Source organism: Mesocricetus auratus, unplaced genomic scaffold (genome assembly GCF_017639785.1).
Source record: "Mesocricetus auratus isolate SY011 unplaced genomic scaffold, BCM_Maur_2.0 Super-Scaffold_100010, whole genome shotgun sequence".
NCBI classification, from domain to species: Eukaryota; Metazoa; Chordata; class Mammalia; order Rodentia; family Cricetidae; genus Mesocricetus; species Mesocricetus auratus.
In genome coordinates, this window is record NW_024429194.1 from 21,729,807 (window position 1) to 21,873,985 (window position 144,179).

Here is a 144,179-nt window from a genome sequence, read left to right on the forward strand (position 1 = left end):
ACCTGAACATGGACCCCTTGACTGATAGCTAGGAAACCAGCATAGGACAGACCCAGACACCCTGATTGTGGGTGTCAGTTAGGAGGCCTGGGCAATCTATGGGGCCTCTGGCAGTGGATCAGTATTTACCCCTAGTATAGGAATGGACTTTGGGAGCCCATTCCACACAGAGGGATACTCTCTCAGCCTAGACACACAGTGGAGGGCCTAGGCCCTGCTCCAAACAATATGACAGATTTTGAAGATTCTCGCATGGAAGGTCTCACCTTCCCTGGGGAACAGAAAAGGGATGGGATATGGGGTTGTTGGGGGGCAAAGGAGGAGGGAGAGGAGCGAGAGGGAACTGGGATTGACATGTTAAACAAGCTTGTTTCTAATTTAAAGTTTTAAAAAAGGGGAAAAAAAGAGCCATTAGGCCAGACCTCCCCACCCACTTCCAGAGACAGCTGTAATTGTAGAGCTGAACCTGCAAATACGCTCCTTAAACAGAAGAGCAGCATAAGACAGCAGAGCATTTTACTGATGTTAACACCAACAGGAAAACTTATCAGAAACATAAAACAATGGCTTCTAAATAGTAGAGCATGAACATGATGCCATTTACAATTAAACATGGTACAGGGCAGGGAAATGAAGACCCTTTTATCACCCAACCAAGACACCTGGAGTGACAGTGACATGAATGCCAGTCACTGAATGCCAGAGATGGCTGAGTCTACCCTGATTAGACACATAACCACACACTGGACCCTACAATGTGGATGGTGCATGTCCAAGCGTGAGGTCTTTAGTTTTTGTTTTTTGTTTTTGTCAACTTGATGTAACTAAGTAACCTGAGAAGAGAAAACCTTGCCTGAGAAAATGCCCCTACCAGATTGGCCTGTATGCAAGTGTGTGGAGGGTATTTTCTCAAGTGATGTGGGAGGGCTCAGCCCACTGTGAGTAGTACTACCCCTGGGGAGGTGGCCCTGGGTTCTATTAGAAACCAGGCTGTGCAAACTATAGAGAGTAAGCCAGTAAGCAGCATCCTTCCATGGCCTCTGCTTCAGTTCCTGTCTCCAGGTTCTTGCCTCGAGTTCCCTTCATGATGGACCATTATTGAGATGTGTAAGTCAAATAAGCCCTTTCCTCCCCCAAGCTGCTTTTGGTTGTGGTATTTTATCCCAGCAACAGAAGCAGACTAGAACAAGGGGAAACTGACATTGGCCCTACCAGCCCGCAGTTGGGACCACTGAATGCAATCCTATATGGAGAACTCTGTAAAAATGCTTAAACAAATGGTTGCAACACTACCCGGTGAGATAAGAAAGGAGCAAAGTAAAAACCAAGTGTTTGCTTTTTGTAATGCTTTAATTGTTCAAAGGTTATCTGTAGAAAAACTAGCTGTATCTAACTTTAAATGATTCCAGAGAACTGTAGTTTGAAGTTTATGAAGGAAAAAGAAATAACATTAAAGGTCATAGATTTCAACTTACCAAGCAGATAATCGTTTCTCCGTCTATAGGATCTTGGCATGTCCCCAAAAAACATCTAAAGAAGTTTAAATATCAGGATGAAAGAGAAAACTGTAAATGCTACATAGAGGACTCATATATAATGCATTCAGTGAAATAAGGATAGCACTCTGTGGTATCTAACGTGTATATTCAAGAGAGTACAGTAAGAAACTGGGAAGATGGCTCAGTGGTTAAGAGCACCTCTGCTCTTCCAGAGGACTTGGGTTCAATTCCCAGCATCCACATGACAGCTTAAAACCACCTGGAACTCCAGTCCCAGTGAATCTGATGCCCCCTTTCTGACTTCTTCAAGCTCCAGGCACACATGTTGTACACAGACATGCATGCAGACAAAATACATACTTACTGAAATAAACAAATTAGTTAATTAAAATTGCTTTAAAGGAAGAGAACACAGGAAAAACAGATGGGATGATGCATGCCTGGATCCAAGCAATCCAATGGCAGAGACAGGGAGGTTGTGAGTTCAAGACAACTCAGGGCTGTAAAGTGAGAACTTGCCCTACCCACAAAGAAAAGAAATGACGGAAGCAAGGAAGGAAAGAAGGCAAGAGAAAGGGAGGGAGAGGGCAGGAAATCACATGGAGAAGAGTAAGTTATATGAAGTTTAAGTTGAAGCCAAAGCTTTCACTGACCCGGTATGTGCTTCTAACCACTGCGGAGCAGAAATGGAACTTTATAAGTAGACCAAGTTTGGGTCAAAAGGTTTAGAGGAAATGTCTCTATGAGAATTCCAATTTAGATTCATGAGATCAAAAGGGCCCCAAGTAGTTTGTATAAAATGCCCAAATCCACAAATAGTCAAGAAGGGAAGTCTCCTGCCTTTCTGCCTGCTGGCTACTTCTCCATCCTCGGCAGCCACCATGAGGTTCTGGCTCCCATCATGGGGACAGAGCAATTGGTGAGGACTTAGCAATGCAGTGCAGTGAGCGATGCTACGGCAACCAGAAACCACATAAAAAAGAACGGTATTGGACCATTCCCCCATACTATATATTAAAAACTAAACCAGAGTAGATCATCAATATAAGACTGAAGTATTTGTAAGTCTTCATAAACAATAAAAGAGAAAGAAATTGGGTGTAATAAAAGGCATCACAGGGTGGGGGCTTGCAAAGTGAGAGGAAATATTCACCACAAAATCTATAATAAAAAGGTAACTATAGCACAGGAATTGACATTTTCCCTAAGACATTCAAACGAACAGTCATGAGAAAATGAAAATTAAACCATAGCAAAGTAGCTCTTTGTACATTATAACATGGCTAAAATATAGACAAGCAGGAACCAATGTTGGTGAGGTGTAGAAATAGGAGCTCTCCACCAGCTAGGGTGGTGCTTGACTGCAATCCCAACACTTGGGGGGCTGAGACAGGTGGATCGCTGTGAGTTCAAGGACAACCTGAGCTACATACTAAAGCTATCCTGGGATACATAGCAAGAGCCTATCTCAATAAAAAAGAAAAAGAGAGAAGGAGAGGGAGGGAGGGAAAGAGGGAGAGAGAGAGAGAGAGAGAGAGAGAGAGAGAGAGAGAGAGAGAGAGAGAGAGAGAGAGAGAGAGAGAGAGAGAGAGAGATTACCAATCCTGTTTCTCTGGAGAATTCTGACTCATAGACTGACTGTAGAGCTTGAACGTTTCAGGTTTAAGTCAAATTCTCTTGGGCTATCTTAGCTCCCAGTAGCCTTTTATTGCCTCTCTCTCTGTATAGCCTAACATTCTTGAGATCATCAAGTCAAATCCTTTTGGGAGCGTACAGATCCCTAGCTCCTAGCAACCCCAAAGCTAAAAGTAACATCAGACACATCTGAGGCCTCTAGCTGTTGCCCCTCTTTGCTGTGACCTACATGAGATTTCCACAATCGTATAGAAAATCCCTTGATTGTGTACTTTAATTGTTCTGCTCCTATGAAAACATGAAATAAAAAGCAAACTATCATGCCGGGACATAGCATTTGGGGTTCACTGAATCTGTGCTCCCAGGCCATGGTCGCTCATATTTAGCTCCCAAAAGAACTACGTTTTATTCCCTTTGAGGTAAGAGCTGTGTTGCTGTATTTTGTGTCATGGGAGTGGCAGGGGTCGGGTGGGGTGGGGGAGAAGTAGGATTATGGAAAATGAGCCAGTAGTTCAAGGGAGACTCCCTCTGTGTTAGCAGAATTCTGTGTACTGGCATCTGGATGACGACCCAGCTACCCCACCAGATAGCTCAGCTTTCACAGACCATCCCCAGACCCATACCTCTTCACTGCTGTTGGACTCAGATGTGGAGGCCCAGCGGCAGTGAGCCCACACGTCCTGCACCTGTCCCTTGGACATCTGCACAGTGCTCCTGCAAGCAGCTGTTGGCTGGCAAAGACAGAGTCGTGAGTTGCTTCTTCAGCACCCTGTGGGAGAAGTTAGCCTCTGGACAATAAACTGGGAAATACTGCAGGGTTTGCAAAAGGAGGCAGAAAGGAGAAATTCACAGAGGCCGTTCAGTTTTCCAAAGTGAGCCCTCAGCAGAACTCAACAGCAATAAAAGGAATGTTTAAATATCTCCACAGGTTTAATACCAGTCTCCAAGAAAAGTCTGCCATCCCTTGTGAGTACAAAGGACTGTCTGAAATCTACTCTTGTTTAAACAGGAACAAGTGGTAGAGATGCCATACATTTGACTATACGGCATATACATACATACATGTATGTATCTCTGTGTATATGTATTTGGCATATATACGTGTATGAATAAGTCACTTGACCCTAAGATTTAATTAGACGTCCATGCATGTGACAGTCCTCTGTAAGACACAACCCCATTGAAGTTTCATGAGATAAATAACAAGATAATTCCCTCTGTAATGAGGTCTCAGGAAGTCACTCATTTGGCTGGAAACATTTTGGGTCTCGGCTGATGGTTCCAGTCTGGTTAGAGAGGGTTCTGTCCCACAACAGCTGACTATTCCAGTCATGGGGAACATAGAACTAAATAGGCCATGTGACCTCAATGAGAAGGGGAGACAGGCTGTGGCCAACACTATTATGGGCCGTGCACCAAAGTGAGGCTCATAGTTTCACACTCAGGTTGAGCAGAGTGTCAAGTGTGCTGGGACTTCTCTTGGCTGTAGGTTTCTCTGCATCCACTATGCCCGATAGAACCATCTCCACCATGTGAGACTGATTTAGTACCTACCGGAGATTTCATCTGTACTTTAGAGAACAGGACACTGGGGCAGTAAGGGTTAAAGAACTGACCAATAACACCAAACACTGCAGATTCCAAGCTCAAGAGCCACTCCCTTGGGCACACAGCACACAGACCATGGCAGGAAATGCTGTGGTGACCCCAGTGTGTGGCTGAGTGCCAGAGAGGTAGTGGTCAAGCTCCATTGGTGACCCCTGATGCACTCCGGTCATGGAAGTAGTGAGGGTCTCCCTCGTATTACTTCCTGGGTCACTTACCACATAGTAGCCCCTTTGGAATGTACAGGAGGAGGTATCGCTAGAATCTCTTAGACATGTAGTTTCCTGAACACTGAACTCCAAGTTCATGACCAAGGTGTCTTCATCCAGGACATTGACCTTCACAAAAGCAAAGCAATAGACATGTTGCTGAGATTCATGGTGCTGGCATGATTTCTGCTGCCCAATGAGAAAACATTGGTAGAATCACCTACTCACTGGGAAAGCTATTTGTTGTCATAGCAGCATCCATGCAACTGCATGCAGACATGCACTCACACTGAAGCCCATAGAGAAAAGCCATGCAAAGCTGACAACCGTGGAACCAAAGAAGCTGAGTGTTGGGGGCACTCCTTGAATCCCAGCACTCAGAAGAGCTGAGGCAGGAGGTTTCAAGCCTGAGGCCAACCTAGTCTATATAGAGAGACCTTATCCAGAACAATAGTAAATGGAAGGAAAGGAGAGAGGGAGGGAAGGAGGGAGGGAGGGAGGGAGGCAGGGAAGGTACAGAATGTATGCCTTCACACCAAGGCCAACATTGCTTCTAAAGACTTACACTGGCAATTCCTTCTGTGTAAAGTCCATACGTGTGAACTCACCTAGTCACCGAGTATTATTTGCAACTCCTAAATCAGTCACCTAGATTTTTCCATTGTTCATGAACACATGCAAATTGGCAAAACTTTGAGTCCCCCAGTGTGCATGTCCCCAACTAAAGGGAAGGAGGAGGTGAGGTGTTCTGCCTTCTTCCAGCCTGTGCACTGTGAACACGGTGCTTGTGTTCTGTTGGGAAACTTGTGATTGTCGTTTGGTGCTTTCTTTGGGTCATCTCAGTCCCCAAGCTAGGGCTGTCTGGCCTCAAGAATAAGAGACCATGATGTGCCTTATGTAGAAAACACACTTCTTTGGGTGGTTGCTGGGCAGTAAGTTCAATGCTAATGAATCTACAATGTATATTAGGTACCAATAAGCTAAAAAAACAAAATAAGGGTGTATATTGAAAGTGCCAATGAAAGTATTGTACCCCAAAGCTGTTGGGAACCTCACTCTGAATCTGTCCTAGGAGCCATGATCTAGTCTCTGCCAGTTCAGTCTGGAAAACAGCAAGAATAGATTGCATGGACTTGAATTGACATTTTTGTCATGAAGGCACCATACACATTCACCAGTTCCTAAAATAAGTAAGGCTATCTCCTGGTTGAACACTTTTGACCTATGACTAAATCTGCAACATTTTCTGCTACGGTGGCATGCCAGGGAACCTTTCAAACTTCCTGAAGAACCTGTGTGGTCTGAGGACAGGGAATAGAGTGCTATAGCAAGCTCCTCCCTGTGCACTGGGCACTGAGGCAGGGCAGTAAAGATGCCAGGTAGATGTGATTACAGAGTGGGTACCACTCCACAGCTGTCTGAAAAAAATTAAACAAGACCACTTGGGAAGTTTGTGCTGAAGAATGACAGCAAGCACGTGATAATGGAGGAGAAGGGAGGAAGCAGCTGTGGTATTAAAAGAAGGCCCAGAAGAACCTTCCAGAAGAGGGAGAATGTAGGCAGAGACTCTAAGGATAGGCATTGCTGTCTGAGGAAAGAGCAGAGTCCAGTGTCCCTGGACAAAGTCTGACCCTTGCTGCAGGGGAGTCATTTACTAAAAGGTTGGGAGATGGGGAATGCCAGTCAAACTGCAGTCTGTCAGCCCTGGGAGGCCTTTACCGAGTAAGGAGGCGACCCAGGCTCCTCTGCCCACCCACCCACAGTAATTTCTGTTGCCAACATCCACTTGGTCATACTCTTAGGATTCTGTCTCCAACACACTTTTTAATTCTTCCCACAACCAGACTAGAGGGCTGGGTTTCCAGGACCTTTTATTTTGCTTCTCTTCGAATTACACACTCTGCCTTTATACTAACTAGCTCTCCTCCCATTTGACTGCAAGTGGCCCAAAGAAGCCTTCACACTTGGCTGTGCACTGTTCCTTCAGGCAGACACCTTAGTTTCCTGAGGGGTTGTAAGGGGGTACATAGAGAGAAAGGGCCATCTGACTAGTGAGGAAGCCTGAGGAGGTCTCTCTCACAGACGAGGAGCATGTTACTGAGGAGCAGTGTAAAGGCCACTTCTGTTCCGTCGGGTTTTTTTTTTGCAGGAACTTCAGTGGTCCTGTGTGCATTTCCTGTGCCATCACAGAATGCAGAGCCCAAGGAGAGATTGTGGAGATTGCCGCTTGACCAATATGCTCAAATGATTGGGAGAGCAAAGGAGTAGCAGGAACAGGCTGGTAAGTTCGAGATGGGAGAGCAACATACGAAGACAGCAAGTGCCACACTAAGTTCTGTTAGGACCCCATAAATCACTGTACATGGCTTATCTTTAGGTATGTGGGCTTGGGGTCAGGCCTACCTGGCTACACCAAGATGACCACATGTCAGCATATTCTGGGTTAGCTGTGTCTCACTGGCTAACCTCTCCATGGTGTCCCTGTTTTCCTATTTAATAAATTGCTTTGCTCTGTAGTGAGCAATAGCTAAATTACAAGTGAATTTAAACTGTTGATCTGCAAGTTTGGCAAGAGGATGTGGGTTCTACAACACTCTAAGAGAAATGCACCCATTGCCAATGGAACACGGCCTGGATGCCAGCAAAAGCAGGGTTGGAGAAAGCAGCAATTTCACTTTGATGTAACTTGCTTCCAGAAGCAGTTTGGCTGGCAGCTGCCTACACCCACCTCCAAGTTCCTCCCCACAATAGTGTTCAGTGCCAACCTTGACAGTCGGGTCCCGGGGCGGGTGCCTCACTAAGGCTCAGCCCACGTCTTCAAGACCAATGCCCAGCTAGAAAAGGCAACTGAAGCTGATCAATGAATTTGCTTTGCATTTGGAAAAGAAAGCATGGGACCAGTGTGTGAAAGGGGTGGGGAGCAAAGGGATTTGTTTTACGTGAGGGCAAGCTGGGAAAGTGAAGTGCATACTCTGTTGAGGAGCAGGGGAACAGCTGAGTGTGAGAGGTCGTGGGTCTAGAATAGGATGGAGAAGCGAGAAAACCGTAGAGACTGTGGTGGCAGTGTGGTCTCTACATGGTGGTGGTGGCTGCCTGGACACGTGGCCGTGTGGCTCCACCCTTGTCTCCATGAGCCTGGCTGCTCTGTTTCTTCCTCATCTTTAGGATGAGCATCAATTTCTCCTCCCCCGAACCCCATTAAGCTGATGAGACAGTGAAATCCTGGTGGGTGGGCAGGGAGCAGAGAGGATCCTCTAGGATATTGCTCCATCCCTCCCCCCTTTTTTTGCTACACAATAGCACAGCAAGCCCAAGTTCATGTCACCTCCCCCAGTCCTCTGATGATCAGGAGACAGCACTATGAAGTTGACAAGGGTGGGGATGTTTCTTTGGCTCCGAAGACAGCGCTTCTTCCCTATAAACACTGGGAGCCCGACACTGAGTGGGAAGACAGTCTCCATATCAGAGCAGCTCCTCCCAGTCCAACAGCATCCTAGGAGCCAGGAAGCTTCAGGGTTCTTTACCCCAAACCAGGACACACACAGAGAGAAGCCAAGGTCACAGGGAAAACACATAAGGAAGAATCAGATGTGCCAAGAAGCTTTGAGAACCTCAGGGCACAAACTATCATTAAAATCTCTTCTCTGAAACAATCAGCATGAAAAAGAACTGGCTGTGATCTTTGTAAAGAGAATTTTAAAAAAATGATCTATTCAACAAAGTAAGCAGAGACGAGACAGAGATAGTGAAGAAGGCAGGGGAAGTGTCCCCATTCACTCACTCTCTTCAAGGAATTCCGGATCGCCTGAAACAGGTAAGGACTCAGGGACTGAGAGTTCACCTTTGCCACGGAGGCCTTGAGGGCTTCCTGCAGGGAGGAAGGGTCGAAATCGTACACCGGGAAACCTGGACAGCAAGAACACAGGCCGCAGTGAGAGGGGATAAAGCCTGGAGAGAGCCATGATCACCCAGAGCAGGTGACTGAGTGTGTCCTTTACCTGAGGCCCACCGGCAGTGCATTCCCAGCGCCAACAGAACAAGTGTCTGTAGCATTGCCAGCTCCATCCTGAGAACTGTGACCCAGAGGCAGGAGACGTCCTCTCTACAGCTTCGGATGACAATTCTTTCTGAGTGAAGCTGTCTTATCCTTGTCACCCGTGACCTGGCTGCCCCGGCTGACTGGAGCAGTCCAGAATTCAAGAGAGATGGCTGCCTCTGGTGTCAATATTTACTGCTGACTTGGCCTATGGAAAAGTTCCAGGTTGAGGCCACTTTTGAAGTTTGGACCTTTCCAAGGGACTTTAGCCCACAGCAGGAGACATCAGAGAAGCTTGGGTCTTCCCTGCATGATGTGTATTTTCTCTCTTTGCATTTCATTCTTTTGGGGGAGGGGATATAACTGTAGATGCAACCAAAAGGGGAATTTAAAGCCACTGTGTATTTATTCCTTACCTGGTCCTCAAAAACCTACACCCTCGTCTCTTGGTGCCAGCATTCCCTCTTCCTAGAGACCGTACACAGGCGATTTTGCCTGTCTGCTTAGCTCTGCCTGCCACCTCCTGTACATGCCTGGGGCCATGATTCAGAAACCACCGTGGCCATGTTGGTGACACAGAGCATAATGAAGTACGTGTTGAATGAGTGAGCACGTGAATACACCAGGTCTCACTGAGCTGTATTTCGGGTCTTTCATTTGAAGCTAGCACTAACTTCTGGTATCTAACAAGCACCCAGAGCACGCTGCTATGAGACAATGACCACTAAAATTTGTAATTCCATTACTTTTAACCTGGTTTGAACTTAATTCCATTAGAGTCTTCCAGATTGAACTAACGTCACCATCTGGCTCCAAACACTCTGGTCTCATTAAATGAACTGCAGTAATAAAAGCAATTGCAGATGAGCGAAGGAGATGAAGGAGACAACAATAGCATCGTGCTACCAGCACAGGGCTATTGATTTTGCTTGATGCTTGCTGGGGTGAGGAGGGAGCACTGGGTTTCTCGGATCCTCTTGGCTATAATTAAGTGTTAGCACCAGGCGTGCAGGGTGGGCTCTGATGAGAGCTAAAAAGCAATGATTTTTAAATGCCCCTGCAGAATTCCATCATGTCTTGTAAACCCAGAAAGATTAAATATAAACCATCCAGACACGCTCGTGCTATGGTGATTTCTTGTTCTTCCTCCAATCTGCAGAAATGTGTGCCACATTCATCCCTGCAATTTTCTGCTACTCCAACCCCAAATACTTGGTCCAAGGTTTTTCCAAATTGGGTGGCAGCAAGTGAAGCATTGTATAGCTTTTTGCACAGTCCCTGGAAATCATATAAAGCGCGTCCTAGACCATTTAACAGGAGCACCTGGAAACACACTGAGCAAGGACCAGTGGCTGGTGACTGCATCATAAACAAAGATGTGTTACTCTCCATTTTTTTCCAAGGTCACTTTTGTTTTCTCATCTCTACTGTCATATTATTTGCATGGGGGGATGGATCAGTAAATTTAGAACAAATGTAAAACTGGAATCTTCAACCAATCCCCAAACCATGAACTTCACAGCTGCCTTCTAATTTCTTATGGCATCATGATTTCTAAACTGAGCTCCATGGCCAAGAATCTGCTTGCTGGCCTCATCTCAGTATTTCTGGGTTCCAGAAATGTCAGTGGTGTAGTCGGGATGGTGTTCACGCTGCGGCAGCAAAGCCCACAGCCTCAGAACCACCAAAAATTTTGTTAAAAATGTACATCTTTCAAACCCACCCAGAAGCAGCCAGAGATGCCAGATATAGGACCAGCCCCCCTTTGTTTAACAGACCCCCCCACATCCCTCCCCCTGTGTGATTCAGGTCCACACCCATGTCTGAGAAATGCTAATATAGAACAGAGATTCTCAGCCAGGGGACTTTGCCCATGTACGTGTATGTCCTGAATATGAACACACACACACACACACACACACACACACACACACACACACACACACACACAGTGTTATTGGCTTCAGGAGGCAGTGTCTACACAAAGGGAGGTGGGCCCCAAGGAACACTTTCTTCCTCTTTTTCTTCAGCTCTCTCGGCTTCTGGCCCCCTTGACAGGGGCAGCTTCGTGCCTCTGCAACCTCCCTGCCACCTTGTTCTGATGGACCTTAGACATTTAAGTTCTTAAGAAAATTAAGAATTTGAGAAAACTTCCTGCTGTTTGTTTACGCAGCAGCTGCAACATTTGTACCTCCCTGTTAACCATGTCCGAGGGTCCAGTGTCCTCAAATCTTAACCAACATTTGTTATTTTCTCTTCTTTAGATAATGGCCATCTAACATATGTCAAGTGAAGCTTCGTTATGTCTTTGTGTTTGCCTTGTGATTGGTGACTGGGCATATTTTCCCATTCCTGTCAATCATCTACACATCCCCCGGCTTGATGGATTTATATCTTTTGGATTGGCTAGCTGAAGGTTTGTCGGTTTGCTGTTTTCCAAGGGCAGCTTGCAGTGTGGCTAGTTCTCTTCTGTTGTTTTCCTAGTCTCTAGTTTTGTCTAGGTCTGCCCTGGTCTTTATCACTTCATTCATTTGGGACATTGTCTTTTTTTTTTCTAGTTCCTTGAAAGCTAAATTTAAGCATTTAGAGAGGGATTGGCTCCATCAGCACCCCAAGGTGAGTGAAACCCAAATAGTCCCCCAGTCAGTCACTCAAGCAGCCACAGTGTGAGCTGTTCTTTCCCACTCTGAATCCCCAGAAGCTGGCAGGTGGGTCTCTCTTACTATCCGTTTGTTCAATGCTGTGTAGGGGACAGAACTAGGAAAGATGGTTTCCTACAACTTCCCTACTGAGGAGCCAGACCCCTTCACTAGCTCTTGGCATTTTTGTACAAGAGGCTTGCTGGGAATGAAAACTGAAAAGGAGCTGTGTCTGCAGAGACAGATTGACTGATGAGAAGTTCGGTACTGTGGAGAGATTAGAATATTATAGGTCACAAAGCTAAAGATCTTATCCTAGGCTAGCTTTAGGCCCTGGAATGGCCATTCCTTACCCACTGCCGTGTGTGAACTAACATCTTGTGACTAACAAACAGAAACCTGTTGAATTCTCTTGACTTAGCTTCCACCAACCCAGAAGCTAAGAATGTCATCAGATAGCATCTTAGTCCATAGAAAGCTTCCCCCATCTTGTTCTGTAAAACTATAAAAGCTTCATGAAACTGCTTCCACACTGGAACATGGAATTTAGGCTGGTGGATCTCTGAGTTTGAGACCAGGCTGGTCTACAGAGCAAGTTCCAGGACAGCCAGAGCTACACAAAGAAACCCTGTCTCAAACAAACAACAATAACAAAAATAGCTCCATATTCTTGGTTTTCTAAAATAGGTCAAATATTATTTTTTATAAAACAAAAGTTTGACTTAAATATAGAATTTAAGTATGAGTGTTAAGACAGGATGAGAGACATGTCATAAACATCTGACAATGATCTCTGGCTTCTCATGAGTCTGCCTCAAATACAGCTGTGAAAAAGAAAAAATTAAGCTGGATGTCTCAAGACCATGAAAAATAACCCAGATATTTAATATAGTCAACCTCTTTCTTTTTAAAGTGCCCAACAGTACCATGTGTCACCCTGCAACTGGCATGAGGAATCTGGTAGCTCTGCCATCACAAATGCCAATGAGCAGAGACAGAAATTCAATCCTTCAACTATGATTTATTTTGAGGCCTGGCAATCTGAGAAGGCAGTGGATTAACACCCTAAAAAAATTCTGCCTTCCAGCTCATCATCCAGCAGATTATACAGGGAGAACCAGGAGGCTAGAAAAAAAGGCAGAGAGGCATCCTGGAGTTCGTTCTTGGCTGTCTGATCAAGTTATGTCTCTGAGACTTGTGATGTCTGGCTGTCTGGCTAGCACTCCTCCCTATTCTCTGGATGTGTGGGCTCAGGCACTTCCTAAATTTCTGAGTCTAGTTAATGTGCACTAATATCAATTTGTAGTCCTCTAGGGGCATCTGGGATGGAGGTGGGTTAAATCAAAACAAATACACCATTAACAGTGTTGGTGCTGAGATATTACTGTGTCTATGCTGACTCCAACCTCCAGTAGGGAATCTATCTATCCCTCCATCCACTACCAATACTCTGGGGGAGAAAGGGAAAGGATGTGGTAGGATGGCTCCCCGACCTTTCCATTCTGTCACCTTTCACGAAGCGTCAGATGGAAGGCCTGAAGTAAGTCCTGGGTGTGTTCCATCTTCACTGTCAGCAAGCATGCCAGCACACTCTGTCAGGGCAAGGGAAGTGAGGAATCACATGACCCCCATCTGAAGATGCAGCCTTGACATTTTCAGTAACCAAATATGGTAACAGGTCATCCCCTCCTGCACTATAAGGACACATGTCTTGATGCAAAACACAGATCTCATCTTGAAGGGAATGAGGGACCGTTTATTCTGGAGACAAATACAAATGGCTATTTCCCAGGAAGACGGATGCAAGTTGCCCAAGTAACACATTCCAGATGCAGAACCATTTCGTGAAGTTTTATAGTTACAGAACAAAAGAAAGACCTAAGTCAAAGAATTTTAAAAATACCTGAGTGGAGACATGGGGTTGACAAGGTTCTAGTGAAACAGAGGAATGTGCACCTGGCCTTCAGATGCTATTTGAAGAGATGCTTAGTTCTTGGGTTGGTGGGAGCTAGTCATCTGTTAACATCCTAAAATGACATACCTGGCAGTCACAGGGACTTTTGGTGGGACACAGAATTACCTGGGCAGTCAATGACTATTCAGAGGCTAAAAATAGCCCAAGACAACACGGCTTTGATCTGCAACAGTCCAGCTCTCTACAGCGATGGTATTCAGTCTTCAATAGCTGGTGGCCTCAAAGTTACCTCATTTTGTTTGTTTTTTGTCAAATTCATGTTGTTGAACCACCCCATCAGAGACCAAATGTGGGTAGTGAGGTTCCAGAAACCTACATTTTTTTTAGTTTAAGCTGTTTCATATACATTCTATGGAAAATATAATTATGTCATTTTCCTCCTTCTCTTTCTACCTCCAGATCCTCCCACATCCCCTCCACTCTCAAACTGATAGCCTTTTTCTTTGATTATTATTGTTACATAATGTATATGTGTGCACAAATATATATGTGCAACCTGATGAGTCCACTTTTGCTGTTTGTGTCCATCTGGCTCCACACCTGACCATTTTGTTTTGAATAACCAATCAGGGCACTCATTCTGGAACTTAACATATAACAAATGCTGGCCTCAGACTCACAATCCTCCTGCCCCAACTTCCCAAATACTGGACTTACAGGTGTTATCATTGAACCCAGCCTTAGTCCCTTAGTCTAAACACAGCCACATGGCTCCTATGGGCCAAGGACTGTACTGAGCACTCCCATCACCCCTGTAGTTACCCTACAGGATGATCCTGATGTAGTATGCTTGGGGCCAAGAAGAAGGCTTCTTAGAGAGGCAGGTGCCCTGCTCCTCTTGGCAGCTGTTACATTGTCCGGCCCTAGTGTGAGTAGTAGTTGTAGAGACTCTTCCCTAGGTCCCCCATTGCCGACGTGGGAGACCTGAGCCCAGAAACAGAGTCTGCTACATGGGCAAAGGCCAGGGAAACCTCAACAGGAGCCACAAAGGACTTTCTCCTCATGTTCACTAATGCTACTCACCTTGCTTTCTTTGGACACCTGCTTAGTGTCACATGAGATGCAGTGGTACACATCTCAACATTATGTCCCTTTGTCTACCTTACTTCTCTAAGCCTTGGCGTATTTCCACTTTAAAATGTGTCCCCTGCAAAAGCCAGCTAACATCATGGGAGAAATTAATGTAGACATCTTAAAAGGAATAGAAAATAAAGTCAGAGGAAGAAAAATGATAAAACTAGAAATGGAGAAAAGAGAACATGCACATACACAGACACACACACACACACACACTCAGACTAAAAACAGATGGTCACAGTGGGCATGCAGAAAATCTTGGGTCCAGTTCCCAGCACCATATTAACCAGTCATGACAGCATACTCCAGTGATCCTAGGACTCAGGAGGTAGAGGCAGAAGGACGAGGATTCAAAGTCATACATAGTGTATGTGAGGCCAGCCTGACCTACATGAGATAAGAGAGAGGGAGAAAGGGAGGAGAGGGAGTCAGGAGGCTGTTGCTTGCTTCAGATTATCTCAGAGAGGTGGTCCAGGGATGGGACTCTTGTCGGGCATGAAGAGCATCAGGGGCCTGCACTCAAAGTGCCCACATGGTTTACTTCTGTGCGCCTTGCTACTGAACTCCAAACATGCAGAACAATCAAACCCAATTAATTCATGTTAAGACCTGAGACCAGTTTGAGGCCTCTCATGCCTGTGGCACAGATGATGGAAGACACACATTCCAAGATGAAGGACAGGTTAGTCCTCACAGCTGGAGTTTCTGCAGGTTTTGCACTGAACATGAATAACACGCAAAGTTCCACATAATACCCATGTCTGCAGCCAATTGTGTTACAGAATACTGATCTCACAGAGCCCAAAGCATTTATCCAACACACTGGCCCTTCTTTCTCCAAAAGGTGTTATCATTATTAAATGGGAAAACTTCTGTGTTATTCCTTTGTTCTGAGGAGATATCATTTCTTTCTTCCAAAGCTATATTCATTACACAAAAATCCTTGACTATTCATTGGTTCCTGATGTGAGAGACTCACTGGCCACAATGTTTCTTTCTAATTTTTCCCAGAGATTATCTGATATTCTCATTGACTCAGGAACCAACTTTGTGCTGAGGACACATATGAGCAAGGTCCAACATAGTTCCTGACTGCTGAACACCTTTAACCGAGGGAAGTGAATGTCAACCAGTGGGTTTCATAAATTCAGGGAAAACAACATCATCAGCGGAGACCCTCCAAAGAATAGTCAGTAACACTAGAGAGATGTTTCATGAAAGATTTTAGAAAGGTATACCATGAGTGGACTTGAGGTAGTTAGGAAAAGCTCTTGGAGAAGCAAGTAAAGATACATGAGCTAAAGGATGATTCAGAATGAATGAGAGAAAAAAGCTGGGCAAAAGAGTCCCAGACAGACAGAGGAAGAAGGAGTTCTAGGACAGGAACAAATATGTCACCCCAGAGACAGAGTCACACAGTTTGCCCAGGGTAATTCCTCTCTATTGCTTGACTAATCATTAATATCATCCTGAGCCCTAGACAGAGTCACAAAGTTTGCCTAAGGTAGTTCCAATGTATGTCTGCTTCTCTACAGTAATCATTAATAGCATCCCAAGCCCTTTGAATTCCAGTGTTTTGTGAGAAACTGAGAGACTCGGAGTTCAGGGTGAGGCACAGAGTCTTACATCAGATAAGGCTGGGGAAGTGAGCAGGAACATGCCAAGCCAAGTCACACTGACTCTTGACAGCATCCCTGGCCGTGCATCCCATGGCAACAGGAAGCTATTAAAGGGTCCTAAACATGGACACTAACCCATCAGATTTTGATTGGCCTCAACTACAGAGGTGTCAGATGAAGAGGAAATAAGTACCAAAGACGTTTCAGAGGCTCCTACCTGAGACTCTGTTATTTTTGTAAACGAGGCAGGTGTTAGATGAAAGAGACTAGAAATCCTTCCCCTACTACCTTCTCCCCTGCTGTCTGAGCCAGGATCCTTGTTCTGTTATTCATCCATCTTTGGGGATGAAGTTGTTGCTGCTCAGTTCAAGCTAACAGTTCAGGGTGGACAAGAGTGGTAGCAGAGGAGGAAAAAGCGAGGTGCTTGAATTTTAAAAGCATCATCAGGTAAAGCCTGGAGGTCATGGAGAGAGAGAGAGGGAGAGAGAGAGAGAGAGTAGAGGGGGAGGAAGGGAGGGAGGGAGGGAGAAATAACACAGAACATAGTGAAGATGTCTCCATATAGCCAGCCAGCTGGTCAAAGCATTACAATCTAAACATAGTTCAGATAACAATCTGGATAAATTCACATGGAGATCCTAGGCTTGAATTAAGGATCTGAGAACACACACACACACACACACACACACACACACACACACACACACACGAGAGTGGGGCCAAGTCCTTCCATAGCTCATTCTCTCATATCCATATATTTGACTCGAGATCCAGCTGCCTGGCCTCCTTTCCCTTCTGCCCACCTGGCCTCAAACATCTACAATCCCATCATTTTCCCACCAGCAACAACTTCATCCCCACTCCCAAAGACGACTGACTATCAGAACAAGCATCCCTGTTCTCTGACTGAAGAGGGACAGGTGGGAGGAGCCGGATTCCCAGTCTCTCTCATCTGACATCTGCCTCGTTTACAAAAATAACTCAGAGAAACTCAGTGACCTAGGAGAAAGACAGCATGAATGTTCTCATCCAAGGATTTCCTCCTTTCCTTTTGTCCAGAGATGAAACACCAGTGCCCCAAAGAGGAGACAGCCTAAGTAATTATTTCATTCAAGGCCTCCTTTTTCTAATGAGGCAGCTCAAACCCCAGGAGGTGTCACAATCCAACCCACCAGAAGAGACCTTGCATCCTGGAGACCATGAAATATAAGGGAATTAATCTGGACTCATCTAAGCCTCAGGCACACAGTGGATACTGGATCAAATTGATGGAAATGAACTCACCTCCCTTTCCAAGTTCAAGCCATGTGTACTTCAGCTCTCGTAATGAAGGGCCCCTGGCTTCTAATAGGTTGAGAAATTGTGCCATTTAATTACAGAAGGATCAGAAGAGCAAACCTTAAAAAAATGAATTCAGAATTCAGAGCTAGAAGGCAAAGGCTCTCAGGAGCAGGGGAGAAATTGTTTCCTGACCTGGAAATGGTCCACACTTGGATTGAGAACTTTGCAACTTCCATAGATTCCAGAACACAGCAAGGGTCAGAGCCAGGAGCTCAGCTGAGCTTTGACCTGGGGAGCGGGAGGATCATGGACTCTGCAGAGAGCACAGTCTGTTGTTGTGTACTGTTACCCTGGGGTTCTCCCTAGGGTAAGCTTTTGGGGACACTGAAGTCCCCTTCCTCTCCTTTTCCCATGCCACAAACTCCAGAATCTCATCATTTCCAGGTCAGTAAGGGTGCTCAGCTCAGAATAAAGCATGTAGACACTGCCTCTGAAAACTGACAGCTGGAAGCCTAGGATGTCCGTTTCCCATTTCCAAAAGGATACTAGAGAACTGCAGTCTCAACGTGTGTTAGTCAGGGTTCTCTAGAGTAACAACTGATAGAATGAATGTGTGTGTGTGTGTGTGTGTGTGTGTGTGTGTGTGTGTGTGTGTGTGTGTGACTGACTCACAGGCTGTGGTCCAGCTGCCTGTGAATGGGAGGTCCAAGAGTCCAGCTGTTCAGACCCCAAGGCTGAATGTCTCAGCTGGTCTTCAGCATACACTGGAATCTGGGATGTCTCAGCTGGTCTTCAGTGTACACTGGAACCCTGAAGAAGTAGGCTCTGATTCCAGTGAAGGAATGGACTTGCCAGCATGACAAACAGAGCAAGCTTCTTTCTCCCATGTCCTTATATAGGCTGCCAGCAGAAGGGATGGCTCAGTTCAGAGGTGGGTTTTCCCAGCTCAAAAATCTGATTTCAGTGTGTGTCTTCCCACCTCAAAGATCTGCATTAGAAGTGGATCTTCTCCCATGATACCCCCGAGAAGTGGAATGAGGCAAGATCTCCTGAGCAGATTGGGAACATCGGGGGAGGGGAGAGAGAACCAAGAAAAAGAGAGGGGGATAAGAGAAGGGGAGAAGAAGGCATGGGGGAGCAGGAAGGTTGAGTCGAAGTAAAAGAATGGAGGAGAGCAGGATGAGAAATACCATAATAGATCAAGTCATTATAGGCTTGAAGAGAGAGCTGACACTAGTGAGATCTCCAGAGATCTACAAGGGTAACACCAACTGGCAAACTAAGCAATAGTGGAGAGACTACATTAATAGGCCCTCCTTGATGATAGGGTTGATGACTACCCTGTATGCCATCCTAGAACCTTCATCCAGGAACTGATGGAAGCAGAGACAGATACCCACAGCTAAACACTGAACTTAACTCCTGGAACCTAGTGACAGAGATGGAGGGGTGATGAGCAAAGAGGTCAAGACCGTGATGGTGAAATCCACAAAGACATCTGACCGGATAAGGGGGGAGCTCTTGAATCCCTGACTGATGCCTGAGAGGCCAACAGGGGACAGATCCAGACTCCATGAATGCAGTGTCAGTGAGGAGGCTACAAAAATCACTGGGGCCTTGGGTAGTAGATCAGTGTTTACCATGGTGTATGAATGATCTTTGGGAGCCCATTCCAAATAGAGGGATGCTCTCTCAGCCTGGACACACTGGGAAGGGCTTAGGTTTTGCCCTGGATGAAATGACAGACTTTAGAGATGCCCCCAAGGAGGGCCTCACCCTTCCTGGGGAATAATGTGGGGATTGGGTGGGGGGTTGGGAGGGAGGGTGGAGGGACCAGGGAGGAGGAGCTGAGACTGACATGTGAAGCATTCATATTTCTAATTTAAATAAAAACATATATTGAGAAAAAAATTTAAAAAAAAAGAAGTGGATCTTCTCACTTGAAATGATTAAGCAAAAATCCCTCACAGGTGTGCCCAGCCATTGTTGGGTTTCAGTTCATTCCAGATGTAGTCAAAGTGGACAACCAAGAATAGCAAAATCAAGAAAGCCCCAGGTACATTGCACTTGGCAGTGGTTTTTGCCTCTATAAGGAGATATATAAGGGGCTGAAAGCAGTAAGACTGAAGACAGGAGCCCTCTCTATCCATCTAGAAGGATGACTGACCTCTCTTTTATTCTTCACTCATGTGAGAAACATGAACAAGGCATTGCAGGCATGTGCCAGCATTGAAGCAAAAGGAGAGGAGGATAAGTGGGGGCTGGGAGAGGACCACAGCCACCAGGGACAGGAACATCTCGCCACCGAGGGCCAAGAGATTGGGAAACATCAGTTAGTATTAGAGTTGTGGTTATTAGTAGTCATACATTTTACTTGAAAGCAATAGGCCAAATGAGCATGTGGACTTTTTTTCCTCTTTATTCTTCTCTCACATGGTACATTACGACTGAAACCTCCTCTCCATCCACTCCTCCCTGTTTCCCCTCACAACTTCTCTCTACCCCAGATTCACTGCTCCTCCATTTTCTTTGAGAAAGGTGCAGGCCTCCCAATAACATCAACTGAACATGACATAACAAGATGTAATAAAACTAGACACAAACCCTTATGTCAAGGCTGGAATGGGCAACCCAGTGCAAGGAAAAGGGTCCTAAGAACAGGCAAAAGAGTCAGAGACACACTCCAGTTCCACTGTTAGGGTTCCCAGGAAACCCCAAGCTAAACAACCATAGCAAGTATGCAGAGGACCCAGTGCAAACCCAGAGCATGTGGAATTCTACGTTTATTTACTAAAATTATTACTCACACTACTCCTGGCCTCCTGTGTTAAAAGTGCTACTGGACTCTTTCTTAATGTAGAGGCCTGAAGTTTTGTTATTTTTAAAATGCTAATGAAGCCTTATGCTGCATGAAGAGTGCACTCCAGGCTGAGGGTTAGGAGATGGGCTTCAATACCCTCATACTTGGACAGTCCTCTGTGCCCCGTAGAACCCTCACACCCTATACAGTTCCTTGAGCAGTTGCTTTTATTTCCACTGGAAAACCACCCATGACAGGTAAAGGCTGATTGCACATGCTGTCATCATGAAACATTTTCCCAGAAGACGGACAGTGCAAAGTCTGCCAGTGACTGTGAGCTCTAATAGCTGACATAGCACAATGGTGGACTACAAAGCGTTCCAGAGGTGACATTTGAACCCAAGAGAGACAATGAGAGCTTGACTTCTCCACCACTGGCCACCCTGCATTCTCTGTTCTTCAACCCTTCCTTGTCAATAAATTCCATTCCGCCATCATGGGTCCTGGATGTCTCCCTGCCTTCTTCCTCAGGGCTAGTTGGGAGCCTCCCTTTTGCTTCCACGTCCCTTTTACTAAAGCATCATCCTGTCTCATGACTGGATGACAGCTATGGTAGACAGCTGTTTACTACGGATTCAGGGCTGTACCCAACCACAGCAATGTATACAACTTATGACAAGTGTGTGGACTAATATATAAATGAAAAAGTCCAGGTATTTATCTTGTAAAAACTCCTGATTCAGAGGGGAAAGAGTCCTGCGATGGTGATTTTTCTGTCCAGTTGACTGGGTGTTATTTCTGGGTGTCTGGGAGTGTATTGCAGGATAGGATTAGTATACACATTGCTGTAATCAATAGAGACATTTCCTCCCCCAGGGTGGAAGGTATCATCTGTCCTCAGAAGACCTGGTCATGTCAGAAACAGGAAGAGAGGCTGCACCCCCTTTCTGACTAGTGAGCTGCGTTATAGTCGTTTCCTGGCCCCAGGACTGGGACTTGAGCCCTCTCTTAGCCCTGGTTTATAAGACAGGACTTGGGGTGGAGCTACAAATCACCACAAATGGTGAATTGTGGGACTTCCCAGCCTCATAATAAACACCATCCACTGGCTCTAGAGAACCCTGCCACAGCTTCTGCACAGTGGCCACAGTACCTCACAGACAGGCTGCCAGAGTTATCATCAATTCTGCAGACTGGCTTCCATCCTTGTGTGAGGAAAAATTGGTAGGCTGGGAACATGAGGAAATAGGTGTGCTTAGTTAGGGCTGAGAAATATTTCAACCAGGCAAGAAAAGAGAAAGAACAGGAGCCTGGAGGGCACCTCAGGACATGGTGAAGAATGGTGCCATTCAACCACACAGCCCTTACTGGCCAACTGCAGTGTCCATACAGAATGAATGAACTAAACCAGCTGGACAATGTCTCTCCCTCAAGAACTCCACAGCCCCACTAGGGGCCATTCTAAACAGAGGATGGCAGATAAGGAATGGGCTATAGGTCTGTCAAGGCGCTGAAGTTTTCATCTAACACTAGTAACCCACGGGTACCTGAGTGAAGGAGTCAGGGAGGCTTCACGGGACAGAAATGCCAGAGGCTGCTCAGGGAGCAGAGGTTTTCAAGGTAGGCTGTCTGGAGGCAGTGACTTTCAAGCTGGGCTCTGACAGAAGCATGAGAGTTTGCCCCAGGGAAAAAGAGTGAAGAGACTTGAGATAAGAGGAGTAGTAGAGAAGGTGGGAGTAAGGAATGCTTACAGGGGATATTTAAAAAGTACCATGCCAGTAACCCATCAAATGCTCTTACCCTCTGAGGAAAGGAGGCCACTCTACAGACGAGAAAATCAAGACATAACATTTGCATGGTCTCCTCAGCCACAGAAGCTCACAGTGAAGGCAACTTGTCCCGTTATCACTAAGAGAATGTCTACAGTTTTCTACCAGATCCACCAGGAATAATCGATGAGGAACAAGCTCGACACTCGTAGTTTGATCTTCTCCCTGGGGGATGGAGTGCTTGGGACGCCAGTGGTCAGTTCCTGCTGGGAAGACATGCCACTCAGCACAGGGGAAGAGGACTCTTGGGGCCCACTACCATGACATTTATGCCCAGACAGCTGCCTTGACATGAGATAGCCATGAGTTGTCACACAATGAGCCTACAGAGGTAAGGCGGGGCAACTGAGTCCCCCAGTATTCTGTATTAGGGCACAGGGCAGGATAGTGAGGAGCCACTGAAGGATGGAGAAAGGAGGCTCCACCCAGAATCCCAGGAATTTATCTTTTAACATGATGGAGATAAAGGACCTCCCAACCTGGCATAACGTGTCCCATGTTCTAGAAGATTCTATGTGACCTCCTGGTCTGATTACTTTATATTATGTGTGTCATGCATGTGTGAATATATAAATGCAGTGCTAGGGGTTCAAACCCAGGACCTCCACAGATATTGGACAAGTATTCTAACCTGAGTTTTAGGTCAACCTAAAACTGCATTTATCTTTAAAAATATTTGTACTGTCGCACACATTTGAGGGGTCCTAAACATATTCCCCTCAACTCCTTCCCCTAACCTATTCCTTTCCAGCTGCTCCCTCTTCTCCCTTCATTCACAATACTCCCCAACAACATCAAATGCCCCACCATGCCTGCCTGATGCCTAGCAGCCCCTACCCACCATCCATCACACACCCTGTCCACACTCCATCCTGTTTCTTGAGGCATTTCTACATGGCAGACACCAGATGCTCTTCTTGAGAAATTCAGAGGAAGCCAATCTCAATGCTACAGCCAGGCTGCACCCGAAGAGACCTCTTCATCCTCCCACGGTCATTCTGGGTCCCTCTGTGTTCGAACCCACCCCTGCATTTAGTTAGTATTCCACCTTTTGGTGTTGTTGACTCCCTGTCTTAGGTTCACTTGTTCCAGCTGAGAAGGTTATAAAATGGTGGAAAGCAGAGCCTGCCAATTCCTCCGATTATTTTGAGCCATTCTCTTCCCAAAGAAGTGTTCACAGGAGACATCCAAAAACACGTCCGTATATGAGGAGCGAGGGGAACTTGATAAACAAGATTCCTGTGGGGGAAAATGCAAACTGACCAAATATACTGGTGCATAGCCCAGCTGTGCCCAGCTAAACTTCAGAGGTGTCTGCTCAGACAAAATGGGGTAAACCACCAATCACTGAAATTTTTGTCTTCAGGAGAATAAAGGACCATGTCCCCATGCTTGGAGCAGAGGGAAAAGGATGCCCAGTTCCATCACAGAACAAGGGCCCGACTTCTGAGCAGCTTGTTTTAAAGACAGAGGCTGTAGGCAATAACCGTCTCCATGACAACCACATGCTCAGTCTCCCGTGGACCACAAAGAAGCAGGTGAGGGAAGATGCATTTCCTTGGTTCCTCCTGAAAAAAAACAAAACTGTGCCTTTGGAGCAGAAGGTCTCAGGAATACTAGCAGGGACACAACTGTATCAAGCAACGCTAGTCCCATACTGGGCACAGGTGGCTCTATTATGGATGAAAGACTCCATGTTAGCCCAGGGTACTCTGCCAGCCTACCGACCCACCTAAATCTAAACTCCTGTAACCTCACAGAACATGGGTAACACGATGTGGTACTTCTGGCTCAGTGAAGCTGGAGACCCTGAAGATATAGATGGGTGCCTGGAGTAGCATCTTGCCTTGTTAGTGAATTTGTGTTAGTGGCCACACCCCTTGGGCGTGACTTCATGTGGGGGCTCTCTCTCTTGGGTCGCAGATTGCATTGCAAGGGCAGAGACTGCATCTTCTGTAGCAGGAACACCACGGCTGCTCTTTCCTGTTATCTGTGTGAGTTGTTCCCCAATAAAACACCCATTTATCTTTTATCTTGGGTCTAGTGAATTCATTAATACCCCACCTTTAGGTGCCTAACCACAACCTATTGAGGTGGTTTTGAACAGTTGATCCCCAGCTGGTGTTGTTGTTTGGGGAGGTTCAGGAGGTGTGGTCCTTATGAAGAAAGGCTGGTCTTGACATTAAAATTTCCTTGTCACCTCTAGCTTGCTCTCTCTGATCTGTGTATATGGCTCAGGATCTGAGCTCTCTGCTTTCTGCCCTTGTCACCATGCCTGCTGCCCACTGCCTACTGCCTGCCGCTATGATGGACTCTTCTCCCTCTAAAGCCATAGGCCCAAATAAACTCTTCTACAAGTTACTTTTGATCACGGTGTCTTATCACATCAACGGAAAGCAGTTAATACACTTACCGAACAGTAGACCACAGACTCTAAATCTGATGCCAAGTACGGCCACAGTGCACTTGCTTCTGCTTGCAACCAGAGAGGTCCAGTTATCCACCCAGAAACTCTGAACCAAATCCCCATAGGAATGACGGTAACTCAGTGAATGACTTTTATTTTTCACTCTCACTAGAATGACACACACAGAGTCAAGACAATTCCACCATGGTTTAATGTTCTCACATACTGGCTGAAGCCATGTTGCAGGATTCTCTGGAGTTGTGCACAAGCCTAGAGACGGTTAGTACCAGACCGAAGGATGTAGCTAGCACCTTTGATTCAGACAAATATCCAACACAGGTGATATTCATGAGATGCAGTAGGAACAATGATGTCACATGAGCACACATCCTGCAGTGTAAACATGTGGAGAGACCATTGGGAAACTTGATTGTGCTACACTGAATGAGAAAAAAATCTGAGCATTGTCCAATTCTTCTTTAGGGCCAAGGGGAGCATAGTGTGTGCAAAGACTGTTTTCTTAAGCCAGTTGAGACACAGCATGAACTATGAACACATGGACACATTCATTAAGTGGGGATGGGCAGGTTGACTAGGCTACTTGGTCTTACATGGAATTTTAAATTTCATTTACTTCTTTTATTCAGGTTCCTTACTTGAGTTAAAGGCAAGGGCATGGGACTTCTGTTCACACAGTCTGTGTGCTGTCATGGATTTTAGGTTTTGAAAGTCCCCTCCTCCTCATGGTGTCAGCAGCACCTTGATCATCAGAGTGAAATGGAAGTTGAATGCTCTCACTCCATCTACTGCAAATTTGTCCCATCAACTCTTTGCTTCTGAAATTCTGATGAGTGAGAGCCCCATGAGGCCAGGGTGGGTTTAAGTAACAGGCATTCTTTATTCTTCCAGTCTCTGATAACATTATGCGGGGCGTGAATAACCAGCCAGACCAAAATAAAAATAAACACATCTATCTGTGTTAATGCTTCAGTCTATCTAAATATTCGTTTAGTGGCTTCCTGCTGAGGGTCCCTCCTTCGGTCCCTGAGTGTACATGCTCTGAAAAAGCTTAAAAGCTAATTACAAGTGCTAAAGCGCCTTATGTTATCCTAGTACATCTTTTAGCCCAGATTCCACCAGTTCAAGTCAGCTAGGAGTGGAGTGTTCATCGAGATAACCACTGGAAGTATGCACCAATTGCCTGCATACTCCACAATGTCTAAACAAGAACACTGGCTTCTTCCTAAAATAAGGGTTAAATATAATATCATGTCCTAATAAAGAGAGCTCCACATATCTTATGCCTTACTTATAAGTCAGTAATTGCTATTTTGCCATACACTGGTGAGAAAAAGCCTTGTAAATGGTTTGATAAGCAACAGATATTCCAAAGAATCGAGTGTCCTGGATAGGATGTTTCTTGACGTTCTTAATGCAGAAAGAAGACTCGAGCTCAGAGATGTCCATTTTGATGGCCAGGTGGAGTCAGCTATCAATGACCTGCGTTATGGAAATTGCTAGAGGTTTGAGTATTAGTGAATTACTGATAATGCTTAAGAAGACTGTGAAGAAAACATCTTTGATGAAATAGTTGATGAAAAGCCCTATACAAAACAGTATATGCAGATGATGATGTTTTGTAAGATTTTTAAAAGTGGAGTATACCATGCATAGAAAAAGCCAGACTTGCGCAAACACACAAAAGTGTGTTACTCGAGGGAGTGGGAGATTGTTTATGTACATTTATGCTAATTCCCTGTAATATCCATTTGCTATTTTCAATAGGGAAATGAGAGAGGAGAGGAGAGGCACACCCAGTGAAGACAAAATGAGCAAGAACGCCTCTCAAGGGTTTCTTCCTGGTGACTTTTCATACTGGTAACCACAGGTGACCCCTTCAGCAGGAGTCATGGTGAGCCCAAGAGAAAGTCCCTGCCTCGGTGTCCCTCCTTTGACTGTGCCCTAGGATATTTTAGAATCTGGCATGATTGGGGGCAGGAGTAGGACTTTTTAACAATATGTCAATGAATTCATCATACAGTGTAGAAAAGAGGAAAGTGGAAAATAATGACAGTCTAGGTATAAAATTGAGATCATGTCATAGGAGATGCGTGGGACAAAGAAGGTACATGAACACTTGAACACTTGATGTCAGGACAAGGCTCTGAGATGCAGATAGTGCAGGCACGATCACAGAGGAACATGTGAACCTCCATAGTCCTCTTTGTGAGCAAAGTCCTCCACACACTCTGCTCCCTGACTTCTGTCCTTGAGGGTGATCACCAGCTATGTGCTTAGGAACCTGGAAAAGTCTCCTTCAGAAGTCAATGGCAGTACCGTCCATCAGTGTCCCACGAGCCTCCCAATCCAGATGGCTGATTTTACCTGCTAAAACAAAGAAGATGTGAACTCAAAATAAAGTTCCTCACCTCTACTCTCTGATAGCAGAGGCTTGCTTCAACATAGGCTGGGAAGAGGTGTGAGCATGCCACCACCACCAAGAGGTTAGCTTGTGACACGAGCTGTGCTTGTCTGGGCATCAGCCCGTGTAAGCTGCGTGAGGTTCACTGAGCCAGGCCCAACACATCCCATCTAAGTAAAGTCTCAGAGAACCAATAAGAACTTCATTTGCTCAGCGATGGCTCCACGAAATCAGAAATACAAAATAATCAAGTTGAAAACCAGAACGCTAATCAAAATGCAGTTTTCAAATGACTCGCAAAGGATCATCAAAAGCTTTCTTTTTCAGAAAGTGAAATGATGCAGCCAGGAGCCCGCTCTCTAGAAAACAGGCCATCTCCAAGGACCCCCGCCTCCTGGTGGTGCTGGGAGAGGCTGCCTACTCCAGAGGTAGAAAAGTAGGGAAAGCAAAGAGCCTTGCTCTGGAGTCTTACCTCCAGCCACAGTGTAGGAGAAAGAAAAAACAGGCACAAGGGCTGGGACCAATCCTGACCCAGGCAGGGGTGAAGATGGGAGAAATGCTAAGCACCTGCCTGCCTGCCAACCCCAGCCTGTACCAGCTCTCACTCCACCGAGGTTGACTTTCTCTGCCTGTCATGCTGTCCCAGGGGAAGGTAATGACCCTGAGCCCTCTGAGAAAGAAACACCAAAAGACACTTGAAGACTAGAGTCTAAGACGTTCAGGACTGGCGGCCAGTAAAACTTTCTTAAGGGTATGAATATCAAGAAAGAACTCACCTAGAAGAAAAATGTATGCAAAAATGCCATCTGACAAACTCATTTCTAAAGATGTCACTGGGTGAAATTCATGGGACATATATTTTCTTCTGTGTGTGCATGTCAGTGTATGTGTTAGTACATGTTAGTGTGTGTCAGTGTACATGTTAGCATATGCTAGTGTGTGTGTGTCAGTGTGTGTGACAGTGTTTGTTATTCTGTGTAAATGTGTATATTACTGCATGTTAGTATGTGTGTTCGTGTGTTACCGTGTTTGCCAGTGTATGTTTGCGTGTTATTGTGTGTGTTAGTATGTTAGCGTATCAGTGCATGTGCTAGTGTGTGTGTTCATGTATGTTGGTATGTCTCAATATGTATATCAGTGTATGGGTTAGTGTGTGTCAGTGGATGTTACTGTATTAGTGTGTGTTAGGGTATCAGTATATATGTTAGTGTGTGTGTCAATGGATGTTGCTGTATTAGTGTGTATTAGGGTATCAGTATATGTGCTAGTGTGTGTGTGTCAGTGGATGTTACTGTATTAGTGTGTCAGTGTATCAGTATATGTGTTAGTGTGTGTCAGTGGATGTTACTGTATTAGTGTGTGTTAGGGTATCAGTATATGTGCTAGTGTGTGTCAATGGATGTTACTGTATTAGTGTGTGTCAGTGGGTATATTTTAGTGTGTGTCAGTGTGTGTATTTGTGTGTTAGTGTGTGTGGGCCTGTGAATATGGAAGTTAGAGGTCGGCCTCAGGTGACGTTCCTCAGATGCTGTCCACCTTGTTTTTTTGTTTTGTTTTGTTTGAGACAATGCCTCTCACACCCTACAGTTCTCTGATTTGGTTGGCCAGCAAACACAGAGATTCCCGTTTCTGCCTCCCCAGTGATGAGATGACAAGTGTCACGGCCACATCTGGCTTTGACACTTGTTTTCTTAGATTCTGTTTCCATTCTGTCTGTCTTTCTCATATGCACACACACACACACACACACACACACACTGTGCACACGGGGCACACATACAAGAGTAAATGTCACACCCTTGGAAGTAGTTTTTATTCGCCCTTCCATTAACTCTGAGCATATTAACAAAGGCCAAAGCTAAGTGCAGAGCAGGTGAGTCAAAGGCTGGTCTGTTTGCCCATCTCAAGTCAAATAGCTGAAAGGAAGACGCAATCTCAGCTTTCTGGGTGGGTGTACTAGTGAGGATTTTAATCTTTTGTGATTATTTCAACTCTTTAATCACATTTAGATTTGTTTTCATCATTTGTTTTGCCTGTTCTTTCCTGGTTTCTTCAGTTCATGCATTAAGAAAATCTGTTTCAAAGTCCAAAGTGCAATTTGTTTTAAACTTTAATTTTTTGAGTGAAACATCATTGTGAAGGTGTAATTGTGAATCCATTGTGAAATGGATTCTTCCTGAGTACTCAAGGCCTGAACTCTTCAGAACCCTCAGGAGGTGGCTCTCAGCTTTCAGACTCTATCAGGTACAAGTCTTCCATAATGGAGGTCTGTAGATATGAGCTCTGACTGCCAGCACTCAAGGAACACAGGGGAATGGCCAAAGACACCAGAACTTCCCTGCAGCATGACCAGTCACTCTGCAGAGGGAACTATTCTATTTTCTAATACTTACTGCAGGTAAGGGTTAGGTTAAAGGGTAGCACAGGAGGCCAGTGCCAAAGAACCGCACAGGGATGAATGAAGGGTCAGTGCAAAAAGCCAGCACACCACAGTCCAAGCCCTCTGCCCCACTCTGCCGAGAAGGGAGGTCTTCACCGTTTCTATTCCTTACAGCTTACTTGGAGACAAATGGAACACCATTACTGTGTGCCTCTTCCCCTTCCTCTCTATGCCCCTAAAATTTTCAACATTTGGACATGTTCTGAGAAAACATGATTAAAACAAATGGCAAGTTGCTGGAGCAACGCCTTGAGTTCAATTTTGCCAATTAATTGAATTACACATTATTGGGCAAATGAGATGTTAAAACCCTCCATTGCCCCACTGGAACATTTTCAGTTAGCAAAAAGGTGATCAGTACACATCTACCTACCCAACAGCAATAGACATAAGAAACCATGAGAATAAGGAATATTTTAGGCATGTTCCCACAAAAATATCTATGATAAAGTATTAAGAAAGAGAAAAATAGGAAGTATTAAGGAAGAAAATACGCATTAGATCAGTATGACCTCATTTCACTATGTGAAAATGGTTGTAAGAATGGCAAGAGTTAGACAGACTCAGGGGCTGACTGCGCCCTAGGGCCACCATCAGGGAAGGACAGGAGGAGGAACTCCCACTCCTTTGTCTCTAGACTGTGACTTACTTGGTGGTTTTTTTTGTACAATGCTTTCTTGTCAAAGCTGATAACAAAAATAAAATAAATGAGAGAACCACCACAATTTTAAAATATCCTTAAAACACTAAAATTTTCAGAAAAGAAAAAAGATAGACAACTCACCTTGTAATTTGATTTCTCTCCATGAGCATTCACCTGCCTTATTTGATTTTATTAGCAATCTCTTTTAGAAGACCTTTGAGATCATTGAGCTTGGGAAGGGAGAGAAAAAGAATTCGGTATTAAGACAAATTTCCAGCATTCCATTTTAAATGACAAGTACTTTAAAAAGTAAATGTATACAGGGCAGACCCTGCTTATTGCTTACTTATGATTAGCAGTTAGCAAACAAATCAACATCAGCTTCATGAAATGCAAGTCAAAAAGGTTTCTTTCCTCCTAGACTCAGCAAATGATGATGGTACAGGAGTAATGTATATAAATGTACGTAAGACATTACTAATAATATATAAATGAAGTTTTGCTATGTAAACATATACCATTAACAAAAATATGACAATACTAGTAAGATATGATTGTATGCCTCCTAACACATACAGTAAACTCCAAAATGTAACTTATATAACTTATACATAAAATTATTCTACATATTATATGAGGCCTGTAGCCTTGTTTTAAGTTATGTGCCACCTCGATGCACTTTATAAAAGTGCATGGACAGCTTCTAATTTCTGTGTGGTTGGCTCCTGGCTTGGTAGGTGACTTACTGGGGAGGAAGGGGGAAATGTGGAGGTTGGGCTTGTTTCCAGTGAAAACCTCTTTCTTTAATAATAATAATAATAAACAGTAATAATAAAAATAAAGAGAAACCATGATGGCTTCCAGCTGCCTCAGTGAACACTGCACAGTGACAAGCTACTTCCGGGCTTCAGAACAGCTATGAATAACTTTATTTCAGATATAATGCGATGGAAAAGGGCTTTGCTCCTCCCCACCAGGGGACTTTGTTACTAGGAAAAAGGTATTATAATAAACCACTTCAAGGAGAGCAGAAGACTCTCACAATAAAATAAGTGGCACAGCGAAACACAAAAATAGAAAAAATAAGCAAAACTAAGAGTTGGTTTTGTGAAAAGATAAAACCAACAAACCTTTAGCTAGACTGCAATAAAAACTGTTTCTGTTGTAGTGGTGTGCTGACTTAAAGAACCAGGTATTGCTCAGACCTGGATTTTCCCTGGATGTGGTAAAAACACAGTCTAACAGGTTCCCATAACTAGAGTGATGGCCAGACAGGTACAAACCACACCTGGTTAGACAAGGACCACAAAGGCCCCTGTCGGCACATATAAAACTCCTGCTCTAGTGACAGGCTGGTCATAGGTCATTAGCCACATGCCAGACAAAACAAGTGTCTCATGAAAGACACACTTTAAGCACCTCCATCCAATCCTTTTAACCTCCCACTAAGGCAGGTTTCTAGCCACTCTGGTACTGGAACCTTGCTTATCCAAGGGCTTCTCTAAATATATACTGCCTAACAAGACTGAATCAAGAATACAGAACCCAGGTCTACAAAAGAGCTGAGCAGGCAAAGGCACCTGCCACTAAGCCTGGTGACCTGAGTTCAATCACTCAGGCCTACACAGTTGAAGGAAAGAACCAGATAAAAAGAGTTGTTCTCTGACCTCCACACCCATGTGCACTCACACACACACACACACACACACACACACACACACACACACACACACACACACACACCCCGCTAAAATGTAATAACTATTTTTAAAGAATACAAAGCTCAAACAAACTAGGGGCAAGCAAGGAGAAAGACTCAGTGTCAAAGTGTTCCTAAGGAAGAGAAGTTCAAGAACAGAGATGGCTTCATGAGTGAATATCACCCAACATTTAGACTCTTATCCTGTTTAGACTCTTTCACAAAATAGAAGAGGGATTGGTTCCAGGCTCCTTGTATGAGGCCAAAATTACTCTGTTCCCCAGATGTGACAAAGACAGAAAAGAGCACTACAGGCAAACATCCCAGTGACTAAAAACACAAAAGCATCAATAAAGCAATAGGGAGTTCTTTGATCCATTTGGACTTAAGTTTTGTGCATGGTGATAGATATGGATCTATCTGCAGTCTTCTACATGCCAGCATCCAGTTATGCCAGCACCATTTATTGAAGATGCTTTCTTTTTTCCATTGTATAATTTTTAGCTTCTTTGTCAAAAATCAGGTGTTTGTAGGTAAGTGGATTAATCAGGGTTTTAAATTACATTCCATTGGTCTACCTGTCTGTTTTTGTGCTGATACCAAGCTGTTTTCAGGACTATAGCTCTATATTAGAGCTTGAGGTCAGGGATGATGATACATCACGAAGTTCCTTTATTATACAGGGTTGTTTTAGCTATCCTGGGTCTTTTGTTTTTTTATATAAAGTTAATTATTGTTCTTTCAAGGTCTGTGAAGAACTGTGCTGGTATTTTGATAGGGATTGCATTGAATCTGTAGATTGCTTTTGGCAAGATTGCCATTTTTACTATGTTGATCCTACCTATCCAAGAGCATGGGAGATCTTTCTGTTTTTTTGTATTTTCTTTAATTTCTTTCTTTAAAGACACAAAGTTCTTGCTATACAAGTCTTTCACTTGTTTGTTTAGCATTACCCCAAAATATTTTATTTTGTTTGTGGCCATTGTAAAGGGTGATGTTTCTCTGATTTCTTTCTCAGCCCATTTATCATCTGTATATAATAGGGTTACTGATTTTTTTTTAGTTAATCTTGTATCCTGCCACTTTGCTAAAGGTGTTTATCAGCTATAGGAGTCCCCTGGTAAGGTTTTTCAGGTCACTTATGTAAAGTGTCATATCATCTGCAAATAGTGAAAGTGCCTTATCCTCCCTGGGAAGCAGAAATGGGACGGAATAGGGGGTTAATGGGAGACAGGGGATGAGGGGAGGGAGAGGAAACTGGGATTGACATGTAAAACAAACTTGTTTCTAATGTAAATAAAAAAGAATTAAAATAAAAACAATGGAACTCAATTCAAGGACACATTAAAATCACCACCACACACCCTAAGTGTGATTTATCCCTGGGTTATAAGAATGGTTCTGCATGCCAGGTAGTGGTGTCACACGCCTTTAACCCCAGCATTTGGAAGGAAGAGGCAGGCAGATCTCTTGTGAGTTCAAGGCCAGCCTGATCTACAGAGAGAGTTCCAGGACAGCCAAGACTACACAGAGAAACCCTGTCTTGAAAAACCAAAATGATGGTTCATCATGAAAACAAATGGGTATGCTAAACTAAATGAACAAAATGGAAGACATATTCAACATGATCCATACATCATGATGCAGAAAAATCAGCAGAGAACTCCAGATTTCCTTTCAAGAAAGTAAGGGTTTTTTAGACACAATAAAGACTATGAAGAAAGAATCCTATCACTGTATTCAACATCCCATCATCTCTAATACCTTAAGACAAGAATGCTCACCACTGTTATTCTAAATGGTGTTGGGAGTCCTAGCCCATGTGATCAGGTAAGAAAAGGAAATAAAAACTATCTGGTTCTGTTTGTATAGGGGGTTTAAATAATATCTTGTAACAAGGGCTCCACCAAAAACCTTTCATGGAAAAAAATGGATGAATTTGGTAAAATTGGTATTTTTTTATGGAAAACAATACAGAAGTTACTCAGAACATTAAAAACAACATAGCAACCCCACTCCTAGTACCCAGCTGAAGAGCTGATGTCAGGAGGAAAAGGCAGCTTGTATGTTGTCCAGTTCACTGCAGCACTAGTCACAGACACAAAAATAACTCAAGTGTCTATCAATAGATTGACAGGTAAGGAAAATGCGGATTGTGTACAGTGGAGAACAATTCACCTTGAAGAAAGGAAGGAAATTCTACCATCTGTAGGAACACAGATGGTCCAGATGACACTTCTGAGTAAAACAAGCAAGGCATAGACAGGTAATTCCCTCCCACATGATCTCACTCCCATGTACAACCTAAAATAGCCAAAGAGGTTAAGGGAGGAATGCCAATGGATCTACTGTACACTGAGGTGAGAACGATTACTATTATACTGTATTCATAAGTTAATATCAACCTAGACATTAATATGTCTATATACATGCCATGTGCTGAGGTCATACATCTTAAGTTGAATCCTAGAACACATGAAGATAGCAACTGTGTAAGCATGTAAATTAGTTGGACTGTGTTGTGCTGATAATTTTGCAGTGTATACTTGAATCAAAATATCTAGCTGTATACCTCAAATATATTGAATTTGTGACAATAATGTCTCAATGGAGCTGTTTAAAACAAAATCAATTTAAAAGGAAAGCAAAAATATGCTAAATTCTTGCTTTAGAAACCAAAATTCAGAACATAATCTCCAAAATTCTATGAATGGAAAAGACAGAATTTTGTTTGTTCAGAGTGGGAAGAAAGAGGGCGGAGAATGTGACAGAAAGGGAGGCAGAGGCAGTGAGACAACTCATAGGATGTGGGAGGCAATGCACTGTGTGTCTAGGGCTTCCAACAATGATTATGGTAATCATTTTGCGATGCATGCAGGCATCAAAATGTCCAACTGTATACCTTAAATATATTCACAGCGACAGACGCTTGAGGGAGCTAGTCATATCACATCCACAGTAAGAACTGGGAAAATGAATACATGCATACCTAAACTATACTCTATTCTTATAACTCTAGAACTCAAACCCAGGGAATAGTGCCCCCCACAGTGGACTGGGTCTTTCTTCATCCATTAATGTAATTAAAACAGTCCCTGACAGACATGTCCAAAGGACAAACTGATCTAGACAGTTACTCACTCAGACCCTCTTCAAGGTGATTTCAGAATGTGTCAAGTTGACAGTTAAATATAATGGAAGTGACACTTCTGGGCTATTCTACATGAGGGCTGGGAGCTTAAGAAATAATTCTGCTCCAGTTCCCAGCTCCTAGGTGAATCATGCAGACAGCTAAACAGAACTATGTCTAATTTTTTAACAGTGCATATCTCCTTTTGTTTTCTGACCCTACACACGAGCCTACATCTGAAAACTCAAAGACATTAAAGATAAAATAAATCATTCCGGAACTCTGAACCATACCTTTGTATCCAGTTGTCTAAACCGATGCCTCATCCTGCAAAGGAGATTAGAAAATAAACTAAGACAAAGTGTCTGAGGGGGGCTCTTTGGCCCCATTCCCATCTCTCAAAGGAGAGAGTCTTCAGTTTGGGCTCAGGCCAGCACCAGCTGCATTATCTCTCTAATTTCTTCCTCATCCCCAAGCAAAGCAGAATTCCTTCCTCATCCCAAACAGAAAGACAGAAGTTATGCTGTATCTGCTGACAGGGTGGTGAGAGTTGACTCAGAAGATCTACTTTGCTCCACATCCAAAGCATGGGAGTCTAGAATACAGGCATCCGTGCTGTCTCAGGAAAAAGAGATTAGTTGCACTCATATTTACTCCTACTGGTTAGAATATTTTTTGAGGTGTGTTTAACCTCTCAGGAAAAGTGACAGCTGTCACTGAAGAAGGTCAGCCTCCACAATAGGAAGAGCAGGTTTTCAAAGACTCCGTAATACACTACTTATATACTATCTGCAGACTTGACCAATGTCCAGTCAAAGAAATTTGACTGGGGGAGGCACGGGGGGGGGGGGGGAATCACATAGGGATTTATAAAAGCCCCACACAATTTAAAAATGACAGTCAGCACTTGATAGATAGCTTGTAACAAGCCACCTTCTGCCTCTGTAGTTCAGCATTGCAGAGATAAATGTGCCAGTGGCCCCTGCAAGATAATGCGATTGTCCATGACCTCTGAGTCTTCCTGGAACTACAATCTGCTGTTGTGACTCTTGTTTCTTGGCTCTGTGGATGCTAATGGCTACCCTTCTTCTTCTTCCTCGTCTTCTGTTTTTTTTTTCTTTTCTTCTTTTTTTTTGTTTTTTTGTTTTTTTTTTTTTTTTTGTTTAAGATAGGGTTTCTCTGTGTAACCCTGGCTGCCTTGGAACTTGCACTGTAGACCAGGCTGGCTTTGAACTCAGAGATCTGCTTGCCTCTGCCTCCTGAGTGCTGGGATTAAAGGTGTGCGCCACCACCACCTGGCTCAGCTGTTAAAGGCTGAGCTTACAACCAAAAATGTCTTTCCTTCTACACTCAAGATCTCAGCACCTTGAACACAGGATGTCTCACTGTCCCAAGAGAAAGTGCAGGCTCCAAGGACTTTCTATCCCATGTTCTTCAGGGGAACAATCAGATTAACTGAGGTGTGATCTCTCCCTGTGTCAAGGAGTGGCATATGTCTAAGTAGTTATCATTTACAATTGCCTCAGTAGTATTTTTGAGGTACTACCACTCTCCAATGAAAACATGCCTTACTGAGAATGCTCAGAAAGCCTGCCTTGAGCCTTCCAGTTTACATATACAAAGGGCGCCTTGTCACAGAAGTGAGTGACTTACTCCTCTGAGCTGTCATTGGCTTTCGTGTTGATCTTGACAAGGTAATTCTCCTTCATGACGCCCTCCCACGCCAAAGTCTCGTTGTCCTCATTTCTGAAACCTGAAATAAAGAGAAAAGGAAAACGTTCAGGTTGCATGTCTGCCTGCCAGGCATCCGAGAGACTCTGCACTAGCAGATCTGACTACCGTTTCTTACTAGTGACAGGAGCAGAGTGATGGGATATTAATTGATTTTCCACTAAGGATGAGGGTAGGAGCTGCCTGCGTGGACTGAGAATGTAATTTTTATCCTTAATAGAAATCCATTTGAACCTCATCTGTGTCTTTTGAGACTTAGATCACTAGAGATTTGGGTGCCCACGCTTGGTGGTCCTACTTCTCTGTTGGATGACCTAGAAATGCTAAGCCACTCAGCTGGATGCTTACTACAGGTTTTCAGACTTTCAATCTAAAATCAGGTCTTTAGAGGAGGGTATCCTGATAACATTGCGTCTACTCTGAAATATGTGGTCTGGAGAGCCTTGCTCCAGTTTTCCCCTTCCTTCTAAGCTAGGGCAAACTGTAAAAACTGTTCCAGGGAGATTCTTACTTCAATTTCTTATGGTGTCTGGGCCTTTCAAATGAAGGCCAAACAAAACAAACAAACAAACAAACAAAAACAGCATCAAGCACAGCATCAATGTCATTAATGTTTATGGATACCAAACCCCATGAATTCATGGGAACAGTAAAGAGATGTTTGTGTAGGTGGCCACTTGGAATAGATTTGTGGTTTTGGTTGACTAGTTTTTTGGTTTTGGGATTTCTCTTTCTGTCTGTCTTTCTTTCTCTCTTTGCTCAAGACAGGGTTTCTCTGTAACTGCCTTGGCTGTCCTGTAACTCACTTTGTAGACCATGTTGCTCTTGAACTCACTGAGATCAGCCTGCCTCTGCCTCCCGAGTTCTGGGTTTAAAGATGTGTACCACCATGTCCAGTGATTTGTGTGGGTTTTACCCTTAACTTATCATTTAAATGTGTACCTTCTCATGTTAGAGTCCATAAATTCTAATGACTTACTGAACTGAAAAAAAATTGGGGATCAAAGTAATATGTGAGTAACTGGATTTGAGAAAATTCCATAGAGCAAACATGCCTTTATCTTTAAATGGCTGTTATTACTTTTCAAAATAATTCCTAACCAATTTCCTTTCAAGTGTATTTTGGAGTAGTTTACAATATCTTTCCTTCAAACTAAAGCTTAGAACTCAACAATACAAGATCGAAACTCCTAGACACAGGCAGACAGAACAAGAATGACAAACAGACAAGAAAAATGGCCTGTTTCCTTAACATCCAGGGAGAGGCTAGCTGAACTGGTAGCCTAGCATTTTCACCAACTGTACTGAAAATTTAGCAGGCTCTAGAGTATATATTTGTGCCAGCAAATATATGTAGAAGTGCCTACTCATCTTATAGGAAAATTCCATCCATTGTTACAGCTTAATAGAGGATGAAACAGTGGGAGACATTACCCAATGAACTAGAGATAATACATATTCTTTATCTAGACTGTTCTCTAGAATTAACATTAGAATGCACATATATAAATTTTTAATATGACACCATATATTACTAAGAATCAAACCAGGGGCTGTAGAGATGGCTAGGTGGTTATGAATGTTAGCTGCTCTCCCAGAGGATCTAAGTTTGGTTCCAAGTACCTATGTTGTGCAGCTCACTATTGCCTATCACTCAAGCTCCAGGGGGATCAAGTGCCTTGTCCTCTGCAGGCACCTGGGCTTCTATATACACACTCACATGGAGACACACGCATACACATAATTACACTACACATTCAACAATAAAGGCTTGGTTAAATTAACTATGGTACATCCATACACTAGAATATTTCAGAGTTGAAATTCTTAGCATAGATGTTATTTGTTTATAGTATTAAACATGCTTGTGGTGTATTATCAGCCATATTAATGAGCCAATTATTCTATGAATATATATATACATACTGCACTCTAGACAATATACATTCCCACAGATATCAGTGACAGCTGTTGACATTTATCTCTGAATGATGGTCATATCTACCCTCAATCCTTCCTCGTGCTTTTCTGTATTTTTCAAATGTTCTATAAAGAGTACATGTTGCCTTCCAAATCAGAAAAGAAACAATATATTTTCAGAAAATGCAATTACCAAGTAGCATTTTTTTTCTGACTTGATGATATTACCAAACAAGTGAGAAAAAGAAAGAAAGTTTGAAGCCTGACTTTCTGAGCATTATTTGAAAAAAAATCCCGTAGTTTTTCCTCCAAAGAAGGGCAATTTCAAAATTAATGACCTCCCCATCATTTGGAGGCAAACACAAAATGTGCTTATGGAATGAGATGCCAGCAGGAGCCCCTGGGAAAGGCAGAGAGAGTGCTGTGGTCTCCAGTGACTAATTATAGTGAGCATGGAGTGACTAAGCTGGCTGGAGAGCCTCCAGTGAGGGAGCTGGGCCCTGGCTCCCTCCCCATCAACACCACCACTGGGGAGAGTAGGCCTGTCCCTCTGTTTCTTTGTCTCCTCCCGAGAGTAAGATCTGTTGGAAGAGGGCAGTACCATTGCTTCTTCCAACTGTCCATAGTGCACCTCTCTACCAGTGTCTCCCTGGGGAGATGCATAAAGAACAGGCATTCCTGACACACATTGCTTCCCCAGGCGGAAGCTCCTTCCTATTGGCTAGCTACACAAGAGGCTCTGCTTCCAGCTGATGTTCTTATCTTGCCTCCATGTGATGCATTTGTCCTTCTCCTTAAGCTGGGCCTGAAGCCAGGAGCTGATCTGCCTTCCTGACACTGAGTTCCCTGGCTCTGCTGATCCCAGGCTGAGTGTGTCAGAGCCTCAGAGAATGGACCAGTACTCCACCCAGTCCCCATCAGTCCATGCCCAACCCGAGTCAGTGTGACAACCACTTCTCTAGAACACTCATTCCATTTCTGGAAAATACTGAATGTTAGACTCTGCTTTTGTTCTTTACACTGATTCAAAACCACCCTCATTATAACAGATACACGTGTGCATGTATGTGTGTGTATATATATATATGTGTGTGTGTGTGTGTGTGTGTGTGTGTGTGTATGAGTGCATGTTCACATGTGGGCTATGTATGCATAGCCTGTGTATCTGTGTGCATGCATTAATGTATACATGTATGTAGAGATCAATGGTTAAGTAAGCATTAAGGGTTTTTCTCAGCCACCACCCACCTTTTTCTTTGAGACAGGGTCCCTCAGTAAACTTGGGGTCCACTGGTTGGTTATAGCTAGCAAGCAAGCTATAGGGATCCTCCTGTCTCTGCCTCCGGCAATGGCATTCCAGGCATGTACCACCATGTCTGGTCTTTTATATGTGTGCTATAGATTTGAACTCAAGTGCTTATGCTTGGGAGGCAAGGCTTTTGTCAATGGAGCAAAAAAACCCAAGAAAATGTGTAAACCTTCCTAAGGCATTGATTGTGCTCCTGAGTCTTCTCCCAGGTCCCGGGGACACTCTCATCTACATGATCTCAAGAAGGAACCAAATCTAGACCTGGCATGTCACCAAATGCCTCTGATGTTTGGATGTGGTTCCTGAATACATTCAGAGTCTACATTTGCACTTGCAGTTCCCATCCTGAATCTGAAGACTTCTACTTCTTTAGTTAGCAATGGATCAGTCTATTTTCCAAGGCAAAAACAATGGGAGTAAGACAGCCACTTATTCAAACTGTCAAAATACTTTCATCAAGAAAGACAATTACACATGTGTTGTGGTTAATGATACCCCCAAAGTGTCATTTAATGGCTTGGGATGTTACCATTAGAGTATGAAGATCCCTTCTGCCGCAAGCTAATTGAAAACTAGGGGTGTGTTTATATTCTGATGTAGGTCAGGTCTTGGGATAGGACTGAAGGTTAGCCATGAGTATCTTGCCTCCAGTTCAATGTAAAGAGTCCCACAAAAATGATGGCTCTTTGTACTTAAACTTTGCCATAATTGCCGCCACTTACCATATCTAGGAGAGTGATATTTTATCTTCAGAATCCAAATATTTGGGATTCCATCTAAGAGAAGTGGTCAGCCCAATATGATATGTAAAAAAGGTCGTGTAAGTTCATGTTCACCACATACCATGGGGCAAATGACCAGAACACCCCACCCAGTCAACCATTATCAAAGGACAGGCACCAGAATGGCATGGAGCCATGACAGTGGTGCTATAATGGAGAGCCAGGAATACAGAGGTGCCAACAGTGTGCTGTAGAAAACAGGCAGCAGTTCCCAGTGAAATGCTAGGGGCAGGGCCGCCCTTTGGAAGGTCACTATGCTTCATTGTTCCCCAGACACCAGGGGTGGACCTTTAGAATTCGAAGTTAGCCCTTCTGGGTTTTCTGCCTCAAGCTGCTGTCTTCTTCCTATTGCTTATCCTTCCTTCCTGGGGTAGAAATATTTATCTGTGTCTGCCCCACCACTGAGCCTTAGAAGTATGTAACTTAGATACTTGCAGGGGCTCACACCTGAGTTTTCATGGATCTCAATAAATGAAATGAATGTGTTTTGCATTGTGAGACAGACATGAAGATTTGGGAACCAGAAGTAGAATGACACTGGTTGAGTGAGTTTTCCCCAAATTCCCATGTGTTAAAGGGTTGCCCTCCAAGATGGCGCCGTGGGATGGTGGTGACACCTTAAAGAGGAAGGGTCCAGTGTGCTCCTAAGGGTGATATTGAGACCCATTTCTCCTAAGGGTGATATTGAGACCCATTTCTCCTAAGGGTGATATTGAGACCCATTTCTGAGTCACCCCCTGCTTTCTGGCTGGCGGTATAAGTAATCTGCTCTGTCAGCCATTCTCTGTCAGCCATTCTCTGTCAGCCATTCTCTGTCAGCCATTCTCTGTCAGCCATTCTCTGCCAGCTCCAAAGCAGTGGAGCCACCCAATCTTGAACTCGAATCTCTAGCACTGAGCCAAGTGAACCTTTGTTCTTTATAAGCTAATTACCCAAGGTTTTTCATTATAGTGAGAGAAAGCTGACTAATAAAAGCAACCCCAAAAGTCCTCTTAAAAGTCTGACTAAATCTTCCAAAAAATAACTTCACAGAAATAGTGTTGGGAGGGGTAGAAGAAAGGAAGGAAGGAAGGAAGGAAGGAAGAAAGAAAGAAAGAAAGAAAGAAAGAAAGAAAGAAAGAAAGAAAGAAAGAAAAGAAAAGGAAATCCTAAAATCATGAATCCTAGTAGGGAAATACCTTACTTATGTTGTTATTATTGTTTGTCCCAAAGTCACACCCAACAGCCCTGAAGTATTTCCCAGCCTACCCTGTCCCTCGAGGCACGCACTGGCTGGCCTGACACCTGATCTTCAGAGACATCCAATGAACCGATTGTAGTGACTCAGATCGCCACCCCCTGAAATGAACCACCACTCTAGAGCCTGACCCCCGCCCCAGGTAGCCCACTCACAGCAGGCAGATGACTCCATGTTCTTCTCTTTACAGCAGCATTTGAAACATTTCTTCACCACCATGTAGAAGTATGCGAAGACGACGAAGGGGAAGGGAATGTTGAGGCGGTTGCAGTACTCCTGCACCAGGAAGTACCGCTGGAACTTCCAGACCTGGTCGTTGTTCTCCTGTACAGTGCCCACCGTGTAGCTGGCAGAGGAGACAGAAGGCACAGCTTAGAGATGTGCGCTATCCATCACTCCACTTGCCTATGGTGGTGACACTGCTGGGCAGCCGTCCATGTGGTGGTCTAGGCCAGGCAGATTGGAGGGGTCCATGTTGATACCATGGCCAGGACAACTAGGTGCAAACCACCTGCTGGCCTCAGTGTGGATCTGGCTTTGGTTCTCTCTTTGTTTTGTTAATGTTCAGTGAACTTCAAACTGATCTTGCTTTCCAAACTTTTCCATGATACCCTTTGCTCATCAATCTGTTATTGTGCTAGTTACAAAGAGGCCGGGATGCTGACTCCCTCTGGAATATGTTACTCCCCACCTTTATGTGTCCAGTTGAAACAGTTTGCATTTCTCAAGAGACTCAGACAAAAAGCCAAAATGGTTGCACCGAGGATGCCTGCCCCTCATGGTTAGGGAAGGCTAGGGAACAAGTTTTGGAAGGAGAAGGAAAGATGAACTCTAGAAAGAACTGTTACCAAGGACTGTCACCTGTGAACTGTACAAATTCTAAATACAGACACACACAATTCTATTTGGGAAGAAATTTTGAGGATTGTCCTATGGTATGTCAAGAAGGGTAGATCTGACTTTCTGTGAACAGTAAATGAAGGGACTCTAGCCCACTCAAGCACGTGGCTCTGTGTGGGGACACCAGACCTTGAGCAGAAACCCACTTCCCCTTCAGCCTGGGAGCAGGCATCTGTGTAATGTTTACTGAAAACCAGTGCTTTAAAGCTCTTCATAGGGCTCAGATAAGGGCTGGCTCACTGAAATACCATGCCTTTCACACCTCCTACAGCTAGATGCCTCTTCCTGTTTCCCTGTGGTGTCTCCCCGATTCTGGGGCCGGAGATTAAACCACCAGCCAGGAGAAAAGAATGGTATGTAGATGAATGGCAGAAGTCCTTAAAAAAGAAAAGCTCCTTTTTTCTTAGAGAGACTTCTCCTGAGACTTCTCCTGGGACTTCTCCTGAGAGCTCTACTAAGCGGACTGGGGTCTCCTCCTAAGCTGACTTGGGAAGCATAAAGTTTTCTTAAAGCAACCGACCGGTCTCTGTGTCATCTATCCCGACCACCTTGCTACATTCTTGGATGCAGGCCGCACAGCAGGTGCGACAGCTCTGGCAGGCCCTGCCCTTCTCCCCAATCCTCTCTGCCTTGCTAAAGGATTAGATTACATTCCTAGAGCTAATCCCTAAGACCCATTCCCTTATTTGACCAATCCCTCCTCCTGAGGCTGACTACCAAGGTCCAGTAAGCAAAAGCCCCTTTGGCTCACCTAATTAACATGCTCAACTAAGATTAAATACCTCATTTTAATGCACGTTTCCCCTTGTACCTTTATAAACTGCCATTTACCTATATGCCATGTCTGTCTCCTCTCTATCCAGAGGCAATCCTTTGTCCTCCAGGATAATTATCCCTACCCCTTCCCCTTCTTCCCTTCTCCCTCATCCTCTGTCTCCTGTCATTGTCCCATATCCCTGCCCTCTGTCCCTCTGGGGCAAATAAACCTCCTTTGTGCTGAGAACTTGGTCTTGGGGGTCCTGAACCCATACTTTTCCTTTCAGTAAACATGAGATAAACAGGCACATAGTTTCTGGGAACCAAGATGAGAAAGAGCTGTCCCTCTCCACCTAAGGAACAATGTTAACTCGTTGACTATGAAGATTACAAGCCAATGTATTGGCAGTGCTCAGCTCTCTCCAGTACAGCTGAAGTTAATGGAGCGTACAAAGAGGTGGCTGGTTGAGTCCATCCACAGTTTAGAAGTTTCATCCAAGTGTCTCATCTGAGAAAACCAACTGTTTCATTTGGGTAAAGTGCATATTACTTTGGGTGAGGCGAATTGTGGGAACTAACCAGGCAAGAATTCACACCCCTCTTCTAACTCTTGAGAAGGCATCAGAAAGCTGAATGGAAGTCTCTGCCAAACACCACAGATTTATAGGAACCGTGAGCACTGTGAAATAGACAACACTACAACTTAGAAGAATCTGAAAGGCATGGTTTCTAAAAGGAAAAAGAAAACATTTCCAAAGAAAACTTGCCTCTTAATGGAGACACGGGCTCTCAATTTTCTAACCAGAAGTATGATTTCCCATTTCTTTCAATTTTGCTGAGCACTGAGAAACTCACTTTGGTCTCTGCTTCTTTTCCCATCTGGATTCAGCAATAGTATGACAGTGGCAGGCAGAGGTCCTGGCAACTGATTACCAGCCTATATATTTTTAGCTTGACTTAAAGGTTTCATTTCATTTCTTTCTTTTTTCCTTCCTTCCTTCCTTCCTTCCTTCCTTCCTTCCTTCTTTCTTTCTTTCTTTTTTAAGGAGCCTTAAAAAGTTTCACCACTTTGACCCAGTGACGCCAGTCCTGGGAGTTCAAGCTAGGGATGAGGATATAGTGACAAAACTATACAGAAATGAACGTGCACACGTGGCTCCTTAGATGCTGCAGATGAGAGACACCCATGCCCCTTACATCAGACACAGAGAGCATGCCTCCTGGTTATGGATGATAGGTGCGATTTCATTATGTGGCCACTGAAATCAGGTTTATAAATAGTATTTGTACTTTGGAAAACTTTTATATGTTAGTGGAAATAACGAGACTCAGACTCATACTTCCGGCACAGTCTCACCACGTAAATCATGACTCTGTGAAGAAGTGGCATCTCCAGTATCACAGATGGGCTTGGTTCTCCTGCCCTAATACTTTCTAAGCATCACATAAGAAGTCTGAATGCTGCACATAATTATTACAATGCTGATTTTACTGTATAACTCTTTATAGCAATGACTTTGAAGTTACCAGAACACCAAAGGTATAAAATAGAGAACACTTTCAATATGTAAGGGACTGATTTATTGATTTATCTGTGCCCTCCTACTCTTGAAGCACCTCCAGCTCACTACATAGCTGAGGGTGATCTTGAACTCTTCATTCTCCTGCCTCCAACCCTAGGGCTGCTTGCTGGCATAAGCCACAAACACCTGGTTTATGTGGTGCTTCAGACCTAACACAGAGCTTCAGACATGCTAGGTAAGCTCTCTACCATCTGGGCTACATCCCCAGTCCCTACAGGATGCTATTCTAAGCAGCCTATTTGTGTTGACTAATTTAATATGCAAATAACTCTGTAAGGCCTGTTATCATCTATGACAAACAGATTGGGAAACTGAGGCACAGAAAGGGCAGGCAAACTGACATGTTGAAGCTGGAATTTGGTCTAGCAATCTATCCCCAAGTCTGTCCGACATCAGAAGAATACAATCCGTGATGTTATGATAGTTCTACTGTTTCCAAGGGGTTTGACTGGGTGACTTGTCATTTTGGGTTAACTACAAAGTACTTGACAATTTGGGCAGTGTGCATTTTGAACACGATGAAGTCTCTAAAGGTTGGAAACCCATGGTTATTGAATGACCACATGTGTAAGCTCCTACAAGGCAGGCCAGTGGCTGACCAACTGCTCCTTTCATCTACTTTCCATAGCAGAATCATTAGGTACAAAGCAAACAGGACCGTGGATCCAGAGAATGGGTCTGATAGCTCACCTGGCATTTCTTCCCAATGTACTAACACCATGCCTGCCATCATTATCATCCTCCCCGTCCTCAGCTGGCTTTGCTCTTTACAAAGGACACCAACCTCATTGGCCACAGCAGTGGCTCAGATCTACAGAAGTACCCCAGATTAGTGACACTGGGCTAAGAACCTGCCAGAAGTCACAGATCTCTGCCTTCTGGCAGAACAACCATATTTTTTTCTAATCATTAACTCTGAGATAGTCTTACAATTTCATGCACTTATTCCAAAAATGGATACTGATTGCTCAAAATTCAAAATCCCAAACAAAAGCAACTGCATTCACTTTGATGCATCAAATGTTGTTTTCTGATGTTTTATACAAAAGATGTTGTTATGTCTGGATGGAAGGAGGAACATTTTAATGCTTGCAGCAAGTAGCGTAAGTGCCTCCCTCCTGTCCTCTGGGAGCTCAGAGAGGAACTCTGATGAAAGGCCCGCTGGGGATGAAGTTTGTGCCTTGCCTGCACTGGCCATTCGGACTCACTGAAACACATTTTGTGTTTTTCACATCATGTAGCTCAGGAACTGGCAGATTGAAGCCATCTGCAATCCTTCATTTATTTCTGCACAATTCACAGTTCTGAGAATGACTAGGAAGAACAGAGAAGTCCAGACCAGGACAAGGCCATGGGGCATCACTTTTTTGGCATCCATTTGGCCAAAGGCCCTTCTGGGGAAGGTCTGCAATCCCTACCTCTGAGGAATGTAGGTAGGGCCTGCCAATCACAACTCTGCCTTTGTGTTATCATTCTCCACCCCAAAGAGCCCGTGTGTCACTGTTTCCTTTCTTCCTCTGGAGAACCAAACTTCAAGGCCCTTCCTGTCAGAATAGAAATTTCCTCTGCACCTCATGGGCAAGATGACCCCTGGGAGCATCTGACAAATGGTGAAACCTGAATTCACCCCCCCCACGAGGCTTGAGGGAGCACCCAAAAGCCAAGGTCCACCTTGCCTGCATGACAGCAGCTTCTAGATTTTTCTTTTTCTCTTAAATCATCTCCAGATTCCATCAAATAAACATGGAGTCCTCCATGGAAAGCTGATAATTGAGCATGGCATCAAATTGCTTTACCAAGATAATTTTGTATTATTTACATGTGTTTGTGAGTGTGTGTGTTTGTGAGTGTGTGTGTGTATGTGTGTGTGTAGCATGGGTCAAGAAAAGGTGCTGTTCCTTGGGCACTGTCAACCTTTCTCTTTTGTTAAGACCGTTACTTTGACTGACCTGCAATGCACAAGGTTGGCTGAGTAGTCAGGCCAAGAGATCTGCATGTCTCTGCCTCTCTGGTGCTGGGGTGTGGCTGACAAGTGTGTTATCATGCCTGACTTTTAATGTAGGTCACAGATCGTTAACTCAGGTCTTCAGGCTTGCATAGAAATGCATTACCATTTGTGCTACCACCACAACTCTCTTTAGAAGTTAGTTTTAACTTCTGTAGATTCTGTAAAGAAAGGCCTTCTATGAAAATGCCTCTTAGTGTACACAAGCATCAGAGGCTTGGAGTCAGCCTCACCCACACCAACTCAAGACAGTGCTCGACATCTTCCAGGTGATCACTGGCCACCTGCATCTTCCCCAAGAAACCCTAAAACCTGCCCCTCCATACCTTCTCCCCAATATCCTGTTAGGAAGGTATTGTTCCTACCAATATCTCAGTGGTCTGGTGGTGGGCAGCAGGCCAACTCAGTACCCTCTGTGGAGCAGGAGAGGGGAGGAAGGAAACAGAAGCCCCTTGGAGGGAGAAAATCGCAGAGATTGGAGATGTTTCTAGCCTTCAGCAGATGCTTGGAATTCAGATAGCTTTATGCACAGATTAAAACCAGACGTACATTAAAGGGATAATATGCCATGGCCACAGAGCAGAAGGGTTGTGGAATGCTAACAACATAGCTATAATCCATCGTTTGTGTGATGCCTCATAACTCCAGATCAAGGGGAAATATTTTAGTACTTACAGGAGAGGCTTCTGGAACACAGACCAGAGAAGAAGGAAGTGACATAACAAATGAAGAGTTGAAGAGGAAGGGGACACCAGCCACAAGGTCATCAAAAGAAAGGAGATGTTTCACGAAGACTTGCTACACAATGAATAGGTGAATCTTTAAAAAGCCTTTTTATACAGCAAAAAGTCGTCATTGAAATAAAAACCATAGAAAACAGAAAACATTTGCTCACAGGCCTAAATGACTGGGAATTACAAAACCCTGGGAGTCCACACAAAAAGACCCACAGAAGTTTATTGACAACCATAGATACCTGAACACTGTGAATGTGACACTGTTTCTGGAGATTATGACACAGTTTCCCCCTAAATAATTCCACAAAGATCATCAGATTTTTTTCAAAAGAAGAAAATAAAAAACTCACAAATGAGTGTTGGGCTCTTTCGTACAATTAAATATGCACGAAAAGTTAGGAGAGTTTTGAGTAAGAATAATGAGGGGAGGACTTGTACAACAGATGTTTTAATGACTTAAAAAAATCTTCAGTAATGAAAACCATTTGGTAGTAAAAACCAAAATAGAAAAAGTGGTCAAATCAGAATGTACCATCTGAAAAAAAATTATAAAGAAAAAAATTGGATGTGAAAACAACAGCAGGTTTTAGAATAAATTAAAATCCAAATAGACTTCTCAGCTAGATTTGTTTCTCAAAGATTTATTTATTTTTATTTCAAGTGTATGTGTGTGAGCCTGCATGAGTTTATGTGCACCACATGTGTTCAGGAATCCACAGTGACCAGAAGAGGGCGTTGGAGTTCCTAGAGCTGGAGCTAGAGACAGGTGTGAGTCACCACGTAGGGAATGGGAACTGAACCCTGGTTCTCTGCGAGAGCAGTAAGCACTCCAGTGCACACACAATGCTCTTGACTGGGAAAGACCCGTAAATACTTGCTATTATCATTACAGTTAACTGTTGTCTTATAAATTTAAACTCCATTTCCACATCTTCCCTTAGACCACTGATGTCACACCAAAGTTTTAGTTTGTGCCTGGGGAGTACTCTTTTCTGTCTACTTTCCTACATATTGGTAATAAATGTGCATTACTCCTAGGGTACAAGAAGAAGGCTCTTAGAAGCTACACAAATTTGCATGGTCTGTGAATCCCTTTCAGAGCTGCCTGCCTCCCTTGGGCCCTGGACCTGCACATGTCCAAGCCATTCCCTGACTCTAGGTTCCCTTCCAGCCTCCAGCATGGATGACCTCAGTGCAAACGAATCACAAATTTGTTAGCGCCTCTTGCTTTCCTATGGAATGCCATCTAGTCAGCCCCCAGTACTCCAGGACCATCCCCACAGGCACATTTACACTGTAGCTAATGAGGTCACAATTGTGGGTGCATAAGCTTTCCCCTAAATATTATGATGTGGTTTTACACAGGAGTGGCATCCTGGGGCCATTTGCTCAGGAAGCAATCCCCAGACAGCTTAGGACTCATGAGAACTAGCATGTCAGGGACAGGCTCACAGAACAAACACAGCAGGGTCTCTGATACTCTCAGACTCCCAGCCAGAGGTCCCTGAGAGGTTAAGCCAGGGATGCTGGAGGAGGTGCCTCAGGGGAAGGTGACAAGAACCATCACACCGAAGACCTGTAAGAGGTTACAGCTGGATGGGGTGAAGCGACTTCCCTAAGAAGACACAGAGGTAAGTTCAACACGCATCACCTTGACACAGGTGCAGCTCTTCGTTACCTGCGTCTCCTTAGCAGGAAAGTTCCAGCTCAGCTCTGATTCCCTCACTTCCTGACCACAGGGCAGGTAACAGGTGGTAAAGGACGAGGTCCTTCCACGCAGGCAGCTGCCATGACAGCTCACAGCACAGAGGCTCTGAGACCTCCGACAGCTCAATGCTGTGTCATTGACTGCTGCTGGTCCTTGTTCTGATCACTGATACCTGACAGGAAGCAAGTTCGGGAAGGGAAGGTTCACTCTGACTGGTGCAGGGAAGGCGAGGGTGAGCAGTTAGCAGCTGAAACTGCCGGGTGGTTTGCCCACATTCGCAGAGGTCCAAAAGAGGGATGGAGGGAGCGAGAGTACGAGGGAGAGAGAGGAAGAAACTGGAAACCAGAAGCAGAGTTGAGTCCTGCCACCAAGCACTCACTTATTTTGGCTGGCCTTGCTTTCTAAATGTTCTGCCACTTCCCAATAACAGTGCCACCGTCTGGGGACCGAGTGTTCAAACGTGTGTTTGTGGAGGACTGTTCACACTGAAACCACAATTTGTGCAGATTTACTTGGGGGTCAGTTTCCCCTGAGCTGTCCAGTGTTCTGTTGGCACCTGACCATGCTCACAGCAGTGGGCAGGCTGTGTGTAATCTTGGAAACACTGCAGGTGGCAGGTTAGTTTCTGAGACTAGGTTATCAAGTGTGGTGCCATTAACTCAGTGTTGGCTCTTTGGCTCCAAATGTCATTTTTAGCATGCGGTTGCTTAGGCAACATTACCTCGACATCTTCTAACCTCTGATTTTCTTTTCATAAGAAATCTGTGACTATGTTAGATGCCGTAGAGCTAAGTGTTCCTAATTTATCTGTCTCCTATATCACAATGATCTGGAAGTATTATTAGTTAGCGATTCAGCTATTTCCCATCTTTCAGATTTTTCCAAAGGTATGCATTAAAATAGTTATGAAAACAGCTATGTCTCTTCTAGAAGCGACTGAACTTCTTTACACTAAGAGCCACAGGGAACATTATTCTTGAAACAGAATGATTGACTCAGGCTGTGACAAACAGAGGGACACTTGGTGTCCTTCACAGACCAGCTAGCCTCAGAACTAACAGTAGGAAAGAAACCACACCATAACTGGTCATCAGAACCATGTCAACAATCTGCATATTGTGGATTCATCCCATCATTCATCAACATCCTAAGGCAAACTTCAAATTACAGCAGCTATATGGGTTGTAACCAAATATGTAAGTTGTGAAACAGGCAGATTATATATCAATCATTATGGCACAACGGAACCATCAGTGAGCTGCTCACAGCTAAAGACACTCAGATCGTTCTGTCTGTTCCAGATGTCACTTCAAGCATCATTTGCGCTTCTAAGAAACCAATTGAAAGTGAGAAACTTACCACAGTTAAACAAGGTGGGCAAGCACAAAATGAAGTCCTGCAAACCCATGGAAGCAAGCCTATGTGAGAGGCCTCATGAATAACCTGGCAAGTGTTTCCCGGTAGAGGCTAAGACCAAACTGTGCCAGAAGCAACCTCTGATGCCTATACCTTCCAAGTTAGGGATGAATGGCACTCCTGGGAGCTTTAATTTTTGGATTATACATCTGAGGTTTTACTGGTTGTTGTGTATTGTTTTGTGTAAGTTTGTCTTACTTTAAAACATACACACACACAAGGAACCTTAGAGGTGATTTGTACTGCAGCCATTGTGCCAACACAGGCAACTTGACTGGACTTGGAATCACCTGGGAAACACACCTCTATGTTTGTCTGTGAGAGTGCTCACAGAGTTTTAACAGGAAAAGATTCACTTTGGACACTGACAGTACTAAGTGGTCATGGACTGGGGTACTTGGCTGAATAGAAAAGGGAAAAGAAAAAAGGAAGATGAACAGCGGACACATGTGAGCACCTGCTTCCCACCCCGTACTCCCATGGCTTCCCACCACAATAGACTGTGCCCTCAGACCATAAGCCAAAACAAATCCACCCTTCCTCTCATTGCCTGTGTTAGGTGTTCTGTCACAGCAACAAGAAAAGCTGTTACTTCAGTTGCTCTCTGGGGAACTGTGACATGATGCTAAGCATAGCCTGGATCTAATGGAGCTAGTCGCATTGCTTGTCTGTGGGGTCAAATCAGTCAAAGAACCAACGGCCTATAGAAAAGCCTGGATTTTTAAAAAATGTGGTCCTTTTAAGGCCCCCAATCACAGAAGCTCACTAGGCTCCCAATAGCCTCTACTCTCAGCTCCTCAAGGTAGGTATTATCTCTGCCCACACTCTTCCTGCCTGTCTGGCATAGGCCCAGCCCACAGTGGAAGTCCATAAATGTGTGACACAGACATACCCAAACATGGCGACCAGGAGGTTGACCAGCAGGATGTTGGTAGAGAGCATGTAGATGCACACCAGCGGGATGGTGATCCACTCAGGGAAGCGGGGCAGGTTGTTCTCATCCATCTCCACACACAGTGGCTTGGACTCATTTCCCGAGAAGGTGCAGTGGGAAAAATCATACGTGGTTCCTGTGGGCACAGAACCGGGTGGCCAGTGAGGCCCCTCTGGAGAAGCGAGGACCATGCCAGCCAGGAGATGCGGGAACAGAGTCATCTGATGCCTCGGGTACAATCTCCAGAGCCTCCTGCCCACCAGACAGCCACTAGGAAACTGGGACTTCATTAAGACCAAGATCAAAGGAAGAGGGTGTCCTAGTTAGCTTCAGTTGTCAACGTGACACAGCCTAGAGTCATCTGAGGGAGTCTCAATAGAAGGGTTGCCAAGATCAGTACGGCTGTGTCTATGAGTGATGGTCTTGATTGATGGTTGATGTGGGAGGGTCCAGCCCACCACGGGAAGTGCCGTCTCTAGGCTGCTGGAAGGAGGGTAGGGGTACAACCTAGGATGAGGTAGAAGGCTAACTAAGCATTATCCAATGAGACAGCTAGCAAGCAGCATCCCTCGGTGGGTCCTGCCTCCAGGTTCCTGCCTCGAGCTCCTGCCCTAACTTCCCCAGGGTGATGCATTATGAGTTGGAAGTGCTGTCTTTGGTCAGCATGTCTTGTCACAGCAACAGAAACTAGAGCCAGGAGTGTGGCCATGTCCTGTGCTCCAAGAAGCATCTAACCTCCTCAGTCAGTTTAAAGATTCAACCTGCACAAAGTCCCCAAAGGAGGCCATAATGTAATGGGGCCATAATCCTAGTTGGATCACCCAGAAACAGTTTCCCTCAGAGAAACCATCCCTGAAATGAACAGAAGGATGAGTGAGTAACAACCGTGTGAGCAAATGGGAAGGGGCAGGAGCCCAAAGCAGTGGCGGCAGCATATGCTAAGACAGAGGGCCGGGAGAGAAAACTGGGCAGTGCTGCGTTGCTGGGCCACTGTGCTCATAACGAAAGCCATGGTCAGTGTTAGAGGATTGTAACAGAAATCAATCCTTTACCAAAGGCCAGCTGCAGCTGCAGCACACAACTGAAAGACCCAGAGGACACAAGGAGAGCTTGAGTGACAGACCCCAGAGCGCTGATGATAAGAACCTTCTGCTTGGGGTGATGAGGGATTGTGAAATCAGCTAAACCTAGCTGAGCACTAGCATCTAAGGGCAGTGTCAGAGCCGGTGTTGAGTTAATCTTGATCGCCAACTTGGGATTTGAAGTCACCTAGGAGATGACTCTGGGCATGTCCACGAATGTGCTAGACTTCAACCCTCAGTGTGGGCAGCTTCTTCCCATGCCCAACCCATGGACTGAAAAAAAAAGGGGGAAGTGAGCTGAGTATCAGTAGTTCTCTCTGTCTCTCCCTGTCTCTGTGTGTCTCTGTCTCTCTGTCTCTCTCTCTCTCATCTGTCTGTGCCTCCTGACTGTGGATGCGATAAGGCGAGTCACCTCACTCTCCTGCCACCTCTCTGTATGTCTGTCTATCTGTCTGTCTGTTTGTCTATCTGTCCCCCCCCCCGTCTCTCATCTATCTGTGCTTCCTGACTGTGGATGTGATAAGACAAGTCACCTCACTCTCCTGTCGCCACACTTTCCCTGTCATGATGGACTGACTGTATACCCTTGAACTGTGATCCAAGATAACCCTTTTCTCTCTTACATTGTTTCTGTCTCTTTTTTTGTCACAGCAACAAGTGACAGTAACACAGGTCTGTCAAGGACATCAACGGTCTGACATATTGTGGGTAAGGGATATAGCTCAGTGGTGGAACTCTTTCCTAGGTAGTACAAGGCCCCATTTGGTCCCCAGAACAAGAGTGGAGTGTCCCAAAAGGGCTCTGATTATATCACTGTGACCTTGGTGGGAAGAGCCCAGCATGACCCTTGGAGGAAGCTCCCGTCTTCAAAGGAGGTGGGGACCTTTTATTTGAACTTGCCAGTATGGGTCTGTGTGAGTTCAGAGAAGGTTACAGACATAAATTCTCTGGCTATGAGGAGGGACACCCAGCCAGAGCACCTGTTCTCAGCATGGGCACACAGTATAGGAAGGTGACTCTGTGCCACTGTGCCAGGTAGTCCCTGAAAGAACCCAAGGATGAAAAGTGCACACAGAGCACATGTCTGCCCTGCCTGCCCCCTAAGTGTTGCTTCTCTGTAGGACTCAACCCAGCAACATGAGGAGCTGTCCTTGAGACCAACTAGAGGGTCCCAAGGGTCTTTCCACCCCTGCATGGAAGAGATCTGTTTCTTAGAGCTGGAAGAAACTTAGTCTGAGGGACAGAAACTGTTGGAGGGAAAACCAGAGGGACTGAGAAATACCACCAGCCAGGCTTAGTTCTGGCCCAAGGAAACTGTCAGTCAGTTTAGTTCATGCTGACAGGATGAGAGATGACAAGTCAGGGCTACTATCAACATCATGAAGCCTCTCCACACAGTCCACCCAAAATACAAATTTGTGTATGTCCCACATCTGGCTTTTACAGAGCCACCATGCCACCGTCAGCCTCTCTCCACCACCTGCTGGGCTAATGATGGAAGCTTCAACCGAAGGTTCTAGGGTCTATCTTCCACATGCTTTTTAGGAATAGATGGGAACCTGGACATTGTGACATTTAAGGAAGCACAGTCGACAACACTCCTGTGGGAACAAATAAGGACTGCTCCACTCTACCCTAGTAACTGGGAAATGACATGAATTTTAACTTAGACATGTGGTTTAGTTAGTAGAAGACTTGCCTAGCATGCATGAAGCCCTGGGTTCAACCCCCAGCCCTACTATAACCAGGCATGGTGGCACATGCCCTCAATGTCATCAGAGGTGGGAGGATCAGGAGTTCAAGGTCATCCTTGGCTACTTAGGAAATTCAAGGCCAACCTGGACTAGAGATCTTGTCTCAAAAAATACTGATAAAGAAATAGAAAGACTTAAAGATTGAAATGTGAACAAGGTAAGATCGTATTTAGGAACAAAGAAAAAAGGTGACAGGATCAGGACAGTCACCACCAGCTCCACGTCTGTCCACGCAGAGCTGGGCTTACCATCCACGTCACTGGGCACCTGGCCAAACATGGCCAGGTAGGGCTCGTAGATGACTGAGCGGAAGATCCACCTCCAGCGCTGCTCGTTTTGCCTGAGAATCCCCTGCCTGGCCACGCCAAAGGCCACCATCCACACAGCAAAGAGGAACAGGAAGAAGAAAACGTCGATCAACTGCCAAGGGAGATGAGAGCAGTTAGTTAGAACTGTGCCCTCAGTGACTGACTCCCAAGCCTGACCACTCCCAGCCAGCCACAGAGAGGAGCAGAGAGAGGGTTCAAGGACCTGAAAATTTTAAGTCATCAAGTTGCCTGGCCACTTATTTGTTTATCTCATGCCAATTGATGGACGTAACTGTTAGGGTTAAGACCAGGGCCTTGCACATGCCAGGCAAGTGTTCTAGCACTGAGCTACACCCCCAGCCCTCAGCCACTAACTTAAAAATAGAACATCATCACCTTTAGGTCTGGAGATGTCTCCCAAATAGAACCCAACTCCTGCACTATTGCTTACTGACCTCCAAAAGCTCAGATACAGTAGCTTTGTGAGCGAGGGTCCAGTTCAAAAACCAGAGGGCCTCACTTGGGAAGAGTGGGCTCCAGCCACACCTAGCAATGCTTGTTTTCTTTGAATCCCCAAATTATTTTTGCAGAATTACTTCTTCAGTAAACAAAAGCAGCCCTTGTGAGACAAAGACAATCCTCTTCCTTCTTCTTCTTCTTCTTCTTCTTCTTCTTCTTCTTCTTCTTCTTCTTCTTCTTCTTCTTCTTCTTCTTCTTCTTCTTCTTCTTCTTCTTTTCTGCTGCTGTGTTCTGCACACACAGCTTAATGTCATAGTGATGACTGGATGCCTCAGCGATGCTTTGAGTTAAAACCACACATTCAGCCTCAGCATTGGAAAGGGATATCCACATGAGCTCATCCAGTGGCCCATCTGATTTCCAGACATCCCCAGCCTCCATGTTCTCCTCTTGTGTATGTAAAACAAGCCTGGTGGGGCCTTTCTCCCACATTGGTATTACAGGGTGTGGAATTTAGGATCGCATCATCTCTAGGTATCTGGCTTGCCATTTATCTCTAGAGCAACATGTTCTACCCCTTAAAACAGAACAATCCTGCCTATAAAAATGGCACAACAGCCCCTCCCTGCATATACTCTGAGTGAGCTGTTGAAACTCTAATGGAAGCGTACTTCAAAGTATAAACTTTCAGGAAACCCCAGTGACTTGCTGGCACATCAACTCTGTTGGTTCTTCAGAGCCCTCTTTCCCATCAATCTCCCCTGGGAGCGGCCTCTGGTAAGAACAGATGAAAACCAATGCCCCTGTGAAGCAAGCTATGCCATGAACAGAGTTCACCAACCATGGACTCTGAGCGGGGTAAGAGAAGGATGCTGGCTGGTGATTCGGGTTCTCACCATTCGCTGTAGCATTATGATCTTGGGTCCTAAGTTCCTGCTCACGGTGAAAATGTGGATAAGCCTTAGAGTGAAGATGATGTAATCCAGACAGAAAATGACTCTCCCAGAGTACAGAGAACTTCTGTTAGATGAGTGCAGCCTATGGAGAGAGAAGGAGAATCTGTGGGACACGGCGTGGCATCTCAAAGTTTACGGTGGTGTGTATGTGTGTATGCATCCTGGTTTACACATCAGTGTCTCGTTATACTGCTTTCTGTCGTGGTTTTTGACACAGGGCCTCATCCTGAACCTGGAGCTCACTGACAGAGACCTGCCTGCCCTGCCCAGGCTGGATTCAGGTCACACATGGGTGCCATCAACCTCAGTTTTCACATGGGTTCTCTGGGACTGAAAGCAGTCCTCACACGTGGTGGGCACTTGGCTAAGTGGTCCATCTCCCCAGCTCAGTTTCAGGCCTTTGATCACCATTTGAGATTTAGTTGTGTTCTCGCACACTCTAGCTGTGAGGTTGGAGGGATATACTTACTGATAACATGAGGGCGACATGCATCTCAGATTAAGTGGGCCCAAATGAGTCACATTGGAAGACACCCAACATCCCCGGTACTGTCCCCTTGGATTCTAATTACACCCCCAAAGCCTATTTTAAAAACCAAAAGGAAAACTGTAAAGAACCCAGGACAGGGAAGAAGGAGTATTTTATGTTGGCCAAGTTGTGTCTCCACAGGGCAGGAACAATGGCCTCTTGTGGTCATCTTCGGTGGGGCATGAAGGGATTGTCCCATGCATGGACTTGAGATATCCAGGATTATTTTCCCCATCTTTTGTGCCAAAATGCCTGAAAGTGGGAAGGGGGGAGGAGCCACTTACCGGAATACGATACCCGCTATGAAGTAGAAGAGCCCCAGTGTATCCATAACATTCCACAGGTCGGTAAAATAGTTCACCCCATTCATGTACCACTGTGACAAGAAAGAGGCAGACAAAAGAATGGACAACTTGGAAATTTGTGCAGCTTGGGCAGTCCTGCAGACTTGCAGCTTCTTCTAGGGCACTTTCGAGACTGCTGTGTCAAGTGAGCCCTACCAGAACCCGTGTTCCAAGGGGACCAGGAAACTGGATGTTCTCTTATACATATGCAGCTACCAGAGTCAAGAAAAGGGTTGTGTTCTCCCATTCTCTCAAAATGAAACCATAGAGAATGAATGTGACCCATGTGGGAAAACATGAAACAGCCAGGTGACCGTGGACAGCTGTGTCGACTGTGCACTGCACAATTATCAAGTGTCATCCCAACCGTCGTCACCATATATTTGTTTATTTATTGTAAACATAGATAATAGAGTGCATATAGTAGTACAACTTGATTAGTGAGACCTTTAAAAAATACAGGGAGGAAAGATTACTGATTAGACTCCACAAACTAGGCTTGAAGACCTCCAACCTGGCTGTGTAACCCTTCCATTTGCCTACTAGTTCAGAATCTGGCTACCAGCAGTCTGAGGGCCAGACCCCGGGAACAGCGCAAAACAGGGGACGTGGATTCAGCGAGGTGTGGTACTGAGTCCCATAAATGATGGATGTTTATGACTTCCCACGAACTCACCCACCCGAGTCTATCTGAGACTTCAATACCCTATTTCCTACTTTGCCCCCGACCCCAAAGCCTAGACATGGTGACTAAGATGCCCACGCTGGGAACGGTGGGCTTCTAGAATCTACCAATATCCTGCAAGCTGGAATGCAGGAGGGAGGCAGGACACACAGCTTGAGTGAGCAAAGGAGGAGAACATGGCCAGAAGATGATGAAATGGTGAATTCCCCCAGGTCCGGGCAGCCTGGGTTAGACCATGTCCCTCTATGGGGAGACTGGTTCAAGGTTAGGACTCTGCAGAGGACACAGGAGCATCCATCTATCTGGGCAGTGCCGACCCTCAGGGCACCAACAGCCATTTGCTACTCCATGCCTGCCAATAAGAGAGTGGTTGGCACAGGCCCTGCCCACCTGCTCTCTGCTTCACCTGCGGCAGGTTGGTACATACCCATCGGTACTTACCACCCCCCCGCCCATCCTCGTCTGAGGGACTCCAGAAGCCTGGCCTGCATTACACATAGATGAACCCCGGGCCACTAGAATACGACTACAGGGAGGAAAGATTGTGGTTTTTAAATGAAAAGAAGCCTCTTCTCTAAGGGGGAAAGAACATGGCCAAGCCATGTTCATGAAACACCAGGTGTCTTCACCGTCTCCTTTGCCCTGTGACGGCCTCAGACCTAGAGGAACTTTCCGAGAAGGTGGGGTGGAACTTACCACGTTTTACACAAACATCCACCACGTCTGCTTAGCTCTGCTAAGAATGAGTTAACTGGGCCTGCACTGTTGACTGTCTAGGTTAGAAATCCCCAATTTGGTGTGAGCACCCTCCCCTGGGCAAGGGACATCATTCATCACCGGACAGTATTGGGCTTCTGAGTCCCAGATACAATCTAAAACAGACACTGTCCTGTTGTTAGGGGTTTTCCCCTAACAACTGTGAAATCTTGTCTGGTAAGACTGACTGCACAGTCCTGCAGTCAATCGGTGAAGGAAACCAACCCAGTTTAGGAATCCAAAGACAAGATTCTGCAGAAATGAAGGGAAGCAGCGCCCTCTAGTGACAGATTCCTCAAGGACAAAACTTTTATGGCAGTGGTCTGCAGACCTGCTCATGTTTTATCAACCATTCCAAGAAAAGGCCACCAGGGTTTCTCTGCTCAATAGGGAGTGAGGATAAAGTTCCTCTGTCTATCTCCTCATCTCTGGCTTAAGTATCTATACCCATGGTGACTCTCAGGAATGACTTATGAGCACCCTGTTTGACCCAGCATTTCTACAACGTTCTCAGCAACATGACAATACCAGCTCTAGCTTCAGATATTATAGCAAATGAAAGTCTAAAGTGGATCACCCCCACCCTTGATGCTGCTCTGGGGACCACCAGGGCATATGTCAGGACCTAGGGACACTCAGAGGACTCCCTATTGGGTCAGTACAAGAGGAGACAGCTCGATCCACGTGTCTGCTTCTCTTAGGAGTTTCTTCAGCAGGAAATGCACCCAGAGAAAGAGAACAAAGCAACAAAATTACTACACATAACTTACTGCCTATTTGCAACTCCGACTGGGTTTTTTCTCCCTCTCCCCTTCCCTTTCCTTCTCTGCCCCACCAAATCCTCAGGACTTAATCTCCTATTGGCCATGAGTCAATAGACCCTCGAACACAGAATACCTCAGTCCCACTCTGCTGGTGACGCTCATAAGTCAAAAGAACTGGAGTGAAAAGGCTGGCCACCGAGACAGAGGCCAGTGCTATGGGCTGAACTATACCTCCAGACTGAAGTCCTCAACTCCCTACCTGGGAATGTGACCTTGTTTGGAAATCAGGCCACTGCAGATGGAACTGATCTGATCCAACATGACTGTTGTCCCCAGGGAGTGAAGAAATTAGGACACACCTGCACATAGGGAGGGCACCATGAGGACATGAGGCCAGGGGTCAAAGTGTCCCATCCACAATAGCAAAGACGGCCAGAAACGTCAAGAAGCCAGGGGATAGAAGAGAACATTTTCCTTCGTAGTACTAAACTGGTCTTTAGTCCTCCAGAACTACAGACAGTATACTGCTACTCAGGCCATCGTGTGTGTCTTGGGGCTTTCTTCTCCACCCCCACTGACACTCCACCGCCTTCCATACTGCTTCCCTACTAGTCAAGAAGACAGGTGCATATGGGCACCACAGTCAGGACCCCTCCCAGTCCCCATATCCACAATCGCCAACTGGTCAAGACATACCCATGCTGAGAATAGACAAACAGGGCCTCAGAATCCCTCACAACCCAGGAGTCCTGGAGACTGTGCATAAAGATCTATCAGAGAGAGTTAGCATTACAGTATAAGACAAAATAATGTTCTTAGACTAGATGGGGCCCCACATGGGCAAGGGCAGCATTGTTGCCCCTTCGAATCTCTTCCACCACCAGGCCTTCTACTTTGTAAACTGTAAATACCCCATAAGTTATGTCCTAGCACATACTTGCTAAATGGTGTGTATTTTAAGGTTCAAGTCCAGAAGAGACTGTTGTAAAATATTATTTTAAGGTGTGTTATATTGTTTATGCTGAACATTTGTTTAATGATGCAAAGATGTGTTGCATTCTTTTGCGTTGCATTTGTTTAACTCTGTGAATCTGTGTTACTTTTCTTGTCTAAAATGTCTAATGACCTAATAAAGAGCTGAGTGGCCAATAGCAAGGCAGGATAAAGGATAGGCAGGGCTGGCAGGCAGAGAGAATAAATAGGAGGAGAAATCTGGGGGAAAGAAGGAGGAGGGGAGGCCAAGGAGCAAGAAAAGAAGGGGACAGCCACCGAGCTACACAGTCAACCATGGAGTAAGAGTGAAAGGAAGATATACAGAAGTAAGAAAAGGAAAAGGCCCACAGGCAAAAGGTAGATGGGATAATTTAAATTAAGAAGAGCTGGCTAGAAACAAGCCAAGCTAAGGTTGAGCACTTATAAGAAAGAATAAGTCTCTGTGTGTGATTTATTTGGGAGCTGGGTGGTGGGCCCCCAAAGAGTTAAGAATAAAAATACCAACAACATTTTGACATTCCAACATGGTGCTTGAGTAAAAGAACAGCCAACAACAAGAGACGACAGAATGACCGCAGAATTTGAAAGGAATTTCTGGAACCTGTTTTCATCATGGGTCAGGACAGTGCCACCTTCACCATCAACATGGATTTCTTCAACATCTACTACCTCAATAAGTACCTGCTCCATGAGGCCTGGGGTTAGAGTTTGGACTCAATGGTGGAGCAAAGATCCCCAAACAAGGACATCCCAAGAAACTGCACACAAGGGTCATAACAAACCCACAGGGATTATTACAAGACTTGATGTGCTAGGCATTAGGGTCCCCCAGGTCCCCAGTTGCTTGACAGGCTGTCTCTGGCAATGGTGAAGATGGGTGCACAGAAGACTCCCAACGATGGAGGAGCTCAGCCCACGGTCTCTCAACCACTTTCCTCCTCTGTCCTAGTTTATGTCTGTTTCCCTGACACGAACACTCTAACCAAAAGCAACTCAGGAGAAAAGGAATTTGCTGGACTTGCTCTTCCAGGTCACACTCCATTGCTGAGGGAAACTAGGGCAGGAATATGAAGGAACATTGCTCGCTTACATGCTCATGCTCAGCTCTCTTATCCAGCCCAGGACCTAGGGATGGCGATGCCCACAGTGGGCTGGGACCTCGTACATCAATTAGCTATCAAGACAGTCCCCCACAGACAAAACCACATGCCAATCTTATCTAGATGACTCCTCAGTTGCGGTTGTCTTCAGATGGCAACAGGCTCTGTCAAGCTGGCCATTAATGCTAAGAGAGGCACCTTCCCTGGATGAGCCATGTCCACCAGTTAACATTAGTTAGGGACTATGACATGAATTCAACATTAAGAGATCTCACAGGGGTGCTGAGAATTTGAAAATCACCTTCAGGTCCATAGATTATCAGCCAGTAGGAATTCATTTGCAGTATAATGACTGCATTTGTAGTTCAGAAACAGCTCCAATTGCTCTTGGTGCCAGGAAGGTGCTACCCGCTGAGGACACCTTGAGGAAGTGCCCCGTGTTGTAACCGGTTCCTCCAAACGGGAACACCATCTCCTGGGAGGGGTAAGGAGCACAGAGTGCTCAGAAGTAAACAGTCACAGTTACTGGGGTAGGAGGACTCTGGTGGAGTTGGCTTTGGCTTTCAGAGTTTTCATGTGCTGTCTGCGTGAACTTTTGATGATGTTGCTGCCTTTGAGTCACCCACTCTGTGGTCAGTTACCCCAATAAACTCACTGGCTCCATGAACTCGACTCGCAGCATCATCTCTTTGGTGTGCTGTCTATCAGTGTCCTGTCTGGCACAAACAGGATTTATTCTCATCTCCCTGGGGAGAACAATGCAACTCTTGCCTACCTGCCTGACTTCATCACATAAGAGAACGAAGACCAGGGCGTAGAGGATCAGCTCAGGGGTGTGCGGCACCGAGTGGAAGTCCATGAGCAGCACGTAGGCAAACAGCAGGAGGAAGGCAATGTAGAAGACCACGTTCCAGGAGAAGACCACGAAGGGCGAGGTGAAGAAGGCCACGTAGGACCAGAGCAGCCTCTTGTGCTTGTCAATGGGCTTCTTCCTGGACCAAGCCAGAGACGGGGCAGAGTCACCAGCCACACACACTGTCACACACTGATACACACTGATGCACACACACACACACACACACACACACACACACTGATATAGTCACACACGGTCACTCACACAGATTTACATACACACACACACACACTCTCACCTGGAGGCTCATGGCTTACTTTCTACCACAGACAGGGAACAGGAACAGACAGGGCAAAACTGAACCCCAAGGCTGATCCAGCCAAAGTTCAACCCTTGTTTTTTGTTTTGTTGTTTTTTGTTTTTGTGTTTTGTTATCAGAGAATCCAAATTCAGCCTCAGATACTGAAGACAATCTTAAGCCCACCTGCTCAAAAAACCCAGAAAAGACCAGGGAAGATGACAGATCATGCACACAGATGCCACAATGAATGCTGTAAGTCCCAGGCTTACAGTCATTTAACAAATGCTCAAACACACACACCACACAGATGCTCACACACATGATTAGATGCCTCAGTCCACACCTAAATGATACGAGGCCACAGCCCACCAGGGGGATGACAAATAAACACAGGATGATCTTCCAGTTCTTGGTGTCTCGGGAAATCTCTCCATACCATTGCTTAGAAAGAAAGTTCTAGGAGGAAACAAAGGCAAAGAAGACAGTCCTTGTTGATGTAAGTATAAAAGGACAGGACCCAGTCATTCACTCTTCCCAGCCCTGCACACTCCCAAAATACTGAGCCCCATATTAATCTCTAGTTTTCCAGATGTTGCCTGGATTCTAAGGCATCAAGAAGCAACTTAAAATCTTGTTTGATTTTCAAGTCTTTCTTCGAAGTTCAGTAATATGAGCTTTAAAAGAGAGGGTTACAGAGTGAAAACTCACTAAGCCTATGAATTTTTAACTACTATCATTCCTATTTGTGTAAGCTTAAACAAATATGGGTCTCCAGTGATGCTAAGTCCAAAGGCAGGGCCAATGCAGTCTGTAGAGTCCCCAGGGGTTCCTGGTTGGAGGCAGATGGATGCTTTTATTCCAAAGCTAAAAGGAAGCCAAGAAAGGAGAGGCTGATAAAGTCAAAATAGAATACATGGAGACACTCCCTACCGTGCCAGGCCCTGAAGGTGGAGCAGGAAGGACTTTCATGATGGTGAAAACTGGAAACATCATATTGCCACCAAAAGATACAAGGAGGCAAGGGACCTGACTACATCAAAGAAACCCCCAACTGTAAAACCAAAACAAGCCAACCAGGCGGGGCTTGGCATGTAGAGGGCAGAGCAAGGGAAAGCTGGGGCCCGCTCATTGCCACTAAGGTTGGGACTGGTGTGCTGTGGCCATAGCGCTGCACCTTCTCTTCTATTGAGTGGAGGACAAGTGTTTCTCTTGTGTGCCCTGCCATGTCTTCTTGAGGTTACTCCACAGATACGTGCTCGGCTGAGGATGGGCAAGCTGGATCCCAGAAAGAGCACCCGGCAAGCACAACATTGTAGATGTTAAACACCATGAGGCTTGCAGCAGGCTCTACCTAGAGGCTCCCAAGAGCTCCAAGGGCCACCTTCCTTCTTAACACATCAGGTCTACTCCTTCCTCCCTTAGCTCACTGCCTGCTAATCCCTTCCAGCTCACCTCCAAAGCAAACTGCTTCCATGGAAAGCCTGCCTACCTGCCTGCCTGCCTGTCTATTGGACACCTGGCATGATGCAAAGTCTGAAGTAGGTGGCAATCCACAGAGAATTAAATCCCAGCTCTACTACTTCCCAGTAAGCAAGCATGGGAAATATTCCAGAACCTATCTGAGCCCTGAGTCCGCAAAAATAAAATTACGCCCACCCCCTAAGCATGGTGCAGGTGAAACATGAAACAGGCACCCTCACCCTACCTGATTAGATCCACAATGTTCCAGTGCAATGGTGGGCATGGTTAAGATGCTGCCTGCTTAACTTGCCACAAGACCACCTTTACCCATCTCATGATTCCTCCATCACTCATAATGACAGCAGGGGTAGCAGCTGACACGGCTGACCTTCCCTTTCATACAGAATCTCATGGCATCACCATAGCAACTCTCTGACAACCACAGCCACTTCTGTTTGAATGAGAACTCAGCCATAGGCTCATGGGCTTGAACACCTCAACCCCAGATGGTGGTGCCATTTGGGGAGGTTCTTGGGTCTGACTGGTGGAGGTCAGTCACTGAGGTGCACCTTGTCGAGTTATAGCCTAATCCAGTTTCCAGTCCCATCCTTTGATTCTTAATCTACCAGGAGTGAAGTGTCAGCACCAGGAACTCTGCTGCATTGAGTTGAGACAGCGAGTCCAAATATGTCTGCCTCGTTTAAGTTGTCTCTGTCGTGTTGTCACAGAGAAATACCTAATATACACAGCCGTGCCCATTTCACAGGTAAAAAATGGCATAAATCATCTCACATCTGCTTTAGTGGACCAAGACCCAGGCAGGGGGACCTAGAGACAGCTCATCATTATAATGCACTAATTGCTTTGTGGAAACCCAAAGAATTCTTCCTCCTTGCTATGCGTCTTACTTTTGTTTCTGTTACTGTGATAAAATACCAGAGAAAAACCACCTTTGGGGAGACAGGGTTTATTTTAGCTTATAGTCCCACGTTACAGTCCATCATTTCGGGGAAATTAAGGCAGGAATCTGAGGCACAGTCACACCCACAATCAAAAGCAGAGAGAAATTAATGTATTCTTAATGCTCATCTAGCTTTCTCTATTCTTCTCCAGTCCAGGATCCAAAGCTAGGGAACAGGACCACACATAATGGGCTGGACTTTTCCACATCAATCAAGGCAATCAAGCAAGTAAATAAGCAAGGCAACCCCCCCCCACACACACACATACACACAGATACTGCCGCTGGACAATCTCAACTAGACAATGCCTCCCCAAGACTCTGGATGATTCTACAGTATGTCAAGTGGACAATTAAAGCTGGGCATCACACTGTGTTTTGGGTCTTAGATATTTGCCAAAGGTCCATCCCTAGCAGCATAGTTCCCAGTATGACACTTGGGTAGGTGGCACAATCTTTTGGAGGATGGGACCGAGGGAAGGCCATTGGGGGTCACACCCTCAAAGGGACTTCAGTTCCTCCCCTACCTCCTCTTTGCTTCCTGGCTGTCATGAGGCAAGTGTCTACCTCTACCACATGCTCTGGCCATATTGCCCTGCCTCATCTTGCCCCCAGAAGCAATGGGCACAACCCACCATGAACTAAACCCTCTGAGTACTGTGAGCCCAGATAAACCTCTCTCTTTTAAAGGTGATCACCTCAGACATTGGGCTTTAGTGGTGGAAAGTTGACTGATGCACTTCTGTACCATCTCTTCAGGTGACGCTTTTCACAAAAGCATGTGTCACCATCTTTCATATTGTCACCTGCCTACTCCCTCAATGCTTTTTTACATGGGACGAGAAAAGTGGACTTTCAATGTCATTTTCATGATGCTACTGGCAGCACGTGATGCCAGGCCCATCCCTGGGTACATTTCTCAGGGCCTGACTTTTGCTTACCTGGACCCCGGGCTGAGCGATGAAATGCTGGTCTGTAGCCTCCACTGCCAGCTCCAGACAGTTGCTCCCGCCCCAGGCTTCACAGGAGTAGACCAGTAGCTGCTCTGCCAAGTCTTCATCGTTACTGTAACACTCGGTGAACAGCTCTGCATGTCATGGAGGGGAGGGCTGGGCTCAGCTGGTAGACACGGAACCTGGCCTGCCTATCCCCCGTGAAAACCTGAATAGATGGGGCGTAAGGATCCAGGCATGCAGAAGGCACAGAGAGAGCTGACCAAATGTGTTCCTTACGACGTAGATGCTTTCTTTAGATGCAACATAGTCTGCAGGGCTCTTTAATGCAGAGGGCATTGACACATGCTTATGGAACTGAGCTGCCTCCAACACCTAGGGACACCCCTCTCTGTTGGTATTCTGTACGGACACAGCAGAAGGACCTTGCTCTCTGGAAGGCCTTGGGATCTTCTACCCCTCCTTACCTAAAGCAGCCCCTCCCCTTCCGTTTCCCTCTCAAGCCTTCTGAGTGAGATATCTTGGCAAGAGCTATGGGACACTCACCCACTGCTCGGGTCTCATACTCATTGGCCAGCTCCTCTGATTCCCCGGCAGCGTTGATGTCATTCTTGACTTTAGCCAGGGTCTTCAGAAGCTTGCTGGCCCCCAAGGCTGCCAGAGTACAGCCTTTTGTCTTTTGGGGGACAGGGATGGGGAAATGTTGGTTAATTCATAATCTCTGAAAGTGGTAACGTCAACAGTAACTTTTGAGAAGTATAGACAAGCAGGAAATGGCAAAGTCAACTACTCAGTGCAATTCAAAGTCAGGTCTGTAATGAGCTTGGAACAGACTTGGACCTCAGTATGCTATTCACTATTCATGGTCTTGTAGACAGCATATTAAAAAAACAAAACTGAGTAAGTAGTAGGAGACATTAAGCCTCTGAGGGCAGGAGGCCTGGTTGACCCATTATCTCAATGTTATTGTACTGTAACAGCCAGGACACAGGAAGAGAGATGAGAACATTGAAGACCTGAGCCATGCAACTGAAGGCTGTGTCTAAATTCAGCAGTCAAGGGTTGAAGTGGAGACAGAAGCACGAGTGTCCATATTTACAGAAATAGTGATGTGCCAAACCACAAAGAAATTCGCAGTAAATACTTCACAGCAGAATTTTATAGGCCCTAGTCACTGTTTCATAATAGAATAAAGCTAGAGATTATTGTTTTATTTTAATATTATTATTACTTAGTGCTGGGGATCAAACCTAAGACCTTGTGCGTGTGAAGTCAGGGCTTAGAAATTAATTTAAATTAAATTTCAAAGCATCTTGGGAAACTTGGGAAAAAATCATGGACAGGCAACTGGGGAGCAGGAGTGTCCTGGAGGACCCCTCCTTTATTCCTTTCTGGGGACCACCCATCCTAGGCACACCTCCAAGGACATGCAAACAGGCACAGCCATGATCCTGTGTACCAGATGCCCCAAATTCTAAACTAGGCATATGAGTGTAGGTTAGATCAGACTCCTATAACACAGCATGTCTTTGGCATTAATTCAGCGTGGGCCTGGACATTTACCTGCTCCCAAATGACCTTGGAGAGTTCCTTCTTGTTCTGAAGGATGGCCCAGATGAAGAGAGCTTGCAGAGGGTGCCGGGTGGTGAGAGATGCATCCTGAGAGGGGTCAGAACATAGGGTCACCACATGCAAATGTAACCCGCTTGCACTATTCTAACAATGAAACGGAACAGTCAGAAAGCATGAGAAACAGGCCCTCTGTTTGGAGACCCGTGGGGTCACCACACGCAAATGTAACCCACTTACACTATTCTAACAATGAAACGGAACAGTCAGAAAGCATGAGAAACAGGCCCTCTGTTTGGAGACCCGTGGGCGTGGGGCTGAGTCTGTTTTTGCAGCATTGTTCACTGCAGCTCAGCAGGTGGTGTGATTTGACACAAAATCTTTCATCTAGCACAGAAGACAAAGTACAAGTGTAGGAGAAGGTATAAAGGGGGGAAAGTACGGAGAGCAATTTAAAGACTAAATGACTTGTGATGTGCCATGGAGAAAGCAATTCTTCTCCATTCTATAGAATCAGTTTCTCATCTAGAGGGGGAGAAAAGTGGTCAGACTAAATCTAACTTTCCCGGGGCTTACATCCACTTGTCACCATGAAAAATGTGCTTATTCCTTTGGATGGTTATTCAAAGATTGGAGGTGTAGCTCATATTTAAGATTCTGTATCTTCCCAGGAATATTTTCAGATGGAAAATGACTGTGTGTGTCCCCCTTCAGGTCCCCTGGTGACTGACTAAACTCTAAACTGTACATATGAGGCCCAGTTATGTGCCATGTTTCAAAAATCTAACATAAATAATGTCAAACAGAAGATCTACACTTTAATTCAACCATACACTGAGCTCATCTTCACACACACACACACTTAAAAATATCAGAGTTACAAGCCGGGCGGTGGTGGCACACACCTTTAATCCCAACACTCAGGAGGCAGAGGCAGGCGGATCTCTGTTAGTTCGAGGCCGAGCTGGACCGACAGCCTCCAAAACAATACAAAGAAACCCTGTCTTGTAAAAAACTTATATATATATATATATATATATATATATATATATATATATATACACACACACACACACACACACACACCAGAGTTACAAACAATGATGCTCTAGTTTGGGTCTCCCCAGAAGCAATCCTGAGATAAGAATTTGAGCCAAGTGTCTTATTTAGAGAGTGAGGAAATACAGTCAGAAAAGAAAGAGACCAAGCAGGCAGCCATGGTTGTGTTGCCAGAGCTCACTTCCTATGGCCCTGAATCATCTCCTTCAGATGAGGGGTAATTGGGGCATTCACTAGCGCTGGACGTTGATCAGAGCAAATGCTGGTAATAATTGATGATGCTGGTGAGTGGAACTGGACCTGCGCATACTCAAAAAGGGATCCCAGGACATTCACTTCTGCTCTAGTGGAAATACCCACTACTCCATTTGTTCACAGAACTCTGGCAGCCCTTCATTCTTTCACCTGGGCAGCAGCGACCTATTTTTGTAAACAGGCTGAAACAGGAGCAGGAAGCCGTCTATTTGTCCCTGCTCCTCATCAAACAGCCTCAGAAAGTATGTCACACATGTCTTGTGATCTAGCAATGAGGCAACTAAACAAAAACAGGGGCTAGCGCGAGACATGAGAAAACTTACCAGTGACTTTATTCTTTAGGAAAGATGATATGGAAAGTGCATGTCACCCTTCTAATTGCTTTATGGCAACCAGGAAGAGAACAGGAAAGATGGAGGCAGAGAACCAAATTCTGGGAATAGAAATATGGAAGCAGAGAACTGAATGCTAACAGACAGCTCCACCATTACGTACGTACATGGAGTTCCACATCCAAGTCCTCCCTGCTGCTTCTGTCTTCCTTCCAGAAGCCTCTACGGAAGTTTGCCACCAGCTTCCAGACAAAAGTGAGGAGTGCATCGTTGTAGGAGTTCTTGGCGATCTGCAGGTTCCGGTACACTAGGGTGCTAAAGTGGGTGGAGAAGAGCTCTGTGAGGACGTCATTGGTGAGAAACTTCTGCAGGTTCAGGCCGTTCTCCAGAAAGAGGCGGACAAATTTGGGCCTGTCCTTTATGAGAGCCGTGAACATGACTTCCTGAAGGTCAGCAGACTAAAGGGAAAGAGGAGAGAACGCATACCATAAGACCAATAAAGAAGACACAAGGAGTTTCTATATTTCGGGCACAGAGTTCTAGTGTCTCCAGCTTCTCTCTGCATCCTGCTTTGACAATAAAATTCATCTTTTCAGCATCTAGGTGGGAGAACAGCAAGGTAGAGCCTTTGAATGTGACCTCAGTTCTTGCTTGTGTGGAGACAGCATGCCCACTTAAGCATGGCATGGGCCAGAAGCTGATGCTGTCACTTAGCATAAAAAGTCATCAGGAAGCAGAAGCCAACAGCAGGAGTCTACAGTAGACAGACTGTGAACCAACCGCCAATGATGCCTGTCCACACTGTGGTATCTGCTGCCCCCCCCCCAGGAGAACCTGACCTTCCCTACAGTGACAAAGTTCTCAAATGCAATTGTCAAAATGGAACCCAACAAGCCACATACTGTCTAGTAGCAGTCTGGGATGTGATACAGCAGTGAGTCACTGGTCCCTGTGTCAACTCTTTCTGAGCCTGGTAAAAATTATCCTACAGAGTTTTTCCAAAAATCCATTTTTTCTTATTTATTTTTAGACAGTGTCTTAACTTGGCATCCTAGGATGACCTAAAACTTACTACATGTTAGCTTTGGATTCATAGCAATCCTGCATCAGCCTCCCAAATTCTGGAATGACAAGCAGGAGCCATGATGTCTAGCTTTCCTAAGAGTTTAGGGAAAGATCAATGCTCACTTCAGTCGCGTCAGCTCTTAGGTGACTACACATTACTACATGCTATTATTATATGGTATTTATTATAAGTCAGTTTCATTGCCAACACTCACAGATACAAAGGGCCATCAAGATCGTATTAAAAGTTGAAGGTACAAAGTCTAACAACATGGAAACCCCCAGCAGAATCCTATGGCATCTATTCCCAGGAACCCAAGTCCCCTGGTGACCGTTAACCCCATGATTCCGCCCTGATGGCAGCCTACTTCATTTCCTCAGTTCCTTGTCTGGCCCTTATTTTAATGGCAGCATTGGTGGTTTTTATGTCTGCCTGATGTTGTTTTCATGGACTCATATTTTGCCTAGGGGAAATCATTAAGGGTTCCTTGAGTCCCCAACTCTTTAGATCTCTGGGAGTAGCAGGGAAGAGCTCACTTGGGAGCATGCCATCTCCTCCACTATCCTCAAAGCAGGTGGTCCATCACGCCCTATCTTGCATTTCATTCTGAGTTTGTGTCCCACTCTGGACAACATGGGGCAGTGGTTCTCAAACATGGGGACTCACTACAGCAGACTGCTGGCAGTCAACACTGTTTCTAATTCAGCAAGCATGAGTTAGAAATAATCCAGAAGTCCACACCACTAATGAGTTTCTGGGTTATACCATCACTAGTCCTAGGACCACACTGAGAATCACTTGCATATGGAAAAGGAAAGACTTTGCAGACAGACACATATCTGTTTCCAAACCTTAGTCCCACCACTCTCTAGTTCTGTGAGTCAGAACAAGATGTTTGTCTCAGCCTCAATTTGTTTTGTTCTGCTTGGTAAAGAGAAAATGAGACAATGCAGGTCATGCTCTTTCAGAGGTCCGAGTTCAGAGCAGTCCCCCAGACACTGCCAGGAACCCCATCCTATAATATCATGGTGCTCTGACTCATTTGTCAACAAAAAGAGATCGTCTCTGCTGTGAGTTGATGTGAGTGGTCAGGAAAGTACTGTGTGTGCTGTGAAGGGCTGTGTGACGTCATTTTAAAATTTACTTTTAAGTGGATGCTAGTATAGGGTTTCAAAAGAACCAGTGTTCTAAGTCCTTTAGAAACACCATTTAATTTAATCAATGTAACAACACAACGGGGAAGGTACCACAGCAATTCCCTTCGGTTTTGGGTGAGCCTGAAAAATATTTAACAATAGCTGTCTGAGAGAAACACAGACAGTGAGGTAAAATCTGCTGCTCCCAATGATGCACATACTCCTGCCATAGTGTATTTTCAGCTACTGCTGTGACATTACTGAATGTAGAACTGGGGATAGATATGGAAGATCACACCACTATGTAACAGTAGGCGGTAGCAACAGAAGTAACCTGGAATACAGTTCCTACGTGCAGCAAAATAACTAGAGAGTCATGGTGAGGGAGCATTGCATGTGTGTGGTACAGGTGTGTGCATGTACAGGTGTGTGCCCCTGTTTGTGCTCATGCAAAGATCAGAGCAAGACATCACACCTCTTCCTCTATCACTTGCCTCCTTATTGTCCAGAGGCTGGACCTCTTACTGAACATGAAGCTTGTCTCTTCAGCTAGCTTGTCTGGCCAGAGAGCTCTTAGAATCTACCAGTCTCCAACCCTCAATGCCGGCATTACACACACACACACACACACACACACACACACACACACACACACACACACACAGTCATGCCCAGACTGCTGGTGACTCGAACTCAGAGCTTTATGCTTGCAGAATGAATGTTCCAACCAACTGAGCTATCTCCACAGTCCACAAAGTCGTTCGTTTTGATTATTTCTTAGCTTAGTTTTCATAAGATTTATTCAAATTATAAAGTTACATAACCTGATTTCTAATAATGACTATATTCTACAACCAACCCCCCCAAATCTCTGAAAAGTTTTCAGCTAGTTTTTGCAAGTCAGTATGAATTGACTCCAGCATAGCACCATAAGAGAGAACTGACCTAGTGCATAGTTGAGAACCTTGCCCAAGGACACACAGCTACTCCAGAACTCAAAGTCTTAGCCACTATGTCCTTCATGCTAACCACCTTCAGCTAAGTTAATAAAATTAAATGTATAACACTAATACTTGTCTGAGTTTGTTTATTTACCACCTGACCTTATTTAAATAGAACAATGTACACAGATGGATTCATTTATGAATCAATTAATTAATGCACTTAAGGTTCTACTTGCCCTCCATTAACTAAAGCCTTGTGGTGTGTAATAGAGTTCATTATGGTGCAAAGACCAAACACTAGACAATGTTTGCTAAAGGGATGAATAACTCAAAAATTCATGAGCCATTACTGTTTTCACTACTCTCATTAAAATTGATCATATGCTAATGTAAATCAAACTTTGGTCTTTGATGATACAGTGGTATGCTGGCTGCTGAAGATGGAAGTTGAGTTATGTAAGCCTTCAAATCCATACATTTACATGTAAAACCAAATATAACCTCACTGCCCATAATGACTTCAATTAATTGAGACTAACTGAACACAAAGATGCACCCTTGTAAATCTCTGTTTACAGCTTATTGCTCCTTCTGAACGGAGCCTCCAAGGCTGATTGAACTTTGGATGCTTGTAAGTGATCTCCCATAAACGGGGCCTTAAAACATGTATCTAACTGAAAATATAGAAGAGTGATCTGCTGGAAAAGTATAGATTATAATTATAATTTTTCTATGCTACTTTCATATTGGAGACATTCATTTGGCCCAGGGAAGTCCCTGATACCTCACTCTAAGGCACTGGTGGGTGTCTTCAGCAAAGTTATTCCATCTTCCCCTCATACCTCCAACCACTGACAAATCTCCTCTCAGAATTTGGCTGGGTGGGGAGGTGGCAAAAGAATGCTGTTGTCTTGATTTTTTTAGTTAGGCCAGGTCAATAATCCCACATCTCTAGTCCTCATACCTCCACCCATCCACTCCTGAGAGCAGACTTGTAGATCTGCACCAGATTATCTTCTCTTATCTCCTGACAACAGGATTATACATTTAGGATAGCTTACATGAGAGTCTTTGGCTATATTATCTGTTTGCAAGAAACCTACTAAGCATTATTATCCTACAATCAAGGAAAGGGAGGCTGGACACCACTGATAAGATAGAACAAAACAAACATTAACAATATTCTAGACTGATGACCTTGTTGGATACAGACCATCTACTGTTGAGATCAATGTCCATGTTAACCCAGGAATAACCCCAGAGGTTTCTGCTACCTCCCATCGGCGGTCATTGGTGAAGATCTCATCACTGGCAAGGTCCAATTGGTTCCACTCCAGCAGAAGCTTCAGTTGCCCATTCCAATTGTCCTTGTCTTGTTCATTAGTGCTGAAGGCTGGAAGTGGGCAGGAAGAAAACCACAGAACAACAAATCATACATAAGAAAGTCAGGATATTAATATCCTCCAAATATCGGAGCCACTGGTCAAAGAAAGTCTCTTGGAATCAGAGGAAACTGTCATCTCCCTCCATTGTCACTCATTTTTATTTGCATTGCATATATCCTGAAGTCTATAGTAATAAACCAAGATTATAATATCCTTCTGTTACATGTGAATATAGTATAACTAGAATATATTGATATTTCTTTATAGATTGAGGCTCCATAAGTATTCTATTCCAAAGTTGTGTCTGACTTATCCTATATATAAATCTATAAATAATTAGCCATATTGCAAGAATGTGTTTTTGTTACTATTTGAGTATAAAATGTTCCCCCATAGGCTCTTGTGCTTAAATACTTTGTTTCTAGCTACTGGCACTGTTCTGAGAGGCTGGGGAATCTTTAGGAATCAGGACTTAGTTTGAGGAAGTGGGTCAAGGGGAAACAGGTCTTAGAGGCCCAACTTCCAACCTAATATGTTTCTCTTTCTCTCCCCACTCTTTTTCTCCCTATCTATCTATCTATCTATCTATCTATCTATCTATCTATCTATCTTCTCTGTATAATTTGCATTTATTGGTTAGGTATTTCAATACAGAAAGCAAGGCTTTGCTAGTGACTATAGGTAATTTCCCCTTGGTGGAATTCTTTCTTGAGACAGAGTCTCACTATGTAGCTCTGGCTTTCCTGGAATCCAGACCTATGGTCCTATGTAGATGAGGCTGGTCTCAAACTGGCAGAGGTCCACATGCCTCTGCCTTCCAGATGGTGGGATTAAAGACATGCACCATCATGCCCCACTCAAAAGTCTAAAGAGAATTATTCTTCCTAGAGATCAGTCATAAGCTTCAGAAGACATGTGAACTCTGAAGTTGAATACTAAGTGTGTGTGTGTGTGTGTGTGTGTGTGTGTGTGTGTGTGTGACATGTGCATGTAAGGTATGTGTGCACACACTCCTGGAATAATAAAGTCTTTACAACATTTTAAAAGAGGTCTGCCACTCCAAAAGTTCTTTAAATCACTTCTAGAAACAACTGTTTACAGATTACTTTGGTTATACTTGATCAGTCTTTTAAAGACATAAAACTTCTTATTCTGTGAAATGCACCCATCTAAGGGAATTCACCATATACAGAAGTCATTTTATCCTACAAGGATGTACTCTCAGCGAACTGATTCCACTCACCTTTATACAGTGCATAGGAAATGGCATTGCTCACAATCTCATCTCCAGCTTCTTCCATCTTAATAACTGTGAGTAGGTGGGAACATTCAAGAATTTCTTTGAGCTGGTAAAATGTCAGAAAGAATATTGTCAACCAACTGATCTTGAGCATGGTGAATATGAACTTCTTTTTTAATGTAACTGTTCTTTTACAATTTCATACATACATACATGTATATACAATGTACTTTAATCCTAACCCCCTATTCACCCTCTCTTATTCCCTCCCTATCCCCCTAAACCTGTTCCTCTTCCCAAAAAGCCTCCCCTTATACTACTCTGAAATCTCTCTCTCTCTCTCTCTCTCTCTCTCTCTCTCTCTCTCTCTCTCTCTGTGTGTGTGTGTGTGTGTGTGTGTGTGTGTGTGTGTGTGTGTGTTGAGAGGGGGAGCAAATCCTGACACATTAAAGATATCAATTGTCTGGTAAGTAACTGATGAATAGCAGGCAACAAAAGACTGAAAACCTTCTAAGTGTGGTTGGTCATAAAGTCTGAAACAGGAGGAAGGAATAGTTTAATGATGAGCAAGAAGCTGGAGGACTTGGTGCTAGAGATATCAATAACTTATATTGTCCTTTCTGAGAGACAAATATATTATCCTTTGTGGGTTTCCTGTAGTGTTTACATTTGAAACAGATTCTTTGAAAAGGCATCTAATTTCTAGGCTCCAGGTACTAGCAAGGATAAACTTCTACTTGAAAGAACTTCTCCTTTACAGGAGGACCAGGCCCACTTTGGTTAGCTTCAGTTTTAGATGATGGTGACTTCCCTAGCAATCTTTAGACCTCAAACTTCCAGGTCTCTACTAGGCAAGGGCCAGGGGTCTCAGGGCCTTGCTATAGCAAGGTAGAAAGATGTGGACTGAGAAAGTTCTTGGGCCTGGCAATTAGGAGGTGAACTTTTAAGGCCTCTGCTCCTTGGGGATGATGATAATGAAGATTTGGGTTCTGAAGATATGTTTCCAGTGGTAATGGAGGAGATAATCTAGAGATTCAACAAAACACAGACTATAAGGATTTTGAGGGAGAGGAACAGATGAGCATAGCAAAAAAGACTCTTCACCATACAGGCAGGAAAGGAGTTCAGAGAGAAATGATTGGTAAGGAGGCAAATGTAGGACCCAGGGTTATGGAACACATGTGAAGTGGGCCAACCATGGGGATAAGACATCTTTGGTTCTGTAATGTAAAGGGAAGAAAAGAAAACAAACATGGATACAGAGCACAACAATAGACCTCGACAGGGTTCCAAGGACTAATTTATTCCCTCCCACACACCTTATCTCCTCCTGGCCTAAGCCTGGCTGCCTCTCTCTCTCTCTCTCTCTCTCTCTCTCTCTCTCTCTCTCTCTCTCTCTCTCTCTCTCCCTTTCTCCTTTTGACTACAGGAGACAACGTGACCAGCTGTCTTATGCTCTTGTCACCATGCTTTCCCTGCAGTGATGGACTGTAGCTCCTAGAACCACAAGCTAAAATAAACCCTTCCTTCTTTTTAAGTTATTCCTTGATAGGTATTTGTTCACAGCAAAGAGAACAGTAACTATGCACACCTGCTTCCGTTTGAAATAATACAGTAATTTTTAAAATAACTTCACACAAAGGTTTTTTTAAACTAATGTTCCCTATGTGACTATTTCTGAAATACATACAATTCTTTTTTAAATTAATTTTTATTTAAATTAAAAACAATCTTATTTTATATAGCAATCCTAGTTCTCCCTCCCATCCTCCCATTCCCTCCATCCCACCCCCATCCAATCCTCAGGGAGGGTAAGGTCTCCCATGGGGATCATCAATATATGTCACATTATTTGGGGTAGGACCTAGGCCCTCAACCATGTATCTAGGCTGAGAGAGTATCCCTTCATAGGGAATGAGCTCCCAAAGCCCATTCGTGCACTATGGATAAATACTGGCTCCACTGCCAGAGGCCCCATAGACTGTCCAAGCCCCACAATTTAGGAGGCATGGTTTGGTCTTATGCTGGTTTCCCAGTTGTCAAGCTCGGGTCTGTGAGCTCCCAGTTTCTCAGACTAGTTGTTTTGGTGGGTTTCCCCAGCATGGTCTTGACCCCTTTGCTCATCACTCCTCCCTCTCTATAACTGGATTCCAGGAGTTCGGCTCAGTGCTTAGCTGTGTATCTCTGTTTCTGCTTCCATCAGCTACTAGATGAAGGCTCTATGATGGCATTTAAAGGTAGTCATCAATCTCATTATAGTGGAAGAGCATTTAAGGTAGCCTCTCCACTACTGCTTATATTCTTAGTTGGGGTCATCCTTGTGGATACCTGGAGATTTCCCTAGTGCCAGATTTCTTGTAAAGCCTGTAATGGCTCCTTCTATTAAGGTATCTCTTTCCTTGCTATCTTTCTCTGTTCTTCCCCCAATTTGACCTTCCTGATCCCTCATGTTCTCCTCCTCCTTCTCCCATACACACAATTCTTGGTGTGACCAAAACAAATGTAGCACATGACATATACACAATAAGAACCAACCTAATGAACAGAAGATGAAATAGCTTTAGATGTTTGAATGAATGGTATACAGCGTGGTTAATATTCATATACTTTGGAAAGCCAAGATCTTGATGGGATCAGGGTAGCTGTGTGGAATCACTGTGAGGGAGCTGTTGGGGGAGATGGTGATCTCCCAGGGAGAGGGATTTCTAGGATGGAAAAAAAAATGGGTCTAGCTTTGGTGGTCAGCCATTCACATGACCATCGAGGTCACTCAAGACTACACTGAAAACCTGCATATTTATTAATTAATAAATTAATTAGTAATGCTACCCTTCAGTTTGGTCTTTTGGGAAATCTGTACCAATTTCACAACTCCATATGAATGCATAGCTAAAATGCCAGAGTAATTTCTATTTTTATGTATGTCTTCTGGTTGACATGATTAGAAATAAATATATTTAATTAGATGTGAATATGAATTGGATATGAATCACAGAAATGTTAATATAATCAAAGGCAGCAAAATTAGCCTGACATTTAGCTTAAGATGAATTGCCTCTGATAGCTGTCTTGAAGTAGAAATCAAAACCCCTCATAAAGAATAGAAGGACCATTAGGGCCATTCTGGTTTTTGGGTGTGACATGAACCAGACTCCAAGTGTCAACTTGTAGAAGGGTTAAGAAGGAAATCCACTGGAATGGACCCAGGTCTGTGTTAGATAGACAAACTAACAGTTCTCTATTCCTTCCTTTCTGGGTATTCTTGCACTGACCACTGAATTATTTCTGCCCACCTCAGGAACTGGAGAGAGGCGATAAGTATGCAACACCTGTGACAAAGATTAGTATGGTCACCTGTTAGAATTAACTAGAAAGCTCCAGGTATGCAATATTTTCACTTCAGAGAGTGAGCACCCTTACCTATGGATTTCCATGTGGAAATAATATCAAGGGGTGAGTCACCTGGCCACTCACCACCACTTCACTATCTCCTGGTAGACAGTGAGGTTGACCTTCCCTAGGAGGACTTTTGATGGTTACTTTACTGGTATCTGTTGCTTGAGGAATGTGAGGCCAGCATTTGTCACATTCTGACTGTCATGTGTGAGCTTAACCAGTGCACTCTGGGACTCAGCACAAAGAATGATGCCAATGGCTGGATTCCTCCCAGCCTCTTTGTTTGACTTTGCATTCACCTTCCATAAATTTCTTCACCTCCATTTGCCTGATTCTTGTTTTAGACTTGGACATGATGAAAAAAAATCCCTGCAAAAATTTAGTGTAAAAAAATCTAAAAATTGCAGTATCTTAGTAGGGAGATCACACAAGCCATCACTAGTCAAGGCCTGACCCAGCATAGATGCTGTCTCTCAGCTGTGGAGGAGAAATTTCAACCATATTTCTAGGCTCCAGATTTTAGACAATGGGGCTTAATCTAGAGTGCCAACCTACTTGTTTACTGACAACTTTGGATTTCACCATTCCATCAGGCTTATGAGCTAGCCACCCTCTCAGGTAAAATTAAAGGAGGCCATTAAGGCCCCACTCTGTGGGAATTAGTAAAGAATGTCCAGCAGCACAGAAGGCTGGGCTAACATGTGTCATCTCTCAGTCAGTATTTGGCCTGCCCAGGCTTACATTAAGTAATATTATAAGCAAAAAGAAAGTGATCTTTTATGTGTTGAGGACTTGAGTTTGCTGCACTTGATATCTTGAGGGCCTCTACAAATACTAAATGCTGCTAGAACTGCAATCTAGTGTTGCATTATTCCTGCAGGACTACACCTGGTCTGGCTCCAGAGTGCTAGCATCTAGCCCTAACCCATCCTTTGTTTATCAGATACCTTTTGATTCCCTTGTTGCCCTACATATGAATCTTGCCTGAGAGTTTCCCAAGGATACAAAGCCTATGCCAAACTTGGTTAAGGGGAAACTCCAGAAAACCCCTGGATCAAGAATTTGCACTTGGCATTGAAGTTCAGGTTGTTTTGATAATATGGAAATCAACTTGCTAAGGTGTAAATTGGAGAAGCATAAAAGAAACCCTGGGAGAAGGAAAATCAATTCAGTCCTTAGAGGCTGGCTCCACTCTGTAGCCAAGAAAGGCTAAAGTCATTCTTAAAGTCCCTATAAGTCTTATTTCCAGGGACCCATGTGAACCCAACACCCATGCTGTGATAATCTAGTTTTTAAAAATCTTATTGTTATTATCCTTTATATTAAACCCAACTTTCCATTGACTCCATGATGAAAATAACCCTTGTGCTATAACCCTGTTATTTCCTCAGGTAAAAATAATAAATAAATATTAAGAGGTAGCATGGCTCCTAATAATATCCAAACACATATATCCATTTCTGAATGAGCTGGTGGGGATGAGATGCTGACATGAATGGAAGCTTTCTCATGTGCTGAGTAGCCTAGACAACGAGTCATCACAAATGAACAGCAATCACAGCACAACATTAATATGTCCAAAGGTTTCCATAAGGCTAGCAACCATAAGCTTAAGTGCTCCTGTATGTCAACTTTTCTCACAAGACTGCTAGGCAAGATGAAAGATTCCAAAGCCAGCATAGTCAGAGTGTAGCATGGCCGTTCTCCCACCGTGATGACTTGAGTAGATGCAGACTCTGGATATCATCTGCATTTGTCAAATATTACTACCAGGAACTTCCTTCCTCTCGATGTGTGCCAAGCATGGAAGCTCGTGCACTGGCACAAGAGAAAGACGAGCCTTGCAAATGACTTGAACTTAAACCCCATGCCAAATCTCTAAAGAACAGATAACTGGAGTCATGTAACTTACCTGAATTTCAATTTCCAGCAAGACACCTGGTATGAACTAGAGAACAGCCTCAACGTCAGGAGAAAAAAACAAACACTCGCCATTGCTGGTGGAATAGAGAACGTGAGACTTTTGCCCATCCCAGGAACCTGCCTTCCCCATAGCCAACCTCCAGCATCTCCCCAAACTCACCCATTTGATCCAACTCTCAGTCTCCTCTTCCGGCAGTCGGGACACAGTGCGTGGTAAGAATCGCACCAGCTTCTCTTTGACCATGGAAGAGGTCAGAACATCCTCTACCTCTACCAGGCTGGCAATCACATCGGCAATCTGCCCGGAGCCTTCCACCACCACGCAGGGGATCTTACTTTTGACGGAGGTATTGATAGCCTGTGAGAGGGATAAAGAGTTGGGCACGTGGAAGGGGCTGCAGTGGACACAATCCAGCTCAGGACCGAGGTTCTAAATCAAGGGCATGCACAGATGCTTTGACATTCTTACTGCTTTTCCATCTGCGGCTTTGATTTCAAATCGCAATCAAACAACTGGAGTGGCTTTATGAATGGGGAAAGTGAGCCATTTGCTTGATATCCTGAGAAAATGACAAATTCCACAAAAAGACATGCCATTTTACTTTCCTCACAGTGGCTGCATTTTAAACTACTAGTGGAATTCTGTCCCCCAGACAATGGCTCTCTCGCTGCTGGTAAAGGTAGCGTTAACTAAATTTCTATCATTCTAATAAAACTTGAGATTCAAAGGCTAGAGTGAAAACCTGTGAGCTCAGAGAGTTGAGTAGTGACCAGCTAACTTTCTCTTTTAGCTGGCATCCCTGGAAGTCTCACTCCTCCTTCCACAATCGCCCCAACTTTTAAAAAAAGATAAAGAAAAAAAGAAAAAAGAAAAAGAGAAAAAACCTATGCTACAGTCCTCCCTGCTTCTTCCTGTCAATCAGTTGCTAACCCTGTCTCTCTGAGTTCAGGTTAATTTCATTTAATTAACACAAATGCAACGTATCTTTACATAGTTAAACAAATGCAGCATAAACAAACATGACACATCTTTAACTAGTTAAAAAATATTCCTCAACAAGGACACCTCCATACAGAGGTACTTTGAAAATACATTTATATACAAAATTGTTCATTGCCAAAATTTAAGTGACAACTGTGAAGATCTGATCAACACAACTGTACTGATAATTTATCTAAAAGAAGCTGTCAAAGCTTTGCAAATACTTTAAAAGAAGTTAGCCTTGTATTCTATGTATTGGCTCCTTTGTTCCCCTCTTTACTTATTGCAAGAGAATGAAATAGACTTACTTTCTGGATAAACACCTCTCACACCAACATTTTCTTTGTAAGAACTTCAGAAGGTGGAAGAGGAAACTCAGACTTGTCATCACCTGACTTCAAGATCAAGGGATTAGTCTACACACTGGCACAGAAACAAGTGTAAGTCCCCTTTTTTAGAGACTGAACACCGCCTATTGGGCCATGCAGCTATGATGAGTCTGAGGGAGCAGGCTGGGAGTCTGCTGTTGGGGAAGTCCTGTGCACTTGTCAATAAAGCACTGTCTGGCCAATAGGGAATCTAGATAGACGGGACTAGGAGTCCAGAAGGACTCTGGGTAGGAGAAACACAAAGAGATTCAAGATGTAACTCCATGGGGTAGGAGCCCGGAACTATTCTCCGGTAAGAGACATACTTAGATTAACAATTATGGGGTAATTACTTAAAGCAGAGCTAGCCAGTAAGAGACAAGCAAGGCCAACAGCTTCATAAATAATATAGCCTCCTGTGTGTTTATTTGGGACTGATGCGGCTCTAGAACCAGGCTGGCGGGAAGGCTCCTCTCAAGGAAAAAGCTTCTCTTTACAGTCTGCCCACATGCCTCAGAGTCTACAATCAAGATGAATATAAATACAAGTGCTGGGTGGCACCTCAAAGATGTGGGGCTAAGGAGCCCAAGAAACACAGTTCGATGTTAGTCTCCTGCTCTCCTGCCCCTTCTTCTGAGGAATGGTGCAAGTTGTGCAGATCTTCACAGTTGATACTACGGAGATACCTTCCATTAAGTTACAGCAGGAAAAGAGACATCTTTCCCTCTACTCTAGGACAAGAAATCTTCTCTCCAAATCTTAAGTTTCAGAGAAGAGTAGGCATACAGCCATCTCCCAACTCATCTCTCTTATCTACTACCTCTCTCCACCTCCTTAATCTGCCACCACTCTCTGTCTCCTCTATTTTTTCTCATTTATTAGTTCTTGGAGAATTTCACATAACACATTTTGATTATGGTCACTCCCTTCCTTCAGCTCCTCCCAGATCATTCCCTGTTTCTCTATTCAACCAATAAATGGACAACAAAGCCCCTACAAGACACACAGGCTAATAAATAAAAAGTCCAGGAACTGGAATGAGTTACCTTTTAGGGAGCTGCTGGCCAGTCAGGGTATTATACTTGACAGTAAGAGCCTATTGAGTTATAGAGCATAGAGAAATCAAGCTAATGCTGACCCAGAAGCCTCATCTCTCCTGAGTAGCATTCATAGAGCAGGAAAGCACTGTGCACACTATCAGAGTAGAAAAGTAATTACCCAGCTGTGGACCCTGTGAGTCACAATAGCAACTGGCCAGGCAAGGCATGCCCACTGGTACAATAGAAGCATGAATGTCATGGCAGTTAGCAATCACTTTCTGATTGGAGTTAAGACCTACTCAACATGATGAAACCCATGATGAACTGTCAGTGGGGTCAGGAATCTGTGATGAGACATTCAGGTTCTAGGGGAGGACCTATGACTGTCACTCTGCTAAATGGGCATAGTATTAACTGACCACTAATGATTTATTGCTGTACCCATAGATCATCGTATTGGTCAACCCTTATATAAGCATCTTTTTGCAGTAGATGATGATGAACACAGAGACCCACCCACAACTTGCAAAGCGCAGAGGATGAGAGCCTGCAGGATGCTCTAAGTGGGACAGCTACTTCACATCCCTCTCTCCACCTCCTCTCTATATGACTGCTTTTCAGCATTTGTCTGGCGATCATTTCACACTGAAAAAAAATGGTCAATTTTACTTGTTCCCTGAAGTTTCTTTTAAAAAATTTCTCTTTGAAAGACTCCTGAATGGCTTCTTTTTTCAACAGAAGTCTCAATAACAGCTTTCATAATATCTCATAAATATCTGTTGAATGAATAAACTAAAAGACACAAACACAAAAAACAAACAAAAAACAGACAATGAGTGTTCCTCTACAATTCCAGGAAACTTTTGTCAGCAAGGACTGGAAATTCCAGTGTGCTCTGGTCACTGAGGCAGAGTAAGTAACTGTGTGTAGGTCTGCTATTCTACTCTGGCTTTATACTAAAACCAGGAGAGGTAGGGGGTGGGCATGGAAATAATTATGAGAGAAGTTGAACATTATTTTCTTATAAGATCTTAGTCCTATAACAAAAACCAAACAAACAACAACAAAAATCCTCTGGAAGGCAATGTATCCAAACACTAACTACAGTGCAATCACATAGATGTCAATCTCTAAAGAGCCAGAGGCCTGAATTTGGGCAGACACAACTGTAACATCAGAACCCATGATGTAGATGGGAAAATGGAGTCTTTGCCAAGATGCTCAGTGTCAATGTGCAGACTCATCCAGGATATCCAATGTTGGCAGCATCCTCTAGGTATGAGATCCTGCACATGGAGTCCAGGATCTAGAGAAGTTACTTCTGCCATTCTGAATGTATCTTCCTAACTTTCTCAGCTGAGGAGCATCACATGGTAAGAAAACATTTCCTACATACTTCAGGAAAGAACTCAGGATAAATAGAGGACAAAGTCAAGAAAGCTCTTGAACATGGCTTTCAAGAATTTGGGATGTCATAAAGAAACTAAATCTGTGCATCTGTGGGAGAGAAGGAGTTACAATGAAAACTTAAAACAGAAAAGCCATCCAGGGAAATTATAGCAAAAACATCCAACTAGGGAAAGAATGGAACATCCAAACACAAGAAGTGTTTTAAACCTTAAATACATATTGCCAGAAAAAATCTTGCCACAACATATTACAGCTGAAATGACAAGTCACAAAGAAGCAATATCTAAAGCTGTAGGGAAAGATACCAACTCACAAAGGCAATCCTGTTATAGATATCAGACGACTTAGCAGGAACCCCGAGTCAGGTAGGACATACTTCAAGTCCTGGAAAAGAGAGAGGGAGGGAGGAAGGGAGAGAGAGAGGAGAGAGAGAGAGAGAGAGAGAGAGAGAGAGAGAGAGAGAGAGAGAGAGAGAGAGAGAGAGAGAGGAGAGGAGAGAGAGAGAGAAGAAAGAAGAAAGAAGAAGAAAGAGAGAGAGAGAGAAGAAAGAAGAAAGAAAGAAAAGAAACTAAACTGCCCATAATGAGTACATTCAGAAAAGTTATCTTCTAAAGTTGAAGAAGGGGGCTTGAGAGATGTTTATTTCTCACCTGGTACCACAATCAAAACAAAATGTAGCAAAGACCTTAATACATGACCAGGAACTTTAAACTGAGGCAGAAGAACACAGGCAGAGCATTTCAAGATATACATGTAGGTAAATGCCTGCTGGAAACAGCAAGAATTGAGAAATGCAATTGCATGAAATTAAAAAAAAACCTCCTCCATAGCAAAGGAAACAGTTAACAGAGTGAAGAGACAGCTCACAGAATGGGAGAGAAATCTTTGCTATTTTATAGCTGACGTGACATATTAATATCTACTAGAACCTATAAACTCAAAAAACTAAGGACAAAAACCCCAAATGAGCAACTAAATTCAAAAGATGGTCCTCAAAAGAAAAAAGAAAAACACCAAAAGAAAATATGTTTGACACTCTTAGCCATCAGGAAAACACAGATCAGAACTGCCTGGAGAGTCCATCTCAGCACTGTCTGACCAGTAGCAAGAAATGAAGCAACAAAACACTAGTGAGGGTACCAAGGAAGAGTAATCCTTGTATTCTTGGGGTTGGAATTCAAATTAGTGATACCACTATAGGAATAAACATAGAGGAACCTCAAAATACAAATAAATGTTGAGCAACCATATGACCTAGCATACCACTCATGAGTATACACCCAAAATAATTTAAATCAGCAGACACTAGTGAACACTGTCATGCTCACTTCACTACTGTTCATGATAGCTAAGATATATAACCAGACTAACTGCCCAGGAGATGAATGGATAAAGTACTGGATGTATACACAATGAGGTTTTAGACATAAAGAATGGAGCCTTATCATTTGTAAAGAAATGGGTGGAACTGTGGATAATAATAGACAATGTTGAATAAGAAAAGATAAACATGTTTCTTCTTATATGCGAAATCTAGACCCCTCTCTCTCTCTCTCTCTCACACACACACACACACACACACACACACACACACACACACACACGCACACGCGCATATGCGAGCATGCCTTGAAGGGAGAGGGAACTGTGAGGGGGAAGGACAGAGACTAAAGAGGTGGGAGAGAGGTCAGTGTCCTGAACATGAGGAAAGTACAAGGATAACCATGTGTGAACGGGTCACAATGAGACTCATTTTATACACTAACTAGAACTTTGGTTTTAAAAGATTAGGCAAACCCAAAGGACTGGAGGTGGGGGGTTGCATCTATTGGGTAAGCCTGTAGATCCCAGCCTTTCAGAAAACCAAGCTAGAACTTACTTTCAAAGTCTCTCTTCCACCTCCTTGAGCAAAGCACACGATGGGGATCTTACCACCATAGTTGGAATCTGTAAAGCAAGAACAAAGTCTGTTTTGGACTCCACCTGGAAGAATGGGTGTGGCAGGAAGTGGGATGCAGCAGGAAATGGGAGGAGTGTCTGCTATGAGAGCCCATGACCTGGGTAATAACTGCTTGGATTTGACCTTGACCTTGAACTGATAGATCACGATGAGGGAATCCTTGTGCGTTCAGACCCTCCACGGGGTAGCATGGGTAGTACTGTCATTTGTCACTGCTTTCTAAAATGCTAATGTTGATACTTGATTAACATTTGTGAATTTGATTAGACTGGGTTGAAGTTTGCCCTTATTCTCTCCCTCATTTGTATAATCCCATGATTTCTTACGTAGGTGACAAATTTGCATAATGAGGTATTCTCTCAATGGAGTTTAGTGCATCTATAAATAACTTCCTAAACTGTCTTTGTTGAAGGAAAAACAATTGAGACTATGTCCTGTGAGGCAGTCTATCACTAAACCACAGGACAACCTTGCTCCAAAGCAGGACACCTCTCAACACCCTATCCACAAAAAAGGAAGACATGTGCAGCTTATCAGACAAGGTTTGCACTCGGTTTCTGAAAAAAACCAGTGTTTTAGGTGATTCTATTTGGTAGTTCATAGAAAGAGACAAACTTAAAATATTAAATAGCCTTCCAGCTGTGACACTAGTAGGTTGGATTCTTAACATCTCTACCCAGGTTAAATAGCTGAGCTGCCTATTTAATTTATCAATATATCACTGACTGCCAGGTCCTCCCAGCATCCCTCAGTCCCTGCATGTTACAAGGTGGCTGACATACCCTTTTGCTTTCTTTTTATTCCTTTTTTTTTTTTCATTCACCTACCTAACTGCATTGCTTGTTAAGTACATATTTTTCCATTAGGGGTTTTACTTGTTCCAAATATCTAATAGGAAGAAAGCCAGGCTTCCTAAATGAATGAACAAGAATGTAAGAAAGTCTCTGTCATTGTCTTCAGCATGCCAAAGGACATGTCAGTGACCCTAGCAGAGGGCCCTCCTGACATGCTGAAGAAAGAGGACAAAGACACCGAATCAAGAGGGCTAGCCACGCAGCACCAGCTGTCACCACACCAGCCATGCAGGGCTGGCCTCCAGCTGTCACCACAACAGCCATGCAGGGCTGGCCTCCAGCTGTCACCACAACAGCCATGCAGGGCTGGCCTCCAGCTGTCACCACAACAGCCATGCAGGGCTGGCATCTCAGTTCCTAACAGCTGACCTTGACTGGTCCTCTCAGAGATGTATTTCTCCAGCTGATTCCGCAGTTTGGCTTCCACCGTGGGGTGTCCATGGCACCCATTGTCCACAAGCAGCAAGTGGGTGTGATTGTTGTCTAGGATATATAGAGGGTCTCTCTTGAAGTCGTCCATGATGTATTGAGCTGAGAAATATCCCTGAAAAGCACAGGGACACTTGTCTTTGAGATGTAGGGTGACGTTATTATGACCCTACTGAAGTCAGAGAACTTGTGTTTGTTATGTGCATCCTTTTGTAACTGCACTGACAAAGAGCACCAAAGACTGAAAACCAAGAATGAGAAAGAACTATGCCATCTTTTTCATATGTATATAATGCTCTCATGACTCAAAACTAGAATACTTATCAAATAATTTAAAAAAATAGATGATGAATGCCAAGAAAATTAAAATTCTCTGAAACAGACTTAAATGCAGTATAGCATAAGTGTTTCAAACAGTGGCCTCATTTCAGGTTGGCTGAGCCTCCATTCTATTCTACCCATAGCACTGAGTCCTACAATGAGCCCTATGAGCCTGTATCAGAAGACGTGGCTGACAAGATTATTAAAAACACTATGTTTCGCCGGGCGGTGGTGGTGCACGCCTTTAATCCCAGCACTCGGGAGGCAGAGGCAGGCGGATCTCTGTGAGTTCGAGGCCAGGCTGGACCGACAGCCTCCAAAACAATACAGAGAAACCCTGTCTCGTAAAAAACAAAACAAACAAAAAAAAACACTATGTTTCAGCTAGGCGTTGGTGGCTCATGCCTTTAATTCCAGCACTCAGGAGGCAGAGGCAAGCAGATCTCTGTGAGTTCAGGCCAGCTTGATCTACAGAGGAAGTTCTAAGACAGGTTCCAAAGCAATACAGATAAACCTTGTCTGGAAAAACAAAAACAAACAAAAAACAAAACAACACCAAAAAAATTTTTGTTTCATGTAGCAGATCAAACACTGTCACCCAGGAAAATACTAGAGGAACCAGGAAGCCAACCACAATATCATAAGATTTTGTGGTAAAACCATGCTCTCACTGAAGATTGTCATCAGAAATAAAAAAAGAATAAAAACTAGCAGTATAATTTAAGCCTCTAAAAACTATGTTTTCTACAGAAATGAATACTATAGCAAATAAATGAAAATGTAAATAATACCTAATACTAAGAGCCATAGGTTGCTGTCATCAAGATCTTATGTGCATTTAGTTACTTTCTATGCATATATCTGTGTATTTCATAATTTCACACTTAGAAGCATTTCCATGCTGTCAAAATATCCTCCGAAGTAGTATTTTCCTATCTCCATGGTTATTCTTCATTTTTGTATGATAATCTGTCTGGGCTTCCCTCTTTTGTAATAACTATTACTAGATTGTAATATCTAGTAATAAATATCTAGTCACAAGAATTGCTGGATATTTAGATTTATGTCAATTTGTCATTATTACAGATATATTTTAATGAACACCTTTACCCTAATATTAAATTATCTAGGGATGATTAGTGCAATTGTTGGAACTTTCCTATAAACAGTTTTTATACTCCTAATACATTTCTTAATAGTGTTCTGGGAAGAGCACAGATTTGACTCTTAGGTTCCTGTACCACTTATTAGTCTCAAAAATGGTGTCAGAGAAAACAAAGTGAAATGTTTTCTTTAAACCACAGCCTTTAACATTTACCATCTAAATATATAGTGAGCTACAGATGGAAGAAGATGTGTATTAAATTTAGATTTCTGAATCATCTGAGTAGGTCTTGGGTAGTTTCTCACACTTGACACATATGACAGTAGATATAGTATGTTCACAGTGAATTCTGGACATGATTTAAGGGAGGTCTGCTGCCTTCTAAATCAGTTCTGAAGAAACATTGGGTGGTGTGGGTCTCACAGCCTTCTCCACAATGGGATAAGGATGGAGAACAATAGTGAATTTGAATTCCCAAAAATCTGGCACAGTAGTGCAGGATTATTCACACAGATGAACTCTTTTGAGATGGATTTGGATCGTAGTTATAAAACCAATGGGCCCAAATCTAACATGAGCTTGCTGGGGACAGATTTTAATGACAAAATGCCTCCACTCTTAGCTCCTGCTTTGGAGTCCCTCATGTATGCCCTCCTCCCCCCTTGGTTTTTAAACTTCGGAGGTTCGTAGGCTGTACTCATAAGACAGGCTTTCCCACGATCTGGCTCCATCACAGAGCCCCAGCATTCAGGCCATAGCCATTGCCCTGGTCTTTCTCCCACAGAACCTCTCGGAGCCCCCTGTTCTACACATACCTCATCATTGCAATTCCTGATGAGGGTGTCCCTGTTGGAGACCATGCCCCACGCCGCTATGCCAATGGCCACGATGTTCTCTTCTGAATTCCTGCTGATGGTGTTATCTCTCACCACTTCACCTATGTACTTCATGAGACCGTAATGGGTGCCTCCTGTGAGAATCCAAGCACCTGCGGATGAAGGAGGAGGACCAGAACTTCAACTGATGCTGAATAAGCGTTTTGTCTTGTGATCCAGACTTCCAAGGCAACCTTCCTGCCATGAGCTTCAGGATGCTAAACTGAGAGCCAGGCTGTAGGATAGGACCCCATGACAAACAAGAAGATGATCCCAGGTCACCAAGGGTTTCTGAGAGGCACACATTAGAAAGCACATGTTCTGGGCCCTGTTCTAGACTTGAATTCTCCACCTCTGCAGAGGGTGCACCCAAGAGTCTCCAGGGAAATGCTTTCATGAACAGTGAGCACCTGGCCTGAACGGTAAGTGAGCTGGGTGGGGCATTCATAGCCAGCTGTGTGCTCTCTCCAGACCTCCTGCTGGTCAGAGCACAGTAGACCTTCCTAGCCCCAGTAGCTCTGCCTTGCTTTACATAATTTTGCACATTTTTATTCAAGGTTTATATCCGATGATCTTTCCCAATGCCAAGCATTTTGCAGTTTTAATGCAGAATATAAGAAACAAAAGACCTACAGGTTTGGGCTATAGTTCAGAGACAGTGTTTAACTAGCACTTGTCAGGCCATGGGTCCAATCCCCAGCACCCAACAACAGGGATATTATTTAGTATAACAGAAATGACTGTAGTGTGACTTATTACGTGGGCACTCCCCACTCTAAAGGCAGACCCCCACCTTGAAGACACCCCTATCTTTAGGACAATCCCCACCTTGAACATAGTCTCCATCTTTAGAGCAATCCCTGTCTTGAGACATGCCCATCTTTAGAACAGCCCCCACCTTGAAGACAGTCTCCATCCTTAGGACATCCCCACTTTGTGGATACTCTCTATCCTCAGGACAGTCTCTGTTTTCTCTTTATTGCCTTTAGCAGTGAGTCTCTGGAGTCCTGGAGTAGCCCTCCTCTCTAGTTGTCACAAAGGCCTTTAATTTGCTGTCTGTCTCCATTGTCTAATTTCCCTGCCATCTTTGACAAGGAAGAACTAGGTCATCAGTCATCTCCCATATCAAAGACCTAATAATACTTAAGTGCGTTGTGGCCCTTAGAAGATTCCTTAAGCCAGTTCTCAGTGTTCCCTCTTAAAATAAGGTAACTGGGCATGACCAACACTAAGGATTCTGGGGGTATTGACTTCTTTGCTCTGGTTAAACTAATGGAGTCTATCTTGTAAGTTAGTTAGAAATGAGCAGTCTTTCAAGCAAGGATATTCTGTTCACATTGTGTGTGTGTGTGTGTGTGTGTGTGTATGTATGTATGTATGTATGTGTGTACATGTATATATGTGTATATCTGTGTATGTGTGCATGTGTGTATACATGCACTTGAGTACCTCTGCTACAGCACATGTGTAGGTCAGAGTACAACTTTCAATCAGTTCTCTCCCATCTTGTGGGTTCCAGGTGTTAGGCCTGATACCTTTACCTGCTGAGCCATTGTGCTGGTCCCCAGGGACTTTCGTGTGTTTTTTTTTTCTACTGTATTCCCAGGACCTATAACAACCCAGGACATACACTGGAAATTCATATCTCAGATAAAGTGTGTTTCCTCAGTTCTGTCAGTCAATGTGTCTTTGCAAAAGAAATTTCAAAAATGTGAAGTTCAGGTAAACTGAATCCACTTATACCATCAACCAAACCTAAGTTGAGATACAATCCACAAAACCATTGATGTGCTCATGGAATGTGATCATGGACAAAGGCTGAGAACTACTGCTGATGTAAGAAAACTAGAATGATATGAAAAATAAGGGAATTTGGGACCCAAATGGAGAAAAAAAGTTTCTTACTTAGAAAGGTCATTAAAGGGGCACAATAGACTATTAATGTCAGTCAGTGTAAACTGTCCCTGCCCTAGCATGAAAAACTGCATTGGAATATGTATAAGGGGACCTCCCTCCTCTTAGAAGATGCATGCCAGTGAACTTGGGGGCTAAGAGCCATGATGTCTGCAGCGTACTTTCAAATCATTCTGTGCCAAACCATAGTACATGAATATTCATAAAACAATAGAAGACAAGTGTAGGAAATACCAGCCATCAGTAAATCTAGAAGCATGCACATATGTTCATTGTATTACTCTTGAAGCATTTCTGTAATGCTTAAAGGTTTTTAAAATAAAAAAGTAAAAGAGAGGACATGCTAAGTTGAATATATGAATTCAAAACTACTATTGTCTGACTCATACAACTACACAGTGCTCACAACCTGTCCTGCAGCCTGTCTCCTAAAGGTCATCAATGACCTCCAAGATTCTAGAGAAATTAGTTAAAATGCTCTGTTTTATTTACTATAATATTTTATATGTGTAAATAATGAAATAAAACTACTGGCAGATATTCTTTTTTTTTTAATCAAAGCAGCACCTTAACCCAGACTGAGAGTTACTCTGCAAATCTCTCAGCCAGAGAGCATCTTATCTTTCCATCCATCCAAGAATTTCATTTGTAATAAAATAACAACTCCATTTCTCTGGACTGGACAGATAGCTCAACCATTATGAATGCATATTGCTCTTGTAAAGAACCAGGGTTCAATATGCAGTACCCAAAAGGCAGCTCACAACTGCCTCTATCTCCAGCTCCAAAGCCCTCTTCTGGCCTCTGAAGGTACCTGCACTCATGTGCACATACCCACAGAGACCCCCCATAGTTCTAGGAACATCTAGATTCTGTGGGAATGTGCCATGTGGCAAATCCATCCTCTGCACCCCAGATGCAATGTGGTCTAGGAATAATGACCCCTGGATATTCTCTCAGTGCCTACGTACCTTTAGATTGTGCAATGTAAATCAGCCTGCTGAAGATCTTGCGCATGCGTGGTTTCAAAGCGAAGTTTTTGGCACCACCAGTCACTGAAATGACCAGGTTGGGTGTTTTGAGGTGCCAGTGCTGGGTCAGCAGCTCGTACAGGGTTTCGGAATCCGTGTCGCAGGACAAGCGGATATACTGTGGGGACAGGATAAAAGCATCAGGTCTGTGTGCTCTGCCCTGAAGGGTTGGGTGGCTGCCTGCTCCTGGGGCATGGGCTGCTGCCAGAGAGTAGAGGGAAGAGTGACCGTGAATGGTTCCACACCCAGATGGAGACCCTGAAACCCTGCCTGGCCTTTGAGGTATAGGAAGCGGGGTAGACAAGAGATGATGAAGGGGTCCTCAAACTGCTATCCTGGCACACCTGGATCAGTCTAGGAGTTAGGCAGCCTGTGAAGAGACTCACTGACCCATCATGAAGCAGAGCTCCAGACAATGGGAGGAGCTGAGTGTGCTCAAGGACTACCAAGACAGGGCTTGGGGACTCATGGGGTCAAAGTCCAGACATCCGGCCTGAGGACTGAGCTATCATTGAAACAGAGCATTGAAACACTTGAGGAAGACCAGTTTCTGATGGAAAGACTCCTGTAAAATCATGGCTATAAAGAAATGTCACCTTAGTTGGAGCTACAGTATATCCTCAGAAACACTGTCCCAAACTAAAGGGACTACTCACAAAAGTATGCTCCCATCTAAAACAGTTAGGCTCAGTAGATGTCACCGGGACCCATGATATGACTAGACTACAGTTCCAGTCATGATGCCATCCTTAACTCCTGAGTTTTCTGAGCACAATCTAGTCACTGTCTTTTGTCTTTCACCACTTTTCTTTTCTTATTGTTGGTAATTGCCAATCCCCCTCCCCACCTCTATATTATGGGACAACTCAACACAACTAGGGCAGTCCAAGCTCTTAGCACATATGTTAGTAGAACACAGGTGCTTACCTTGCCTTTCTTCCCCAGAGTCTCAAACTGAATGTCACCAAAGGCATCTGTTGGAAACTCCTTGGTATGTTTCTTGTAGTTCCACTTCTCATCTTGGTTTATCTGGGTACCTTCAATGTGCTGGCTCTGGGCATAGCCACACTTGCATATGCTCTCCCTGTGTCGGCCATGTTTTGGGGGAAGCAACAGGTTTTCATCTACTTGTGACATCTTAGGATAAACTATGCACTATAAACGTCAACCAACACAAGAAGAAACTCTACCACTGTCTCGTCTTCCCAGACCATGTCCCCCATCTCGATTGGCTGTCTAGAAACTGGTTTGATGTTTTGTTCTCATTGCTAAATGATCTGTTTGCATTGAACTTGCCCTGTGTTGGTTGCAGAGAGGCAGAGTGCAGATCCCAGCCCTCATGGAGCCCATTAGGTGTGTGGGAAGCCACGAAGCTGGTAAGAGGTGGAACTCAGGAATCTGGGAACATTTACTCAGCTTCTCACTTGGATCTGAGCCAACTGACAGGAGCCCAGGAACATGTAGGCATCGGTGATTTAGTGTCAGCCTCTCTGGATACCCAGCAACTCATGCAATTCTGAGGAGAGGTAAGCTCTTCCCAAGAGCTATACTCGTGGGGGAGACATTGTCTCCTGGAAGATGCCCAAAGTTCTCCAGAACTTAGAAACTATCTTTCTCTACCAGATATTAACTGCTTTGATGACTTTGGGCCAGTAATAGTTTGGTCCAGACAAGGGAAACTGCTGAAGTGAACATTAGTTCTTCCCACTGAGAGTACAACAGAATTCAATATTAACGTCCACTAGGTGACACACAAACATGATAGGAAGCTGAAAGAGGATAAGGGGACACATAGTAAGTAGTACAGCCTTCCCTCTCCTTCTGTAACACTGTAATCATTCACCAAGTGTCTGAGAACAGGGCTTATGCTAAAATAACATCTGCAACCTACCAAGCTGAGGCCAATGTGATTTCCTGCCCTCAAGTTGGCAGCTAAGTACAAATCTGGCAAAGAGCCTGGGGGAACCAACCAAATGCCTCCTTTGGTCCTAGCATAGTCCCTCTCCTTCCCTGCTTGCTGTGAGGTTTTCAAAATGCTATGAGACATCCAGTGGGCCTAGTGCACAGTGCAAGCTCTGCCAAAAGACCTTTAGTTCAGGGTGGTGCATGCATGTAAGTCAAAGAACAATGAAGGACTAACAACCAAAAAGAAGTAAATGTGTAGTAAAAACTACCTGCAAACACAGCCCATGTTTGACCAATGCAGCAGTCCAGAAGGACAGAACGAAGGAACAATGGAACTAGACAATGTCATCCACCATCATCATGGATGACCAAAAGTCTAATGTCCTATTTTATAATCTTTGCTCAAAGCTAAAAGGATCAGTGTCTCTCACTGTTACCAGTGTCTCCATCCTCACAATAAAGTGTATGACCAAAGATGCAGACCTATTCCAGAGTATGGAGACAGTGTAAAAGATCCACCTACTTCTAACACACTCAGTCAACTGTACAAGGTGATCCTGGAGCAAAGAATCCGACAACACACTGAGTCAGATAAAGATATGTCAACTGAGAAAATCTTGTATAGGTTGTTTCTGGCTGGATTCTATACTTTATACTCTCCATCCAAAAATATAATGGCATCTAGAAAACACTGTAAATGGATGAAAAAATAGGAATGACATCAGTCTTATAAATAATTTATATCTGCAACCATTCTCAATGATATGCATAAAGTAGATATTTTGGTTTTTCTTCCAAGATAGAAGGATGCATACACAGGACAGTCATAGACATAGGAAGCTCTGTGTTTCAAGGTCTTCACCACCATGGAGTTTGTCTGGCAAATAACAAAATGTAGGACGAACCCGAAGACTGCTCTCTGGCAGTAGGTCATGTTTTCATTACGAGGTAATGAGGGTGAGATGTGTTTCTGTGACTCCTTCTAAAGACTCAACAAAGAAGTTCACAGCTTGGTAGGCAAGGATCATGACCACTCCAGAAGTAGATGACCTGTGAAACCGAACTGCCCATTTCTACTGCCGGGAAGCATCGATCTCTAGAACTACATTCTAGGGGGCCCCTGGCTTCTCTGTTACTAGCACTCCCTGTGAAGTACTGAGACCAGGCTACCACCAAAGCTACTCAAGGGAAAGACTATCATGAGGAGCAAAGGCATCTCATCAGGAATCCTCACCAGCAGCTGCTCTCACCCAGGAAACTGTTGCCTCCTTTTGCAGGCTCCTGCTGGGGAGCACACACTTGACTGCCATTGTTCCCCAACACCGTCTGTATAGTTACATCAGGGTAACCCTGTTAAGGCACCAGAATCCTGAGCATCTGCCCACAGTCAACAAGCCCAGTGACAATTTTGACATTGGTGTCCCTTTCTTGGAAATTTGGGAACAAAATCACAATCAGGAACAGATCTGTTCTCCTCTCCCTCCAGGTCATACAAAAGTCCTGTGGGTACCAAGGAAGGAGGAGGAAGTGGGTGCAGGGAGGAATGGAGACAAGAAGGGGGTAGAGAGGACTTCCTGAGTTCTCACAAACCTAGCCACAGCTTCTAACTACTCAAGAGACTCAGCTACTGCCTGCTATTAGGTGGCATTCTTGTCTTCTCAAGGTCAGTCAGTCCCCTTTTCAATTCAACTCATTGAACTCTATAACTGAAACCCTTAATAGCTGCAGTGTGAGAAATTTCTGATTCAAAGTATCTGTGAAAATATTAAATGTTTTTCTACAATTAAACGAAAAACAAGCTACAGACTAGACCTTGTACCATCCCACTGGCAGGATCCTTGCCTCTGCTTTCACAGCCCCCAGGGAGCTTCACTCAACTTAGCCAAGAAAAAAAGGAGTCTGCTGGGACTGAGCCATTTCTGCAACCCTCTTTTACCAAGTCCTGGGGGACTTCCCTGGGCAAGGCTGCTTGTCATGCCCCCCTCTGCTCTGTCACTGCTTCCTATCATCCCACTCTCATTTGGCACATGTCCCCAGCCAACCAAGCTCACGGTAGGTCGGCAGATGCCCCACTTGTCCTACAGCTGAAGATAGACTCCTGAGCCCTTTTCCCTGCCAAGGATAGGGGTAAAAGTTAAATGACCTATTGACCAAGAAAGTTGCCTGGCTCTTTTTTGGACTGATAGTCCTCCAAGAACCAATATGCATGGATTGTTTAGAAACAGGGAAAAGAATTGGTAGTATAGACATGTGGAGGAGGGGCAGGGATAGCAGAGAGGAGAGCTGGAAAAGTTTGGGGGCAGGGCACTGGCATCTTAATTCACATCTTTAGACCAAAGTTCTGAATCCCACAGAGCTACACTCATCTTTATTGTGGCCATGAACCATGCGTGGCTATTTGATTTTGTAGTTGAATGAAGAATAATGAAAGCTGGGAGTTCCTTGATGGCATTAGCCACATTTCAAAAGATCAACACTGGCCATGCTGGTAGCACTGATGCACAAAAAGCTTTGTTGCAAAGAGCTATGATTGCAGACAGTGTGCTTCCTGTTTCCACACAGGACTCAACATGGACAAGGAAGTGAGAGCTAAGAGAACAAACAGGATCCAGGAGAAAGCCACTTTAAGAGTGTTAGCAGATAGCTGCTAACAATGTTTCAAAGATGCCCAGCAGAGGAGAAGTTCCAGCATTCTCCTCCAGGGACTACTTAAGAAACAGACATCTGCTTGCCATGAAAGAAAAGGTTCACCAGGGCTTAACACATGTTTGGTAAATCCAGGGTCTCAGCACTGATCTTTGGCCCTAGTTTGTCAGTAACAGCAACACAGGGTGTCAGTACTGCTTGCCACTTCAGTTGAGTCCCTTGTCTTGTATCACACAGGACCAAACCCATTCGTTTTCTCGCCTGTTCACTAACATTACGAAAGACCCCTGTGTGTTGGGTTTGTGGGGTCTCTTTGATAGCCAGATGACCCCCCAAGCACAGGAGACTTGGAGTAGGGGAGCACCCATTTAGAAGAGAAGTCCCAAAGACCATAGCTGTCAAGAAGGGACATTCGGATTGTACAGGAACATATGTGTGGAAGTGACTGCTAAGTGTTGTCCAATGGGGTGGATCCCAGGCTCATGGGAATACTGAAGGGAGTGACAGTCCCTCTCAGTGACTTTACCAACTGTGATATTGCCAAAGCTAAAAGACATCAGGGAAGGACAAAACCAGGGAACAGTATGAGCATGTCAAATTCATCTTAATCACACGCCATCAGGGACTTTTGAGATGCAACCACCTCCAGTAATGAGCTCACGGAGTCTGTTCACTGTGCTAACAATCGGCGACAGTGTACTCTGAAACACAGAAGCAAATGGGGGAAAGCTGCAGCTCACATGGCCTTGGAGTCTCTGGTGAAGAAGACACATTCTCGTTTTTTAAAATTTGCCTGAATAAAATCCACCAAATCCTGTGAAGAAAAAATATGGAGTAATGCATTACTTGTTGGTTCTCAGACCAGTTGGTATTAATGAATACTATGTCCTAGCCCTCCTTCAAAGGTTGTCATGGCATCCTTTTTGTTTCTTCTAGTGTACTCTGAGGTTATTTTTAATGACAAATACATTTAAACTGTTAACTAAATGAAAGTGTTTCCAAGAGTTGCTTAGAGTTGTCTTGTATATAAATGGCAACACACACACACACACACACACACAGACAGTCTTGTCTGTCTGCACAGTTACCAGGGAACCGTTGAATGATAGTTTGGGATTGAAAAAAACTATCAATGTATATTTTCATCCTTCTTCTGCCTGGTTTTTAAAAAGGAGAATGTTTTCCAAAATGTCCTACATTTGTATTCATTCTTCTGTGGGCAAGGTGATTGGCCATAACTGAGAACTAGTCCAAAGAATCAGCCCAAGCATTTATAAATCAAAGATGTCTCTTATGTTGGTAGAGCAAGACATTTGAAAACACATTACTCACAATGAGAGAATTTGTAGTAGTTACATATGATAGTGTCCTAGACACAAAAGGACTGTCGATCAGCAAAAACAAAGCAGGTAGCCCAATGGGAAAAGAGCAAGAGACAGAACAGATATGGGGAAAAAGAGCCCACACGAAAGCCACAAACACATGAAAAGTTCAACCACGGGGAGAGGCCATTTTACACTCACCAGGTCAACAAAACTTAAAACAAAATGACAATTGACAGCCATTGGAGACGAGAAGGAAGGTGAAGGACCCCAATGGGTGAGAGAGTAAATTGGTACTAATCAGGACTATTACACATGAAACCATTTCTCTGACAAGCAGTGGAGAGAATGGTTTCCCATGAGCCACCGGCACTCTCTCAATCCACGGAGCTCCATCCTCAGAGATGTCTAGCCCTGATGATGTGGAGCTGCTAGAAGCTTCCCATCCATGGAAGCTCCAATCAATTGCAAGTCATCAGGTGCTGGCAGCTGAAGCCCTCAGACCACTGCCCCCATTGGTGGCCTCACAAGACAGGCTGGCTCTGAAGCCAGCCCTAACTTCTTGTCCCCTACAGCATAGCCAGTACTAGAAACCCACTGCAAAAGGTGGGATTCCTCTCCTTTTGGAGTTTACCCTGCATCCCCAACTGCTGTACTGAAAAGTCCTCTGGTATCAAACACTGGGGACCCTTGCCTCCTTTCTCACCCTTTGAACATGTAGCCCCATAAATCTCAATGCTTAAACCCAGACCCACTGAAGGAGACATTCCACCTTCAACTGTCAGTCCTCAACTCAAAAGACAGTCTGGTTTTTCAGATAGATCCGGTGTACACATCCAAGAACACTGGGTAGTATCACTTCCAACATCAAAGGCAGAAACCCAAGCATCAGTCTCTTTGAGACTGGGTAAATGGAAGTCCTTAGTAGAGTTCCACATAGGAAAAAAAATTCACAGCAGCTGTATGCACCCACATAGACCGACCCCCAAAGCAGCAGTGTTAAGTGAAAAATAAAGACCTTGCAGAAGAGCCCTTGTAGTAGACAGCTGCACCTGGATCAAGCAGGGACAGAGCCACGCAGCACAAGCAGTCACACAAAGACTAGGTGACACACAGTTCAGTGACTGCGACCTGTGCAGGAGAGAAGACACCTGGGCAGGGGCTGTCACCTGGGCAATTTGAAGCACTCTGCAGCTCAGACTGAAGGGGATCCCAGGTAGTCATGGTGACAGCTTTTTCTAGAAGCTTGGAAGCTACATCCCTTCTATGTGAATTCCTCAAGAAAATTTAGGATAAACATAGTTCCTATGTTTCTCTGCTTAGGGAGCATTGGAAACTCTGTGATGCCCAGTTTTCCTCATAGGAATGTTTATCCTCTTAGATGATTCTTAGTGTTCCCAATATGGAGAAACTCAATAGCTGTACCAGATATGGAATGATCCTGGAAGAGGGGGTGATTGTTTTTTAAGATATATATTGCTTTTTAAAAAACCTCCCTCTGAGAGGTATGTGTGTGCTCAGGAGGCCAACAGGACCCCAGGAAGCTGAAGGTCTCAGCCTTCACCCCACTTTCATGGGTACTAGTGCCTGAGGCCAGGGGTTCTTTGGAGAGAGTAGTGCTTGGGGTCGAAGGAGAAGGAAGAGGAAAGTCCTGAAAATTCTGGAGAGGTCCCCATTGCCTTTGTCCACTCTGTCATGGAGCAGCACTAAAGTGAGACATGTGGCGGACTCTAAAGGTGGGGAGCACTTAGTCCTGAGAGTGTAAAAGATTAGGAATAGCACGCAACGGTCCTGAGCACCTCTTCCCTTCATTCCAGCCGTGGAGGGTAGGTCTCATCTGGAAGAAGGCATGGGCTTTCACTGCTCCCTTTCGTGAGTTTGTTGACAGCTCAGTGATCCACACCATCGATCAGTCACATGAAAATGATGGCATGGCTGGTACCTTGGCTTGTCCTCCCCCTGCCCCCATTTCTTCTCCTTTATAAAGCTGACTTCTATCCCAAATCTTAATGCTGTAGTCAGTGAAAGCCAGACATCAGACTACAGTGTTCTGACAAGTGTGTGTCAAGCCTGACAGTATAGAGAGCTGGCCAGAGGGAACCACGTGAGACAGGAGTAAAACTCAGCAGAGATAGCCTCCTGGTATTCCACTAAGCTGGTTCCAATAAGAAGCCACCACCTGTGGTCACGGTCAGTGCTAGCTCAGGATGAGGACAGATGGGCCAGAGGAAGCAACCAGGAGGCAAGAGCACTGCAAAAGGAACCAAACTGAGTCAAGGACATGGGTGTCACAACTCGGTCCCTAACCCACAGGACGAGAGGGAAAGCATCAATTATGGGTAGTGAAATCAACACCAAAAACATGATGAAAATGAAGGGAATAAATGACTCCAGGCTGCCCAGTCCCGGATAGGGCATCTACATACAATAACTACATCTAACACCTGGTGTACATCAGAAGGCAGAGTGAAAAGATGGTAGGAACCAGAAGCCCAGAATGTCTGCTGCATGATAATAAACATCTCCTGATCAGGACCGAGATGTTGCTCCCATGAACTCTCAACAACACATCTGCCTGCACAAAACCTGCAAAGTCCACACTAATCAACATGCCAACATGGATGAAGGAAATTTCATAAAGCCCCACCCATAGAAGAAGAGTTACAGGCAGTCAGTGACTGCTGGGAGAGGGAAATCCGTGCAAATAAGGCATCAACACTAATTAGACTCAATAAGTCTCTCTCTCTCTCTCTCTCTCTCTCTCTCACACACACACACACACAAATCAATATAGAACTCATGAATTCAATAAGGGGTTATGGAGAGGGACAGAAGAGTTGGAGGAGAAAGAGAGGGAATGGAGATGATATAAATATAGTGTACACATATGAATTCCTCAAATTTTACCAGAAAAAATATGATTTAAGAAACACAGTGTTTAAATTTTTTTCTAATGACTTATTAAAATAATTGTCATCTTAAAAGAGAAATGCTTGAAATACAATGCAGCAATGAACATGCTTCTACATTCTACAAAAAATAACTCATAAAACAAATACTAGTCAGGACATGAGAGATTATCTTTTTAAAGACAGCAAATTGGTCACTAAATAACCCCAACTTCGTCAGGGGGCTCAGTATGAACTTACACTGTCACTGTAGGACACGTTTGTGCTCCGAGACACACTGGAGTACAGGGTCCGGGTGCTGCCCAAAGTCCCGTTCCTGCGGCTCCTCATGCTGAGCCTGGCTCCCTCGAAGGACATCTTTCCTGTGGAGATTAGAGGACAAGTGAGCTACAGAGCGTAAAAGGGCTTCCCTGGAAGCGTGCACCCTGGCGCCCCTTCCTGCCACCCCAGTTTCTTTGCCATGAGCAGTGTACCATGTTTCATTCGGCTCATCAGCATCATCTACCCTGCACCTATTACTTTTCATCCTCCAAAACTCAGCAGGCATTTCTGTCCTTCAGCACTGTGTCTGCCCCCCACGCTCATGCCTCAGTACTGCCACCCTATGGTAGCAACGTGCATGACAGCATTTTATGACTACAGCATTCCTAAGACAAACTGTCTATTGGATCCACCCCAGAGCACCACCCACTAATTGTCTACTTGGTTGATGAATGTGAAATGGCTAGCACTAAAAAATATATTAAAAATTACTATGTGTATCTCTCTCTCTCTCGTGTGTGTGTGTGTGTGTGTGTGTGTGTGTGTGTGTAAGCATGCACATTCCAGGGCACATGTGGAGATCAGAGGCCAACTTCAAAGGGTAGGTTCTTTCCTTCCACAATGCATTCCAAGAACTGAACTCGGGTCCTCAGGTTTACATGGCAAGCACTTTCACTCACTGAGCCAGCTTGCCAGCCTCTGACATCGTGTATCAGTCAGATCATGGCCACCGCGTGGAGACAGGATCTTGGTTCTGATCCAATCAAGCGAGGCCTGAAGGTCACATGCCCAGGTCTCCCTGAAACCCTGAAGCAGGTGTGTGAGCCTCAGGGATACCTGCACCTCCCGCCAGTGTGGACACCAGGGACCGTCATCAGTCACCTCCCGCCAGTGTGGGCACCAGGGACCTTCATCTGTCTTGAGGGGGCTCCTGCCTTTCTCACTCTTCTCACTTGAAGTCCCTCATCTCTGCTGCAAGAGACCCATTCCCTCATGTCTCCTAAACTCTCACCTGCATCCCAAACTCCAGACAAAACTCATTCACCAGACCACATGACCTGTGAATGCAGCAAACAGACATTTCCAGAACAAAGTCTCCATCCTCCATAGACACCCTTACTCCTCATTGCCTCCTCCTCTAGGCACCACATGCATCCTGGACATGCCTCCACTTCTGCCTCCTGAGGCTCTGCAATTGCGGCAGTAGCCACCCAGGGCCCTGCTCCTCTCCTGGGTCCCTCCTTTTCCATTCCCATCTAGAATCCTCTTCCCCATATCCCCTTTATCTGGGCATCCCTTGCTCATCTTCCAGGGCTCAGTTTGCAAAGTCCATCCTTTGGGTAGATTTTCCAGGAAGCCCAGGCTGGGGCAATTTGTTCATGTGTTCTTGGAGCAAGCCACCACAAAACTCATTTACTGATCTTCCTGGCCTCCATTGGCTCACTGAGGCCTGTCCTGTTCACTACTAGTTGTCTAGGACTTGACAATGTGCATGAAGCATACCCATGCACACATTCCTTGGATGAGTCAGCTGGGTGAATCGGAACTACCTCACAAATCCTTCAGGACAACCGCCATGCCACGTCTTGTACCCTCTGGGTGTAGAAACATCTAGCACACGAGTTTACCCACCACTCACCTGTACAGTGCTTCTGGCCCCACAGCTCCATGGCCTTGAATCCTCCATCCAAGATCCATGTTCCCAGGCCAGCCACAAACTCTCCTGAGCCACAGTTCTCGGGAACTCTCCTAGAACCCACTCAGAGTGTGCAACCCAAACTGGTTAAAGTACTAAGCGCCTCTTTTACTTCTCCCCCAAGACATTTCAAAGAACTGCACAGAGTATTAATAGGTACTTCACATACATTACTGCAAAACCGCAAACCAACCCTACAATGCATTCAAGATGCCTCTCATACAGCGAATTGCTTCTGAGTGGGGCCCAGATGGTTGGGAAGCAATTTCATTTGCTTCGCGATGAGAAACTTTACTGGCCCAGAAAGAAAAGGTGTGCTTTTGCATTGGAGACCACATCTCCACCAAACCATGGAAGCCGGGCAGCTGGCAGGCCTATCCCACTTCTTCCAGGCATTGGTCTCTGACCTCAGACACTTTTTATGATGTCTCATGCAACATGTGGTACAGGTGCAGTGTTTATTGATCCTCTAGATACATTCTGCTGTGAAAAATAAAACAAACTTTTGGAAGAAGTCCCAAGAGAGCTCCCAGAAGCCTGGAGAGGGATTGAGAAGAGAGAACCCTAGGAGAGCCACAGGGAAGGATAAAGGCTTAGACTCACCCAAAGGAGAGAGAACTCGAAAGCCTGACAAAAACCAGAAAGGCCAGAAAGAAAGAAAGTTGGGCCTTGGAGGGGACAGAAACACATCCGATCAATATCCATCCCCAAACCCCACCCACATCCAATAACCCTGAACTTGCTGGAAAAATGGATGAAAGACTGAACTCTAAATTCATGACAAGGGATACGATCTCTAATCAACATAGAAATTGTTCAGCCTCCTTGAAATCAAACAGGAAGGCTTCATCAACAATGAGGCACCAACAGGGAGATTTGTGGATGGTAGTGTTGTATGTCAGGAAGAAAGTGAGGGGCAGACACACTCGGACAGTAGGGATGAGGATCAGGGGTGGAAGGTGGAATAAAAACTGCTTTAATTCCTGCAAAGTCATTAGTGATGGCATAGCAAGCTGAAGTCTTGCTACAAGCATAGCAAACTTTAAAAATTATCGTTATTGGCTTTAGGGAGTCTAGATGAAAGAATCAGAAACCCATTTAAAAAGTTAGATTTAGTTTTCATCAGCAATGCATCCCGTGGTAGCTGTACTTTGGTGGATGGCCCCTACACCATGAACATACATACTGACAGCCTGGTGCAGACTCGACGTGAGTCTTTAAAAGTACATATAGTTGGGAGGGAACCGAAAGGGAACAACATTGGAATAGTTGGAGGAGAGAGAGTTGGGGTGAGTTCTATTAAAAAATGTCATTTGCATGAAATTTTCAAACAATAAAAAGATGGTATCCCAGTGCCTGAAGAGACAGCACAGCTGGTAAAGTGCTTACCTCCCATGTGTGAGGACCTGAGTTTAGGTCCTGAGCAAGCACATTCAAAAGCTAGCCGTGGTAGTGTGCTCCAGTAGTCACACCAAGAGCAAGATACCCATGGCAGACACAAGCAGATCTTTGGTGAACTTCCGGGCCAATGAGACCTCATCTCAAATAGACAATGAAACATGCCTGGGTGTTGACACCACAGACTGTCCTCTGACATCCACATGTGTGCCCATGTGTACCCACACAAACATGAGTGTGAATTCGTGTACACACACAGAGTTTACACTTGGAAGATGTTCACCAGTGAGTTATTTGCCACTGGAAAAACTGAAAACAACCTACATTGCCACCACTAGAAGAATGTTTCTCACAGAATAGAAAAGATAATGATGCCATGACAGGAGTGCACCAGTGTTATGGGAAAATTGCTAGGGCTTCTTGCAAGTAGGAAAAGATCAAGATGAAGGAAGTAACAACAATAACAACAAAATTCTGGTTTTGCACTTGTGCTCAAATTACTCCTGTGACCTTAAATGGATGCTTCCAGACACAGTTGCTCTACATAGGTAAGTAAGGCAGCATGCTTGCTGTCAAGGCAGCTATCAAATGCATCACGCATAGCATTCAAAAACCCATGGATCCAGAGCCATCAAAGCGCTAGCCTCTGCTGTGAGGGCAGAGTGGGGCGTAGAGCTATGCATGATTTTAATTTTATCCCCTAAACTTCTCATGTTTTCTCAAATGAAATATATCGAGTATGCCACCTGGGAAAAGTCTTTAATGAAAAGGAAAGCATCTTGGATCTGGGTAAGTTGAAGAGAGCCCCTGACTTTAGCTGATCCCTCTCCTCTAGGAGACAGGAGGTGAGAGAGTAAAGATAGCAACACAAAGGTCTCTGTCTCCAGAGCACATGGAGAGGAGAACAGAGATGGAAGAGCGGAGGACACGATGGGTCTCTCTGCTCCAAAGGGGAACTGCCAAATTCGAGTCTTGGGAAAGAAAACTAACAGATAAGGGGAGACAAAGTCCAGGGTAAATATCAGAATATAATAATGTTAACAATAATAGTACAGGAACCAGGAGGCATCTCGGGGGTAGATGGGAGACATGAGAAATTGAAAATAAATGGCTGAAGAGAACCACAAGTGTTTCCAGAGCACAAGCTTTTGGGGACTCACTCAGCAGCCAGAGAGGTCACTTCAAAAGAGTCCCTTCAGGGACCCTGTCCATATTAATAGGAACAGAGCATCCTCGTTGTGTGTGTGTGTGTTTCTAAATGTTTCTTTTTGCATAAGGATATAGATGCAAACATCTACCCTGGAGCCCTTGGTTCACTCTGCCCATTTGCTCTGGTCATGTAACTACCAGAGGCACGCCTGTAGTTCTTGTCTCTTGGAATGGAGAGGGAGCCACTACTTTACCCAAGGAAACATCATGTATAGATCTGATAGCCTCTTCTGACTTCCATAGACACTGTCCACGTGAAGTGCATATACATTCATTCAGACATACATATGTAAACATAAATACAAATAAGTATTTTTAAGTCATAAGGATGGGAATGAAACATGAAAGCTCTGGTGTTCTTCATCCCCAGGATTCAAAAGTTCATAGATAAATGGGAGACACACTTTGCCATAGCAATGAAAGCCATATGTCAAGAGGAAGTCAGACATCTACTACTCCGGCAGAATGCTGGAGGGAGAAAGAGCTCCCACAATACAGAAAAAAAGCCAAAGCAAAGGCTTGTCGATCTGAATATAAACCAGGCTGATGCTGGGCTCTCTGGTGTTCAGGAACTAACACAGCTTCTCAAGCCTCAGTCTTCTTGTTACTGAGGCTGAGCCCAGCTCTGCGTGTTTACAGTGAGAATCAAAGATAATGCTTATGCATCAGATGTGACAGTGTTTGAATGGCATCAGTGTCAGAGCTGTATCATTATTACTAAACTAGTGTTGGGACTGTCTAAGTACAGTGAAAAAGATACATAATGGAAAGTAAGTTGTTGGGTAGGGTTGGTACTATATAAGTTGTTGGAAGAACCTGATTAGATTTGCATCCTAAATGACCAGAAGCAGAGAGATTAAGAGCAGAGGAGCCAGTAAGAGAAGGGAAGGGGTTCTGTGAGTGGGGTGGAGGGTATCACCCATTAGACTCAATGAAGAAAGTTGTCTTTAGCAGGAGTTGACCCCTTAAGTGCTGTTCAGCTGAGGATCTCAGGCTCTTCTCAGCTGTGAGCCTGAGAACACCATCAGGTTTCCACTATGTGGGCCTTTCCAGCATGATAACTGTTCTACATGGACCTCTCCAACATAGAAACTGGTCCCTGTGGCCTCTCTAACATGGAGACAGCTCTGAGTAGGTCTTTCCAACATGGAGACTGCTTTACGAGGGTGTCTCCTTCATGGTGACTTGACCATAAGGGCCACTCTAACTTGGCAACTTGCTTTATTGAAACAAATGGCTAAGAAGGTAACAGAGAAAACATGATAGCAAGACAAATTCACAATTCTGTATTACCCAACCATAAAAGTGACAACCCATCATATTTCCTATATCCTTGTGATGGGCAGTGAAACTCTAGGTTCTGCCCCCACTCAAGGAGAGGGCCAATAAGAACTGAAAACTGGGAGATGGGTATCCTTGGGGAATCTCAGAAGCCCGTCTACCACTGCATTCTTTAACAGTCACTTCCAGAGTCCTTGATTTATCAAATATAATCATCTCTTAAAAACAATATCATGCCGGGCGGTGGTGGTGCATGCCTTTAATCCCAGCACTCGGGAGTCAGAGGCAGGTGGATCACTGTGAGTTCGAGGCCGGGCTGGACCGACAGCCTCCAAAACGATAGAAACCCTGTCTCGTAAAACCAATATATATATATCATACCAAGAATGGCTACGAGACTACCAAACACCACAGTGTAACCCCAGGGCAAGGACCCCTAAGGCATCTGATTCAGAGTTAACAAAGGCAAAGGGGAATAGAACTCACAAGGTACCTATATTCTCACCATGTGCCCCTAACTAATCTCTAAAATAGCAGCTGGTACTTTTGTCTGCCAATTACCCCAACATTTGACACTTTACTACAATGCTCAACTTCATCTGACTTTGACCCAACATATGATTCATCTATTCTTGTTACATGTTTTACCATTGAGAAGAAATATTATCTTCCAATTAATGGTCATTTCTGCATCATCTACTCTCACAACTTTTTCTCTTGGCTTTACTGGCAGGCGTGGTGCTTCCTTCCTGACTGACCCACCCTGGACTCATCCATCACCATCAGAAAACACCATGGGAAAGATTTCAATGGAGCATGATGGGAAACGTGCATACTAGGAGGTTGGTATCAGTGTGAGGGTTTTTTAAAAGTTCCCAAATGGACAACTTGACCTGTACTTACCTCCAATACTACAAACTTGATTATATTTTTGGACCCTGTAAGCTCTATGGGCAGCCTCATTGCTGTTCTCTCTGTACCACATTTATGCTTTTGTCCTTTGTTTATCAGGGCTAATATCTTATTGATTCTGGCTAGAAATAGGTCTAAAATTTTCATATTGATCATAAAGTCTTCTACGTGCAAACTCAAGTTTGTTTTTGTTTCCTGGAAATCATATTGCTGTTTTCTGATTATAGCCTCCCCTGGGCATGGGTGATCTCATACAAGATTGTTTCTTCAGATCCATAACAGGTCACAGAGACAACTGTAGGAAAGAGAGGGGATATGGTAGCTCAGAGCAGAACACAGGATCTTCGAACAAAGTGCCTTTCAGAACTGCTTGCTGTTGGTTCTCATTTCTACATGAAGTTGGTACCCTTATAGACATGGCAAAGACTGGCAGCATCACATGGCCAGTGTCAAGTCATGGTCGGTGTCAAATCAGAGAAAGCACTTGAGATGGCAACTGATGGCTGCCCACAGTGTCCTGCATGATCAACACTGATTCCAGAAGGAAACCAGGAAGGCAGAACATGAGCAGCAATGGGTGTGAGACTCTGCATATAGATTCCAATCTACCCAACAGGGATGGGAGTTCCTGGGTCCATGCTCTTGGTGGCCCAGCTGTGGCAATCACTGGTGAAGCATGGGGAACATAGAGATTCACATAAAGAACCATCATTTTAGGAGCAAACGTCCTGTATACAGGAGATACAGAAGGAGAAATCCCCACAGAGCTATGCTAAATAAATGATTCTATAATGCAAAGACAGGAAGTAAACAGAAAGACATGAATGGGAGACTTGACTATGAAGGAAGGCTTCCTCCAGCCTCAGAAGAGCATGGCCAACTGCAGGCTCTGAAGAGCTGGGGAAGTGCACCAAGCCCACCTTGCCCCCATTCTAAGACCAGCTTAAGAACTACAGTGTGGGGATCACAGACCCTGGCCAGAAACCCACCCCTCCATCAGCCTGGGAGCAGGCAGACAATGTTTACTGAAAACATGTTTACTGAAAACAATTCAGTGCCATAAGCTCCTGATAAGGACTCCGATAAGGGCTCACTGAAACACCATGACTTTGATGGCTAGCTACTCCCTGCTGTTCCAGATTCTGGCCAGAGATTTAACCACCAGCCAGGAGGGAGGAGAAGTCTGTGAGAGGTGTGAGAGGTCTGTTGGAGATTTGTGAGTGTATGGATGGCAGAAGTTTTTCTGAAGGGAAGCGTTTTTCTTGGGAAGTTCTCCTAAGCCGATTTGGGGAGCATAAAGTTTTCTTAATGCAACCGACTGGTCTCTGTGTCATCTATCCTGACCACCTCACTACATTCTGCCCAGGAGGTGTGGCACTACAACTGGGGCAGGTGGAGGGGGAGGGTGGGTGTGACTGCGAAGAGCAGCATCAGGGCCTTTTCAACAGATGGGACAATTCCAAAACTTGATGATCACCTGATAAAACTACACACACTAATGAGTGCATGAAAAAATGTGGGAGCTTTAGTGATGTCTATAACAGGTACCCGCATCAGTTCCCTGGCCTGGGTCTAGTAAAATCCAGTAGTTGTGTGTGATGCCATCAGTTGGAGGGTGTGAGTGAAAGATACATAGCACTTCCCTGCAATATTTTTCCCAATAAGATGGTAAATTAAGAGAAAACTGTCTCAACATTCTGAGTCTCATGGTCGGAAGCATCCTTGGTATAAGTTTATAATTCCTACAGCTCCTACCGTGTAATGCCTGCAACGCCAATCAAGTAGTTCCTGGGGCACAGACAAAATGTGCCTGTTTCCTACAACACGCTGAGTAAAGCTGAGACTTTCACTCTACATCTAAGTTTCAGTGAATGTACCTTAAAGGCAGACCCATGGGGGTAGGGGTTTCAGCCAGTTCTAGAGTTTATTTAACTCTGTGAAACTTTTGACTCTATATTTTCTTCCATATCTCAATTACTTAGATTTACAGTCCTTTCAGAGATTTCTGAGGAATCTAGTGCATTTAGTGGGTTCCTTGTGCCCAGTAAGTTACCTCAGTAAAAAAATTATAATCAAGGTCGGCTCTTAGAATATATTTCCCACAACTTCATAATAGGTCATGAAGATGCTCCCTCCCTTCCCCAGAGGAGGGGGTGACTCTAAGCCAGAGACAGCAGTTTGTCCAACTTCCCACTCAGACAGCAGAGGTTTACATCATGGGTTCACTCAACAGACTAATCTGAGACTCCAATCTAGCAGCACTCAACTTTCCTAAGGTTGTGGCCCTTTAGCACAATTCCTCATGTTGTGGCTCCCAACTATTTTATTGCAATTTCATATCTGTAATTTTCCACTATTAGGAATTGTAATGTAAATATCTGGTATGCAGGGTACCTGATATGGGACTCCTAAAGGGGTTGAGACCCACAGGTTGAGAACCACTGCTCTAGATTCACCTTCCAGTACTCTGGGAATGAGTTTTCAGGTACTGCTGTGTTCCAAATCACACTTGTAGAACTCCAGATTAGACAGTGAACATCCATCCATCCTTAGACTGAACTAATGAGTTCATAGAACATGTAATCAAATCTTTCGAAAACACAGTCTATAATTGCTGAGACCTGAAGAGGCAGCCTTGTGTAAATTTCACATCAGGGTTCTTCTACAGTTAACTTGGACTCAAGAACAATGAATGGTATGTATACATTCTAGAATATGAAACACAAACTCCACCAGCTAGCACAGGGACCCATTCAAATGCCAGCTACACTCCCCGAGTACTGTGTGCCAGACTCAGTGCTAAGCTCTTGACAGCCTTCCCATTTGATCCCCTGATATGGAAAACAAAACACAGAGAAGTGGACTTTTCCAGAGTCTCACAGTTGATACGCAGAAAATGCAAGGTTTCAACCCAAGCAGGCTGTTCAACAAGCCCAGCCTTGAAATGGTCAGTAGCTTTGTGCCACTTCAATGTCTCTTTGAGAAGATAAGGACTGTCCTTATTGCTATGCTAATACACTACCAAGTGTAAATATTAGAAAGTTTATGTTGTTGCTAAATAAGGGGCTGACCACTGTAGATTTTTAAAAGGGGGGGGGAAGAGAGTTGTATGATTGTGTGTGTGGTGTATGGTATGTGGGTGTGGGGTGTGTGGGATGTATGAGTGGTGTATGTGTGTGGTGTGTATGTGTAGTGTTGTGGTGTGGTGCTGTGTCTGTCTCAGTGTGTATATGGGGTATGGCATGTGTGGTGTAGGGTGTGTGTTATGTGTGTGGTGTGTATGTCTGTGTCTGCATCTCTCTGTGTGTATGTGTGTGATATATGGTGTGTGTGTGGTGTGTGTGTGTGTGTGTGTGTGTGTGTGTGTGTAGTGTGGTGTGTACAACGTGCCTATAGAGGTCAGAGGACAACTTGCAGGAGTTGATTTTCTCCTTCTAACATGCGGGTTCTGGGGATTAAATTTATATTCTCAGGCTTGGCTCAAGTCACGCTGACTCACTGAGCCATCTCACCAGCACCCCTGTGACTTTTATTACTAATGCTTATGGATAATTTTTATAATTATCCATGTCATCATTAGAAATGGAATATTCTAGCATTCTCTGAACCAGACACACATCAGTGATGCTATTGTCTTCACACAATAAGCTATTTGGCATGTTTTTAGAATTGCCTCTTAGCTTGACTCTCACAATGACCAAACTGGTCCTAAGATACCGTTTTCAGGAAAGATGGACAGCTACATTCCTTTTATGGTAAACACAAATGAGAAAGATGTTCTCACATAACTCCAAGTGGGAGAGGCAGTTGTTGGTGCTCTGGGAATGCTCCAGAGAGCCTGGCACCAAACTCCAGCCTGATCCTCTCTTCCTTTCCATCAATTATTAATTGTAATAGGGAGGGTGACATTTGCATAGACTTCAGATACACGTGATACCACCCAGAGACATCTCCCCGTCCTCATTCTGGCAATAACCCTGTAGAGGTGTGTGCAGAGGTGCACAAGCCTGTAGGGACTAACGCCCATCTACCTTGGCCCTCATCTGTCAGTCACCTTTGAGAAAGACTAAGAATTTTCTAATTTCTTGTTGTTGTTGAAGACAGTTTCCTGGTTTTTTTTTATTTGCAACATGTTTGAAGTTTGAACAGATGGATAAAAGCTGGCAAAATGAAAAATTTTGTGGAAGTTTGAGATTATTGGTCCCAGTGGGCTTAGTGCCCACACCTTGGATCCCAGCACTCAGGAGGCAGAGGCAGGAGGATCTCTGCAGGTTTGAGGTCAGTTTTTGCTGCATATCAAGCACCAGGGATACATAAAGACTCTGTCTCAACATGCCAAAAAATAAAAACAAGAAAATATTATTGGTTCCCCATCCTCTAGGGAGCAGAGGCAAGACATGGGTGAGCCCAATAGCATACAATGCTGAAAGGTGCTGATTGCCAAAATCTTTCTAGAACAAGACAGGCAGCAGGGACATCTCAGAGGGGGCTGGAAACTACTGCCTTCCCAGGTGCCAAGGAGCGCATCAACTCAGACACAAGAAATACAGTCTGAGATAAGAACAGCTTCATCCCAAACTTCAGAGAAGATACATACAAAGTCACAGTCTCGAAAGGGCCTCCCTCCCACTCCCAAGACTCTGAGAAAGTAGAATTCCTGCCGCGATGAGGACTGTGTTAATGTGGCCACAACACATGCAAAGGGCACCTGGCACTCTACAATCTTAACTTCAAGAATCTCCACATGAGACTTAACATGAACTAGAAATGAAATCTTTAATTATTTATCCAGCCCCTTTGCTTGCCCACTGACTTCTAAATAATACAAGCAAAGTGATGCCCATTCCAATCAGCTGAGAGCCACAGAGAAGACAATCAGAGCCCACGTTCCTTCTTTTACTGGCAAAGAAAATTTGCTATTTGAATTTTATCCCTCTGAATCTGAATACATCCCTTCTTGAGTTCATTCTGTCTCATCATAGTGATGAATTAAGAAAACTTATGATTCCCAATAGATATGTGGAGTTGTTAATATAGCTATTTTGAGGACTTTTTATGGGCCATTGAGGAAAAAAGAAGATGGATTAATATTTTAAAATCATGCCCCAGAAATTCTAGAAGAAATTCCTACATTTATAAAAACAACGCAAATGGAGAGGAGATCATCTGTGAAGCAGCACTTTGCCCCCGACTCTTGAAGGGACCTAAATTCCAAGTCTCCACAGAAAATGATGCCCTGACCAGAGGTACCATACTCATCACATAGATTGCACAAGCCACAGCCAGCTGGGAGAAAACAAAAGCTGAGAACATACCGTGGAGCTGCTCAATCAGCCAAGAGCTTCTCTCTCCCCAATGAGCCTGCTTGTCTCTTCTCCCACTGGAGGAGGGAGGACTTTATAGCCAGAGCCATCCCAGCCCCGCCTCCTTCCCTAAGATTCTTTGAAGAGAAGGAATACAAAAAGAAAAAGAAAAATCCACACCATACAGGAGCAATTTTAGCAAGTGACTGAGTATGCAGGAATGCCAAGAAGGTAATTATTAAATGCTAATAAGATAAGCATTCCTGATTTCCATTCTTGGCTTGCCACTAGTATTAATTCATACTAAAATCTAATTTCTAAAGTTAGTGGCACATTTTAAAAACCACAAATGAGATGGGAAATGCTCATTATGAAAAATGATGATGAGATTAATTAATGAATTAAAAGTCTTAATTAAGATTAGATAAACGCTCTTAAATGGAAGTGATTTAACTGATTGCTCTTTTGCACATTGTAGACCTTCCCAACTCTATCTGTCATGCAGCCTGAGCTGCCTATGCAGAGCTTAAGCGTGTGACAGGGAAGCTGAGCTGGACCAAGTTTGCTAATTACAGTGACTTCCACTTCAGTCTCCTTTACACTTCTTTATCTTTGTAAAAATCAGACTAGAAGAGAAGATGTAAGAATGGCCAGTGGATAATTCTCAGCCTTAAATGACAAACCATCAATGTGATACTGCCTTTGTTCTAACTGGGGGTGGGGGCCTTCGAAGTATTTGCTATTATTTCCAGTTTATGCTCATATGTGGAGTGCAGGCTATAGACACATAGAAACAGGAGAGTGTAGTTTCAAATCTGTTAACATGAGCTTAAGAGATAACTCAGTCAATCCATTGTTTGCCTGGAAAGCATGAGGGCCCGACATGGATCTCCAGCATCCACATTAGAGCCAGGTATAAGGGGTGTGTACTTGGTACTCTCAGAATTGAGTGGGGTAGAAACAGGAAGATCACTGGAACTCATTGTCCAGCCAGTCAAATTGAATCAGTAAGTTCATTGAGAGACCCTGTGTCAAGGAACAAGGTGGATGGAGTTGGAGAGATGGCTCAGTGGTTAGCAGAGCTGGCTGCTCTTCCATAGGACAGGAGTTCAGTTCCCAACACCCATATCAGGCAGCTCACAATCACCTGTAACTCAAGCTCCAGGGGATCTAACTCCCTCTTCTGGCTTTGGCAAGGACATGACTCATATATGTACATATAATAATAAATAAGGTAGAGAGAAATTGAGAAGCATTGACCTCTGGCCTCCACATTCATGCCTTCATATACATAAAGCTGATGGCATGGGAGATACAAATATAAAGAAGTTAAAGATTAGGCAGGATGGGTGTTGAGGAGTACTTCTATAGAGACAGATGTCGGAACAAGCTCTGGAAGCCTGGCTGGATTCTTGTGGCAATTCCCACAGATGGTACAGGTAACCAAGGTTAAAACATCGGCCAAGTGCAAGACAGTGGGGAAGGGAGGGTGTGTGGAAAATGGAAACAATGGCTTCTTCGTGTGAGTTGGGAAGCCATGAAAGGGGATCCTACCAAAAAGTCAGGCGGGGAATCAGGAATCTCAATATCACCCATAAGAACAGATCTAGGACCACAGCATCCTGGTCCCTATGACCCCCTTCCCTATCCCACACCCTTGCACCTGTACCTGCAGACAGAACCAGCAAATCCAGGTTTCTCATTCCCTGGCCTGCACTGGAGGCAGAAAGAATCTTCAGAGAAATCAAGGAATCAGAACGCAAAACTTAAAGCCTAAATAGAAAAAAAATTCAAACAAACTAAAAAGGACTGGGAACAAAGAAAAGTAAAGATACTGGGTACCAACTGCAGTTCCCATGTGAGGGATGCCTGTGTCTGTCTAAATACCATGAGGGAGCCTGGAATGTCTTGACTTAGAACTACACTTCCAAGGGTAGAATCAAAGCATGTGTTATCAAGTGACTAGTACAGGTTACGACACAGGTGTACAATTCCATCATGACCTTAATGTGTACCTACAGAGAAAACTCTCTAGGGGGAGAAGATTGGAGGCTGTGCGGGGTACTCTGAGCTGAGACTGGATGCTGTCATGACACTCAATACTTGGACCTGATCAGACTTTGGATTTTGGGTAGGAGACTTGGATATGCTGTAACAGTGACCACATGTTGGCCACCTGGAGAGAGGCAAGGCCAAGCATCTGAGATGCTGAATATCACAGGCAGGATGAGGGTTGACCCTGAGGGACAAGAGGGCCTTGGGCAGATGCAATCCTTGAAGGATCAGAGCAAGTACCTGCACTCCAGGTGTACAAGCTGCTTCATGCTTCCCATAAGCAAGGCTAAACCTTGCTATCTCCTCCAAAATGCTGTATCTAGTTCCTATTCTGATCTGAACTGTGTCCTTCTAAAACATTACATTGAACACTTGACTCTTTGCATGCCTAGAGTGTGAGCCTGCTTGGAAATACGGTCTTTAAAACACGATTAAAGGGCTGAGGGTCAGTTGGTGAAGTACTTGTCATGCAAACATAAGGACTTGAGTTTGGATCCCCAGCATCCACCTAAAAAGCTGGACTTGGCAGTGCACACTTGTAATCCCAGTGCTGTAAAATTAGAGACAAACAGATCTCTAGAATTCACTGGCTACCCAGCCTGGTAAATCAATAAACTCTAAGCTCCATGAGAGACTGTTTCTCAAAAAACAGAGCAGTGAGAAATTGAAGAAGACAGTGCAAACTCTGACCTTCGCATGAGTGAACATACATGTGCATGCCTACATGCACACAACCATATGAATACATGCACATATCATACACACCACCACTACATAAACAAAGAGATGATAAGGGCAAAACAAAGCTATTAGATTGAGTTTTGATCTCTATTAAACAAACAACCATCATAGAAACACACAAAGGGAATAATACCCTGAAAATCCGTGGAGAAGATGGCCATCCACAAGCTAAGAGGAGACATATCAGTGGTGCCACACTGCCACCTAGACCTCAGACTGCCAGTCTCCAAAAGCAGGAGAAAAGAAATGACTGCTACCATCATAGATGCCCAAGAAAGGCAAAGAAATATGAAGATGGCTGTGGTACCAGCCTCCACTGACTCCTCAGTCCAACCCAGGAGAGCAGCTAATCATCAAGGGAACAGCCTTAGTGTCCAAATGAGGACACTAAAGCTGGGAAGGACTTTTTCAATGACTTTTCTGGTTACTAACATCAAGTTCTTTGCTTTATATCATAAGTTTTCATCATTCATCCAAACACGTTTTATCAAAAAACCAATAAACTATTATCTGGCCAAACCAACCAAGTTCCATTTAAATATCTGTATCATGTCCCAAAAGGTATCAATCAATGGATCCTTGCATAAGCAAATGTCATCTAGAAGTGGGCAAAAGAGTTGGAAAGATGGCTCAGTCAGCCAACATACTACAAGTACTAGGACCTCAGTTCGATCCCCAGGACCCAGATAATAGCCACTAATAATCATCATCATCATCATCATCATCATCATCATCATCATCTCACTGCTGGGAAACTTGAAACACGTGCTCATCTGGGACCCACTGACTGGCCAGTTTAGCCTAGTCTGTGAATTCTAGGCAAGTGTCAGACCCTGTCTCAAAAAACAAGGTGACACAGAGTCCTGAGAAACTTGTTCTGGCTACCCAACCCCCATGGCCTCTGACAACAATGAACTGCAACATAAACAGAGTCTTACAGCTGTACAAGATTCCGAGAAAAGAGTAATGGCTGAGTGGTCATGATAGCGTTGCATTTGCTATGTAGCCCCACCAGCCTGGAACTCCCAAGTCTATTGCTTCTTCTTCCCCGTTGCCCCAACTACAGGCTTGCAATTCCATGCTTGGCTTTCATGGACGTCATCTGCAAAGCTCTGGCTCAGCTGTCATACTGAGTATGGAATCATAGTGTCTACACCGCATGGTACAGAGATGATGATACAATACCTGAGGACTAAACTCGCCAGAAGTCGTACCTGAGGCCCCCTGTGTTAGTATCCAGGCATTTGTACTGGCCTGCCTTTGGAGTTCTGCCACTAAGAGCCACTATGCACATTCACTATGTTCCCTTTTAAAAGGACCCTGCCCACCTCCCATCCCTCTCCCTTCCTCTCCCTATGTCTGTCTGTCTCCCCCTCCCCCTCCCCCTCTGTCTGCTCCTGTCCTTGGAGGCCGGTCTTCCCCCTCCTTTTTCCCCTTTTTACCACCCTTTTCCCTTCATAAAAATCCCCTCTGCCTGAACTTTGTCACATGGTGTCTTTCTCTCTTGAGCCGCTTTTTAAAAATTATAACACCCTGACCATCAGGCAGGTTTATGGATCAAAGCCACTGATTTTGATGAGACTGCAGAGCCAAATGTGGTGGCACAGGCCTGAAACCCCCCAGCATTTGAGTGGCTGAGTCAGAACAGTGGTGAGTTCAAAGCCAGTCTGGGCTACACAGTGCGATTCAGTCTTAAAAACCAACTAACCAACCGACAAACAAAAATGAGCCAAGAATGGTAGGACAGTCCTAAAGTCTCAGCAATTGGCTTGAGGCCAACCTGCGCGCTACATAATAAGACCCTATCTCAAAAGATGAATGAACGAATGAATGAATAGATTTTTAAAAGAGTTAATGAGATATAATGTAAATCATTTCAAAAGGCCTCTAAGACTTTATTTAAGCTGCACTATTAAATGTCTGCCTTCAAGTAGAGGAAGCGAGACTGGGTGGAGATGGGAGGGTAGGCTTTTGAGGAATGTATTCCCCCACTTCTGTGTGTGCTTCAGTGCCTGAGTGAGACAGAAGGTATTAAAAATTCACAGTCTTCAATTTGGCCTATTTGACCTTGCCCTGTCCCATTTTAGAGCTCCGGGCAATAAGAACCCATTTCTTCCCTTTTATCCAAATTACCGAAACTTTGAGAGCACAGAAAGAGTCCTGAGTGATTCCTGACCACTCTCATATGGTAACAGGACGGTGAAGAAAACATACTCCAGCCCATGTGGCTTCTCAGAGCTGTTACTGAGCTTCTGATCAGGGATGTGACGCCCCTCCCTTAAAAGAATGGCGGCCAAGAGTGATGGAGGTAATGGAGGAGGTCGGGGTGGCCGTGCACCATTAGGGTCATTAGTAGCATTGCCATCCCACAGAGGACCTTGAGGGCAGAAGGGTTCAAATGCCAGAGATGAAAATAGCCAAGCCATCACAGATGGGAATTAAATATTTGCCCCAAAAGTAACCTGATGGGAAAGACATTTTCCTACAAGCGAGGGGTTGCTGTCACAGTATGCTAGCCCCTGTAGCCTTGTTCCTATCCAGGCACTAGTTGGCATAAGCTCTGAGGTAGGGGCTACAAGGCCACACTCAAGGAAGTCTGTCCAGCAAAATCAAGCCAGGCAAGGAGGAAATAGATGACAGTTATGAGATTCTGGTCTCTTTGGAGAAGATATCCCATCCCAAAATTCATATAGGCTTTGTTAAGCATGTAAAAATTGTAAAATATATATACCGTGTGTGTGTATATATATATATATATAGCACATACATGTTATATATTATGTGTATTTGTGTATGTGTGTGTGTGTGCCTATACGTGCACCTGCATATATGTGTGTGAGCATTTGTGTTGGCCAGAGGTCACCTGTTCATGTTGGTTTTTGCTTGCTTGTTTTTTGAGACAGGGTCTCTCCTTGGCACCTGGAGCTCCCTGGTTAGGTTAGGCTGATTGGACAACAAGTTCCAGGATCCTCCTTGTCTCTGCCTCCCCAGCTCTGGGATTGTAAATACATGCCACCATTCCTGGATGTTTATATGGGTGCTGGGGATCGAACTCAGGTCTTTGTGCTTGATCAGCATGCACATTAGCAACTGAGTCATCTCACCAAATCCATGAATTCCTATTTTTAATAAGCCTCCAAACAAACTCTCCCTGTGATGTACATTCATTGGTGACAGAGCAGACTATTCATCAGCAAGAACTGAAATCAGGCAACTGAAGCAGAACTTGGAGTTCTTTGTGTGTGGACTACTGCATTCAGGTGTTAACACTCTGGATGAGGCTCATCCCCCTTAGTTAATCCTCCCTGGATATAGCCTTACAGCATACCTAAATGCCAGTCCCTTAGTTGATTCCAAGTCTAGTCAACAGTCAAGGCCCTGTGGGGCTTCTGACACAAACTTTTAAGACAAGATGCTTTTATTGAATGGATCTCACAATTATGGAATATGGTACAATTTAAAAAGTGTTTGCTACCTACACTATTCTGGTTCTCGTTGTTACAGCAACGCACCTGAAGCAGTCTCCATTGTGGGGTATCTACCAGAGAAGACTATCAGGACACAAACCAAAGTCAATAGGTTTTTATTAGCCGGCCAGTGACTACTGGGTGTTTGGGATCCCAGTGCAGCCCTGAGCCTTTCTCAGGGTGAGCTTTTAAGCACAAAAATCATATCCTGGGTTGATTTACCTCAGTTAGCAGGAAGCAGAACTACAGAAGCCAAGAAGCAAGGTCAGAGACTTTCCCAGAACTACGGACTCTGATGGATTAGGCCTTTGTTTTAGTTTTGGCAGGAGGTGCTGAGTTTTATGGCCTGAATGGTACTTCCATCATGGAGTCAATTGTGGTAAGGTCGGGGAGTTACTACAGTCTCCTAAAGAACAAAATTAGCTCACAAATTTGTCAGGGGCCTCCGACTATCAACCAGCTGTGGCTGCCTCACGTACTGATAGAAAAGACGTGACTCAATCCTCATAGAGAGTATGTGACTATGGACCACCCTGCTACCTCTGCTAAATTCCAGAAACAGGCCTGCAGCTTAATTATCAGTTAATGATTAGCTCAACAGAAAGCCCCTAAGTTCTCCAGAAGATAGGCTTGGACAATAGGGAAAGATTGAGATAGATATAGTAAGGACCTACAGTCAAGTTACCTAGCATCACAGGAGATTCTACCCCTGACCTTTTTCCCTGACAGCTTCCTAGAAGCTAGCTACCCCTCCTCACTTCCTCCTCCAAGCCCCTTAAATATACCTTGGAAAGAATAAAATCCTGTCACCTTGATCAGATACCTGTCTTGGTGTCCTTTCTTGTATCCCCTATTCTCCATCTTTCTCCTAGGTGCCCTCCAGACCTACAATGAATGTCCCACGGGTCAGGGCACAAATTGGGAGGGCCAAGGTTGAAGTTAACTGGCCTCATTGCTTTAGAATCTGATGAGGAAAGTTAGTGGTCATGGCAAGGGCACAGATCAGGGCATACTGACATATCTGGAGCTAGAAAACTAGAGAAGAAGAAGCCTACCCGAGACCTAAGACTCACCCCCCATCACATACTCATCTGTGACCATGCCCAAATGGGCATGGTAAGTGCTACAGGTGAGGGCAGGGTGAATATTTAACTACAATTCCCCTTTTAGTCTAAAGAAAAATATTTAGGCTTGATACAAAACTATATACAAAGATAGCAAATATCAAGTGTGTTCTAGGAGAAGGAAAAGTAAGAACAAACACATTTAAGGCCATCGCCAGTGAAGCAACAAGAGCAAAAGCCAAGAACTACATATCCAGTCCTAGGGTTTAGACATAACACAGATTACTATAGAGCTGTCCTAAGCTGGAAAGTTTAAGTCTTATATCTAATATTTCTATTTAGGAAGAGAGAACAATAATTGTGAGTCTAATATTCAGCCTCATCAAAGACCTGAGAAGGAAGATAACAATACTAGGGTAGGCAGGAAGCTCAAGTGAGCAACTTCCAAAGGTGCTGTGAAGACAGAAACAGCAAGTTACTTGGACAGTCACTCAAAGTCTCACAGCAACGTAGGGGCAACCAACTTTGGCTAAAGCCTAAAGTATCTGGTGACCTACACAGAAGCAGGGAGGTAGGAAGGCTGTTTTACCCTGACTTGGCAAGGTTCAGCAGTCTCCTAAGTTCATCTCCTGCAAGCACAGTAGGACAGCATGTCCAAAGTCAGCGGTCGAGGTGGGGGCAGTCCTTTGCCTAAGAGGCCATTAGTTGAGGAGAGAATGAACTCCAGAAGGAGTGCCATCAGTGTCCAACATTTTTTTCAGAAAATCTCGGTGCTGTCAGGAGCAATTGTGTCTCATGTCAAGTTACAATTACTCTTCCCCTCAGCCTGGTCCCAGTGCCACGTCAGCTCCAAATAACACACAGAGACTCTATTAATTATAATGCTGTTGGTCAATATCTAGGACTTCTTATTGGCTAGCTCTGTCTTAAATATTACTTAACTACTCCAGCCATCAACCAGCTGCGGCTGCCTCATGCACTACTAATATATGTATTTCTACAAGGTCTTATCTTACAGAGAACACTAGACTCATGTGTCCTCTCCTCCCAGGATCACATGGTGACTCCCTTACTACAATTCCCAGAATCTTCCTTGTCTCCTAGTCCCACCTATCTTGATTCTCTATTGGCCAACAATGTTTTATTTATCAACCAATAAGAGAAATATATATACAGAAGACTTCCCCCATCAGACACTGGAAACAGACACATCCTTTTCCTGTTTTATTAGACCCTTTAACTGACTAGAGTTGAAATGCCTGCTGAAGTGTGGCTTTGTAGCAGCCCAAGTTTGGGTTGTTATGGGGGCAGCCCCAGCACATACTATCACATCTGATGACTTGACTTAGAGGGAACCAATTGAGAACATCATCACCACTGTGTAATTAATTTATTGACTCCAATGTCTCCCATAATGAGCCATCATCCCATTAACTGTTACAACTAAGAAAAGATGTTATGTTGTCAATGCAGTGGCTAAGCCAGTAAAGCAAGCGGAGCCCTAGTCCCAGCCTGTGAACCAGAGCTCTCTCCTGTACCACAAAAACAGGACAGGACACTCCCTCCTGCCTGAAGGGAGGGCACCGAGTTAAACAGAAATATGATGCCCAGGTCACCTTTGATCCCTGAGGCTGTAATTGCATCCCTAATTTATGAAATAACCCACCTAGGAAGTCCTCTTCTGCTTGCTCTTCCATCTCCCTCTTCTTCTTTCTCTCCGACTTTTATTTTCTACCTTGTTTTTCATCAGAGCTGTTGCCAATCCCAACACAACCTCAGAGCCCCACCATTGATAGTCAGCCATAGAAGCCTTTGGATTTTGCTGGCCTGTCTATGTTCAATCTTGAATTTAAGAAGTTGGGGGGTATTCCATTTTCCAGACCTTTGTAAGATCAGAGCTTATCAGTTTCTAGGTTTTAACAAACAAAACAGATGAGACTAAGAAATCTCAGGACATACTAGCTCAGAAAACCACAGCCTGGGCTTACTCTCTCAGGATCAGCTCAACTGGGGTTCTGATGGCATCACCAGGAGCCAGCTCTGGTCTGTTTTATTCCAAGCTTTTCTATCTGGGCCTTATTCTCAGGCGGGTTTTCCACTCATGGTTTCAAAAAGGCCCAAGCAGCTTAGTCTAACATCACCTCACTGGTGTCTGCTCTAACCAGCTACTGTTGATGGTAATTCAATGACCTCAGGGCCATCCTGGAGATGTCATCAAATGGCCGGAACCCAGGGTCTGAGTTGATCCAGAGATGCGTTTCATGAGACCAGCAATGTGCTTGACTTTGTTTGTAAGCCTCTGGCTGGTTCCCTGGCTCCCCAGCTTCCAAGGCACTGTCTTCTTGATCTGGTTCTCATACCTATCCCAGAAGATGCCTAATTTTGGACAGTGTTGTAGATACAAGTAAAGAATTCAGTGTGATTGAACTAAGGGATCTTTGAAGACCAATTCTTCATGCCCCCAATACCTAGTACAGTGTCACACAAAGAGTACATATGGGAAGTGCTTGTGAACTGTGCTCATCAACATACAAACCAAGAGATGAAAACAACATTCTTAATCAGAGTGTTAGTTTTCACTTAGCCAAGTATCAGTCAGAGGTCTGGGCAGGCTTCTGTGCCTCAGCAGGATACAGTAAGGGGAAAATGAGGTTATATTACATACAAAGGTCAGGAGTCCACTTTTGTAACACTCGAGAAAGACAAAGTACTGTGGTATGAAATCACTATTTCCAAGGAATAATGCAAGATAAATAGACAGACAGACAGATGATAGGGAGATATATGATAGATACATAGATGATGATGATGAAGATAGGTAGATAGACAGACAAACAGAATTTGCCATCAAGTTGGATGTCCTCACTGTTACTCACATGTGACATTTATGAGCACACCTGAAAGTTCTTTCCCTTATCAGTGAAGGCTGCTGATTCATCTTAAAATTTGATTAGCAATGATACAAAATGCTTCAGACTTCGGTTCATGTAACTCTCTGAACCACAGTAAGAGTGGGTATCCTTCCATGTCACAGGTCAGACTAAAGAGAGTCACAACTACAAAGTGATAACTGTATGACTTGCTGGCAATAACTTGTCTGTGTTCTGGTTTGCTAGTGAGGATCAGGACCAAAACTGAAGTCAGTTTGCCTGATCCTCCAGACACCTCACTCTTGGTGGTCGTCAGTCTACTGAGCAGAAAGAGCTAGCTGCCTGGTGGTTCCACTGTTTCCTCAGCTGTCCTTTTGTCTGTCCCTCACTGCTCCTACTCTGAATAAATGATCCATTGATGATGTGAATTCAGGAGATGAGAAGTCTCTGTCCTTGCTCAGAGAGCCCCTTTCGTCATGGGAATCACATGGGCAAGCTGCACCCAGGTGGACCCTTCTCTGCCAGGCTGTGAACCTGCTTTTAGGTCAGCCTGCATGTGGGGTACGGCTGTCAGTTCCCGCATGCTGCTAAAATGTTGGCACTGTGTGACTCTGCTCACGATGACAAGCTGCTGAAGAGTCACTGTGGAGCATCCCGGCCTTCACCATCATTCTCAGGCAGAATCAGAAGCAAGGAACAGCGGTTGGATCCTGTGCTTCTCAGCCGCCCACCCGGACAGGGAAGCTACATGACTGAGAGCAGTTGAAAGCAATTATTGAAAGCCATTTAAATTTTAAATACACTGAATTTTAGGGAAAATTGCAATGAAATGACACTTTCATGAAAAATGTATGAGGTTGTTTCCAGTAATTATAGATCAGTGCGGATGCTTCTTTCATTGGCCATTAATTTATATCAATTATTTATTGAGTCCTATGAAGTTGTATGCTGAGAACCACTTAGCACTAGATGCCCAAATGGGTTCTTTAAAGGGACAGACTACAGCCTCTGTCTGGATTATTTTTCTCCTATGACTGACATGAAAAAGAAAGAATCAGCCATTGAGATGATTTCTGTCTTAGGGTTTCCATTGCTGTGAAGAGACACCATGACCATGTCAAGTCTTACCAAGGAAAACATTTAAGTGAGGTGGTGTCTTACAGCCAATTAACATTATGGTGGGACATGGAGGCATGCAGTCAGACATTGTACTAGAGAGGTAGCTGAAGGTTCTGTAGCTTGCAGGCAGCAGGAAGTGGTCTGTCTCACTGGATGAGTTTGACCATACATGAGACCTCAAAGACTGTCTCCATAGTGACACATTTCCTACAACAAGATCATACCTAGCTGAGACCACACCTCCTAACAGTCCCTCCCCTTTGGGGGCCATTTCCTTTCAAATCATCACAAAACCAAATTTTTAAAACTCAAGATAGGGTCTCATGTCCAGGCATAGTGACACACACCTTTAATCCTAACACTTAGGAGGCAGAGGCAGGTGGATCTCTGTGAGTTTGAAGCTATCCTGGTCTACAAAATGAGTTCCAGGACAGCCAGGGCTACACAGAGAAACTCTGTCATGAAAAATCATAAAAATAAAAGGTAAAATAATTTAAATAGGGTCTCATGGATCCCAGGCTGGCCTTGAACTCATTATGTAGCCAATGATAACTTTGAATTTCTGAGTCTTTTGCCTTCACCTCCCAGGTGTCGTTTTAAAAAAATACTAACATTTATTTATTTTCATCTTTATGTATGAGTACTTGCATGCATCTACGTGTACCAGTGCATGCAATGCCCAAATAGGCCAGAAGGGACCGTTGGATTCCCTGGAACTGGAGGTAGAGGCAGCTGTAAACCACCATGAGGAACTGAACCTGAGGCCTCTTGCAAGACAAGAAAGTGTTCTTAACCACTGAGCCATCTCTCCAGGACCATCAACTGCCACTCTCTGCCCCTAGAGTTACACTGAGAATTTTTACAATTTTTTTTCATTTTCCTCTCCAATCCCATTGAAAATTCCCTTTTTTAAAGAGAATCTATGGTGGTCTGAAATGCTGGACACAGTAGGAATTGTCCTGACTCACTGGATGACCTGCCCACACCTACAAGATTAGACCCTTTTCAGGTTCTTTCATGACATCTGTTCACACAAACAAACGGAGAATGCTTGGCCCATGGGCATCAAACAAACTCAAAGCTCAGATCCAGCACTGAGTTCACGTGCTGTACTGTAGTCTTCCTACTTTTGGGCTGCTGTCTGGTTTTCAGTGTTTAATGGTAACAAAAGTGCCCACTCTATGCAGAACACCAATTCATGCACAAATGAAGATGTCTCAATGAGACTGTAGCATCAGCATCATTAGGGATGGTAGTTTTAATGTTAAGTTTGAGAGGCTGGGTCAACAAACTCAATCCAAACCACCTTAAAAAAATCCCTTTAGCCTCCAGTTGCCCTTCAATCTGATCCTCACAATAGGCCGCTCTCCATCACTCCTGTTTCCCCCATGTTTTCTACATTGCTGGCTTGTTCTCTCACCTTGGCAGTTTTCTCTACCACTCTCTTCACCTGGCTAACCTTCTTCAGCCTTGAAGGTCCCATTCCAAACGCTTCCTGTTTGGAAGACCTTTCTTAGGTGGTTCCTGTACCTTCTCATCCTCTACTTCTCTGGACCATGAATCACTAGGAGAGCAACTACCACAGCATGCACCAGATTCCCCACTATTAACTCCTAGTAAGACTGGAATGTCTTGGACAATCTGGTATTCCCAAGGCAGGCACAGAGAGAAGGCTTCAATATATGTTATAATTAGCAAATATTAACCAAGCCAGCAAAGAAATCTTGACATAGTAGAGAAAAACTGCACCTTGATGACAAACTTAGACATGCTTCATTGGTTCAAATCACAGAATATTATTTCTAACCAAATTCCTTCCCCAAACTTTCTAACAAGGGAAGTTTCATTTCAAATTAATATAATTAATAATGATAATGGTAATGGTTGCCTAGAAAAATAACAGAATTGGGATTAGAGATATTACTCATGCTTACCTAGAATGCATGAAGTTCCTGGTCTCCAGCCCCATAGAAATCAGGCATGGTGATGCATATCTATTATCCCAGAACTCCAGAAATAGAGACAAGAAAGGCTCAGAAGTTCAAGGTCATCCTTGGCTACATAGCAAGTTTAGGGTTAGCCTGGGCTACATGAGACCCTGCCTCAAGAGACAGAGAGAGAGAGAGAGAGAGAGAGAGAGAGAGAGAGAGAGAGAATCGAAGGCCTGATTTTTTAAAATGAACATATAAAATTGATGAAGTCTCAGATTTCTTCCTTCAGTAGAAGAGATGCAAATAGAGTGTAGTAAAATTAGAAATGACAATTTACCATCTTTAAATAGTTCCTTGTCTGCTATAAAGTACTTTTGAATATAAGATGCCCCTTTATTGGCTCATATTTCTGTCAAATAGTACAATAAATAGCATTAAGCCCAGGCTTCTGGCATTGCATGTAGAGTGTATAAACAGACCAGCCTTAAACCCAAACTGCCCCTGTTCTGATCAGGTTCATCCCAGTCTGTCTGTGTGACCCTGGGCAAGTTGCTCGGCATCAGCCCCTGAACCCTGTACCCTCACCTATACAATGAAGATGGCGCCTGCATTCTGCATTGTGAAATAGAAAGTGAATTGATGGTGTTATTCTCAACCTGAACTGCACGTTGCATACACTTGTGAGATACAAACAAACAGGCCAGGGGGCGGGAGAGATACCTCGTCATTTAAGAGCATGTACTGCTCTTGCAGAGGAACAGAGTTCAGTTCTCAGCATCCACCTCTGGTGTCTCCCAACCAGCTATAGCTCTAGTTCCAGCTGATCCCAGTTAGGACTAAAGATGTGGCCTCAAAGAGTGCCAGCACTTGTGTGCACGTAGCCCCCATGCAGACCAATACATGCACACAGACAATTAAAATCTTAAAACCATTTTTAAAAAGAGCTCAAGTCACCTAGGATGGCTATTTTCAGGTGCTAACAACATTGAATTCAAAAAGAATTATAGGGCCTGGCGAGATGTCTCAGTGGTTAAGAGCACTTGTTGCTCTTCTAGAGGACCTGGGTTTTGGGTCCCAGCACACAAATGGCAGCTCACAACCATCTGTAACTGAGCTCTCTACTGGTGTCTATGGGAACTGGCTGCTGCACAGACACATGCGGACAAAACACTCATATGAATAAAAATAAATGATTTTTGAAGTAAAAATAAATAAAAAGCTCTAGAGAGCTGATTAAGCATTATTTCTTGCTCTATGTCTGTGAGGTGTTTTTTTTCCAAAGGACTCTCTCTGTCTCTCTGTCTCTCTCTTTCTGTGTGTGTGTGTGTGTGTGTGTGTGTGTGTGTGTGTGTGTGTGTGTGTGTGTGTCCTGGAACACCCTTCTCTTCTTGCTCTGAGGCCAGAATTTCAGACTTGCTAGATTTGACTCCAGGATTCCCACTCACCAGCCCTCTGATCCACAAGCCTCTGGTCTGGACTAAGAGCCCTATCACTGGCTTTCCTGGGTCTGCAGCTCTGCAATTCCTTGGCAGCGCTCAAGAACTCAGAATCTGCAGCTTACAGATGGTCATGAACGCATCTCAATAACTCTAAAAGATTGTCCTCAAATAAATAGACAGGTAGGAAATAGGCAGACAGATGGATAGACAATGGGTAGTAGATGGGTAAATGGCTAGACAGACAGACTGACAGAAGAATTAATGGAGGATGGGTGATAGACAGCCTATTGGTTCCATTTCTCTGTAGAACCCTGATACACCATCCTGTAGAACATTTGGCTGCGGCCAAGCCATCAGAGCATCGTTACCTGTCTCCCAGGTGCATCTAATCTGCAGACAGCAGGCACTGAGACCCACCAGCTCAGCATCTGTTGCATATCAAGGAGTCCTCATTACAGGACCTCCCCCACCTTGTGCAGCATGTGCCAAATGGGAGATCTGCTTGATTTGTCTGCATTGTCCTGGGATACAACTATGGAGAAATAAGGGTTCAAGCAGGAGGCTTACAGCAGGTGGGTCACGCCTGACCAATAAGATTTGAAGGCCACAGGCCTTTAATCCCAGAACTTGGGAGGCCAAGGTAGGTGCATCTCTGTGAGTTCAAGACCAGCCTAGTCTACAAAGCTAGTTCCAGGACAAGCTCCAAAGCTACACATAGAAACCTGTCTCGACTTCCCCCCAAAAAATCTAAGGGCCAATGAATCCATTCATACACATATCATTCTCTCATGGCTCTTTAATCTTCAAAAATTGTTCTTCCCAAAAGTTCTCTCTCAAAAGCTCTCTTTAAGATTTCTCCTTAAAAGGTCTATCCTCAAAAGTTCTTTCTCTAAAACTCTCAAAATTCTCTTTAGCTCCTCTTAAAAATTCTCCTCCTTAAAAATTCTCCTAGATCTCACAAAGTTTCCAGTTTATATATACCCACAGACAATTTACAGTTCTTTGACAATAGGGCATGCATATCTCTCAGATCCAGGAAAGAAGATAAGGTCTTGAAAAAGCAGAACACCTCATGTCTCAGAAGGGAGATACAACTTAAGTAAATCTCAGAGGGGACATGACTTGTAAAATGTGCTGTTAACTGATCTCAGCACTATATCAAAGGGAAATCTAAGGCTATGAAGTGTGAGATCCACAGGCTGCTGCCTCCAGCCTCAGGGCAAGAAAGTGGGGGTGCCCCTACTGCAATGCCCCAGTGAGGAGGAATTTCCTTTTCCAGGGCCTATTTAAGAATATAAAGCAACCAGTATATATTCTATATATTAAGATTATACAGCCAAGTTCATAGCAACAGATATTCTGGAGTCTGTATTCCTTATAGATTTTGGAAGGCAAGTTTTCTCCATCAGAAGTTAATTCTGCTGAATTGATACCTGTAATAAATGATAAAGCCTCCCAGCTAAGAGAGACAGGGTGTTCTCATTTCAAATCAGAAGGGTTATCTCAAGCAGGGGCATGCAGTGTGTGTGTGTGTGTGTGTGTGTGTGTGTGTGTGTGTGTGTAGCCTAGGTCGTCCTAGAACTACTTATGTAGATCAGGCTGGCCTCAATCTCACAGACATCCACCTGTCTCTGCCTCCCAACTGGTAAATATTTTGAAAATCCCAGGGCTATAGGTTTCTCCACCTATGCAATAAGCCAAGTCCAACCGAATTAATAAAACAGGGTTTAATCTGAGCAAAGCAACTACTGGGTGATCTCGGGGGGGGGGGGGGGGGGGGAGGAGAAATCTCATGACATCTCTAGGGACCACAGCTTAATTACTCTGTAGGCTCAGTCTTGAGCCCCTCCGGGGGAGGAGATGATGACAGGCTTTCTGAAGGCAGGATCTGGAGAGAGAGGTGGGGCCAAACCCACTTCCCAGCTAAACATCCGCTCAGGATTTGGAATGGAGGAGTGAGATGGGAGTACAGATTCCCATCACCAAGTGCTGGGATTAAAGGCATACCCCACCATCGCCTGGCTAGCCCACGCTGCTTTTCTTGGCTTCTGCGGTGCTATGGCCGTGTCTGCTTCATGAACATTGTGTCAACTTTTCAGAGCTTCCCCCTTCCCTGATCTTCTGTAATAATAAAGATGGAAAGATTTAACAACCACAAAGATAATTGTGACATTGCCCCTGCTACTGTCATTTTGGTTGTAGCGCTGTCCGTTGCTCTGTCCCTTCCACGGAGACGGGAGGGAGGACTATTTACTCATGTTGCTTGTGGTCATAAACTCTTGAGTGTTGTGTGTGGCTGCAGGAGAGAGACAATTCTGTACCCGACCTTTCTCGTTGCCAGAATGGCAGACTCGTAGATAAGACCCATGTAGGTGAGTGGTGGTAAGGTCTCAGATGGTCTGACAAAGTCATGGGTTCTCCTCTGAACCTGTATCAAGTCTAATCACCTCTATGAATGATGAAGCAGGGCTATCAGCTCTCTCCAGCAATGGGGTATCTAAACCTAACCATCTGGATACTGGTTTCACAACTGAACTCTCCCTGACATTAGTAGAAACTCTCCTCTCCCTGTGATGTGTATTCGATTAGAGGAAAAGAGACATCAAAACAGATGTATAACACACCCCATCCTCCACTCAGAACTGCATCTCTGTCTTTTTAACAGATGAGCTGCTGGTGGGAATGCAACCTAAGCAGTAGTGTGGAAATTTCCTCACCCTGCTCCTCAAAGATGTATGAGAGGTTAGTAAGAGCCTCACACTCTAGTAAAAAGGACAGCCAAAAGCATTCAAGAATCGTTCCCCATCCCAGTCATTTCAAGGTTGTGGCAAAGAAGTGTGATGCTATCAAACCCCTCTGGGGCAGAGTGGTCCATTAGGTTCTGCGGGAAACACGGTAGGTGTGCAGTAATAGCTGACAAAGGACATAAGAAGCAGGCACAGGGGTGCAAATGCTCTGCCCTCCAAACAGCAGAAAGGGAAAGTAATTTAGCTGAGTCCCTGTGCCACAGGCATTTAGAAATTTCTGCCCTCAGATTTGAATTAACACTCATTTGGTTTCCATTTGCTTTTTGGAGACTATAAAGCTAGACTCAAAAGAGTTATTCTCTGAGATAAGTTGGAAATTCTTTCCAGACTTTAGAAAGGAACATGAGATGTCAGGTGGAAAATTTTTAAATGTTTTTTCGAGACAGGGTTTCTCTGCACAGCTTTGTAGACCAGGCTGGCTTCAAACTCACAGACATCCGCCTGCCTCTGCCTCCCGAGTGCTGGGACTAAAGGTGTGCGCCACCACTGCCCGGTGTCAGGTACCTGCAGCCACCTCCCTTCCTCCCTGCACACTGGCTTGACATATGCTTGTGCATCCTTCTGAGATCATTGCTGTGTAACTTGGAGTCAGCCCCTCTCTGGAGCCTGTTCTCAAGCCCCAAGCCTGCATGGTTAGGGAATCAACATTCCCTTAGCAACCAGCTTGCTTTACACCAAACCCTGTCTTGCTAGTGTGATCTCCATCACTCTACAAAGGTAATAGTATTGCCATTTTACAAATGGCATCACTGAGGCTTAGATAAATTGCCCAAAGTAGCTTTGTGTGGTTGCTTGAAAGAAAATGGCCCCTAGAGTTTCACAGGTACTGGCACTATTAGTAGGTGTAGTCTTGTTGGAGTAAAAGTAGCATTGTTGGAGGAAGTGTTTCTCGATTCCTGCTGCCTACCAATCCAGATGTAGAGCTCTCAGCCCCTTCTCCAGCGCGGTGTCTGCCTGCAGGCTGCCATGCTCCCCACCATGACGACCATGGAAGCCAGTCCCAATGAAATGTTTTCCTTTATAAGAGTTGCTGTGGTCATGGTGTCTCTTCACAGCAATAGAAGCCCTAACTAAGATACCTTGGTTACAGATTGCAGAATTGGGAACTCAACACAAGTCACCTCCCTCCTTTATTGGGACAATGGAAAAATACCCAAAGTCCTTAATGTGGTCTGCTCAATGGGTGTGTTACTGTTATTACTCAATAGAAGTAAATTGCCTCAGGATCCATCAGCCAAACCCACAATATTATCCAAGACAAAACAGTCAATAAAGGCATCATGAGACTCACTGATACCCTGAGAATTGCTCACAATGGACGCTATAGCTTGTCTCTGGAATGTTCTTCAAAAGTCCATGTGAAGGGGGGGACACTTTGAAACCAGGCATCCTGGCCAGAATCCTGCTTCCACTTGCTGCACTATGCTGGGAGGAAAAACACTTGCATTGAGATTCAGAGAACTGGGAATAATGAACCAGACAGTTATGTTAAGTCGGATAACAATGAGGCACTAATGCAAGTGGGAATAAGTTGATGCCAAATGTGAAAGTAAAGCCTTGTAAATTAGTAAGCCTATAAACAAAGGTAGGAGCTGGTGCTGCAAAAACATGCAGGGAATGCAAAGTACAACATGATCTAACCTAGAAAACTAAACGGAAAAAAAAAACATGGGATTTGAACTCTGATAAATACAGAGCTGTCTGCCTCCCCTAGCTTTCCCAGTGCAGGAGCTGAGCAGAAAAACACCCATGGGAATTAAGACTAAAGCCAGTTTTTCTCCTATCTTAGTGTCGGCACAAAAAAATCCACTTTGCATAACTCATTAAAAATTTTTTAAGTCTAAGGTATACTCCCAGCAGGAGAGACATTTTCATTCTGAGAAAGCAAAGATGAGAACCAACTCCTCTGTGTTCCATTTTATAGTTCTCATAATTGAAAGAACTTTCTGCAGGCTAATTTCAAACCATATTCCACCTCTCTTCCTCTAAATTCTCAGACACTGTGTCAAATGCAATCTCTGGCTCTCCTTACAAGGCTGAGTGGGCAGTGGGCAATGGGACTGTTCTTAGAAGATCTCCTTTAGTGGAATGACTTATAAAAATGTAAATACATGTAGAAGTGACTGTACTACTTCACATACCCACTTAGGACCAGACCAGACAGCCTCTTGGCGCTATTTTCCTTAGCTCTCAAACAGTTCTAACTAACCAACGGCCATTCAGTACAAGGGATCATGACAGAAGAAACTACAGTGAAAGAAGTTGACTTTCTTAACTGATCACAGGTAAAACATTTTACTACTGAGATGTTTGTGACATTTAGGACCAAGTCAGCACACTACAGAGCAGCGCCCCCACAAAGAGAGGCTCTGAAGTTAAAACTGTATTAATTTCATAGTAAATTCACCTTCAGCTACTTTTTCCATTTAAGAATGAGAATGGCTCCCATATGCTCATATGATTGAATGCTTGGTCCCCAGTTGATGGAAGTGTTTGGGAAGGATTAGGAGGTGTGGCCTTGCTGGAGGAGGCGTGTCACTGGGGGCAGGCTTTGAGGTTTTAAAAGGTTCTGTGATTCCCATTTCTCTCTCTCTCAATCTCTCTCTCTCTCTCTCTCTCTCTCTCTCTCTCTCTCTCTCTCTCTCTCTCTCTCTCTCTCTCTCTCTCTCCCCTTCCTTCCCTCCCTGTGCACATCATGAATGTGGATCAGATGTAAGCTCTCAAATACTTCTCCAGCTACCATACCTGCCTGCTGGTGCCACATTCCCCACCATAATAGTCAAGGACTCTGACTTTCTAGAATAGGAGCCACAGACTAAATGCTTTTTTCGTAAGTTACCGTGGCCATACTGCTTTATATGGCAATAGAAAGGTGCCCAGGACAGTTGGTAATAGTATTTTCCACTCAAGCATGAAGCTCTGAGTTTGATCCCCACCATCCACATAAAAGATGGCAGGAGCAAGAGGTTAAAGGGCTCAGGGGTTAAAATATTTGAGGTACCAACAAGATAACTGTACATCAAATCCCCGGAATTCACATAAATCCTGAGTGGACCCAGCAGCACTAAAGGCAGACACAAGGGGAGCCCCAGAGCAAGCTGGGTAGTGACACTAGCCTTACCCCCAAGCTCTGGGTTTGACTTGAAACCCTGCTTCAGTGAACAAGGTGGAGAGATATTGAGGAAGATTCCCAACATTGACCTCACGCCTCCACACACAAGAGCACACGTCCATGCACAAGCACACATGAATGTGCACCAACACGCATGGGAACACACATTGATAAGTGTGCAAACACCACACACATGCACATGCATGTGCACCAGCACTCATGGGAAAACACATTGATAAATGTGCAAATACCACACACATGCACATGCATGTGCACCAGCATGCATGGGAACACACACTGACAAATGTGCAAACACCACACGCATGCACATGAAAATAGTTGTTTGAAAAAGGCAGGGAGAACCATGTGCTCTGCAATCCCAGTACTGGGAATACAGAAGCCACAGGGTCCCTGAGGCTTGCTGGCCACCAGTCCAGCCAAAAGGTACAATGAGAGACCCTGTCTTAAGAAATCAGGTGGAGAGCAGTTAAGGAAGACACCAAACATCAACCTCTGGCTTTGATAAGTCTGTCTAACACCTATGTTTAAAGTGCAAAGGAGAAAACGGAGAAGTAGGAAGTAAACCATTGGAGAGACACCAAGAATTCTCTGAAATTAAAACAAGACATTAAGCTACCAATGTAGGAAAAACAAATAACCACAATCAGAAAAAAAACATGTCAGTTTACAAAGGCATGCACATACCTACCTCTATACATACCAAATCAAACTGTTAAAAGCAAAAGCAAGCATCTTGACATCAGCTAGAAATGGCAACGTGACATAGAAGGGAGAGAGAGAGAACTATGACAGACACCGGAAGCTACACAACAAAGAGGACACTGGAGGTAATGAAGACAAGGGATTAACAATCCCATAACATCAAAAATATGTTTGGAGTTGAAGCCCAAATAAGACTTTTTTCAGACAAAAATGTTGAGGAATAAATGAGGAAATTCTTCAATAAAGGAAGATGTATATTGTTTCACACACTTTAATTTCATAAAAGATAATTGACTGTAATGTAAAAATATGAGCAATGTATTATGGAGTTTGTAACAAGTAGAATTTAGTATGTGACAACAAAATGGAAGAATATAAGGAAGAAATTGGAAGAACATGATTACAAGCCTTTAGCACTGTCTTAGAGATTGTGTTTAATATCACTTGCAGATAGACTATAAAAAATCAAAGTTATGTACTTAAAATTACAGGAAAATCACTCAAATGAGTTAAGTCAGTTGTGAAAATAATATGGATCCAAATAAAATAATCATAACTAGATTGAAGATTGAAATAGAGGAAAATAAACCATTTGCGACACAGGAACGATTCAAAAGACGGTAGGTGGTAAACTCAATAGTAAATATGTTAATTGTATATGCTCTGAACTTTATCATATAAAAAGCAAATAAAACATATCAGACTATATCTTTCATTAAAGACAATATTCAAGCACATGTTGTCTATAAGAGAACCACTTTAAATAGAAAGACATAAATAAGTTAAAAGAAAACAAATGACCAGTGAGGTTGCTCAGTGGGACAGAGCTCACCACAAAATCCAGATGACCTGAGCCTGATTCCTAAAACCCACATAAAGGTGAAGGAGAGGCACCAGCTCCACAAGGATGTCTTCTGACCTTCACAAGGACAGTGCATGATACATGTGCACACATGCCCGTGAGTATACACACACACATACATACACACACACACACACACACACACACACACACTAAATGAATAAGAAACAAGGAAAATATACCATTAATAGTCAAATTAAAACTAAGATGAAATAGCAGATTACAACAAATTGTTAGGCTTCAGAATGAAGAATGCTCCCAGGGATAAGGAGGGTGCAACTGAAGGATAAAACAGCTAGTTCACCAAGAGACATAAGCACTCTAAAAGTGGGTAGCAAAGGTTACAAAAGTCGTCAAAACATTGATGGGCCTGAATACGGGAGTATGAAAAAGTCACAGTGTGAGTTGGAGAACCCCACATCTCCCTCGATGATCAACAGGACAAGTGGACAGACAACCAGAGGACATGGAGGACCCATCACACTGCCAGGGAACCTGACCTCCCTGACACATTAGCAGTGACAGTGTTCACCAACTTTTCAAGTGCATGACCTAGCAGATTATATCTGAGGGCATAAAAGAAATCATCAACATCTATGTTTTCTAGCCTGAAACCACTAACTACAAGGTGCTAGGGCCTGGGGGATGAGGCAGGCTAACAGTGAAAAGCATGAGGGCATGAAGGGAATAAGGAAGTTTTTCTGAGCCTTGATCTTTCACCATCGTTATGAATACGCCTTTGTCAAAATCCACAGGGCTGTGACTCAAAGGGCAATGCTACTGCATAAAAACAATGTCTTAAGTTTGATTAAATTTCTTTAAATAAAAACTGAAGCTACATTTCTGATAAAATGATGTGAAATATAGCAAAATAATGGCTTATATGAAATGCAAGATGTTAAACATGTACAGGAAAGACTAAAAATGTGTCCTTAAATACCAAAGTAGAAACTGGTGGGTACAATTGTGTTCTTTTCTGATCCTTCACATTAATTCTGTAGATTCAGAATGTTCAAGGATAACATAAAATCACTTGAATGGAAATTTTATAGGATTATTTAAAATGAGAGTGATCTGTTTTGTCATTATGTCGTTTTTATCCCCAGAGGCAGATGCAGAGAGCAGATGTCTAATATAACTGCTTAGAGTCTGTGCCTGGCAGACCCACTCAATTCACCTCTCAAGAGTGAGTCCAGTGTGTCACAGAGAATACTGTGCAGACAGAGATAAGAATCATGAAGGAAATCTCATCTCTCATTCCAATAATGGTTTCAAATATGCAAAGTCACCCCCCTTTAGCTTTGGGACACTAAAACAAAAAATCTTGCTGTTTTCCTTTTCATTCAAAGGATGGGATGTCATTATCTCTGTTCTGTTAGCCCTGTGTTCAATGTAAGGTACAAACATATAAGGTCACTTCCTCCAGCTTTTGGAATCCAAATCATCTTTCCCCTTGACCTCAATGTTAGGGAAATGCAGAGACGTGGCATTCCCAGAGAATATTCACACTTACGGAGCTGAGCCCAAACTCCATCTCTATCATTTATTTATTCAGGACCTTGGATAGGTTATACCACGACATTCTCAGACCCCAGACATAGAATCCAGTCTGTAAGATATGGATCTTAACAGTGTCCACCTCACTCCCCCAATCCTCTCTAGAGCCTAGATTTCTCCTATTTATTCTCCCTGCCTGGCAGCCCCACCTATCCTGCCTACCTATTGGCCATTTAGCTCTTCATTAGACCAATCGGGTGCTTGGAGCAGGCAAAGTAACGCAGCTTTACAGAGTGAAACAAATGCAATATAAAAGAGTGCAGCACATCTTTGCATCATTGAACAAATGTTCCACAGCATAAACAAATGTGACACATCTTAAACTAATATTCCACAACAGAACTGTCTCCCCAAAACTGTCCTCTGACCTCCACATATAAGCCAGAGGGAGAGAGAGAGAGAGAGAGAGAGAGAGAGAGAGAGAGAGAGAGAGAGAGAGAGAGAGAGAGAGAGAGAGAGAGAGAGAGAGAGAGCCAGTAAGCCGCTTTCGGTCAGAATGGTTTAGCACACCAACAGGAATGAAACCAGAGCACCCCAGTGAACCATGGGAGGAGGGAAGAAATGCAATGGGCCGCTAGACCAGGGAAAGAGGAGAGAGGGCAAACCTAGAACATTCTACAATAGACAGTTTTTGAGGGGTTAAAAAAAAGGAAAAAAATGTATGAACTACAGAGTGAGACTTGATCTTAGAAAATCAAGTAAGAAGGGGGAAGCATGTTTAGTAATTCATCAATTAACTCTGTGACTCCTATTTTAAAACTATTCCCACATAATACCAGAAGGGCTGGTCTCTGCATGCTCCAGAGAAAGATGTCCTGAGAATTTTCAGATCCATAAATAATGGGTTGATTAAAAATAGGTCACTCAAATCAATCTAATTGTGTTCTATTTTTGGTGTAAACTCTTCCATTGATTTTTAAAATGTGTAGTCCATTAAAACACATTAATCTTGACCCTAAAAGTGTATTTGTGTTACAAAAACCCAAGGTGAAGAAGAAAAAAATTTCCCACTACATGAAGGTAGAGCAGAAATATCACCAAAGCCTTAGCCCTATTTTTTAGGGAAAAGCACTTCTGGGTAAGACTGGAGAGGTGAGGTGGCATGATGATAAAACATGGCTCAGTTGCATGGAGACAGCTTTAGGATGTCTGGAGCCTTGTGTGTCTCACTGAGATAAAAAGTTTCTAATTTTGTATAACCAGGGGAAAAACATGTGATTGCTTGTCTGTGCTCTTTATTCCACGAATAACATAGTCTCACATTTGCGGAACAGGTACCCATTCTAGAAAATGTGGCCAGAGAAAACTAAAACTATTCTATTACGCCATCATTGATCTGAATGTACCCTTGAAACGTTTTCCTAAATGCACACTCCAGTTGTGAAAACATACACATTTTTCAAAGATTTATTACATTTAATTACGTGTAGGCAGGTATGTACACATGAATGTGGGTACATGTTGGGGCCAGAAAATCCTCTGGAACTGGAGTTACTGGTGTTTGTGAGCAGCCTGACAGAGGTGCCAGGAACTGAACTTGGGTCCTCTGCACAGTCTTAACTGCTGAGCCATTGCTCCAGGCCCACATATGCCCAGAAAAGCATGGGTATACAATGTATATGTCTAGAACTTCCATTTAAGACTTAAATGCCTTGTTCATTTTAGATACTATTAAAACTTAATGGAACATAGATGGTATGCAACTAACTTGCCCAGCACCCTCAGAATATTGAACATGTGGTTAATGCTTCATAAATATCCCCAGCCAACATTTTTAATTGCTTGAATTTCAATATGTAGCTTCATAACATCAAAGCACAAACATGTTTTGAAAGCCCTTCTTACCTCATGCAACACTGACCTCTGGGAACCCTGCATAAACAAATGGTCTCCTAAAGGTCAGAATCACTTCCTCACACTCATTCCAATGTTTGTTACTATCATTGAATTATGCTAATTTCATAGGCTTTACATTGGTCCTTTGTAACTTTACAAAGTTAGCATACAAAGCAATGGGCTTCATTGTGGCATCTTCACACACACACATCATTATACCTTATCCTTACTCATTCCCAATTTACTTTTGAAACAGAACGCTGACAATTGCATTTTATCTCTTGTTGACAATTTCTGACCCTTGACCTTTTCCCCTCAAGTGTCACACCTGCTGTGCAGCCTGCATCCAAGAATGTAGCGAGGTGGTCGGGATAGATGACACAGAGACCGGTCGGTTGCTTTAAGAAAACTTTATGCTTCCCAAGTCAGCTTAGGAGGAGACCCCAGTCCGCTTAGGAGAGCTCTCAGGAGAAGTCTCCTAAGAAAAAGGAGCTTCCCTTTTTAAGGACTTCTGCCATTCATCTACATACCATTCTTTCCTCCTGGCTGGTGGTTTAATCTCTGGCCCCAGAATCGGGGAGACACCACAGGGAAACAGGAAGAGGCATCTAGCCGTAGGGGGTGTGAAAGGCATGGTATTTCAGTGAGCAAGCCCTTATCTCAGCCCTATGAAGAGCTTTAAAGCACTGAATTGTTTTCAGTAAACATTACACAGATGCCTGCTCCCAGGCCGAAGGGGAAGTGGGTTTCTGCTCAAGGTCTGGTGTCCCCACAATTCACCCCTTTTTATTTTTAAATGAGGCACTCCTGTCTTAGGTCAAGTAGGGTCACCCTCCCTGGCCCGTCTTTGGGGGACCTTGAACCCCTGTTAGGTGGGAGTGGGTCTTCCCCACAGGTTGCCCGTCTTTGAAGTAGCCCCACCCTTAAAATCATTTGTAATAAGGCTTTATGGCTATCGGGATTGCCATGGGCTAAGGCACTTTGAACTCAGCATGAAGCCAGAATGCCTACTGCCACTGTTACCATTCCTAGGACCCCCACTGACATAGCGCCTCTCTGTCACCTGCCCATCCCCCGATCTGGGCCTTAGCATTCTACCACCAGCCTTTCTTTGCTACAAGGGTGATTTATAGTTACAATTTGAAGGTCAAAACAGTGATAAAGTTTACAATCATTTTAAGATCTACTTAGGAAAGCATTAGAGAGTGCACTTGCACAGATACATTAGGTACAATCATTGATGTTACACATGTAGCATTATAAAAAATATGAACAAGAGGCTTCATTGTAAGCACTATTTACAGAGTACCAATTTGTTCCTGTGGTGATGTAGTCTGTCGATTTAATGTCAGTAGTATCAGCCGAACATGTAACCCGAGTCAAAGTCTTTTTGTCGCACCAGGACAAACCACATTTCTCCAGAAAAACACACTGATTCCAGAAACAGGAACTACCGAGTCTGATATTTCAAGTGACCATGTCCTGTTCAAATACTGAAAAGAGGCTTTTGCCACTCATCACAGTCCATACCAATGTCCAAATGTTTTAAATGGGTCTTTTTCCCCCAAAGGGAAAAGCTGGCAAAATGAATTCTGTTGTTTTAAGGTGTATCAAAGGCTAGTTGCTAATCTTCCAGTTTTGTTGGCTTTGGGATGAAAACTCACGGGTCCAGGAGGTTGATGTAGCAAGCCTGATGAGACACTGGAAATCTCGAACTGACTGTTTTATTTCTTTCTCGGGCTGTAGATTTGATGACATCAAGGGTCAGGAACACTGATTTAGGAGATCTCGAACTGGCTTGAGCAGGCTCCCACGGTCTCAGGTCCAGTTTTCTCTGCTCCATGCATCTCACCAGATGTTGTGACCGCTACTGAAGCTTTATTCTTTTCCTGTAAGAAAACACAAACATGCCCTCGACCCCAAATTAGGGTCTTCTCTACTGTCTAGTGTATGGATATTTCCATTTGGCCTGAGTAATAGTTATTTAACTTTCATTATGTCAGAATCTGTCTGAAGCAGATTCCTCATTGGCATTTATATTTTATAAATATTTAAATGAGGAGTGGATTATTTAATGAATCATGTGGAGACTGGGGACATTACTCCCTTTTATTTTTAAATTTTGTTTGAACTGTTGAAGTTGAACCATAACAGTAGAAGGATTTGTCTACCCTCCTTAGTCAACTATCTAGGTGAATTGGGATCACTATTTAAAGTATTAGTAGATGTCCTTTAAAAGGGACATAACCATTAAGTACCTTTGAGAATCATTTAAGGATTGTAAACTATACTATGTCCCAAATAGTCCTTTTTTTTTTTTTTAACCTGTAGCTCTCACTAGCTGACAAGGCCTCATTTGCATCTGAGCTGACAAGGCCTAATTTGCATCTACACAGACACCTTTGGGGGTGGGGGCCTGCCAAAGTGGCAGGACAGTTCCCTGAAAAAACCTCTCTTTCTCTCTCTCTCTCTCTCTCTCTCTCTCTCTCTGACTGGCTCTGAGGGCTTAACTTGAATTTTTTGTTAAAATATTAACCGACTGACTGGATGTTTCTTTTGGCTATATCTAAATCGATTTAGGTAGTTTTTAACTGTTTGAAGGGATTTAAGTATCCCTTTAATCATATCCAAGGCAATTAGAACAGTTGCTTTTGTCAACATTCACGCATATACATTTCATACTTCATACATACTGACGTGGCCACGTCCATACACACAGACCATGCATACATATCTCTCCTTGCCTAGGTTATGATTAGTTTGTTGAACTGAAACTTCTTTAACAGAAAAACTCCAGTCAATCTTTTAATTAAAACTAAAGGTTGAAAAAGTCCTGTATGTCCCTCATCATTTCTTCATTAGAGAAGTTTTGAGCTACACTCAGGGGCTACAGCCATACCCACTCCTTGTAATTCTGTAGATGCAAAGTGGAAAGGCCAGGCTTTTGCCAAAAGTTTTTAGAGATGACTCACAAAATTCAATAACCTACCCTATATAAATGTAACCAAACATTTTTATTTTATATACCTTTGTCTTTTTCTTTACTGAATACTAATACCTCATTTATTAACTGTTACCAGTTTATTTAATTTACCCATCTTTAATCTATCTTTCCATTGAGGATGACCCTCCAATCTACCCTCCAACTGAGGGCAACTTCTTATCTTAGGTTCCCTTTCTTTTTTGACCTTTGTTAGGTGAGGGCCTAGACATTTAATCCAATCCAACTTTCAACTGAGGGTTTAATCATGGAGATATTAAATATTTTTAATAAAGCAGAGATTCCCCATTTAGGAGGGGGAAACTCAGACTCTCGTGTTGGCAGCAGCCACTCCCAATGTATTATTAGTGTTATAAAGGTGATGAATGGGGAGCTGCAGTGACTAACTGGCATCAAAACGGTGGGAGGGGTTTTCCTCACCTGTGCCTGGGTTTGGCAATGTTTGGATCATTTTTATCATGGCGAGCATTCCTAGTGTCGGGAGCAGAGTCGGGGTCAACATGCCTGATGCACCGTTCGGGGACCCAAATAGGCTTCTCACTTCCTAGAGGGAAAACACAAACAGCCCCTCGGACCCTAGCTAGTAGGGGAGTGGGTGGCTGCCATTTTCCTGTAATCAAATCCTTCCATCTGACCCATCCCAAGGACTGGGAGGGTTTGTTCCAATGTCTCTCCATAGCAGACAAATTATTACTGTCTATGGTCAAAAAATTTAAAATATAAAGTATGGTGGATAACTGAATATTGGGGGAGGTAACAAACTCCCCCTTTTTTATTTTCTTAAAATACTGTTTGAGAGTGGCATGGGTGCACTCCACAATAGCCTGTCCGGTGGGGTTGTGAGGAATACCAAAAGAATGGACAATGTGATGTTCCCTGCAAAAGGCAGCAAAGCGATTGCTGGCATAGGCAGGGCCATTGTCCGTTTTTAGGGCACCTGGAACACCCATGTAGGCAAAGGCCTGCAGGCAATGAGAAATAACATCTTTAATCTTCTCTCCTGAGTGGAGAGAGGCAAAAATCAGTTTAGAATACGTATCCACCGAGACATGCATGTATTTTAATTTCCCTGCCTGCGGCAGGTGAGTGACATCCATTTGCCAGAGATGGTTGGCCCTGAGGCCCCGGGGATTTACCCCCTCGTTGGGAGAATTATGATAAGGGGCACAATCAGGGCACTGAGAGGTAATCTGTGTAGCTATGGGGAAGGGGCACCCAGTGTGAAATTTAATGGAGCGGGCATTTAGATGATACCGCTCATGGAGCTGGTGGGCCAGCTGCTCCTGAGTAAATAAGACCCTAGGGCGGGTCAAGGAGTCAGCAATTTCATTGCCCTGGGCAAGGGGTCCTGGAAGGTTAGTATGTGCACGAATAAATCCCACATAAGCAGGGTGGATGCGCTGCCAAATAAGATGTTGGAGCTGAACTAATAAGGAACGAACCTGGGAGGTTGGAAGAACATATGGAGAAGTTTCTAAAGGTCTAACAATGTTGGCAACATAAACACTATCAGTATATAAATTAAAGGGCTCTCCCTCAAACATTTGGAAAGCCATCAAGCATGCAAGCAACTCGGCGGCTTGTGCTGACATCTGCCCTATGGGTACCCTCTTCTGCACCTGAGAAGAAACCACCACCGCGAAACCCTTGGAGGAGCCGTCTGTAAAGACTGAGCGAGCTCCAACTAGAGGGTTCTCCTTTAAAATCTTGGGAAAGATCACAGGGTGTTGTTTGAAAAAAGACATCAAGGGGCTGTTGGGATATTGGTTATCAAACTGTGTGCCTGTAGATATAATAAACAGGGTCCACCCATCATGGAAGATCTGTAGATGTTCCACCTCCTCCTTACCATAAGGAAGGATAATTTTATCAGGACTCTTTCCAAAGGTTTGAATGCTAAACTTGTGCGCCTTCCACAACAATTGTAAAATGAG

At 44.1% G+C, this 144,179-nt stretch overlaps 2 protein-coding genes and 1 long non-coding RNA gene across 3 annotated transcripts in view; 1 reads left to right on the top strand and 2 right to left on the bottom strand.

Annotated features, from left to right (window-relative positions):
* Nucleotides 1-9,118, bottom strand: part of Spp2 (secreted phosphoprotein 2) — a 17,445-nt gene extending 8,327 nt beyond the window's left edge. The window contains exons 1-5 of the mRNA XM_005082225.4: nt 8,947-9,118; nt 8,730-8,854; nt 4,958-5,077; nt 3,758-3,865; nt 1,476-1,530 (exon numbers count right to left, since the gene is read on the bottom strand). Coding sequence (XP_005082282.1) covers nt 1,476-1,530; nt 3,758-3,865; nt 4,958-5,077; nt 8,730-8,854; nt 8,947-9,013 — 475 coding nt within the window. The 5' untranslated portion in view covers nt 9,014-9,118. The remainder of the gene's footprint in view (nt 1-1,475; nt 1,531-3,757; nt 3,866-4,957; nt 5,078-8,729; nt 8,855-8,946) is intronic.
* Nucleotides 9,119-24,739: 15,621 nt separating this feature from the next.
* Nucleotides 24,740-101,958, bottom strand: Trpm8 (transient receptor potential cation channel subfamily M member 8). Its single transcript, XM_040753064.1, has 25 exons — nt 101,842-101,958; nt 98,111-98,184; nt 93,747-93,903; nt 92,760-92,937; nt 89,815-89,987; nt 87,514-87,688; nt 86,210-86,277; nt 80,691-80,888; nt 75,215-75,317; nt 73,861-73,979; nt 69,608-69,898; nt 67,789-67,884; nt 66,772-66,901; nt 66,214-66,359; nt 63,194-63,306; nt 62,469-62,685; nt 57,336-57,427; nt 56,463-56,604; nt 55,048-55,219; nt 51,922-52,099; nt 42,080-42,270; nt 36,599-36,698; nt 35,239-35,272; nt 30,258-30,346; nt 24,740-26,999 (listed from the first exon to the last, which is right to left on the bottom strand). The coding sequence occupies exons 1-24, from the start codon at nt 101,956-101,958 to the stop codon at nt 30,296-30,298; spliced, it is 3,315 nt and encodes a 1,104-aa protein (XP_040608998.1). The 3' UTR covers nt 24,740-26,999; nt 30,258-30,295.
* LOC121142749 lies at nt 49,296-108,827 on the top strand. Its single transcript, XR_005879834.1, has 3 exons — nt 49,296-49,536; nt 108,180-108,288; nt 108,630-108,827. It is a non-coding gene; the product is annotated as an uncharacterized LOC121142749 (long non-coding RNA).
* Nucleotides 108,828-144,179: the final 35,352 nt, after the last annotated feature.

Coding starts and splice junctions, on each gene's coding strand:
- Trpm8 (XM_040753064.1), bottom strand. CDS start 101,958: ATGTCCTTCGAGGGAGCCAGGCTCAGCATGAGGAGCCGCAGGAACGGG. Junction 63,307..66,213: donor TCGCTCAGCCCGGGGTCCAG/GTAAGCAAAAGT, acceptor GTTTCCTCCTAG/AACTTTCTTTCTAAGCAATG. Junction 36,699..42,079: donor CATGGAGTCATCTGCCTGCT/GTGAGTGGGCTA, acceptor TCTTTATTTCAG/GTTTCAGAAATGAGGACAAC.